Genomic DNA, 144,179 nt, shown 5'->3' with positions numbered 1-144,179 from the left:
ATGTTTCATGCTTAAGGAAGGGTGAGAAGATCCCAATTCAAACAATATTGCTAGAAGTTAACGAGGAAGGAAAAATCATATTGGAACCTGAAGCAGTCGTAGAAACAAGAAATCGAAAGCTACGAAATCGATCAATTTCAGAGTATCTCATCAAAATATAAACAACTTGATCACAAATCTCACTGTCCATCTCAATGATAGATTCTTGATGATCTTCCTATCTGTTTCCCAACACTGCATAGATACGAGGAATTCTTTGTCCAACATCCCCAATAGACTGTGTCTCCTATGCACTATAGATATGAGGCCTACCACCCTGATTCTATGGATAATCTCTCTTAAAGTATTCCTTACCACATGTCCAACACTCCAACCGTCTAGTACCATCACCTCTATGTTGTTGTTATGATCCATGTTCATGTCTAGCTGCATTGAAATTCTTTTTTGGTGCCAAATTTTCTTTCTCCTTTGCATTGTGAGGCCTTGTTCTTTTTAGCTACCATTTACCTTTACCTTTATCTTTCCCTTTCCATCCTTGCTGAGATTCAGTCTTATGCTTCGACTACTCATAACAATGCTTCAATTTACCAATAAACTCCTCAAGTGACCGAGGCTCATCACACTCAACCCGATCTCTAAATTCTAATGGAAAACCACTGAAAAATCATTGAACTTTAGCCTTCTCATATTTAAGATATGATACATACCTCAATAGCTCTAGGAACTTGGTCGTGTACTCCTCATCTGTCATTGATCCCATCTTTAGATCATAGAATTATTTGGCCTTATCATCATAGTACCTTTCTGACAATTACTTATTCTTGAAAAGCCTCTTGAACTCATGCTAACTCAAGTCCTCCATCCTGATGTCTTTGACATGCTTCACATCTTCCCACCATATATTTGTTTTACCTTTAAAGCCGAAGATAGAAATTTTGGCCTTCATGTTTTCTGTGTACTCATGCAACTCAAAGAACTTGTTCATCCCAAGTATGCAAGCCTCTGGATCTTCTGGTTTCTTCAAGTCTCCATCAAAGTTTAATTTTTTTCTTTCTTAAATTCATATGGAAAGTATCCCCTATCACTCCATAACGATGAACATCATGATGCCTGTCAGAACTAGAACTAGAATAATACATGTGTCCATCACCACTCCTATCTGGAGTATCCAACAATCTTCCATATCTAACCGTGCCATCTCTATTTGACCTCTGACCACCATGAGACATGCTACCATATGCCCCATTAGTTTTTTCCTCCTTCCCATGGCTCATCAGAAGTGGCCCCTGTCGCTACAATTTTGGGAAACTTTGAAGGAGAATTGCATTAACCTCTGTTTGTTTCTCTTATGCCCACATGATTTTTTCATTGTCCACCTTACAACTCCTTATTTCTTCCTTCAAGCTTCTCAAAGTGTCTTCTAAGTCAGAAGAGTGCCCAACACCACAGTGTAGGTTTTAACCCCGTATAGAAATTACCTGCATACAAATTCTAAAACATAGAAAATAAACAATGCTAGAGCATAACACATAAAACACATATACACATATATTTTCCCTTGGATCCCAAAACCGAGACTACCAGCTTGATTTTTCATTATGTTCCTTTCAATGTTACAATACATATTTATACATGCCGAAGCATCCAATACCATGGACCGAAAACCATCGAGTCCAAAACCATGGAGTGAAAACCATCGCGTCCAAAACCATGGACCAAAAACCATCGCGTCCAAAACCATGTGCGAAAAACATGTACAAAACCATAGGTAGGTCCGCCCAACCTAACATAGGGTCCAAAACCAAAATTTTCCCGGGCGCTGCCCTAGACCCCATAGAGTGGGATTACCTGTACCCCTCAAACCCCCTGTGGCTCCCCTCGCTACACAATCGGCACAAGGAAGGGGGGGCATCGTCCCCCCTCTAACCCCCCGGTTAACTACATGGGCTAGTCGTGGAAAGAATATAACACAACCCAACATTCTCCCACTTGTTATTTTCTTTCCACAAGGGGGCCATAAGAGAGCTTAGTCATTTATCCAACCCTACAACGCCCATTGTTTCTCTACACCAAGAGAACTTCTCAGAGCTCACATATTTTGTCAATGCATCTGCAGCATTCTTCAAAGTGTCCACCTTTACCAACAACACATTTTTGTCTTCTATCATATCCCTTACCAAGTGATACTGAACATCAATGTGCTTTGTCTTTGAATGATATGTAGGGTTCTTTGCCAAGAAAATTGCACTTTGGTTGTCACAGTCTATCCTTATAGCTCCCTGTACTAACCCCATACTTGAACACAATCTCTGTAACCAAACTGCTTCCTTTCTTGCATGAGTGGCTGCCATGCATTCTACCTCTGTAGTTGATAGTGCCACTATAGATTGTTTCTTACTCATCCAACTAACTACACCTCCAAATAGGTTAAACACATTCCCACTTGTAGATCTTCTCGGATCCAGATCTCCAGCCCAGTCTGCATCAACAAAGCCACAAATATCCAACACTGTGTCCAATCCTATTCTTCCTTGGTAGCACAAAACATAATCACTGGTGCCACGCAAATACCTGAAAACCCACTTCATTGTTGTCAAGTGCTCCTTCCCTGGTTTTGACATAAACCTGCTCAATACTCCCTCTGCATGTGCAATGTCTGGTCTAGTATAGACCATCGCATACATCAGCTACCGATTACACTTGCATATGGAACACGAGACACGTCCTCTTCCTCTTGTTGTGTCTCGGGACATTGTTCAATAGATAACTTCACACCGACAAGAATAGGAACCTTCACCGGTTTACTATCCTTCATATTAAACCTCTACAATATTGTCTCAATATACTTCCTCTGGTTTAACCAGAGCTTCCTCTTTGTCCGATCTCTTTTAATTTCCATGCCCAAAATATAGTTTGCAGCACCAAGATCTTTCATGCTGAATTTGGAGGACAAATGGGTCTTCAAATCCCGGATAATTTCTTTGTCATTTCCAACCAGCAACATATCATCCACATACAAGACCAGATAAATAACATGGTCACCAATTAATTTAAAATACACACAATGATCTTCTTTTCTTCTAGTGAAGCTAAGTCCCCGTATAAATGTATCAAATTTCTGATACCACATCCTTGGTGACTGTTTTAACCCATACAGATGCTTCTTTAACTTGCATACCAGTTCTTTCTTACCCTTCATCGCAAAGCCTTCAGGTTGCTTCATCTAGATCTCCTCTTCTAGATCCCCATGAAGAAATGTTGTCTTCACATCCATCTATTCTACCTCAAAATCAAAAGCAGTAGCAATAGATAAAAGTAATCTAATAGAAGTTACCTTGGCAACAGGAGAAAAAATATCACCAAAATCAATTCACAACACCTAGGAATAACCTTTTGCTAGCAATCGAGCTTTGTATTTTTCCACCTTTCCTTCTGTATTTGTCTTCTTCTTGAACACCCATTTGCTGCCAATGGATTTCCTTCCAGTGAGCAACTCCACCAAATCCCAAGCCTCACTTTTGTGCAAAGATGCCATTTCATCAACCATGGCCTCTTTCCAGAGTTTTCCATCCTCTGAATCTATTGCTTCCTTCACAGGTCTAGGATCATCATCAGTAATAAATAAAGCAAAATTTGAACAGAAAGTAGATGGATTATACCTTTCTGGCTGCCCTCTTTCTCGAACTAATCTTCTCACACCTAGAGTTTGTGGTTCTTCATCTTCTGATTCTTCCTCCTTTGATCAAACTCTATCTTCTCAGTTTCCTTTGGTTGGACTTCATGTTTAATAATCTCTTTCACCTCTCTAAACACCACATCTCGGCTATACACAACCTTCCTTGTTACTGGGTTCCAAAGCTTATAACCCTTTAAACCATCCTTATACCCAATAAAGATGCACTTTTCATATTTACTATCCAACTTGGTTCATTTCTCCTTTGGAACATGTACATATGCATCACATCCAAATACCCTCAGATGTGAAAGAGAGGGTTTCTTACTAGTCCATACCTCTTGTGGAGTCTTATCCTCCAACGTTGATGAAGGTGATCTATTGACCAGGTAACATGTTGTCTCCACCGCCTCTACCCAGAATTCTTGTCCTAACCTGGCACCACTGAGCATGCTTCTTGCCCTTTCCATCAATGTCTTGTTCATTCTTTTTGCAACTCCTTTTTTTTGAGGTGTATATGGAGTATTCTTCTGCTGTGCTATATCAGACGTCTTATAGAATTCTTCAAATTCCTTACTGCAAAACTTTCCGCTGTTATCTGTCCTCAGCACCTTTATCTTCTTCTCTGTCTGGTTTTCCACTAGAGCCTTAAATTCTTTAAACCTGTCAAAGACTTCAGATTTCTTCTTAAGGAAATATATCCATGTATTCCTTGAGAAGTCATCTATAAAGAATACATAGTACATAGACTTACCCAGTGATGGAACCTTCACAGGTCCAAACAAATCACTGTGTAGAAGCTCTAATATTTGTTTTTCCCTCTTACTACCAGAGGGGAAACTCACCCGATTTTGCTTCCCATATACACAATTTTCATAGAAATCAAAATCCAAAGAGCTATTACTCATACCTTCTACCATACCTTTACCATGAAGTATTCAAAGGCTCTTCTCTCCAATATGTCAAAGCCTTTGATGCCACAGCATGGTCTTCTCTCCAGAGACCACCAGATTTTCTGCTCCACTTTTAGGAGCCACAAAACTATTGTAGCCATCAACAACAGTGCTACCTTACAATTTCTACAGAGTTTCAATCCAAACTCCCCACATCAATACCAGTGCTCCCCGAACCATCTTACAGGTATTGTTCTCAAACACTATTTTTACACCTGCATCATACAACTTGCTTACAGAAATTAGATTTCTGGCTAATGCAGGAATATGCAGAACACCCGGAAGTGTTCTAACCCTTCCACCTTGCAACTTCAACTTTAGTTTTTTGCGACCAACGATTCTAGCCTTCCCGTCATCCCCCAAGAAGACATCACCACCGTCATATTTCTCATACTCACAGAACCACTCTCTATGGGGAGTGAAGTGAAAGGATGCACTTGAGTCAATCAACCATGCCTCATGATCTACATGTGTACTTGAAGAAGCCAAGTACACATCCCCACCTTCATCTGAGGTGGTTTTCCTAGAGATTTAGATCTCCCTCTTGTTAGTGCCTAAATCTACCTCAGGCTGAAAAAGGTAGGATCTAGGGTAACATCAAACCACGCTTAACTTGGTAGCTAGCCCTACCAGGCCGGGAGAGGGCTCTCTCCTTGTCAATCTCAGCAAAGATGACCAACGAAAACTTGAGATGACTGATGTGATGACTAATTTTAGGCTAGGTATGTGTACAAAGGTGTTTGATTGAATTTAATGATGTTTTGTTGGCTCAAATGTGAAAGGCAGATTTGGGTCCGGGGAATGAGGCTCAGTTTTGTAGAGATCTCTATGGGGCAAGGTAGGCAAGTGATTTGGTACTTCAAATTGAGTGAGATGGAGAGATTTTAGACAGGTGAGGAGTTGGAAAGGGCATGAAAAACTCAGGGATCCTCTTCAAACAACTGAAAACATAGATAACTAAACAAACCCTAGGTAGAGCACTGCACTTTCATTGTATTCTACATTTTATCCTTGTTTGATTTAGTTAAGATGAAACAAAGAGAGATAATGGCATACATAAAACACATGTCAACTTAAAATTACTGAAGAAAGCACAATACCAAAGAAAAATGCCACATGAATCCCATAAAGTGCTGCAAACCTTGGTCTATTCCTTTGCCAAACTGCTGAAATGAGTATACAATGAAGCTCCAAGCTTTCCCAAAAGTCCAACCATGCTAATGACTGAAAAATTACAAGATATAGGAAACCAAGAACTCATCCTAGCCCCTAGGGGTCGAGCTCATAATATTAGGAGCTGTTCCAACAAAATCTAAACTAAGAACTAAAAAGTAGGCAGTGAAACAGCTTGCCTCTAAAAACTAGGAAATTAATTCATTTAGTTGCAAACTACCTTTTGATGGATGAATCTACCTCTATGAGTGAAATTTTAGCATAATTACATCAAAATCCATCATGTCACACTAAATTACATCATTAGTTTGACAATTAGAAGGAAAAAAGTCAAACGGTCAAAAAAACTAGGCGAAAAACAGAGTTTTTGACCAAAAATGAGCAAAATTCCTCCAATGCACCGCGCTGATTTCCCTATGCGTAACTCCTTTTTTCAGCTGATTTTTCAAGCCTTCCCGATGTCCAAATTTTCTCCAAGTGGGCTTGTTGGAAAGGTCTACCTGTCTACCTTTCATCACAAGTAGAATTTTTGAATTTGGACTCCATTTTAAACTCCAAAACTGAGTTCTCCCAAGACTGCTTCCTGTGTGTCAAAAAAGGGGCAGAAATGTCATTTTTAAGGTGTTTTTAACCTTTTTTGAAGCCCAAAACCTGTCAAAATTTCTTGGCCATTTGTGAGCATGCATATTTTTTCATGAAAAATCCAAAAATTCTGATTTTTCCTCAAAAGGAGGTCCCCATAAAAAGCGAGCGCCAGGGGGTATAGTGCATTGGGCAGAAAATCCTGTTTTTTAAAGCAAAAATTCCAAAATTGCAAAAAGTGTCCCAAATTTCTTGAAATTTGGGCTGAGTGTCCACCATTAAGTGTTGTGTTGGGCCAAGGAAGCCTTAGCCAAGATATGAATTCTATCTTTCTCTTTTTGCCTCCTTGATGCCTTCTTCAACTTGGCCTTCAAGTTTCTGATTCTTGCTTGGCACATCATATTTCTTGACAAGTAGTGGTGTGCCATGTTTCCCAACATATTTTTCTCGTTGATGGCCTTCTCCAGCATCCTCTCCAAGTGGATATTTTTCCTCTCCAACCAAGATTCACAATCAGCATTGATTTCTTGTTCAAGTGTTGTGAACTTGACTTTCCTCCTTTTGGCAGCTTGCCAGTTTTCTCATATGTTTCATAGCTCCATTATGGTTTGTTGATCCTCTAGCTGTTTGTTTCTTTGCTCCAGATATTTGACTATCCACTTGGCTCTTTCTAGGTTGAGAGACAAATGTTGAATGTCAGCTTGTTGCTCCTGGATGATCTCTCCAAGCTTTGAGCTTTGTGACCCCAAATTGGTGTCATCATTCTGAATAAGAATAAAATCTGTCTCCTGCCCTCCTGAAGGCCCCTCATCCTGTAATGGCTACTTTCCCTTGTCCTGTACTTGCTTTGCTGATGGAGGAAGCGAGACCCCTACCACCTTGGGTGGAGATAATACTCGCTTTGCTGTTGCAAACAACCTTCTAGTGCCCTTTTGGTAGGTGACAAACACTGGCACGCTAGCGGTTTGTGTCTCATGAAGCTCTTGCTGATGTGAAGGTCCACCTGTCTCATGAAAAGCTACTGGAGGTACTTGAGGAGCGGTGAAGACCTCATGTGAAATGAAATCCTCACATGAGATGTTCTGTAAACCAAGCTGATGCATGACGACAATCTTGATTAGTGCAAAATGATATATGTTGTTATACTGTTGCTGAGGAGTCTTCTTGTGCAATAAGGTGGTCATCTTCTCAATGTTTTGGCAAATAAAATAGGGGATATTCATCATTCTCACCCTAGTGAAGTGCGTCAATGTTGGCATTATGATTTTGGTATGGCTCTATGATACAGGTGTTGTACTTGATGGCAACTCACTCAAGTGGCAATGGTCCGCTCAGGCTCTCAAAATGATGGAAATTAAGAGGCTCGCAGGTGAATGGTTCAAAAGGTGCGGACCCGCAGGTTCGCCGTCCAGGAGGTGCGGTCATACGCGCGGTTACCCGTTTCGAAGGTGCGGACCCCCAGTTCACTCACTTCTAGGCAGAGAAGCGCGCTCACGTGGGGTTTCTTATGTTTTGCCCATGGTATTTAGCCCGCCGTTCTTGATCCTATGGTTTTGGCCCGTGCTATAGGATCTAATTTAGCCCCAGTTTGGATCCCTTGTATTGGTTATTGATGGTTTTGTCCCATGGTGTGAATAAGGGCTTGACTATAAATAGGGAAGGAGATCACTTGGCTAATGCATCTTTGCAAATTGAATATCTTAAGATCTGAAATATTGGGTTATCGGTTTAAAAGCTTGATCTATATAAAAGTGAAGTTGAAAGTGAATCTATGAAGTGTGATCTCTCGGGCGCATGATCAGATCTGGGCATCTGACTGTCAGTGGCACATTGGAGGGTTGTTATTTTGGTTCAAATCAAAGGTCCGCAAGTATTTCACGGTTCAGGTGCGGAGGATCGCAGCTCGCTGAAAGGTGTTGTGCGGTGGTACGCGGTTCTCAGAAAGGTACAGTGCGGGGGATCGCAGCACGATCGAAGACGCAGTGCATAGATGCAGTAGAGGTACGCGGCGCAACAGAAGGGCATAGTGTGGACGCACGCGATGAGACAAAAGAAGAAGTGCGGAGCAAGATTGGAGGTATGCGGCGCGATAGAAGGAAACCCTGCGGAGGTACATATAAGTACGCGGCGCGGTAGAAGCAGAGGCTGCGGAGGCACAGCAGAAGTACGCAGCAAGACAGAAGGTGTATTGCGGATATACGCAGTGAAGCAGAAGACGCTCTGCGTGGATACGCAGGAAAACAGAAGGCGGGGTGCAGAGTCACGCAGTCCAGATAAGGAAAAATTGCGGATCTATCTTAAAACATTTGTTGGTTATCTTTTATCTCTTGCTGCAGAGTTCTGGGTTTATATTTCTGGTACTATCTTTCTGTTTACAGCATTTTGAAAAGCTGGGTGATTCTTGGTTGATTGTATAAAGAGTTTGGGTGATTTGCATGTACTTGATGATTATTTGATATTCTTGGATCCAGTTTGAAAATTTATGAAAAGTGGTCCTTGAAAGAAAAGAAGTAGGGGGTTGTAGCTCCCTTCCAGGAGAGACTGGAAAACAAGAGAGAGTTGTAGCTCTCTGCAGGTTGCAGCCTGCGTACTGGTAAAGGACTGCACCAGTACAAAATCATTGTAAAAAGAGTTTCTAATTGAAAGAAGATAGAGACATATTGCAGCAGGTGGTTTTCACCCACATTGGGTTTCCACCTTATATCTGGTGTTCTTTGGTGTGACTATCTGTTTTTCTTGTTCATGCTCATTATTTTATGGTACTGACATACAAAGTAACGATCAATATTTGAAGAATAATTCAAAGTATAAATAAGGAAGAAATATTGAAAAGAATTTGATAATACTGATTCACCCCCCCCCTCTCAGTATTATTTCCAACAATTGGTATCAGAGCAGGTCCTTCAGAGAAGCTTGATCGCTTGAAGGAATATCATTCATCATGAGCAACTACGAGAGGGAATCATCAATCAGGCCACCAATTTTTGATGGGACAAACTTCAATTATTGGAAGGTAAGAGTTACTACCTATCTTCAATCTCTTGGTACAGAAGTTTGGGATATCATAGATACAGGCTACACTTTTCCTTCAGCTACTCCTACAGATCCGGCCGAGAAGAAGAAATATGAAACAAATGCTAAAGCAGTTAATACTCTGCTGGGATGCTTATGTCAAATAGAATTCGTGAAGGTTATGCAATATAAATCCGCAAAAGAAATATGGGACAAGATTGTCTTGAGCTACGAAGGAGATGAATAGGTAAAACGTGCTAAACTTCAAACCCTCAGGATTCAGTATGAGAATCTCAAAATGTATAATGATGAAAGTGTGGCTAACTATTTCCTTCGGGTAGATGAGATTGTTAATTGCATGAAAAACTTGGGTGAAGAAATAAAAGAGGCTATTGTGGTTGAAAAAGTTCTAAGATCATTGTCCCCCAAGTTTGAATCTAAAGTGTCTGCAATAGAAGAAAAGGAAAATCTACGAACCCTTACTATGTCTCAGCTACACGGAATTCTAACTGCTTATGAAATGAGAAAAGGAGGTCCATCAGACAAGAGAGAAGCTGCTTTCAAGGCTTCAGACAAAGGAGACTACTATGAAGCAAGTCACGTGCCAGAAGAAGAAGAAGAATCAAATTTTGTCAGAAATCTTCAACGGGGTACTGGAAGGTTCAGAGGTAAGTTACCTTTAAATGTTTTTCTTGTGGAAGAGTAGGTGATTATGCTGCCAAATGTCCTCATAAGGATAAGATTGACAAAGGAAAGGAATTTTCTAGATGGAACAAGAGACAGAATGCAAATAAGAAAAGCTACTACACTCATGAAGACAGTGATAGTCTATCAAATAGTGATGAAGATGAACGAGGTAATGACTATAAACTTTTAATGGCCTTTGAAGATGATGATTACATGGATGCTATAGATGTGGATAGCTTTTATGAAGAAATTTCTAGACTCAAGACATGTATAGAAGAAAAGAATATGATCATTGATACTCTACAATTTCAAATTGATGAAAAAGAAAAATATCTTGAAAAGTTAGAAGGTGAAATTGTTGGCCTTAGGAAAGAGATTGAGAAAACAAAGGCTATTAATCTTAAGTTTGTCAAAGGATCTGAAACTCTGGATGAGATCATCAATGTACAGCGTTCTCCTCTAAACAAGACAGGTCTGGGGTATAATGGAGAAACTTCTCAAGCATCCACCTCAAGAAGTTATCTTGATGCAGCAAGAAGGAATGAGCAAAAGCACAATGGAGATCACCAGTTAAAGCAGGGACGAATTAAAAACAAAGACTATCAGGGGCAATCTGTCTTAAGGGTGAACAAAAGCTACAACCAGTCACAGGTAAAATCTTCTCAATTTGCTTCAAGAATGGATGACAATAGAAATTACAATCATTTGGCCGGTAGATTTGATAACCGCAGAAGTTTCTTCAATGGACAATGTTTCTCTTGCCATAACTTTGGTCACAAAGCAGCTCAATGTGTTGCATATAAAACAATCATGACTAGAGAAGATCAAAAACAAAGAAGTATGACTGGGATTACAAAAAGGACCTATAACAACTTTTCGGCTCTTGAAAATGAAGTTGAATGTTCTATTTGCAATAACTTTGGTCATGAAGATTCTGAATGCAGGAGCAGGTTTCAGCAGAAAAAGGAACAAGCCTCAAGCACCAGAACGTGGAGAATAAAGGAACCACAAACAGAAAGATGTGGGATAGCCTTTTATGCAGAGGGACAGGAAAATCTATGGTACATCGACAGTGGATGCTTGAAGCATATGACGGGTGATAAGGAAAAACTTGAATCATATTCTGCTTTAGAAAAGGGAAAGAAAGTTTCTTTTGGAAATGATACTCCTGCAGCTATAAAAGGAAAAGGCACTGCTCAGTTGAAGGAAAAGGTCAAAGCTGGAAATGTTTTGTATGTTGATGGATTGAAGCATAATCTTCTGAGTGTCAGCCAGATGTGTGATCAAGGAACCGAGGTAATATTTAGATCAAATGAATGTCGTGTTCGTGATCTTGATACAGGTGAAACAGTGATCAAAGGTAGAAGAACTCCAAATAATCTATACATATTTGAAGAAGGACAACAAGAATGCTACTTGAGCAAGGATGATGAACACTGGTTATGGCACTGGAGGTTGGGGCATCTAAGCTTTTCACAAATAAGGAAAGCATGCAAATACCAGGCAGTTCGTGGTCTTCCAGATATCAAAATTCCAGACAACACCATATGCAAATCATGTCAGTTTGGAAAGCAAACCAGAACTAACTTTCCTGAGAGGGAAGGATCAGCTAGCATACCTCTTGAGCTAGTCCATACAGATGTATGTGGTCCATTTAGGAAAAGGACACCTCGAAGAGAAGAATACTTGATATTATTCATTGACGATTTCTCCAGGTTTGTTTGGTTAGGACTTATGAAGCACAAAGACGAAGCATTCGAAAAATTCAAGTCCTTCAAAGCCTTGGTTGAAAATGAATCAGGTTACAAAATTAAGTGCCTCAGGTCCGACAGAGGTGGGGAGTTTACCTCAAATGAATTTTTCGATTTTTGTGAAGAACATGGGATAAGAATAGAATTCTCTACAGCTAGAACTCCTCAGCAAAATGGAGTGGTGGAAAGGATGAACAGAACAGTCCAACAAATGGCTCGTGCTATTCTTGATGAGTCTGGAACTCCCGCAACTTTCTGGGGTGAAGCTGCATATGCTGCGGTTGTTATTCTCAACAAAACAAATGTCCGAGTGAACAACACTCAAACTCCTCATGAGCTCTGGTATGGTGAGACTCCTTCGGTAAAGCATTTCAAAATCTTTGGGAGCAAATGCTATATTAAGAATACTGATGAGAAACTTGGCAAACTTGAACCTAGAGCAAATGAAGGCATTCTTCTTGGTTATTCTCCACATAGAAAAGCATATAAGTGCTACAATAAAAGACTTGGAAGAATTGTTGACAGCATTGATGTAGTGGTTGATGAAAAGGGATACATTCCTAGGCATGTAAATCATGAAAATATGGAAGAAGATGAAGACTACCCTCAAAGACAGAATGATGAAGAAGAAGAACCTCAAGAAGCACTAGAGGAACAGATAAGGATAGAAGAGAAGACTCCATCTAGGTACGTTCAGAAGAATCATCCAGAATCTCAGATTTTGGGGGAGAAAGAAGCAGGTGTACAAACAAGAAGAGCAATTGCAGAAGCTTCAAGCTATTTGGCATTACTCTCCTCCACTGAACCACAAAATGTAAACGAGGCATGCAAAGATGAATGTTGGGTCAAAGCAATGGATGAATAACTTGAGCAGATCGAAAAGAACAACACTTGGGAGTTGGTTCCTAGACCAAAGGATAAGAATGTTATAGGGACAAAATGGGTCTTCAAAAAATAAGTTGAATGAAAATGGGGAAGTAATTAGAAACAAGGCAAGACTTGTTTGTAAAGGGTATGCGCAGCAAGAAGGAATAGATTTTGAGGAAACTTTTGCTCCTGTTGCAAGACTTGAGGCCATCCGCATGTTCCTTGCTCTCTCAAGCTTTCAAAATTTCAAAGTATTTCAAATGGAAGTGAAATCAGCCTTTCTGAATGGAGATTTAGAAGAAGAAGTATACATTGAGCAGCCAGATGGTTTCATTCTTGGAAATGATCCAAATCTTGTATGCAGACTAAAAAAGGCTCTCTATGGTCTCAAACAAGCTCCAAGGGACTGGTACTATCGTTTGGACAAATATCTTCATCAACAAGGTTTTTCAAAAGGATCAGCAGATAGCAATCTTTATATAAAAGTTGAAAATGACAAATTGTTAATACTTGTTGTGTATGTAGATGACATTATCTTTGGCAGCAATGAAGAAGCTATGAGTCAAAACTTTGCCTTGGTGATGCAGAAAGAATTCGAAATGTCCTTGCTTGGAGAACTGACATATTTTCTTGGTTTGCAAATCCAACAAAAAGAAGGAGGGATCTTCTTGTCTCAAACCAAGTATCTCAAGCAGATTTTGAAGAAATATGGCATGGAAGATGCAAAACCAGTATGTACACCCATGGTCACAGGATGTAGCCTCAGTGCAAATGATGAATCAGCAGCAGTGCATCAACCAACCTACAGATCTATAATTGGAAGTCTACTTTATTTGACAAGTACCCGACCAGACATCATGCATGCAGTGGGAATAGTTGGAAGATTTCAGGAAAATCCAAAGGAAACTCATCTTCAGGCAGTGCAGAGAATCTTTAAATATCTTCAAGGGACTCAAAATTATGGCTTATGGTATCCTAGAGATACAGATCTCACACTTCATGCTTATACAAATGCAAATTGGGCCGGAAGCGTGGATGACAGGAAGAGCACAAGTGGTGTTGTGTTCTTTATGGGTTCCAGATTAGTATCTTGGTTCAGCAAGAAACAGAGTTCGATTGCCTTGTCTACAGCTGAAGTGGAATATGTTGATGTTGCATCTTGCTGCACTCAACTCCTTTGGATGATGCAGACCTTGCAGGATTTTCAAATCACTTGTACACCACCTATCTCCATCTTATGTGATAACACAAGTGCCATCAGCATCTCAAAGAACCCAGTCATGCATTCAAAGACCAAGCACATACCGATCAAGTATCATTTTCTCCAGGAACAAGTGCTTGAACAAAAGGTCAAGTTGGAGTATGTTCCTTCTAAGGAACAAATTGCTGATATACTCACCAAACCATTGCCCAGGGAGACTTTTGAATACCTCAGGCAAAAGCTGGGGGTTGTTGATGCATCATCTTGTTGTTGACTCTCTTCTGATTGTTGGTTGTACGCAAGGTTCATCTGGGGTATATGCATACATTTGCTGAGTTGTGGATTGGTCGAAGATCGAATGGCACAGGTTCAGGGGAGCATATAATGCATTGTTGGCATTATGGAGGAAGTACAGAAGGAGATCATGGAAGCTGGTCTGAATATTGCTGCAATATGTCTCTATCTCTTTCATGGTCATTTATGGTGATTGGTGGATTATGGTCCCTCTTTGCAGATCTGGTTTATAGTCAGGGGGAGCACGTTCTTAGGGGGAGCCTAACCCTTTGCCCTTGATGTCAAAGGGGGAGAATGATGTTGAGGATCTTGAGGTTGCCATCAAGTCCAAAGGGGGAGATTGTTGGCATTATGATTTTGGTATGGCTCTATGATACAGGTGTTGTACTTGATGGCAACTCACTCAAGTGGCAATGGTCCGCTCAGTCTCTCAAAATGATGGAAATTAAGAGGCTCGCAGGTGAATGGTTCAAAAGGTGCGGACCCGCAGGTTCGCCATCCAGGAGGTGTGGTCATATGCGCAGGTTACCTGTTTCGAAGGTGTGGACCCCCAGTTCACTCACTTCTAGGCAGAGAAGCGCGCTCACGTGGGGTTTCTTATGTTTTGCCCGTGGTATTTAGCCCGCCGTTCTTGATCCTATGGTTTTGGCCCGTGCTATAGGATCTAATTTAGCCCTGGTTTGGATCCCTTGTATCGGTTATTGATGGTTTTGTCCCATGGTGTGAATAAGGGCTTGACTATAAATAGGGAAGGAGATCACTTGGCTAATGCATCTTTGTAAATTGAATATCTTAAGATCTGAAATATTGGGTTATCGGTTTAAAAGCTTGATCTATATAAAAGTGAAGTTGAAAGTGAATCTATGAAGTGTGATCTCTCGGGCGCATGATCAGATTTGGGCATCTGACTGTCAGTGGCACATTGGAGGGTTGTTTTGGTTCAAATCAAAGCTCCGCAGGTATTTCATGGTTCAGGTGCAGAGGATCGCAGCTCGCTGAAAGGTGCTGTGCAGTGGTACGCAGTTCTCAGAAAGGTACAGTGCGGGGGATCGCAACACGATCGAAGACGCAGTGCGTAGATGCAGTAGAGGTACGCGGCGCAACAGAAGGGCACAGTGCGGACGCACGCGGCGAGACAAAAGAAGAAGTGCGGAGCAAGATTGGAGGTACACGGCACGATAGAAGGAAACCCTGCGGAGGTACATATAAGTACGCGGCGCGGTAGAAGCAGAGGCTGCGGAGGCACAACAGAAGTACGCAGCAAGACAGAAGGTGTATTGCGGATATACGCAGTGAAGCAGAAGACGCTCTGCGTGGATACACAGGAAAATAGAAGGCGGGGTGCGGAGTCACGCAGTCCAGATAAGGAAAAACTGCAGATCTGTCTTAAAACATTTGTTGGTTATCTTTTATCTCTTGCTGCAGAGTTCTGGGTTTATATTTCTGGTACTATCTTTCTGTTTACAGCATTGTGAAAAGATGGGTGATTCTTGGTTGATTGTATAAAGAGTTTGGGTGATTTGCATGTACTTGATGATTATTTGATATTCTTGGATCTAGTTTGAAAATTTATGAAAAGTGGTTCTTGAAAGAAAAGAAGTAGGGGGTTGTAGCTCCCTTCCAGGAGAGAATGGAAAACGAGAGAGAGTTGTAGCTCTCTGCAGGTTGCAGCCTGCGTACTGGTAAAGGACTGCACCAGTACAAAATCATTGTAAAAAGAGTTTCTAATTGAAAGAAGATAGAGACATATTGCAGCAGGTGGTTTTCACCCACATTGGGTTTCCACCTTATATCTGGTGTTCTTTGGTGTGACTATCTGTTTTTCTTGTTCATGCTCATTATTTTATGGTACTGACATACAAAGTAACGATCAATATTTGAAGAATAATTCAAAGTATAAATAAGGAAGAAATATTGAAAAGAATTTGATAATACTGATTCACCCCCCCCTCTCAGTATTATTTCCAACAATCAACAATCTGATGTGATAGGCATATAGGTGAGAAAACCGGCCCTCACAGCTGAAATATTTAATTATGAGTTTCATCAAGGGAGCATATGTGTCCTTCAGGTATTTGAAGGGAAAAAATCTACTGAGATGCCTCTGATAACCAGCCTTGATGTAAGGCTCATAATGCTCTCTATCAACCTACTGCCTTTTATTCCACTGTTCACCAACATTTGGAATGCCAGTTGCTTGAGAAATAGTCTCAGGGGTCAAGGTGAATGCCACACCTACCAAAGTGACTTGACCATTATGGAGATGGACCACAAACAATCTGGCCAACTCATGATGGTACTGGACTCTCTCTGCCATCTCACAGAACTGATAACAAGATTGGTGTTGAAAGCATGTGACAGCAAGAGGACAGGCCAGCAGCTCGGCAAGTGAAGTAGGCTCTTCTCGTACATGTTTACCACCCTTGTGAGGTCTCCTTGGTGGATGCATTTCTCTAGAAGAATCACTAAGTGTCTCCTCATCTCAATTATAGGAAGGATCTGACTCCATGTTTGCCAATGTTTGAGTTTTCTTGATGAGTATGAAGAGATTTATGGTGTCTTTAGCTTTTTGTTGTCAAGGATGAGAATGTAGGAGGGACTGTGGAGGGAAAGTATATGAGGGGTTTTTGGAATATTTCTGTCAAGTTTCTGGGGAATAGAAAGGTTTATGGAATAGTATTTAGACTTTGGGGAAGCAGTTAGGGTTTGGGAATTTTTAACTAGGGTTTGGGATAGTGGGATCATGGTTTTAAAATTAGTAGACTTCGGGATATGGGGATTGGGGGAATGGTTTGATAAAATGTAATGAGAGAATGAAAGACTGAGGGAGTGAGAAATTTTGTGGAGTTGGCAGCAAAAAAAACAAGTTGTAAACCCTATGCAATTATTTTTGACAAAAATTGCAAGGAGGTAGGGTTTCAAGTTTTACTCATTAAATCGCCATAAACACCAAGAGAAACTCATTCACTGATCATTGAGGAATGTTTGACTTACTTGAACACAAGAATATTGAGAAAAATTGGTAGTTTGGGAGGTGGTTGTGGATGAAATAGGCTTCCAAACCCAGTGCGCTGCGCCACTTCAATGCGTAGCGCCAGTTATAAAATTACACTGCAGAATGCTACCCAATGCGCTGCACCATCTCAATGCGTATCTCCTTTTGCAGACAAGTTTTGGAGGCCTTCCCAGTGTCCCAATTGGGCATAGGATAGCTCGTTGGAAATATTATTGAGTCTACTTTCCAACTCAACTTGAATTTTTCAATTTGGAGTTCATTTGCCCTATCAAAAATCAAATCTCGCAAGACTGGTCAAAATGTGCAAAATGAGGCTGCCTCAAGGCAGAGTGCTGTTGCAGTCGACTTTTGAAGGTCTTTCTCAACTCCAAATTGAGCTCATGATATCTCATTGGAAATTTCTTTGTGTCTAGTTATCATTTGAATCATCAGGCAAGTCATTTGGCTAACCAAACTAGGATAAAGATTGATTTTCCCAAGGTCACTTCAGAGGTGCATCAATTCTCTTGAGGCAACTATATTTTTGATACTTCTCTAAAACCACAACACCTGTGTAAAAATTGAAGGAGGTTTTCTTCCTTGGCCTATTGTAGGCAAAACCCTCTCTCAGTTTTCCCACATTCATCTTTTCTTGCTCAGAAACATCATTGGAGCAAAACCTATCCCGATGTGTAGAACAGGGGATTTGTCGAAATGAAGTGAAATGAAGGGGATAAGGGGCTTCTAAATTCTTGAGAAAATTTTTGGAAGTAGGGAGGGATGTTAGGAAGTAGGGGAAAGTGGAATTTCAAAGATTGAGTGAGGGAAAGGGGTCCAAAAGGGAAAAACACAGGCCTAGCCTAGAAAATTATCAAATTGTAGCAAGAAACTAGGGTTTGTGCGAAAATGAGCAATTTGAGGGATATCAATGACAGGAAGTGTTTAATAAGGTACATAAAGGATAGGGGAAGGTGTATGAACAATTAGGATACAAGTTTTGCTGATGATTTGACTATCCAAGAGAAATTACCTTCAAAACCTTAGGAGAGGGAAATGAACCTTAGCTAGGCGCAACTGAAGCATGAACAAGGTATAAAATGACCCATTGGAACCTGACATGATGATGAAAACCCTCTGAATGATGGTACACTTAGTTGAATGCTGACATGGACCAAAATTTGGACAACTTTGAAAGCAGTGAAAACAAACCCTAGACCTAACACTTAGTGACCAAATTTTGCTTGAAAACTCACTGAAATGACAAAATTTGACATTGACACCTTAAAATCACTTTGTAAGAGCATGTTTGATCACTGGAGGAAGGCTGCAAAGACTGACACTAACATTGGCTCCAATGGGGATGGTAGCTCCTTGGAGGTGCCAAGAACAATAGATCTTTGGGAGAGCAGACCAGTGCCTTATCCATTGGGCGATGGAGTCAAAAACTCAAGCTGAAATGCATAATTGAAAACTGACGACTTGATGACACAAACTGACTCTCACTTAACTAAAAACTGACTCGATACTTAAACACAACAGACAAACTAGAAATGGTGCTCAAAGTAGAGCTTATTCATCAAAACCTATGCTAACAGTTTCATTCATCACCTGATCAAGTGAAATGAAACAACCAATGCAACCAAGTAAGTATTCCGACTGATGTTTGAATTCTCTGCAAGTGCTTGCTTATGAAAAACAAGAGAGAACTACTGTAAGGAAACTCCCATGAAAACTTGGAAACAGATCCTGTTATTTCAAAATCAGAGCCTGGAAGGCTGCAGACCAGGAAGACTTCAAGTAACTGTTTCAGACCAATCTTTTAGCTAAGGCTTAGCCTCCTTAGCCTGAGAGGGCTCTCTCAAAGGATTCAAGGTTTGTGATTATAATTGAGATGGCTAACTCTTTATGAAACAAATAGGAATGAGGCTGGTAAAATCTAAATTAACAAGCATCCATTGGGCTCATGGAGTCATATGTCATTTAGCATTAACAGTGAATTGGCTTTGCAATAACATCAAGGCATTCAGACTTCAATATAGATAAAGTACATTAGACACAAAGGAACAATATATGAGCATATGAAGGAAATTAGAACACTGCAGGTGATTTCTAAGTAATCAAATACTCATAATACTGTAGACAACATGAGAGACAACAAGAGGAATTCATACATTGAAGTCACTATGATTCTTGAGCAGCTGAACCCATTTACTGTATTACCAAAATAAACAGAGTCTTTACATAAGCTTGACAACAAAGCTTTTTTACATAAACTTCCAACCCTGATTACATTTCCCTTTCTCCTATTTATAGACCTGACTGAGATTCCTCCTTAAACATTAGGGGAACTCGAAATCTACTTCTAATGACACCTGTTTAACTTTTAACTGCCTATTTAATGCAACAAACTTCAACTAGACTTTCTAGAGGTCTAAATCAAGTAGGATTCTAACACCATGTTATGCTAATAATAGCCTTGATTACAATGGTTCTCATTCTTTGACATCTGGTTCCTTTTTAGTTTGGTTGTGATGAATGTTCAAAACTCCATGCTGGTCTTCAATGCCACATCTTCTCCATTGTCCTGAAACATAGGAAACTACCCTTGCTCATCGGTCTTTAGTTTGCCTTACAATTTTTGAATCCAAAGAAGCATGTCCTTTATCTTTGATTATCCAAAATGTAACAGATGGCCACGTCTTTGATGTGTTTTCCACCTCCTTTATGTGTAAAGGCAAAAACTCTTTCAAGCTGTTTTGACATATCTTGAACGGTGGTAAATGTGCTCACTTTATAACAAAAAATTTAAAGTTGGATTCGAATCCATATTTTCTCCACCTGTCTTGACTTGGTTGAATGTTGAAGCTTCAGATGATGCCTTGTATATATTCCCCTTTCAAATTTCCCGCTTATGTTTCAAAACTAGTTGACTGATATTAGATTGTTTAGCTTCAGCAATTTCGTAGTGCCCTACGAAACTGCTGAGTTGTTTCAAAAATCACAGTTTCAACCCAAAACTTTGCTATTTGAGCACTTTGCTGTTAAAATATTCTTTCAACTGTAACTTTCAATACCTTCCAAAACTGAATGGGAATGTTTGAAAAGATTATATCAAGAAAAACCATCAAAACTTTGAAACATATCCTTACTTGAAGTGAGATTTTTTTATGGAGATTCTTTTTGCTGGTTCAATTGTATCTTTAAGTCTTCAATTTGTTTCTTCATTACTTTGATCCCAGACCTGAGGTTTGTATTGACTTTTCTGATAAATTGAGCTTCTTTTATTGCAGGAGTGGTCCAGCTACAGAATTGAACATTAAAATCAACCACCTCAGGAATTTGAAACGTTTGGTCCTCCCACCGGGCTTGAATTTGGTTGAAATAAGCCTCCTTAGCTGCAAATTTCCTAGCAGCTTTCTTCAATCTAGCAATTTCAAAGTTGGCAGATTCCAATCTCCTTTTCAAGTCTTCTACGTTACCTTCTTCTTGAGTGGCAACTGTTTTGCCTTTCTCCTTTCTTTCATGAGGCCGTGTCACCTCCCCTGTTTCATCAGCTCTTGGTGGTACCTCTTGTACTTGTTTGAACTTCCTTGTTATGGGTCTCCTGGGCTTGAAAACAAATTGTTCAACTTGCTCATCAAATTTGAGTTTCTTTGAGGCTTTAACTTTCTTAGTCTTCTCTTTACCTGCCTTTATCATATCAGCTTGAACTAGTGGGGACTCTTCAATGTCAATGGCTTGCAATAAGTCATTTAAATCTCCCTTTGAAATAGGGCTTTCTTCAATAGCCACTGACTTACCCTTTTCTTTTGCCACCTGACTCCTTGTCCTTCTTCTTTGAACTCCTTTTCCTGTGCTTGATTCATGTGCAGTTTTTTTGACCTGAGTTTTTTCTTTAATTGACTGCTGGGGTGTATCCTGAATAGTCAGTGGCTTGGTAGACTCTCCAACTTGCTTCCTTGCTTTTAACTTTGAAACCATCTTGGCTCCTGTTTTTGTTTGAGGATTGGTTGTTGTTGAAGGTTCTTTTGCCGCTAGAGGGCTAAGACCAGTCTTGCTCTTGAAACCGGACATGAATATGAATGTGTCCCAGTCTCTGCCTACCCTCTGGAGTTCATGCAGAACCATTAACTTAACCAAGCCATGGTGGAATAGTGAAGTCTCACAGGCTTCCTTTCTCAGTTGTACCTTGTCACACATTTTACTTAAGCTGCGGAAAAAGTAAAAAGGTAGATCAATAGATGTTTTCCCTGTGAAATAAAACAACAGTTTAAAATGGTATGAATACACTTTGTTATATCTCCCTTCACAGGTCAGATACTTTTGTATACAAGTAAGCAATTGGGCATATGATTCTTTAACATAACTTCTAGGAACAGACTTGCTCAAATCTGAGTTAATGAACTCTTGCTTTAGAGATTATTTGCATGGATTCATGTCAAATTTGAAATTCTTGAACCAATTTTCTTGCCCTCTTGGAATTCCTGTAACTGTGGATATCATGTCTGGTGAGACCTGCAATTCCAGCATGCCAACCTTTGAGTTTAGCGCTGTGAAATTCAGTGCAAATTCCTTAGTCACTTGTGCATGACCTCCCTGGAGCTTCTTGCAAAAATTCCAACATCCATCTTGTTTAAATGCCTGTTCGACCTCTCTATTCTTCAAGGTTATATCCAACCCTTCAGGCTCGTTTCTCAGACATTTGCCTGATCTGTGGTCTTTCCTTTCTGCCGATCCCTCCATGAAGATTCAGTGACCTGTAGGCTAGAAATGCTAGCGCTGCTCAAACTCCAAACTTTGCCTCGCTTGAATGGCTGCCTCGCTTGATAGCTGCCTCACTTGATAGATGATGTTTTCAAATTGAAATCTAATAGATTGGTTTCTCATGCAAGGCCTACAATCATCATTAAAACTGAGCATACCTAGCCTTTCTTGGAACTTGTATTTCGTGTGTACCAACGTACTTAGTGATTGCAATAATGGAGATAAGCAGTTGAAGATGATATATGGAGTGCATAAACTGACAATGAATGATGTAGCCATAGATTAACTTGACAGATTTGACAGTTGGGAAAGATTCGCTACGGAATGCACGAATCTCCGATTTCGCAGTGCAGTCAGTGTAAATTTTGAATGATGCACTGCAAAATCACCTAAAACCTATCGCGTTGCGAAAACACCTAAAGGACTATTGCGCTGCGTAATCACCTAATGGACTTTTGCGCTGCGAAACTGCTAAACAGGATTAATGCGTTGCAAAAACACTTCAGAATGGTTACATGCGCTACGCAATCACCTAAAAAGGCTTTGTGGGACATAATGATTTTTAAACCAAACTGACACATGGCTATGAGATCGGTGATGAATGAGGGTGACCAGTAATAGATGAGAATGCATGCTTGACTCAAGACCTCCTAAAACTCATACTCTAAGAAAAACGAAATCAAACTTAGACTAACACTGACCTTTATCATCAAGCTAGTATGAGAAATTTTGGCATTAGAATTCTCAAGTGATAATAGATCTGTTGAATGATATGGATTCTCTATCTGCCTCCAAAAACACAGCATAAGGATCTTGAAGCTCATGCACGCTGGGACTTAGCTCATCCAATGGATTACTTCTCTTCTTCTCATACCATGAATGCAAACTTTGATCTTAGATTTTTGATGAGACTCCAGCTGAAAATGACAAAGAAACCGATTGCCGGATCAAGTTTGTATCAGTACACGTTTCAGGCTCACATGCAGTCAATGGAGATGGACTTTGAATGCATACATCATCCAACACATCAGCTATTGGATCATGAAAAACTTGACAAGATTGCTGCAACCCATTTTCTATTGGCTCCGATGAGATTACATGACTTTCTACAAGTTGCTCATCCTTTACTGAAGATGTACTATGCAAATTTTCCTTCAAAAACTGAAATGATTCAAAACAAAAAGGTACAGAATCATTTTGCATAATTTGATCATATGTTCCAGCTTCCAAGTCTTTATTTGCAACTTGACAATCAAAGGCATTCGGGGGCTGCAAATCTGGATATGAAAATTCTTGAACAAAGTTTTCATTGCCCTAAAAAAGGTTCAGATCAAGGCTTGTCGACAGTTGATTTCTGATTTCATGAATGTTGTCTCTAATGAACTGAAATGAAGCAAAACAAAAAGGCAAAGATCCTTCACTGACTTCAAAATTTGCTACGCTTTCCTCATCATTTCCATAACTGATATGTGATGGCTGAACATTGTATTCGAGCTGCTGAAAATGAACCTCCTCCTCCCACAAACTAGCTGCTGATTTGTCTGCAAGATTAGCTTCTGTTTGGAGAACATAATCATCATCATACTGATCAAACTAAGGCAAATCATCAATATAAAACACATCATCAAGAAAACATGTCATATCAACAGATCTCTCTTCTCCAAGATGATCTATAAAAAAATCATTATGACAACTGGGATAAGAAAGAAGATGTTTCGGATCAGCAACTTCTTCTTCTTCAATCAGCGAGCCATGGGCTTGAACATTATACTCATTCCTTGTGGTGATCCTTTGCATCATCTCTTCCACTACACTTACCAAAATGTCAAGCTTTACCTCTAGAGATGTCGATTACTCCAAATCTATGTTTTTCATCTCTTCTTCCTTCAACTTTGCCCTTCGGATCAGCAAATGAGCCTCTACATCTACTGCACTGTTCTGCATCTCTTCAAGTGTTGCAAGATTCCTTTCTCTCAGCTAAAACTCCATTTCCAGATCAAAGGCACCCAGGTAGTGCAAGAGAGTAGATCCAAGAGGAGGCCTTATATTAATCGACATCGAAAAATATACTTTGTTAAATCTAGTAGAAAAATGTTGTACTGTCTCCCTTGGCAGTCTTTTCAGCTGGTTATACTCTTCTATAATCAAGAAAGGGCTTTGTTTGACCACCCACCTATTGAGGAAAACTTTGACGAACTTCTGTAAATTTGAGATGCTCGCATCAGGAAGGGTTTTGAACCAACTCTTGACTTTTCCTTGCAAAGAAAGAGAAAAAAGCCTTATACTGACATCCTCTTCATCAACTTCAAAAAGGCCAAGAAAGGACTCAAAATTCAATACATGTCTCTCAGCAGTGATATTGTCGTGTTCACCATCAAATCTTGGTAGATATAGTTCATGATTTTTAGGGAAAGAATGGAATATAGGAGGTAAAATCAGAGGCTTGTATCGATCTGGAATTTTATAAGGTATAGGGGTATGTACAGAAGGTGTAGAATCAATCTTGGTCTCTTGAGGTTCATCAGTTTGAAGACAGTCATCACAAGACTCAGAAGAAGGGTTTTGATCAAGCTCAAAGGCATGCAAATCTTTGGTATTCACAATCTTCAAAGGGAAGGAATCAAATGCAGGCTGAGGATCTTTTCTCAAATACAATATACTTTGCAAATCCTTCTTGACATTCTCGAGAAAAGGGAAGAAATAATTTAGAACAAAGAACAAAATGTCTTAGATGAAATCCCAACTGAATACCTGATCTTTCCATATTGTCATTTCATGTTTCTGCTGGTTAGGTTCATCCTCCAGTGGAGTCCTTGGATCTTATCTCGAAACTAATTTAGAGTTGCCAGGTGAATGATTTCAGCCTTGCGGTGTCTGATCGTTGTCCACCATCAACAATCAGATCTAAACTTGATTACATTTTACTGAGGAAACCAAATGTTCAGTTCATAAACTAGACCAGAGATTGACTGAAGCAACATTCATCTACTTTCGCTAATGTAAAGCAAGAGCGTTTCGAAGCCTACCTGGCTAACTTCAGGCTCCATCTATAGTTTATAAAGCAACCAACAATAACAAACAAACTTTTCTTCCCCAGTATAGTCACCACTATGTTAGTGCCTAAATCTACCTCAGGTTGAGAAAGGTAGGATCTAGGATAACATCAAACCACGCTTAACCTGGTAGCTAGCCCTACCAGGTCAGGAGAGGGCTCTCTTCTTGTCAATCTCAGCAAAGATGGCCAATGAAAACTTGAGATGACTGATGTGATGACTGATTTTAGGCTAGGTATGTGTATAGAGGTGTTTGATTGAATTTAATGATGTTTTGTTTGCTCAAATGTGAAAGGCAGATTTGGGTCCAGGGAATGAGGCTCAGTTTTGCAGAGATCTCTATGGGGCAAGGTAGGAAAGTGATTTGGTACTTCAAATTGAGTGAGATGGAGAGATTTTAGATAGGTGATGAGTTGGAGGGGGCATGAAAAACTCAGGGATCCTCTTCAAACAGCTGAAAACATAGATAACTAAACAAACCTTAGGTAGAGCACTGCACTTTCAATGTATTCTACCTTTTATCCTTGTTTGATTTAGTTAAGATGAAACAAAGAGAGATAATGGCATACATAAAACACGTGTAAACTTACAACTATTGAAGAAAGCACAATACCAAAGCAAGATTCCAGATGAATCCCATAAAGTGCTGCAAACCCTGGTCTATTCCTTTTCCAAACTGCTGAAATGAGTATACAATGAAGCTTGAAGCTTTCCCAAAAGTCCAACCATGCTAATGACTGAAAAATTACAAGATATAGGAAACCAACAACTCATCCTAGCCTCTAGGGATCGAGCTCATAAGATTAGGAGCTGTTCCAACAAAATCTAAACTGAGAACTAAAAAGTAGGCAGTGGAACAGCTTGCCTCTAAAAACTAGGAAACTGATTCATTCAGTTGCAAACTACCTTTTGATGGATGAATCTACCTCTATGAGTGAAAATTTAGCATAATTACATCAAAATCCATCATGTCACATTAAATTACATCATGATTTTTACAATTAGAAGGAAAAAAGTCAAACTGTGAAAAAACTAGGCGAAAAACAGAGTTTTTGACCAAAAATGAGCAAAATTCCTCCAATGCGCTGCGCTGATTTCCCTATGCATAGCACCTTTTTGCAGCTGATTTTGGAGGCCTTCCTTGTGTCAAAATTTGCTCCAAGTGGGCGTTTTGGAAAGGCCTGCCTGTCTACTTTCCAGCATGAGTGGAATTTTTGAATTTGGCCTCCATTTGCCCTTCCAAAACTGAGTTCTCCCAAGACTGCTTCCTATGTGTCAAAAAAGGGGTAGAAAGGTCATTTTTAAGGTCTTTTTGACCTTTTTGGAAGCCCAAAACCTGTCAAACTTTCTTGGTCATTTGTGAGCATGCATATTTTTTCATGAAAAATCCAAAAATGCTAAGTTTTCCTCAAAATGAGGTCCCCATCAAAAGCGAGCGCCAGGGGGCGTGGCGCATTGGGCAGAAAACCATGTTTTTTAAGGCAAAAATTCCAATATTGCAAAAAGTGTCCCAAATTTTTTGAAATTTGGGTTGAGTGTCATCCATTAAGTGTTGTGTTGGGCCAAGGAAGCCTCGGCTAAGATCTGAAGTCTATCTTGCTCTTTTTGCCTCCTTGATGCCTTCTTCAACTTGGCCTTCAAGTTCTTGATTCTTGCTTGGCACACCATATTTCTTGACAAGTAGTCGAATGCCATGTTTCTCAACATATTTTTCTCGTTGATGGCCTTCTCCAACATCCTCTCCAAGTGGATATTTGTCCTCGCCGACCAATATTCACGATCAACATTGATTTCTTGTTCAAGTGTTGTGAACTTGACTTTCCTCCTTTTGGCAGCTTGCCAGTTTTCTTGTATGTTTCGTAGCTCCATTATGGTTTGCTAATCCTATAGCTATTTGTTTCTTTGCTCCATATATTTGACTATCCACTTGGCTCTTTCTAGGTTGAGAGACAAATGTTGAATGTCAGCTTGTTGCTCATGGATGATCTCTCTAAGCTTTGAGCTTTGTGAGCCCAAATCGCTGTCATCATCTTGAATAAGAATAAAATCTGTCTCCTACCCTCCTGAAGGCCCCTCATCATCTAATAGCCGCTTGCCCTTGTCCTATACCTGCTCTACTAGTGGAGGAAGCGAGACCCCTTCCACCCCGGGTGGAGATAATACTCGCTTTGCTGCTGCAAACAACCTTCTAGTGCCCTTTTGGTAGGTGACAAACACTGGCACACTAGCGATTTTTGTCTCATGAAGCTCCTGCTGATGTGAAGGTCCACCTGTCTCATGAAAAGCTGTTGGAGGTACTTGAGGAGTGGTGAAGACCTCATGTGAAATGAAATCCTCCCATGAGATGTTTTGTAAACCAAGTCGATGCATGACCACAATCTTGATTAGTGCAAAATGATATATGTTGTTATACTATTGTTGAGGAGTCTTCTTGTGCACTAAGGTAGTCATCTTCTCAATGTTTCGGCAAATAAAATAGGGGAGATTCATCATTCTCACCCTAGTGAAGTGCATCAACAATCTGATGTGATAGGCATATAAGCGAGAAAACCGGCCCTCACAGCTGAAATATTTAATTATGAGTTTCATCAAGGGAGCATATGTGCCCTTCAAGTATCTGAAGGGAAAAACTCTACTGAGATGCCTCTAATAACCAGCCTTGATGTAAGGCTCATAATGCTCTCTGTCAACCTGCTGCCTTTTATTACACTGTTCACCAACATTTGGAATGCCAGTTGTTTGAGAAATAGTCTCGGGGGTCAAGGTGAATGTCACACCCGCCAAAGTTACTTGACCATTATGAAGATGGAGCACAAACAATCTCGCCAACTCATGATGGTACTGAACTCTCTCTACCATCTCATAGAACTGATAACAAGATTGGTGTTGAAAGCATGTGACAGCAAGAGGACAGGCCAGCAGCTCAGCAAGTTAAGTAGGCTCTTCTCGTACATGTTTACCACCCTTGTGAGGTCTCCTTGGTGCATCCATTTCTCTAGAAGAATCACTGAGTGTCTCCTCATATCGATTATAGGAAGGATTTGACTCCATGTTTGCCAATGTTTGAGTTTTCTTAATGAGTATGAAGAGATTTATGGTGTCTTTAGGTTTTTGCTATCAAGGATGAGAATGTAGGAGGGACCGTGGAGGGAAAGTATATGAGGGGTTTTGGGAATATTGCTGTCAAGTTTCTAGGGAATAGAAAGGTTTACAAAATAGTATTTAGACTTTGGGGAAGCAGTTAGGGTTTGGGAATTTTTAACTAGGGTTTGGGATAGTGGGATTAGCATTTTAAAATTAGTAGACTTAGGGATATGGGGATTGGGGGAATGGTTTGATAAAATGTAATGAGAGAATGAAAGAGTGAGGGAGTGAGAAATTTTGTGGAGTTGGTAGAAAAAAACACAAGTTGTAAACTCTATGCAATTGTTTTTGACAAAAATTGCAAGGGGGTAGGGTTTCAAGTTTTACTCATTAAATCACCATAAACACTAAGAGAAACTCATTCACTAATCATGGAGGAATGTTTGACTTACTTGAACACAAGAAGATTGAGAAAATTTGGCAGTTTGGTAGGTGGTTGTGAATCAAATATGCTTCCAAACCCAGTGCGCCGCGCCACTTCAATGTGTAGCGCCAGTTATAAAATTACACTGCAGAATGTTGCCCAATGTGCCACGCCATCTCAATGTGTAGCGCCTTTTTGCAGACAACTTTTAGAGGCCTTACCAGTGTCAAAATTGGGTGCAGGATAAGTTTTTGAAAATCTTATTGAGTCTACTTTCCAACCCAACTTTAATTTTTCAATTCGGAGTTCATTTGCCCTATCTAAAGTCAAATATCCCAAGACTGGTCAAAATGTGAAAAATGAGGCTGCCTCAAGGCAGAGTGCTGTTGCAGTCAACTTTTGAAGGTCTTCATAACTAAAAATTGATCTCATGATAGCTCATTGGAAATATATTTGTGTATAATTATCATTTGAATCATCAAGCAAGTCATTTGGCCAACCAAGCTAGGAGAAATCTTGATTTTCCCAAGGTCACTTTAGAGGTGCACCAATTCTCCTAAGGCAACTGTATTTTTTGCATTTCTCTAAAAGCACGAAACATGTGTAAAACTTGAAAGAGGTTTTTCTTCTCTGGCCTATTTTGGACAAAAACCTCTCTCAGTTTTCCGAAATTCATCGTTTGTTGCTCAAAAACATCATTGGAGTAAAACCTATCCCGATGTGTAGAATAGGGGATTTGTCGAAATGAAGTGAAATGAATGGGATAAGGGGCTTCTAAATTCTTGAGAAAATTTTGGGAAGTAGGGAGGGATGTTAGGAAGCAGGGGAAAGTGTAATTTCAAAGATTTAGTGAGGGGAAGGGGTCCAAAAGGGAAAAACACAAGCCTAGCCTAGAAAATTGTCAAATTATAGCAAGAAACTAGGGTTTGTGCGAAAATGAGGAATTTGAGGGATATCAATGATGGGAAGTATTTAATAAGGTACATAAAGGATAGGGGAAGGTGTATTAACATAAGAATACAAGTTTTGCTGATGATTTGACTATCCAAGAGAAATTACCTTCAAAACCCTAGGAGAGGGAAATGAACCTGACCTAGGTGCAACTGAAGCATGAACAAGGTATAAAATGACCCATTGGAACCTGACATGATGATGACAACCCTCTGAATGATGGTACACTCATCTGAATGGTGACATGGACCGACATTTAGACAACTTTGAAAGCAGTGAAAACAAACCCTAGACCTAATACTTAGTGACCAAAATTTTCTTGAAGACTCACTGAAATGACAAAATTTGACCTTGACACCTTAAAATCACTTTGTAAGAGCATGTTTGATTACTGGAGGAAGGCTGAAAAGGCTGACACTAACACCTCTCGATTTAGATCTCCCACTCGATGACTTATTTTTGTTTCTATTCTAGGACCATCCTCGTACATACAAGGCATCGCCATTCTAGCTCTCCATATTTTTCCATCTCATCTCCTCCATCAGCAAGGATGAGACTATTTCATCAAACTGCAAGGCAGTTGCATTGCTACCTATTTCAATAACGAGACTATCCCACAAATCTGGTAGAGAACACAACAAACCTATGCACTTATCTTCATCTGAAATTTTAATATCAATAGATGATAACTGACTTATCATAGTATTAAATGCGTTCAGATGCTCTGTCACCGAGTCTCCATCTTTCATCCTCAGGTTATATAGCTTTTTCCATAGGAATAGTTTATTCACCAGAGACTTAAATTGGTACAAAGTCCCTAACTTCTCCCACAAAGCCTTCGTTGTAGCTTCCCCTAATACATTCAGTAATACTAAATCTGAGACACACAATCGTATTGTGCTCTTTGCCTTCTGATCCAACTTCTTCCATTCTTCATCGGACACTCCTGTTGGTTTAGTAATTGGATATACCACAATCCACTGATCTTTATCCACCAACAGATCCTCCATCTTCAATTTCCACAACTCAAAACTCTGACCATTAAATTTCTTGATCTCTATCTTTCCACTGCTCGCCATCTTCTTTCACCACCAGAAACGATCTCATAGATCTCCGACTGAATGGGGTCTACCACAGGCCTGAGTGAAACCCCTCAGCAACAAAGGCATCCCCTTGAAGTCAAAACAGCTTTGATACCAAATGTAGGTTTTAACCCTGTACAGAAATTACCTGCATATGAATTCTAAAACATAGAAAATAAACAATGTGAGAGCATAACACATAAACACATATACACAAAGATTTTCCCCTGGATCCCAAAATCAAGACTACCAGCTTGATTTTTCATTATGTTCATTTCAATGTTACAATACATATTTATACATGTCGAAGCATCCAATACCATGGACTGAAAACCATCGCGTCCAAAACCATGGAACGAAAACCATCGCGTCCAAAACCATATGCGAAAAACATGCACAAAACCATAGGTAGGTCTGCCCAACCTAACATGGGGTCCAAAACCAAAATTTTCTGGGGTGCTGCCCTGGACCCCATAGAGTGGGATTACATGTACCCCTCAAACCCCCTGTGACTCCCCTCGCTATGCAATCGGCACAACGAAGGGGGGACTCTGCCCCCCCTCTAACCCCCCGGTTAACTACGTGGGCTAGTCATGGAAAGAATATAACACAACCCAACACACACTTCTCATCTGATTCATAGGGAGAATATTTGTAGTCTACCATTTTTCTAGTCATTTTGATCTCTTTCTTTCAAGGCATACTATTTTAGCTAAACCAAATCACAATAAACCAACGTACCTTAGCAAAATTCAAGGAGGATAGCTCATCTACAAGGTCAACCAATCAGCGTAGTACATGTATAACATAATCATGATAGCATATATACATATAATACATAAGCACATAACCATATAATCATCATTCTAGCTAGAGTCTAGTCATCAATGCATGACCATGTCAACTACACATAACATGACCTCATGCATGAAAACAACAACCATACCAATGTACACTGACAATATGCAGGCATAAACAACATGTAACCAATCATACACTCACGACGACGCACTTCACAACAACAACATCCTCTTTCACATGGCGACATCACTACAACCATCACTGACACCATGCATATGCAACAATCATATAGACCACAAGGATGGTTAACACATATGAAACCGAAATGAATGCATGACCAACACACACCTCCCATCTAGTCCTGAGGGTGAACCATGCTCTGATACCACTCTGTAACACCCTTATCACACATCTACCCAAGTAACCAACCAAATGGGGTAAATATGCAACGAGAGACCACTACAATTGGATTCAACCACCTAAGTGACCTTAAGGAAGTGTAATCGATGGAAACACACCACACAGACCTTCCAGATCAGCAACAGAACTCTCAGCAGCCATCCCAACCACTCAAGTAGCTAGCCCCTAAGGGAAACTAAATTTTTTAAATCATTAAACCCCCAAATGCTCCCTTGATATGGACAAGGGTGCATCCGGTAGGCTCCAAATTCTCCCACAATATGGGTATGCATGCGTCTGGGGACTTTTCTCCTCAGACTTGTGCCTGCAACTACGATATTTGTGCCACCTTTTCAAGCCCAGAGCCCAAGTCACTACCCAGAACTCAATGACAGCTTTAGAAATGAATTTACACAACATAACAATGATACATTCGCAAAAACATTGACAAGGTCTAGATTCGACCCCTACTAGTCATGACATGAATTCCAACAAACATGTCACAATTATGTAAGTTATAGGTTTAAACAATAGATTTGAGCATAGGGGTCTCATACTTATCTGAGAATCACTAAGAAGCATTGTTCCCTTATATCATTAGTTTCATTATCATCTATTAGATCATAGATACATTATTCATTCATTCACAAATAAAAACTTGAGGAGAGATATACATCATCATTGTCATAATACATGCTTATAACAAGCATAATAACAACAGAAATATCAAGGATACATCAGCCATATAATTGACATATGAACCAATACATTTACACATAATATTCCAAGGAGAGAACCTCTTATTAATGAATGCAAAAGCCAACCTGGTATGGGACTACCACATTCCACCCAACCATAGATTAGTTGAGCCAAATCTCTCTTTAACCAATCACTGATGTTCCATATTCCAAGCATGAATGTGGGACTCAAACCAAAAGAACCAATCAGGGCATCTTAAGCCTACACTAGCACACCCTCATCAATAGAAATCAGGCTTTACCACAATCCACACTGGATCACTAGGCCATCACAATAAACATGCAATAACAAGACTTACCATGATCTCCATCATATCACTAGGCCAAAACAAGCATGGATTCCACTCGATTTTTCCACCTACACCATGGGAATTTCCTATCTCCTAGTCTCTCAGGGTTTACTGGAGTCCACACCGGATCACTAGGCCCTAAACCGAGACTCCACCCTCTAGGCTTTATCCTATATTGCGACATTCACCGATAAGGATTCCTAGGCCTAATCAAGGGCAAACACCTCTAGTCTTTATCATATATCCCATCATTAACCGGTCAAGGATTCCTAGGCCCACCAAGGCACACATACATGGCTTTACCACAACCCATAGTCTAGTTCATGGGTCACTAGGCCAGTGGCTTTATGGCAATCCACAGTCTGGTTCAGGGATCACTAGGTCATGTGTTCTTTCTTTCGGAGATCCAACTCAGATAGCTTCAAATCCATCCAGCAATCTAGCTCAACGAAAACATGAGAACCCCATCACACCATGGCTATCTAGAAATGGCAAGGCTAGGATGAATATTGTCACACCTGGCAAAACCCATGCCATGACAACAAAGAACCACATGCAATACCATGCATGCCAAATCTAGCAAGTAAATCACACATGCAAATTGATACCTGCAAAGAATCTTGTTGTAGTTGCTCGATCCTTCTCTTCATTTCTTGCTCCTTCCTTCCTCTTACCTTCTTTTCCTTTCTTGATCTAATTCCAAAGTGTTCCAAGAAAGCTCTAAGTGTCCAAGAGTGTGTGTGTGTGTGAGAGAGAGAGAGAGAGAATAATGAGAGAGCTCCAAAACTGAACTAAAAAAAGGTACCAACTAATCCTGAGAAGCCTTTCTATCAATTATGCCTCTATTTTCTTAATTTTCCATTATTTTCCTTCATTTTCCTCCTCATATGAAACCTTTGACCTTTGACCTTCCTTTTCTCCTAATTTCCATTATTTTCATAAATAAATGTGCCAAGAATGCCATTTTTCCTTTCCAAATCCTTTTCCATTTCCTTTTCCAATTTCCTTAGCCATAATAAACCAATGAACACCCACACTAAGATGCCTTGCCCAACATTCAGCTTAGAATAAGTGTCCCGTCAACTATGGTTATTTTTTTTCCTTTATTAACTTTTATTACATGGAATTTTCACTAGGGCTATTACATTTAGTCTACTTCTTTCACCCATAAGATCTTGTTGATGGTGCTGGACCTGCCAACATTCAGGGGATCACCTCGGTATGAAGTCCCAACTAGATCTCACACCATTTTGTATGGGAGTCCCATCCAGTATAATGGCTTGGTTCCCATTGTCTTAAGGATTTTCCTGAACTCTTGCTTGTCAGCATAGGAGAGTGGTCCACTTTGTCTTTGAGAAGTGAGGTTCGCGTACCCGGTGAATGCTAGTGTACTTGTGTCAATGATTATTTCACTGTAATGGGAGAGGGTGAGAGTGAGTCCCAAGTTGGTTGGGATGAAGTCCCAACTCGGCTAGGAACACACAACATAACACGATGTGCACAACTTTCGGAGGAGCAATCCACACAGATGTGGCAGTCACAACACACAAGGTAAGATAACACATATAGCACTCAACAGATGAGTCTGAACGAGTGCGATGGTTGCTACAACAAGCTTTATGTGAAAGGTTTGTCTGATGTCTGGGGAGATAGCCACCACGTGCAAGACAATGGTAACAACATATACAACACATTTCCATTAAAAATTTATGTATTACAACAAGTGAAATAGTTCAAGTGTTCAACACGGGTTAAAGAAACATGCATTACAAGTGTTTAATATTAGTCTTACAATAGTTACAATACATGTGTGAAAATGTGTTGGCCTGTTATCAGGCTTCTGAATTAAGAGAAATTTCCAAGACACATCATTACACCCGACATCACTAACCCCGTGAGCGGGAGTTGGAGCCACTACTTACTCCTCAAAGAAATATTATAGACTCTCTTGGCTATGTGGGAGGAGATGAGGTGAAAAATTCCTTTTCATGTACAAATGAGGGGGTATTTATAGTCAAGGGTGAAACTAACCCTTGTTGATGTTCGACTACCCTCATGATTGTTTGACTTCCATGACTTTTTGACTTTCCATGACTCTTTGTACAACAAGTGGATCTCTTGGACTTCCACGTTACATTACATTGATTGAAAACATAGCCCATAGTAGAGATTTGGGTGACACGACGCATGACATGACTCGACATGACAATGCTGGTACATTCGTGCTGTTGTTGGAGTGCATGTCGAGCTACAGTGCTGCTAAGTGATGGATGTCTTCTTAGTGTAGCACAAATTCACCTCTGCATGGAAAAGTGCATGGAGTATTTGATGGTCTTTGGTTCGCTTGATGATGCTTTGGCATGTTGTTTCTTGCTTTCATGTTGGAAGACTTGACAGGCTCATTTGTTCGTGAAAGGTGCATGTTCATCTGTTCATCTCTCTGTGAGCACATCTTGCATGTTTTCTCGTCCATCCATCCGCAAACACATCTTTGCATGATCATCCATTTGCGAGCACATCTCTTCACATGAATTGTTCGTTTGTCCATTAGTGAACCTGTCCTTCTGCATGTGCTCCCTTCGTTCATCCCTTTCATTGTCGTGCCATGTTTTCTAGTATACCTGTGTCTGCAGTCACTCATGACAAGATGACATCAAATCAAAAAACTTCCTAGTCTTCCATGACACATGATCATTTCATATGTAGGTGACTAGGAGAGGCAGCAAGGTTACGAAGCGGGACGATGGCTCCAGGCACTGCTGATGAAAATTGTGCAAGAGTCACTGAGTGTTGAAGATGGGCAATCCAAGTTGAAAGTGACTGTATGTGAGGTCTGGCTCAACTGGAAGGAAAAATTTTGCAAATTTTTGGAGGGATACTCCGGGCTGCAAGAAGGCAAGGTAGATAGAATCTATGTAGTTTCCGGAACAAGTAGGCAGCAGGGGCTAGAAGGCCAAACTTATGTAATTTTTTGGATGAACATGCTAGGCTGCAAGGAGGATCAGCTGGAAAAAATTGTGCGGTTTTCAGGAGGAACTAGCTAGGAGCCTAGCAATCAAAATTGCGCAATTCCCAGAGGGAACTGGTAGTTTCCTGGTGGGTCACTGGTAGCAGAAACTGCGCAATTCCCAAGGGGAAGCGGCAGTCGACTACTGGGAGCTTGGCAGCAGAAACTGCACACTTCCTCAAAGGAACTAGTAGTCTGCTGCTAGGAGTTATTGGTGAGGAAAATTGCACTGAGGCTAAAAGGTTGGCCCGCTAATCATCTCTGCATAATTTCTGAGCTGAGCGGACTGCTATCCAGTAGAAAGCGTCCTCATGAAAACTACACAATTTCCTGGATGAGCAGTTGGTCGACTGTTAGGAGGACTGACTGGGAAAACTATGCAATTTTCTGAGGGAGACAGGGATGGGCACTTAGCATATGTCTGGCCTGTCTATGCAATTTCCTCAGTCAATAGAGCGGGCAAGGTCAATAGCCGCTACACAAATTTTGAGGGGAGTCGGTCTCGAGGTGGCTGTCGGGTTTGACTATCTGGTGGTCAGCATGAAATTTGATTCGATTTATTGCGATCAATGTCGCTTGGAAAGACTTGCTTCGTGCTTCTGTACTGTTCTGGGTGACAACCGATCGAGTCGATGGTGGGGTGATGGTCTGGATGTTAGAGGGGAGTCCGATCATCAAAACTTCAGCAAAATTACTAAGTGTGTGAACGATCAAAAGATGCATAGGTGAGCATGAAACACACACTCACATGACCCGATGATGAAATGACTCAAAACATCCAGACACACATGTTCAGCATGACTGATTGAAGGTGAAAATGACAAGCGCGAAACTCGTGATTGATCATTGATCAACCATGACGATGCTTGTGTGACAATGAATGTGACTCCATGTGTGAGTGTGATAGATGCTTTCGTAGTGAACACAACAAGTACACATGAATCGAACACTTTGATCATAACTAGAATATGGTCGCAAGCATGAATTAGACACCAACATTCAGAAAATTGGGTTTAATGAAAAAGCAAGGCAGATGCAAAGACTCCCACAGGCTCACGGAGTGAACCTGAGGGTGTGCAGTCATCAAGCGAAACTCCCAAGGTGATCCGGATTTAAACAGGAACGCAAAAAATTACAGAGATAACCATATACACAAAGATGCAGCGGAAATAATACTTCGTTTCATTAATGGAAAATACTGAAATATGCTTACAAACAGAAATGGAAATGAACTAGCTAGGGCGATGGTAGCTTATCTCTGAGAAGAGATGTGATGGCTACATGCCTCTGAACTGTGTTACAATGAGGCTCGAAGGCCTATTTATTGTTGAGAAACAATGGAAAAACCCTTAACATTCCAAAACCTAACCCTAGGAGATGAAACGCCAAACTGTGGGCCCCGTTTGGGGGTAAGTTGGTACATCAACTTCCCGGGGTCGTAACTTTGGCATATGATCTCCGTTTGACGCGTACAATAGCTCATTAGAAAGATCTATCCGAGCACTATCATTGTTCGAACGGGCAACACCAGTCCATTCTATGGACTCGTGTTGCCCCCGAATTCCCCAAAAAACGTCGTTTAGAGCCTCAAAACGGCTCCGGAAGTTCAGGACCCGAAAAACTGCTAAAAATAGTAAGTTGTGCTACAATTAAGGAAACTGAAAATGCTGAGAAAGACAATGGTGGGGGTCCAGGTGGACTTGGCAGGTGGCCACCAATATCCACCTGGATCATTCCTCCCCCCTTAGGAAGCAATGGTCCCCATTGCGTTGAGCTCCTCCATGAGATGAGGAAACTTCTGCTAAACTTGTTTCCTGGTGAGCCACTTTCCCTGCTGAAGGAGTTGGCCCGCTTTGACAACTCGATACAGTTGGATATTCTGTTGGCGAGTGTTCTTGATCTGTGTGTCCATGATCCGATCAGTTGCAGCTTGTTCCATGCAATCTGGATTTAATTCTGTGGGTTTGAGCTGTTCTGCAATGTCGGATGTGTCTAGCAATGGTGGAAAGTATGGCCGAAGGCGGTCCACATTGAATACTGGGTGCAGGCCAAGGAATGGGGGAATGCTGAGCTCAAATGCATTGTCTCCCATAGCCTTAGTAATGGTGTAAGGACCATATCGGAGTGGTCTCAATTTCCGATAGGCTCCAGTAAGGCGTTCCTTTTGCAAATGCAACCAGACTTTGTCGCCCACCTGAAACTTGTGTGGCACCCGATGTTGATCATGTCGTTGCTTGTACTTGGCATTTGATTTCTCAAGAATGTCATGGACCTGCTGGCGAATATGTTGGATGCGCTCAATGAAGCTGGTGGCCTTATCTGTTTCGGACTGGACATGAGCTGAATTCATGTGAGTAGCTGCAAGTGGCATGGCCACATCAATGGGGCATAGTGGCTGGAATCCCAAACCCACCTGAAAAGGGCTATGGCCAGTGGAGCTGTGAAGAGCTCGGTTGTAGCTGTGCTGAACGTAGGGGAGGCTCTCGTCCCATGTGCGTGGATGCTTTGAGTTATACATGCGCAGAATGTGCACAATCATCCTATTGACAACCTCTGTCTGGCCATCAGTTTGAGGATGGAAGGCTGTGGACTTCGTGAGTTTGGTGTCCAGCATTGACCAGAGACTGGACCAAAAGGTGCTGAGAAACCGACTGTCCCGATCTGAGATGATAGACTGTGGGATCCCAAAGTGCACCCACACTCGTTCAAAGAAAAGTTTAGCAGTGGCTTCTGCTGTGATATTCTTCTTGCAGGCCATCATAATGGCCATCTTTGAGAACCTGTCGACGACCACAAAAACACAGTCATTTCCATGCTTAGTGGAAGGAAGGCCTGACATGTAATCCATGGAGATGGATTCCCAAGGTCGACTAGGGGTAGGCAACGGGGTATAGAGGCCTTGCTTCTTAATGGTCGGTTTGGCAATGGCACAGGCAGTACATGAGCGGATGTACTTCCTAACATCCTGTCGAAGATTCAGCCAATAGAAATAGTTTTGCAGTACTGCCACTGTTTTCTCGACCCCGAAATGCCCAGCAGCCCGACTGTAGTGTGCTTCCCAAATCATCTTGGCACGCTCGCTTGAAGGAACACAAAGGTGACCGAGGTGGCATAATAGGGCATCCTGGAGGTGAAAATCTGCAACCTGCCGACCCTCCAAGAGTGTCTGGTATGTGTGGCCGAATTCTGGGTCGCTTTTGTAGAGAAGTGGCCAATCAGAAGTCTCGTGCCCGCAAGAGTTGAGCACGGTGGTTAGCGCCATGATCGGTGGTCGACTGAGGCAATTTGCAACATTATTGGTGCTGCCCTTTTTATACTTGATATTCAAGTGAAACTGTTGCAGGTATGTAGACCACTTCTGATGGCGATCATTCTGCAATTTCCCTTGGGTCTGTATGAACTGCAGAGGTCGGTGGTCTGTGTGGATGACCATTTCCTTCCCCAAAATGTAATGCTTCCATTGTCGGCAGGCCTGTACAATGGAATACATCTCTTTATCATAAGTGGGGTACTTCCGGACTGTGTCTGAAAGTGTTTCACTGTGATATGCCACTGGATGTCCATGTTGAGTAAGGACTGCCCCAATAGCATAGTCAGAGGCATCTGTCTCGACCTCAAATGGTTGTTGTAAATCTGGTAACGCGAGCACTGGTGCCGTGCAGAGGCGATCCTTCAACTCCCTGAATGCCTTCTGTTGAGATTCAGACCAAAAGAATTTTGCTTTCGCCCCACCCTTGGTGACTTGACTCAAGGGCCAAGAAATATGAGAAAATCCCAACACAAACCTGCGGTAGAAGTTGGCAAGACCTAGAAAGCTGCGGAGCTCTATTAGAGTGGTTGGAGAGGGCCAATCCCGAATGACTTGGACCTTGGCTGGATCGACATGCACCCCCTGTTCATCAATGATGTATCCCAGATACTGAACCTCGGTCATGCCAAAAGTGCATTTCTCCAAATTGGCACATAGCTTGTGTTGCCGCAGTGTTTGGAGAACCTGTCGGATGTGGTGGAGGTGCTCTTCCCAACTCTGGCTGAAGATCAGAATGTCATCCAAGTATACTACTACAAAGGAGTTGGTGAATGGCCGCAAGATGTCATCCATTAGCCTCATAAACGTTGCAGGAGCATTCGTCAATCCGAAAGGCATGACCAACCATTCGAAGAGGCCCTCCTTGGATTTGAAGGCAGTCTTCCACACATCTGAGGGTTCAATTGGTACCTGGTGATATCCTGACTTCAGATCGATCTTGCTGAAATATTTCGCCCCCTTTAGTTGGTCTAGGAGGTCATCAATCCACGGGATCGGGTACCTATTACGGACAGTGATCTTGTTCAGCACCCGATAGTCAATACAGAGTCTCCACGTCCCATCCTTCTTCTGTACCAACACTATCGGGCTCCCACAGGGCGAAGAACTCGGACGGATGTGACCTTTCTGCAGGAGCTCCTGAATCTGCCTCTTGATTTCATTGTTCTCCAGAACGGAGCGCCGATAAATTGGTCCATTGGGTAGCGGCGCACCTGGGGTCAGATCGATGGAGTGCTTGACTTGACAGTGCAGAGGAACCCCTGCCGGGGAGGTGAAGATGTCTTCGTACTCCTCCACAATCTTGTCCATCTGTAGCTGCCGTGCAGAGGGACCCCGTTTGGAGGCCGAGGCCACTGTCTTCTTCTTCCCTTGAGGGCGTATCATCAGGAAAACAAATTTCCTGGTTTTGGAAATGATCTTACTGCATTGTTTTGCAGTAATCAAAGAGATGGCAGCAGGTGGTGCTACCTCTGGTATCCTGAACAACTTATTTCCCAATGTAATAATAACAGCACGGGGCCTTGATTCATACACAGCATGTCGCTTCCACAAGTATGGTTGTCCTAGTAATACATCACAAACTTCAAGGGGAGCAATGTCACACAATACCTCATCCGTGAAGGGCTTGATGTTGTATGGAAGGTGACACTGCTGGCTCACGCGGAGATCTCGCCTTTGGTGAAGCCACCCAATGGTGTATGGTTGTGGATGTGCTGTGGTCGGTAAGCCCAACCACTTCACGACCTCTGCCGAAATGAGGTTCTTTTGACTTCCGCTATCAACAATGAACTGTATCGGGGAGCCCTTTACCCACATCTGGGAGTGGAAGAGACGCTCCTCCTCCTCTGGATCTTCGGGTTCATTTTTCTGGATCTTTGCGGTAGCAACAGTGGCGCTGGGATCCGCATCAATGATCTGCTTCCCTTTTTCATACCCCTTATCGGGTTCTGACTCAGAGTCGGAACATGCATCTGATTCTGAAACCTTTAGCTCAGCCACTAGTGACTGCTTGGCCCGACACTCACTTGTGTTGTGAGTGGAGCTCTTATGGAACTCGCACCATTTTCCAGTGTCCTTTCTCGGCTTCGCGGCGTTGCTCTTTGCTTGCAGCTTCGGCTGGTTGTCTTGGGCTGTCCCGCCTTGGCTTTGTCCTTTGTTCTGTGGTTTAGGGGCACCTTTCCCCTGCTTTGGATTCGCAGATCCAAAGTCTCGCTTCTTTTGTTTAAACTTCTGCTCGACCTTGACGACATACCGGTATGCTGCGCCGAGCGAGGGGATGTTTAGGAACTGTATTTCTTCCTGGATGTACTTGTGCAGGCAGCCACAGTATTTGAGTATCAAATGTTGCTCCGAATCCTTGATACCCAACTTTGTGCAAAGGGTATGGAAAAGATTGGTGAACTCCGGCACGTCTTGGTCCCTTCCCTGCCGCAGCGTGGTCCACTTTATGTATTCGTCCTCATAGCTTCCGACAGGGTAGTACTGCTCCTTGATGGCATCCCGGAATGAATCCCAGGTGGGTGCAGCTGAAAATAGTGAGCCAGTACTTTCATCCTTCTGCTCGCAGTAGGTTTCCCACCAGTCCTTGACGTGGGGGGCTGCTTTGAGAAGAGCAAAAACAATCTTTTCCCGACTCGAAAATTCATGAACAGAAAAATAACCCTCTAGCAGATTTAACCATTTATCTACGGCATCGGCGTCTATCTGACCCTCGAATATGGGGATTTCAAAATTAACTTGTACCTTAAAGGGTGTGGCGTTTTCAGAGGAGCTGCTGGAAGCCGATGCGCCGCTTCTGGGTAGCCGCTGAAGGATCTGCGCAAAGCTGTCCATCATCGCGTTCCGTTGTCGCTCGAGCGCTTCTTCGAGCAAGATTTTGATGGGATCTCCTGCCCCCTCGTCTTTCTTCTCGTCCGCCATGAGAGGCCGTCGGGATTTGCGAGGCTGGTCTTGCAAAGGTTCAACCAGTTCAAGCCCTAACTCCTTATGTCCTGACCTTGTTGGGGACATGCAAAGAAAAACAGAGAAAAAGCAGACCGCTCTGATACCACTGATCCGGATTTAAACAGGAACGCAAAAAATTACAGAGATAACCATATACACAAAGATGCAGCGGAAATAATACTTCGTTTCATTAATGGAAAATACTGAAATATGCTTACAAACAGAAATGGAAATGAACTAGCTAGGGCGATGGTAGCTTATCTCTGAGAAGAGATGTGATGGCTACATGCCTCTGAACTGTGTTACAATGAGGCTCGAAGGCCTATTTATTGTTGAGAAACAATGGAAAAACCCTTAACATTCCAAAACCTAACCCTAGGAGATGAAACACCAAACTGTGGGCCCCGTTTGGGGGTAAGTTGGTACATCAACTTCCCGGGGTCGTAACTTTGGCATATGATCTCCGTTTGACGCGTACAATAGCTCATTAGAAAGATCTATCCGAGCACTATCATTGTTGGAACGGGCAACACCAGTCCATTCCATGGACTCGTGTTGCCCCCGGATTCCCCAAAAAATGTCGTTTAGGGCCTCAAAATGGCTCCGGAAGTTCAGGACCCGAAAAACTACTAAAAATAGTAAGTTGTGCTACAATTAAGGAAACTGAAAATGCTGAGAAAGACAATGGTGGGGGTCTAGGTGGACTTGGCAGGTGGCCACCAATATCCACCTGGATCACAAGGGAGGCTCCGAAATTAGGTGCAGGCCAAAATTTTGGTGGGTTGTTGTAGCCGCTATATAGACCTCTATAACATGGTGCTTCACCCAATCTTAATACAACCAATAAATTAACTTGGTTCACTTACAATGCTAAGTTATTTTCATTAGTTTTTAATAAAGAAAGCTTGTTTCTACCAACCCATCATAATTTTTTTTTACTACTTTCCTACTATTGATCTTATCCCTACATCTTTAATGTACTTCAAATCTTGCAATATGTTTCTACTCTAAGTAATACTTCACATTTCTCCTCCTATAGGGTGGTTCATGGCAACTTATATCAAGCATAAATACTCACACTGAGAATAGACACATAACATAAATCAGGGGATGTAAGATAAGCAAGAAACATAATTTACAACAAAAGAAGACCTCATGACTTGACCTATGCTTGAAGGTGGAGTCACAACATTTAGCGGTATGCATTGGAAAATGAATCTTCATTAAGTATCCTTACATCTTGGTTAATATAGAGGTACATGGTTGTGTAACATCCCTTGGTTGATTTCCTATGTATATAAAAAATAAGATCAAGGTCATGGGACATGTATTCAAAGATGAATGTTGGGAAAAACATAGTGAGGGGGTATCACTTGTGATTAATTAATGGCTATGGAAATTGGCAAGGGCATTGGCAAAGGAAAATAGGAAATAAATAGCATTTTATTCATGAAATAATGGAAAATAGGATAAAAGGGAGATTAAAGGTCCAATATTTGCATAAGGAGAAAATTGAAGGAAAAATAGAGGAAAATGAAGAAAATAGAGGTCTCAATGATAAAAAGGATTTTGAGGATCAGTTCACAACTTTTTCCAGTTCTGGTGGTTGACCTCTCTCTCTACTCTCTCATTCTCTCATACTCTTGCACACTTAGATAAATTTTGGAGAATTCTTGGAGCATGCTTGGAGCACTATAGTTTCATTTAGATTGGAGAAAGAAGGAAAAGGAAAGTGGGAAAGCACAATGGGACAACGAGATCAATAGCTATAGTCAGATTTCTTTGCACATAACACATTGCATGTATGATTTGCTTGTTGATTTAGGGATGCATGGTATATGCATGTGAGTATTCAGTTATGACCTGTCATTGGCATGGAGGGTTGCTTTGATTGACAATGGTTTTAGCCTTTCCTTGCCATTTCCTATATAGCCATGGTGTTATGGGTTTTTCCACTTGTTGTTTTCTCATTGGTTCTCATGTTTCTTATCGATTTGGGATGAGTTACTAGTTTATGGAGTCGTTGGTTGGAAAAAACTCTATGGAGTCCTATAACAACTTAGGTTGAGTTACTATCCCTGGAGCCTAGGTTGAAAAAACACTCTTGAGCCCTTGGTGGATTGAGTTACTAGTCCTAACGTCAGGTTGGATAAATTCTCTGGAGCCATGGAAGGTTGTGGGATGATTTATTAGTTCCCGGAGCTGTGGTTGGAACAAATGCTCTAGAGCCCTGGATAGCTTGGGTAAAGACCAATCTAGTTGGTGTGAGTGATGTCTCACTGTGAGGTATAATCACTTGTTGAGGGTTGATGTGTTTTGGCCTCTAGAATCTCTAATTTGATTTTTGTTTGGTTTATTCCTTGAGATTCCACATTCACGCTTGGAATATGGTGCAGGGGTGATAGGTTGAATGAGAGATTTGGTTCATCCTAATCTATGGTCAGGTGGTATGTGAAAGTCCTGACTTTGTTGCAATTTCATATTTTAATAAGATTTATTCTTCTATTGTGATTCATGTATAAATGTTGGAAATATGTTGGTGATATTATGGTTGGGTTTCCATGCTTTATATGCTAGTTATTTTTTTGTTATATGATGTTTATATGATGTTTATCTTCTATGGCTCATGTCATGAATTGTTTAGCTATTAATTGGTTGATGAATGTATGGACTAATAAGTGGTGTTGTAGCTATGTGGAGAGGGCATAGGACCTTCACAGTGATTCTCAGATGAATCTTATACTTTTATGATCAAATATGCATTCATGACCCATAGCTTACATGTTTTCCATTTGTTTGACGAAATGTTTGTTATGTTCTAGGTAGTATAGGTCAATTTATACATTGAAGTTTGTATGTTTAAATTTTTTTCATGTCATTATTGATTCGAAGAAGTTTCAATATGTTCTAGGTAGTGGTCTAGAGGTTGACCTGGAATCTAGCTCAGATCTCAGGACCGCACCATCTCAACTGGACAATTTGGGTGAGAACCACACTTGGGCAGGCTTGTACACGCAATTTGAAACATATAACCACATGGAGGCCTTTCCATGCATGCAGTTGGGGGTTAAAGTGTGTGAAATGCAACCCCAGCTCATCGTTTGGTCACCTGGGGTGGTTCTTTGGCCCTTGAGTGTCATGTAGCCCTAAGCGATGAGGTGAGTTACCGATTATCATCAGTTGTAGATCCCACTTTCATAAATTAAGCTTGGAGGTTGGATCATGTCATAGGAACTCTTTGTCTCATGTTTACCCTAGCAGGCCTGTGAAACTGGGTAAATTTGGGAGAAGCGGTTACAGAATGGTATCAGAGCTCTCAGGTTCACCACTTAGACTGGATGGGCGGAATGTATTTTTCATGCATGCATGACAAATGTCTATGTGTTCATTATGCATGCATTATGATTTTCATTGTTGTAAGTAATGTCATCATTTATAGGTTGATGATGTCAATGTTGAGATGATTGATATGTTGATTTTATTATATGTGTGTGTGTGTGCGTGTGTGTTGTGCTAATCCAAATTGATTTTGTAGAAGAGATACCTCCCTTGAACTTCACTAAGGTATGTTCATTATGTTTATGTTTTGTTTATCTGAAATGGTATGATTTATAGGAAGTATTAGAGGATCAAATATGAAAATCAAAATGGTGGACTATAGTCCACGTGATTCTCCCTACAGATCAGATGAAAAACATGGTGATCAGTACTCCCCTGACATAGTAGATACATTAAGAAGTTTGAAAGCGGATATCAAGATTTGTAACATAGATAATGACAAGATCATTCAGTCACAGGAAATACTTGCTAGGGAATAGGAAAAGAAAGAAGAGGTGAATACAATCATCCTTCAGAGTCTATCAGATTTGTAGAGACAGAGGCCACTTAGGATTAGTCATGGATAGGAGGAAAGGACCAATGGGGCATATGGCATCAGGTCTCAATCGGGCCACATGTTTGATAGGGACGATGCAGTTAGAGATGGTAGATTCTTGGATACACCTAACAAGAGGGGTAATGATCTTGGGTTTTATTCTAGTTTTGGATTAGATAGACAACATCATCATCACTGCCACCATCTGTATAGGAGGAGCGAGAAGCAATATTTTCCAGAGGAATTCAAGAAATTTAATCCTGCTACATTTGATGGAGATATGAAGATGTCACAAGATGTAGAAGCGTTGTTGCTTGGGATGAATAATTTATTTAGATTGCATGATTACTCGGAGAATATGAAAGCCAAGATAGCTACCTTTAGTCTCAAAGGAAAAATAGACATATGGTAGGAATATCTAAAGAATGTCAGAGGCATTCGAGAAGAGGAGTTGACTTGGAGTGAGTTTGAGATACTTTTCAGGAAGAAGTATCTATCTGAAATATACTATGGTGATAGGGAAAAGGAGTTCTATGATATGAAGATGGGATCTATGACCAACGAGGAGTACATTAGAATATTCTTGGATTTGTTGAGATATGTTCCTTACCTTAAGGAGGAGAAAGCCAAGATTTAGAGATTAATCAATGGGTTGCCAATATCATTCAAAGATAGGATTGAGTTTGATGAGCTAGATCGTTGGAGGAAGCCATTAGAAAGTTGAAACATTGTTATGAGAAATCAAAGCGTATGTATGAGACTAAGAAATATTGAAAGATTAATGAGAAGTGTAAGGTAAAGTGGGTCAAGAAGAGAGGAAAACTACAGGATATAGATTACAAGGAGACTATAGCATTGCATAAGAGGTTCAATGCAGCTGATAGAGGACATAGATTTTAGTTTGAGGATCATAACAAGGGTGATGGAAAGAATCCTTTACAATGTTGGACTTGTTACAAGGATGCTCGCATGAGAGATTGTCCACAACACCAGGGTGGCAGACTACAAATCTACAGTGTTTAGGAGGTACAAATAGTTGGGGATGTTGTACAGAGTATTCCTTAGATTTATGCAACTTTAGATAATAGGTAGGTTGATCATCTGGCATCTATTATAAATATGGAAGGTAAGCTTTGTGATAAAGTTATTTCTATTTTGATTGACCCTAGATCTAACTATAGTTATATCAATCTTAACCTAGTGGATAAGTGCAGTTTGAATAAATAAGTGCATGCAGATTCTTCATTAGTGTAGTTGGCTATATGTATTAAGAAAAGAGTGCATCCTTTCATAAGAGCTTGTGAGTTTGATTTGAATGGTATGTCTACATCAGCGCATCTAAATGTGCTTATGTTGGGATCATACAGTATGTTATTGGATATGGATTGGTTGAATATTCAGATGACTAAGGTGGATTGTTGTGATAAGGATATTGAGTGCTTGGATGATGACAGAGAAAAGAGAATCTTGTAGGGTAAGAAGAAGCCTACATAAGTTAGAATGGTTACATCTGTGCAAGCCAGGTGAAGTAGCATGAAAGGGTGTGTGTTGTTCATAGTTCATTTTTCCATTTATAAAGATAAGGATGTTGAGGATGTTGAGGTCTTGGAGAGGTGCCCAGTTTTGTAGTGGTTTCGGTATGTATTCCTAATATATATATCATAGTTACCACCACATAGGGAAGTGGACTTTTCTATTGAGTTGATGTCAGGAGTAGCACTAGCATCAAAGGCACCCTACAGGATGAGCACTTCGGAATTAGTGGAGTTGAAGTTGATGTTGAAAGAAATGCTTGACAAGGGATACATTAGGCCAAGTGTGTCACCTTGGGGTGCACCATTTTTGTTCGTGAAGAAGAAGGATGGTACTCTTAGGGTTTGCATTGATTATATGAATTTGAACAAGGTGACGATTAAGAGTAAGAATCCATTATCGAGGATCGATGACTTCTTTGACCCGTTAAAGGGAGCATTAATGTTATCGAAGATTGACTCAAGATCAAGATATCATCAAGTACGCATTAAAGAAGAGGACATCTACAAGACTGGTTTCTAGTCTAGGTATGGGCATTATGATTTTTTTGTAGTTCCTTTTGGTATAACTAATGCTCCAATTACTTTCATGTGTTGGATGAATAGTGTGTTATTGTTGGCATTATGGCTCAGGTTTGGAGCTATGGCACAGGTGTTGTCCTTGATGGCAACACTCTTTGGTAACAGATCTCAGTACAGGCTTTTAGAATGAAGGAAAAGACATATACGCAGGTTCATCTAGACGAAGACGCGTATACACGTGAGTTAGACGTTTCAAAGGCGTGTATGCGTATACACGCACTTTCATGCAAGGAAAAGAGCGTATATGTTGGAGAACTTACTTTTGGTCTGTGGTAGTTAGTTCTTGGTATTTGAACCTATGGTTTCGGACCATGGTACCTCGTCAGACGTATTGATCCCAAGTATTGGGCCCGTGGTATTGGTTTATTATGGTTTTGGACCGTGGTATTATGGAAGACCTAAAACTATAAAAGAGGAAGGAGATCATGTGGCAGAAGATCATCAGAATTATTGTTGAATATTTGATAAAGTGCTAGATCTGGAATACTGGTAATTGGGTTATGGTGCAGATCTAGATCTGAATGAAGGAGGAACCTTAGCGCAAAGAGAAGGATAAGTTCTATTGATGGGTCATAATCTTTAAGCTTGAATGATAGTATCTTTGTATGATTTTGATATGCTATATGTGGCGCATGCTTGATCTATAAGTCTGATAATCTGGGTTAATTAGTGTTTGAATATCTGAAAGAGCGAATTATCCTTTATAGATCTGTACGCAGATTCAATAAAGAGAAGGCGCGTATACATGCTGGTTCAGTAAAGGGAAACAGCGTATACGCAGGTTGTTCCATACGCAGAAGCGTATGCACACAGGTTTCAGGCTATTAAAGTAGCATATATATTTTGAGTTGTGATCTTGCTGCTTCTGTTTATTGCTGCAGTGTTCTGGGTTCAGATTTGGTGTGTGGTTACTATTACTATGATCTGGGTACAGTTGTCAGAGAAGTGTTTATTTTGATTTGTGAAAAGGTGAGTGGTTGATGTAGAAATTCTTGATGGTTGATTGATGTTACTTGTGGATCCAGTCTGAAAATTTATGAAACGTGGTCCCTGAAAGAAAGAGAAGGTTGTAGCCTTCTGTAGGCCAGCACCTATGTACTAGTATCTTGGCTAGTGCAAGAGCTAAGGGGGTTGTAACTCCCTTCCAGGAGAAGCTGGAAAACGAGAGAGGGTTGTAGCTCTCTAAAGGTTGCAGCCTGCGTATTGGTAAAGGACTGCACCAGTACAATTGTAAAAAGAAGTTTCTAATTAAAGAGAAGATAGAGACGAATTGCAGTAGGTGGTTTTCACCCACATTGGGTTTCCACCTTATATCTTGTGTTCTTGTGTGTGATTGTCTTCTGCTCTATTTTTACTGTTCCTGGTTACTGGTTAATTGATTCTGATACACAGATTAACAATCAACATTTGACAGATAAAGTAAATTATAAGTTTGCATTGTATACGCGGTTTTATTCCGACATAGTTGCGTATATACGTGGGTTTAATTAGTTGAAGTAGCGTATATCATCTCAATTTGGAAAAGGGAATATTTGACTTAATAATACTGATTCACCCCCCCCTCTCAGTATTATTTCCAACAATTGGTATCGGAGCAGGTCCTTCAGAAGAAGCTTGATCGCTTGAAGGAAGATCGGTCATCATGAGCAACTACGAGAGGGAAGCATCAATCAGGCCACCGATTTTTGATGGGACAAACTTCGTTTATTGGAAGGTAAGAGTTACTGCCTATCTTCAATCTCTTGGTACAGAAGTCTAGGATATCATAGATACAGGGTATACTTTTCCATCAGCAACTCCTACAGATCCGGCTGAGAAGAAGAAATATGAAACAAATGCAAAGGCAGTCAATACTCTATTAGGATGCCTATCTCAATCAGAATTTGTCAAGGTAATGCAGTTTAAATCCGCAAAAGAGATATGGGACAAGATTGTTCTGAGCTATGAAGGAGATGATTAGGTAAAACGAGCAAAACTTCAAACCCTCAGGATTCAGTATGAAAATCTCAGGATGTATAATGATGAAAGTGTGGCTAACTATTTTCTTCGTGTAGATGAGATTGTTAATTGTATGAAAAATTTGGGTGAAGAAATAAAAGAGGCTGTTGTGGTTGAAAAAGTTCTAAGATCTTTGTCCCCTAGGTTTGAATCTAAAGTTTCTGCAATAGAAGAAAAAGAGAATCTACAAAGCCTTAAAATTTCACAGCTACACGGAATTCTAACTGCTTATGAAATGAGGAAAGGAGGTCCATCAGACAGGAGAGAAGTTGCCTTCAAGGCTTCAGGCAAAGGAAAGTACTATGAGTCAGGACACGTGTCAGAAGAAGAGGAAGAATCAATTTTTGTCAGAAATCTTCAACGAGGTACTGGACGGTTCCGAGGTAAGTTACCTTTCAAATGCTTTGCTTGTCGAAGAGTCAGTCACTATGCTGCCAAATGTCCTCACAAGGATAAGATTGACAAAGGGAAGGAACCCGTTAGATGGAACAAGAAACAGAATGCAACTAAGAAAAGTTACTACACTCATGAAGATAGTGATGGCCTATCAAATAGTGACGAAGATGAGCGAGAATTATTATAAACTTTTAATGGCCTTTGAAGATGATGATTACATGGACGCTATAGATGTAGATGGTTTTTATGAAGAGATTTCTCGACTCAAAATATGTTTAGAAGAAAAAGATATGATCATTGATACTCTGCAATTCCAACTTGATGAAAAAGAAAAATCTCTTGAGAAGTTAGAATGTGAAATTGTTGGCCTTAGAAAGGAAATTGAGAAAACAAAGGCTCTTAATCTTAAATTTGTTAAAGGATCTGAAACTCTGGATGAGATTATCAACGTACAGCGTTCTCCACTAATCAAGACAGGTCTGGGTTATAATGGAGAAACATCTCAAGCATCCACCTCAAGGAGATATCTTGATTCTGCAAGGAGGAATGAGCAAAAGCCCAATGGATATCACCAGGTAAAGCAGGGACGAATTACATCAAGAACAAACAAAGACTACCAGGTAAACCAGGGGCAATCCATCTTAAGGGTGAACAAAAGCTACAACCAGCCACAAGTAAAAACTTCTCAATTTGCTTCAAGAATGGATGACAATAGAAATTAATTGGCTAGTAGATTTGATAATCGCAGAAGTTTCTTCAATGGCCAATGTTTCTCTTGCCATAACTTTGGTCACAAAGCAGCTCAATGTGTTGCTTATAAGACAATCATGACTAGAGAAGCTCAAAAACAAAGAAGTATGACTGGGATTATGAAAAGGACCTATAACAACTTTTCGGCCCTTGAAAATGAAATTGAATGTTCTATTTGTAATAACTTCAGTCATGAAGATTCTGAATGCAGGAGCAGGTTTCGGCAGACGAAGGAACAAGCCTCAAGCACCAAAACATGGAGAATAAAGGAACCAAAAACAGAAAGATGTGGGATAGCTTTTTATGCAGAAGGACAAGAAAATCTATGGTACATCGATAGCGAATGTTCAAAGCATATGACAGGTGATAAAGAAAAACTTGAATCATATACTTCTTTAGAAAAGGGAAAGAAAGTTTCTTTTGGAAATGATACCCCTGCATCCATAAAAGGAAAAGGCACTGCTCAGTTGAAAGAAAAGGTCAAAGCTGGAAATATTTTGTATGTTGATGGCTTGAAGCATAATCTACTAAGTGTCAGTCAGATGTGTGATCAAGGAAGAGAGGTAATATTTCGATCAAATGGATGTAGTGTTCGTGATCTTGATACAGGAAAAAAAGTGATCAAAGGCAGAAGAACTCCAAATAATCTATACATATTTGAAGAAGGACAAAAACAATGCTATTTGAGCAAGGATGATGAACATTGGTTATGGCACTGGAGGTTGGGGCATCTAAGCTTTTCACAAATAAGGAAAGCATGCAAATACCAGGTAGTTCGTGGTCTTCCAGATATCAAAATTCCAGACAACACCATATGCAAATCATGTCAGTTTGGTAAGCAAACCAGAACTAACTTCCCTGAGAAGGAAGGATCAGCCAGCAGGCCTCTTGAACTAGTCCATACAGATGTATGTGGTCCATTTAGGACAAGGTCACCTCGAGGAGAAGAATACTTTATATTATTCATTGACGACTTCTCTAGGATGGTTTTGTTGGGACTTATGAAACACAAGGACGAAGCATTCGAAAAATTCAAATCTTTCAAAGCCTTGGCTGAAAACGAATCAGATCACAAAATTAAGTGCCTCAGGTCCAACAGAGGTAGGGAGTTTACCTCAAATGAATTTTTCGATTTCTGTGAAGAACATGGAATAAGAAGGGAATTTTCTACAGCTAGGACTCTTCAGCAAAATGGAGTGGTGGAAAGGATGAACAGAACGGTCCAACAAGTGGCTCGTGCTATGCTTGATGAGTCTGGGACTCCCACAACCTTCTGGGGTGAAGCTGCATTTGCTGCGGTTGTTATTCTCAACAAAACAAATGTTCGAGTAAACAGCACTCAAACTCCTCATGAGCTCTGGTATGGTGAGACTCCTTCAGTAAAGCATTTCAAAATTTTTGGAAGCAAATGCTATATTAAGAATAATGATGAACAACTTGGAAAACTTGAACCTAAAGAAGATGAAGGCATTCTCCTTGGTTATTCTCCCCACAGCAAAGCATATAAGTGTTACAATAAAAGACTTGGAAGAATTGTTGACAACATTGATGTAGTGGTTGATGAAAAAGGATACATTCCTAGGCAAGTAAATTATGAAAATATCGAGGAGGATGAAGACTACTCTCCAAATCAGACTGATGATGAAGAAGAACCTCAAGAGGCACCAGAGGAACAGATAAGGATAGAAGAGAAGACTCCATCCAAGTATGTTCAGAAGAATCATCCAGAATCTCAGATTTTGGGACAGAAAGAGGCAGGTGTACAAACAAGAAGAACAATTGCAGAAGCCTCAAGCTATTTGGCATTGCTCTCCTCCACTGAGCCACAAAATGTAAAAGAGGCATGCAAAGATGAATGTTGGGTCAAAGCAATGGATGAAGAACTTGAGTAGATCGAAAAGAACAACACTTGGGAGTTGGTTCCTAGACCAAAAGATAATAATGTCATAGGGAGAAAATGGATCTTTAAAAATAAGTTGAATGAAAATGGAGAAGTAATCAAAAACAAGGCCAGACTTGTGTGTAAAGGGTATGCTCAACAAGAAGGAATAGACTTTGAAGAAACTTTTGCTCCCTTTGCTAGACTTGAGGCCATCCGAATGTTCCTTGCTCTCTGAAGCTTTCAAAATTTCAAAGTATTTCAAATGGACGTGAAATCAGCCTTTCTGAATGGAGACTTAGAATAAGAAGTGTACATTGAGCAACCAGATGGTTTCATTCTTTGGAATTATCTAAATCTTGTATGCAGACTAAAAAAGGCTCTCTATGGTCTTAAATAGGCTCCAAGGGCTTGGTACTACCGTTTGGACAAATATCTTCATCAACAAGGTTTTTCAAAAGGATTAGCATATAGTAGTCTCTATATAAAAATTGAAAATGACAAATTGCTAATACTTGTTGTGTATGTAGATGATATTATCTTTGGAAGCAATGAAGAAGCTATGAGTCAAAGCTTTGCCTTGGTGATGCAGAAAGAATTCGAAATGTCCTTGCTTGGAGAACTGACATACTTTATTGGATTGCAAATCCAACAAAATGAAGGAGGTATCTTCTTGTCTCAAACCAAGTACCTCAAGCAGATTCTGAAGAAGTATGGCATGGAAGATTCGAAACCATTATGTACCCCTATGGTTACAGGATGTAGTCTCAGTGCAAATGATGAATCAGCAGCAGTACATCAACCAACCTATAGATCTATGATTGGAAGTCTACTTTATTTGACAGGTACCCGACTAGACATCATGCATGCAGTGGGAATAGTTGGAAGATTTTAGGCAAATCCAAAGGAAACTCATCTTCAGGTAGTGAAAAGAATTTTCAGGTATCTTCAAGGAACTCAAAATTATGGCTTATGGTATCCTAGAGATACAGATCTCACTCTTCATGCTTATACAGATGCGGATTGGGCTAGAAGCATGGATGACAGGAAGAGCACAAGTGGTGGTGCATTCTCTACGGGTTCCAGATTAGTATCTTGGTTCAGCAAGAAACAAAGTCTGATTGCTTTATCTACAGCTGAAGCGGAATATGTGGCTGCTGCATCTTGTTGCACTCAACTTCTTTGGATGATGCAAACCTTGCAGGATCTTCAAATAACTTGTACACCACCTATCTCCATCTTATGTGATAATACAAGTGCAATCAGCATTTCAAAGAACCCAGTCATGCATTCAAAGACCAAGCACATACTGATCAAGTATCACTTTCTCCGGGAACAAGTGTTGGAACAAAAGGTCAAATTGGAGTATGTTCCTTCTAAGGAACAGGTTGTTGATATTCTCACCAAACCACTACCCAGAGAAACGTTTGAATACCTCAGACAGAAGATGGGAGTAGTTGATGCATCATCTTGCTGTTAAAACTTGTTTGTTTCAGAGAAAAATGGGTGTACGCGAGTTTCCTGAGGAGGATCCGCGTACATACGCCTGTTTGTGCAGAGACAATCGCGTATATGGAGGTTTGATGGATATCAGTATGGACAGGCTCTGCTTGAAGATATTCTGATATGGGTTTGACAGAGACCATCCAACACAGGTTCAGGGGGAACAGATAATCTTCTAATGCATTGTTGGCATTATCTTAGAAGCTTTTGGTTCTAGTTCACAGCTGTTTTTGGTTTCAGGTGGAACAGAAGCAGAGGGAGAACAAAAGGAAATCTTGGTTGTTGATTTGAATGATGATGGAAAGATGCTGCTGCTATCAATTATTGGTGACTTTCATAAGTCTTGTTCTAGATATTTCGTCTCTATGTCATGTATCTCTTTTGTGGTATCTCTTTTATGGTGTCAAGCTCATGTAACGGCCTATTTTGGTTCCCCCACTATGCCTACAATGAACATGTAATGAACTTGGTTGTCATATGTAAATTTCTGATGTATCCCCACTTGGTTGGGTGATGGATGTATGTATTGAGCCTTTTGGTGATAGGAAGGCCTTTTATGATGTATAAGTCATGGTTCTTCTTGAAGAACATCTTTTGCAGATATTGCCTACAGTCAGGGGGAGCATGGTCAGCTCTGTAGGGCAGAAATTTCAGCATGTACTCAGGGGGAGCACAACCCTTTGCCCTTGATGACAAAGGGGGAGAATGACTTTGAGGATTTTGGGTTGCCATCAAGTCCAAAGGGGGAGATTGTTGGCATTATGGCTTAGGTTTGGAGCTATGGCACAGGTGTTGTCCTTGATGGAAACTCTCTTTGGTAACAGATCTCAGTACAGGCTTTCAGAATGAAGAAAAATACATATACGTAGGTTCATCTAGACGAAGACGCGTATACACGCGAGTTAGACGTTTCAAAGTCACATATGCTTATACATGCAATTTCATGCAAGGAAAAGAGCGTATATGTTGGAGAACTTACTTTTGGTCCGTGGTAGTTAGTTCTCGGTATTTGAACCTATGGTTTTGGACCATGGTACCTCGTCAGACGTATTGATCCCAAGTATTAGGTCCGTGGTATTGGTTTATTATGGTTTTGGACCGTGGTATTATGGAAGGCCTAAAACTATAAAAGAGGAAGGAGATCATGTGGCAGAAGATCATCAGAATTATTGTTGAATATCTGATAAAGTGCTAGATCTGGAATGCTGGAAATTGGGTTATGGTGCAGATCTGCATCTGAATGAAGGAGGAACCTTAGTGCAACGGGAAGGATAATTTCTATTGATGAGTCATAATCTTTAAGCTTGAATTATAGTATCTTTGTATGATTTTGATCTACTATATGTGGCGCATGCTTGATCTATAAGTCTGATAATCTGGGTTAATTAGTGTTTGAATATCTGAAAGAGAGAATTATCCTTTATAGATCTGTACGCAGGTTCAGTAAAGAGAAGGTGCATATACACGCTGGTTCAGTAAAGGGAAACAACGTATACGCAAGTTGTTCCATACGCAGAAGCATATGCACGCAGGTTTCAGGCTATTAAAGTAGCGTATATATTTTGAGTTGTGATCTTGCTGCTTCTATTTATTACTGCAGTGTTCTGGATTCAGATTTGGTGTGTGGTTACTGTTACTATGATCTAGGTACAGTTGTCAGAGAAGTGTTTATTTTGATTTGTGAAAAGGTGAGTGCTTGATGAAGAAATTCTTGATGGTTGATTGATGTTACTTGTGGATCCAGTCTAAAAATTTATGAAACGTGGTCCTTGAAAGAAAGAGAAGGTTGTAGCCTTCTGTAGGCCAGCACCTACGTACTAGTATCTTGGCTAGTGCAAGAGCTAAGGGGGTTGTAGCTCCCTTCCAGGAGAAGCTGGAAAAAGAGAGAGGGTTGTAGCTCTCTGCAGGTTGCAACCTACGTACTGGTAAAGGACTGCACCAATACAATTGTAAAAAGAAGTTTCTAATGAAAGAGAAGATAGAGATGAATTGCAGCAGGTGGTTTTCACCCACATTGGGTTTCCACCTTATATCTTGTGTTCTTGTGTGTGATTGTCTTCTGCTCTGTTTTTACTATTCCTGGTTACTAGTTAATTGATTCTGATACACAGATTAACAATCAACATCTGACAGATAAAGTAAATTATAAGTTTGCATTGTATACGCGGTTTTATTCTGACATAGTTGCGTATATACACAGGTTTAATTAGTTGAAGTAGCATATATCATCTGAATTTGAAAAAGGGAATATTTGACTTGATAATACTGATTCACCCCCCCTCTCAGTATTATTTCCAACAGTTATGTCCTTATCTGGACAAGTTTGTGATTATGTTCATTAATGAAATATTGATATATTCTAATAATGAGGAAAAGCATGAAGAAGACTTAGAAGTAGTGTTGAAATTTCTAAGAGAGCGTCAGTTATATGCCAAACTTAGTAAATGCAGTTTCTTTTAGTCAGAGGTTCATTACTTGGGGCATGTGGTTTCCAAATAACGTATAGCAGTGGAGACGGAAAAGATAAGAGCTATCATGGAGTGGGAAACTTCTATGAATTTGGATGGGGTTAGAAGGTTATTATAGATAGTTCATCAGGAACTTCTCACGAATTTCCTATCCTCTCAAATCCTTGCAGTGAAAAGGGAAGAAATTTGAATGGATAGAGGAATGTGCAACTAGTTTTGAGCAGTTGAAGCAGTTGCTTAGAAATGCTCCAGTTCTAAAGATTGCAGATCCGGAGAAAGAGTTCATGGTGTGTACATATTCTTGCAAGAGAGGACTTGGTGGATTCCTGATGCATGAAGGATAGCTAGTATGCTACGAGTCAAGGAAATTGAATGAGCATGAGCAGAACTACGTGACCCATGATCTTGAATTTGTAGCTATCATTCATGCATTAAAGATGTGGAGACACTATCTTCTTGGCAAGTGTATCATCTTGATGAGTGATGAAAATGGTTTGAGATACTTGTTTGACCAACCAAATCTGAATGCTAAGCAAGCTAGGTGGTTAGCTACGCTCAGTGAATTTTACTTCGAGATCATGTATATTAAGGGTAAAGTGAATAGGGTTGAAAATGATCTTAGAAGAAGAGTGTAGGTAAATCACATAGAAACTATGAGTTCATATGGGACATATTTACAAGATTGAATCTTACAGGAAGGATAACAGGATGAGAGGTACCAATAGCTTAAGCACAGGTTAACGCAACAGGATACAGGCTAACATGATGTGCACTATTGATGAGCCCCAGAAATGGGTAATTATATCGGCTCATTTTGCCTCTTAATTCGACTTAATCCACCATTCTCATTAGTTTATTGCATGTTTTTGATTATATTTATGCTAATAGAGTGAATTGGGTTAATCATTTTGCCATGTAGTCTAATGTGTACTTTATGCAGATTTTTTGGTCAATTTTGGACAAAGTCAAAGGATTTATGAGCATTTGGTAGCCAATATTCGAGGAAAACAGGGAAGAGGATTTGTAAGGGGGGTGTCCCCTTCATTTATGAATCCTTACCTCGAATTCTCCATTGAAACTCGGTGCACAAGCAGCCACATTAGCACATCTAAGGGGCAGCCGAGCAAGTAAAGAAGGACTATTGTTTATCTGCAGTTTTGGGAAGCTGAGCTCCTTGATTTTAGAAGGGCTGTTAAAGGATTCCATTTGTAAAAATAAGGGAGCTTAGAGACTCAGTAGGTTAGCCAGTTATTAGTAGAATTTTTTCACTTTTGTACAGCTCTTGTGTAGCTCATTTTCGAGCTTCCTTTTTTAGAACAGTTTATGTAATGTGACTTTTATTTTTGATAATGGAGATGAAACAGTTTTTGAGCTAGCACTGATCTCTTTCAGAGGGCTAAAGCTCTCGAGTTAAGGCCCAACCCAAGCTACCCAGAACCTCTTTCTTTGTACTTATATGTTTTTGCTTTTAGTTCTTGAGTTAATTTATGTTACATAGATTCATTTTACCTTGTTTAGATCGGTTGTTCTTGATGGTTTGCATAGCTGCTTTTGTTTCAGTTGCTTAAGTAAGTTAATGTAGTGACAGGCTAAGATTCAAAAAGGCCAACAGTAGGACTTGATCTCCTCTCTCCCTTTCTGGGACTATGATTTGAGGTCAAGGCACTACTGCTGCTACCAAAAACACAGTTTTTCTCTTCCATGCAATTTCTAGTGTGATGACTTGATTTGGAAAGTTAATGTATTGCTTCAGATTCAGTTGCCTAGAGAATTTCCTATTCTTTTACAATATATCTCTTTCCATGCTTTTCTGTTCAAAGGCTACTGTTCAACATTTTCTATTTGTAGGTCAGAAATTAGGTCAAGATAGAGAAATTTATGTTTTCATGGTATAGCTAGTCCTTTCTTTAATAAGGTTTTGTAAGTAGATGTGTAGATCTCTTGTAGGACACCTCAGCTCACCATACATCAATAAAGTAGCCATCATTAGCTCACTTCTCATAGATTTCCCAAGTCATTCACAACATTTCACCAATTTGCCCTAATTTCTGCATGTTTCTCCATAAGCTTCCCTCTTGCCATTTGAACAAATCCAACCATCATGTTCCCTCTTAATCTTCCTTAACAAGCTCCAGACACCTCAACACCTTCATCTAGCCTTCAGTTACGCTTTCCCATAATTTTTCCATCTTCACAACCTCCAAAAACAACTCTCGGCCTCCTGTTATAGATCCTCCTGTAGATCCTCCTATAGATCCCCTACAGCCTCCTGTAGAATTTCCTATGAGTGATTTTTCAAAGTCTGATTGCAAGGGAAGTCTTCAAAAGGGTACTAGGGGCTTCTTAGGACCTCTCCACACCTTTCTCCACCTCTGCAAAAACTAAATCCATCCTCTATTACCACCAAACCTCTGCCACAATCACAATCCGACAAATTACAAGCATAACAATTTCACATAAAACACATAAAAATGCAAAAAGATGTTCTTTTCTCATTTTATTTTAGGAATATTTTGAATAGATGCATTTTACCTTTTCAGTAGTCAATGGCACTCATTTCATTAGTTTTCATCTCTTTTTCTGTAAGGTAGGGTTAGTTGGAAAAATTAGGGTTTGCTAGGGTTTGTGTTACATTTCAGTCTTCCTTCTCTTCCTGCAAATATAATAGCCTCTGTAGAGTTAGCTTTCTTTCATCATGGTTAAAAGCTTCTTCTGGAAACTCATAGAAGCTGGCTTGAGCTCCTAGTGATCTTGCACTAGCTGACCAAGTGACAGCCTGCAATAAGAGCTAGTACTTGTGCATACAGCACCGTCGCTTCCAAGTTTGTTACGAACTACCAGGTTGATAAAAGTAAAGTAGGAAGCCCCAAGAGCTGCAGCATTATTGCTGCAATACTGGTGCTGACCACTTTTTGGTGCCGTTTCCTGGGAAGCATCAGAGTATTTTGTGATTACAGCTTTCTTCTATTTTCTACTACAACATTCTGCTAAGTAGTTTATTTCATCAAAAGTAGAGTAGTTGTTTCTTTCAATTTCTGCATTTCCTTGTTTTCATTTCAATTCTGCAATTTCCGTTTCAGCAAAAGTAGATTAGTCATTTCAATTCTACAATTTCCCTTTCAGCAAAAGTAGATTAGTCCTTTCAATTCTGCAATTTCCAATTCAGCAAAAGTAGATTAGTCCTTTCAATTCTACAATTTCCATTTCAGCAAAAGTAGATTAGTCATTTCCTTGCTTGCAGTTTTTCATCTCATCTACTTTCCTTTACAGTTCTGCAATTTCATTTCAGCAAATTTCATTTCAGTTAGTTGCAATTTGTTTGTTCAATCAATTTCAGTTTTATAAGTACAAGCAGTGAAAGAAACAAAAACCAACCAAAAAGATTTCCTTTCATGCCTTGTAGGAATAGAGATAATTCAGGAAAATGTTTGCCCAACACCCCCACTACTTCACACAACCAATCTTCTCTCTTCTTCAATGGCTGCAATCAAGAAACACCCTTAGGGAACAACCAGACACATTTAAAGAACCTATAGGGGAAGAAGAAGAAGAAACCATTCCTCTGGAGCCAATGGATGAAAACAGAAATGTTGGGAGCAATACCTTTTCTTCCAACTCATCCATTAAAGGTGAAATTGGAAACATGTTGGAAGAATTCAAGAGTCAGATGCTGTAGATTCTTTCCATGCATATCAAAAGAAAACAAGAGGAAGCAGAGAGGGATTTGGCCATTTTTTTCCCTAGATGCACCAAGAGGCATCCTAGGAATGAATGCCCATTGAACTCTATAAAGGTTTGTTCAATTTGTGAAGAAAATCATTCTACAGACAAGTGCCCATCCTTGCCCGGACTTAAAGCTATATACCAAGGGGCCGAAGGAGTCACTGAACAGATCTATTACATAAACCAAAAGAGTCCGCATGGACCTATACCATACCAGCAAGGGATGCAAGGGACATCTCAGGGATACTACAACCCCAACCAAGTCACATCCATACCTTCTTGGGGCCCCCCTGCTCATCCTTCCTGGTCCACGCCTCCTCCTTGGTCCTTCACATCTCCATATCATGCCCAACTAGCCACCCATTCATTTCAACCCTATGCTCAGCCGCAACCTCAGTGGAATGCATCTCATCAGGGGTGGAGGCCCCAGTACAACTCTCCTCCCGCTCTTTTGCCTCCACCACCTGTTCAACCACAACCATTGCCTCCTACTCCACCAAGGCAACCCCAAATGCCTACCCAGCTGAACCCGAACCTGAACAACAGATAGGCCCAGCAAGTATATAGTGGGGAACCACCATTTTTAAACCCGCACATTAGAGTAGCTCAACCCAATTACAATGCTGAGGTACAACACTTCCAAATCACTCCTCTTGAGCTTAATGATATTCACCATAGATCAGGAAGAGTATTGCAAAAAAGAGATTATATTGATATCATTGAGGGACCACATCCAGTAGAAGAAGATGCAAAAGAGAAGATCAAAGAACCATGGGCTGCACTTGATGAAGAGAAGACATCAAAATCAGAGGTTGAGAGAGCTCCCTCATGGTTACCATCAAATCCTCCATGTATTCAAGAGAAAAATCAGCAAAAAGAGGAAGATGTGAAGATCATGATAGAAGAAGACATGAAGAATGATCCAGATCAGCAAAAGGAACAAGGGCATCACAACTATATTCAAATATGGTTCCAGACAGTCATTAAGTTGCCGCAGTAATCTCTTCCTCAATGATGCTTGATCCCTTCAAATTCAAATCATTTGGTCTCTGAAATTTGGATACATGTCAAAGCATACATTCCAAGCCTCCACATCATTTTGTCTATCATCTTGATGTGCACATGGCTCCATTGGAAGTATTCTTATACTTGAAAATGATTTTTTTTTCAAGTAGGTTAGGGTAGAGAAAAAAAAAGAAAAAAGAAAAATTTGAAAAATAAGAGGAAAAAATGAAAATCTAAGGTGAAAACCTCCTCGGAGGTGCCTCAGATTGGCTCATTGATTGAAAACATCCATGAGGCGGTCAATGGGTTGGAAAGAAGAAAAAAGAAAAAAATAATAAGATCTCTGGGTGAAAACCTCCGTGAGGTGCCCTAGTTGTTTTCAAAAAAAAGAGAAAAAGAAAAAGAAAAATGAATTTCCAGTTGTATTGCAGGTTTGTAGGAGAACTTCAGGAAGCAGCAAAAGGTGCCAAGAAAGATCTAAAACCAATAACAACACCTATCCTACCTTCCCTCACCTTTCTCCATCATTCTTGACATTCTTTCCACCTCACTGTGCTTCTTTTCTTAAAACTATGTTTTCTACAAAAGGCTCCTGTAGAAATTACAGAGAGCTAGAAATGGATCTTAAAAGCAGTTTGGGGAATAGGGAAGCTTCATAAAGGGTTTATAAATCCTCCTGGAATCTTCAAACCTCTCTTCGATCATTTCCGAGTCTACATTATAGCCCAAGCTCATTTTTTTTACTGTCCAAAAACTGCAGGATGCTCTGATACAAAAATACATAGAGTAGAAATTTGTTTTTTCTCTAACTTGAAAACCGTGCATCCATTTAAAAAACTTGTTCATGGAGAGTTGCATATGGATGATGGTAACATTCCCAAGCAATTTCAACAAATTCTAGTGCATGGTTCCCAAGAAATTGGCCTCCATCACCTTCAGCCATTTTTTCATTTTCTCCATAGCTGTGCATCCATTTAAAACACTGTTTCATGGGGAGATGCATATGGATGATGGTAACATGCCCAAGCAATTTCAGCCAATTCTAGTGCATGGTTTCCAAGAAATCAGCCTCCATCACCTTCATCCTTTTTTTTTTCTTGAGATCTGTGCATCCATTGGCCAAAATTTTTCTATGGGAGGCGCATAATGATGATGGAAACATGCTCAGAAAATTTCAAGTCAATCTAGTCTAACGTTTGGGAGATATGGACAAAACAAGTCACTATCCCATTAAAATCTAGCATCAGTAGCATGAGGGTGCAAATCTGAAACTTGAATCAGACTCCTACAGCTTAGATCCAGCCAAGAGGATACCTGCACAAGAAAAATAGCCACACATCAGAAAGCAGAGAGCATGCAGCAGTCAAAGGAGACATAACACCTCACAGCAAACGCATTTGGATCTCAGGTAAGTGACTAACCCGTTCCTCTGTTGCATCTATATGATCTAAAAACTGCATGGACAAATGAGATGGTCGAGATTAAACTAGATCGGTGGCCAGCTAACTGGCCACCCTTGTCTAGTTCAAACAGCGCTCAGCGAGTGCACTCAGCACGTGTGTCCAGTCAACTCGTAAAAATCTCAAAACAGGTAGTGGTGGAATCCAACGCGAATGGTGGAAGTGATTGTGGGCAGGCAGCATAAAGTTTCATGATAGCATTGCAGTGGGGACCAACGGACTGAATGGGGCCAACGTACACTTGGCCAGCTCACCCTCCATCACTGGAAGTCTCCATAAACAGCCATAAGAACTCCTCCTTGAAACACTCTCACCACCTTTGCTTTCATTTGTACCGTCGTGTTCTCTACTATAGCAAGCTACCTACTACCTTCAGAGCCTCAAAACAGTCACTCTCTACCATTTTTAGAGCCCTTCTGCTTATTCGATTCTACAGGAAATTATCGGGATCTACAGGAGTAGAAACGGGTCCTACATGAGGCCTTTCTATAGGAGGGCCAGTGAGCAGTCTTGCAGAGGAAAAAACCACGGTTTTTCTGGAAAATTAGAGCTCGAAGAGGTAGGCTCCGTGTAAAATCACTCTGCATATTCATATACACAAAGGGTGATGTGATTTCCAGCAAGTATTGAGTTGAAAAGGAAGGAGAATTGAAATCAAAATTCTACCTATTTCTTTAAAAAAAAACAGTCTTTTTATCTGCTCTCTGTGATGAAGTATTATCTCCTTCTCCACTATGGTATTCACATCTACGAATAGGAGTGATGCAACTATAGAGAAATTAAGCCTGTAAAAGAGGAAATTGCATTCAAAATTCTGCCTGTTTCTTAAAAAAAAAAAAACATAGTTTCATCTGCTCTCTATTCTGAGATATTGTCTCCTTCACCACCTTCATACTCACATATACAAAGGAGTAATGCAATTTTAGGAAGGAGAAACATGACACCAAGGAAGATAAGGCTAAAATGGAAAAGAAGAAGGAACCAAGAACAAGACCATAGTAGAGAAAAAGAAGAGGCTTGAAATAGAAAAGAAAAATCCTAAGACAGTACAGAAAAAGGCTACCACAGAGAAGGCAGAAACTAAATAGGAAGAGGAACAAACCAAAATAGGGATAAAAGAAACAAAACCAGTAGAAATAGGAAAGACAATAGATGAATAAAAATAAGCAAAGCAGGAAGAAGTGTCTCCTGAGACACTAGCAAGGGAGGCAACAGTTGTTCTTGCTGCACTTAGTACTCCAGTCAAGGCCAAGGAAAAGAGGAAAAGGTAACCATCCATGTACTTCAAGGCTCGAAAAAGCACCAGAATAAAGATGGGGAACCCTCAGCCACCTTCAAAGGAGTCCATCATCATTAAAGATTCATGTACTGACAAAAAGGAGGAATCTCCATCCAAAACCCCCATCACTTATGAAAGAGGAAGTCCTAAGACCTCCACTTGGAAAGAAACGATAAAACTACAGGACTCTAAAACAGTCCTACAGGAGACCTTGACAAAGCTACAAGAGGCTGAAAATCTTGAGAAAAAGGTAGAGGAGAAGACCAAGAAGGAAGATAAGGCAACAAAGATACCAGAACTTGACCCCCAGCCTAATTTGGGCTCTTATTACAACCTCCTTGAAGGATGAAAAATTATCCCTCAGAAATTTGCAGTCCCACTTTTCTTTGAGCTAGAAAAAGAAAGGGTCAGAAGCCATAGGTGGATGCAGATCACAAAATCAAAAGGGGTCAAAGACATTGGGCACATGGAAAACAAGTTGAGAGAAATAGGCAAAGAATTAAGCACTGTAAGGCATATAGAAGGCATTACGAGATCTCAGTTGGAAGAATAAAATGAAAGGTTAAAGAAACAGCTGCAAGAAAGGGAGCCCTAGGCAGAAAATGAGATATTAATCTTAAGAAGGTAGCTACAGGAAAGAGAAGCCCAATTAGCCTGCATGGCCAGTTGGGCTATGGAGGCACTACAGTGCAGGCAGCCAGCTAAATCATATGCAGTTTACCTCAAGGATCAGTGGCTCCAATTTCAGATCAAGACCCTGGCCTAAAGAGGCACCATACCTTTCCAGAATTATGGGTAGTTCATAGACTTCTGTGAACAAAGTTCAACAGAGGACAAGGTGAAGTTGGCAGAGTTTTATCTACGTAATATGGCCGTTACTGATATGAACCTATGGGACCCTAATGCAAAGTTGGGTGACTTACAACTGATGGCCATGGCATCCTGGGTGAGTCATGAGGACAAGAGAGTAGTAGAAATCCAGAAAATGATGGTAAAATAACAGAATGGACCTCTGATGATTAGAGCAGAACCATCAAACCCTATGGCTCTCATTAGCGCCCACCAACAAATTGCAACTAATCCTCAAAGTGCCCCTAAGTACATAAATGAGCAAGCTCAGGCTATTGCACATTTTGAAGACATGGAAAGATTGTTTGGGGAAGATTACATCCATGCCTGCATGAGAAGGTGGAACACACTACCCCACAGCCTACAGTTCAAGGAGTACCACTCCCTAAACAGAATGAGAGAAGCACTAAGGAGAGTGCCCCTATATAAGAACTCTATGAAAAGTCTGAAGGTCCATTGGATTGGTTTGAAGTTGAGTCCTCCACTGCTGCTAGGATTACTGGAAGGCACAAGGGAAGAACAAGAAAGATAGTGGTGGGAAGAGGTAGATGACAAAGTTGGATTCCATGATAGGGAAGAGGATCTCATATCTAAGGCATGGAATGTCAGGGAGGCCATCAAGGCAATCAAGGATGAGGAGATGGATTAGTTGCTCAGAGGATGAGCAACACCTTCAGTAGGGGGGTAATGATGAGCCCCAGAAATGGGTAATTATATGGGCTCATTTTGCCTCTTAATTTGACTTAATCCACCATTCTCATTAGTTTATTGCATGTTTTTTATTATATTTATGCTAATAGAGTGAATTGGGTTAGTCATTTTTCCATGTAGTCTAATGTGTACTTTATGCAGATTTTTTGGTCAATTTTGGACAAAGTCAAAGGATTTATGAGCATTTGGCAGCCAATATTCGAGGAAAACAAGGAAGAGGATTTGTAGGGGGGTGTCCCCTTCATTTATGAACCCTTACCTCAAATTCTCCATCAGAAACTCGGAGCACAAGTAGCCACATTAGTGCATCCAAGGGGCAGCCGAGCAAGTAAAGAAGGATTGTTGTTTATCTGCAGTTTTGGGAAGCTGAGCTCCTTGATTTTAGGAGGGATGTTAAAGGATTTAATTTGTATAAATAAGGGGGCTTAGAGCCTCAATAGGTTAGCCAGTCATTAATAGAATTTTCGCACTTTTGTGCAGCTCTTGTGTAGCTCATTTTCGAGCTTCCTTTTTTAGAACAGTTTATGTAATGTGACTTTTATTTTTGATAATGAGATGAAACAGTTTTTGAGGCAGCATTGATCTCTTTCAGAGGGCTGAAGCTCTTGGGTTAGGGCACAACCCAAGCTGCCCATCACCTCTTGCTTTGTACTTATATGTTTTTGCTTTCAGTGCTTGAGTTAATTTCTATTACATAGATTCATTTTACCTTATTTAGATCGGTTGTTCTTGATGGTTTGCATAGCTGCTTTTGTTTCAATTGCTCAAGTAGGTTAATGTAGTGATAGGCTAAGATTCAAAAAGGCCAACAGTAGGCCCTGATCTCCTTTCTCCCTTTTTGGGACTATGACTTGAGGTCAAGGCACTACTGCTGCTACCAAAAACACAGTTTTTCTCTTCCACGCAATTTCTAGTGTGATGACTTGATTTGGATAGTTAATGTATTGCTTCAGATTCAGTTGCCTAGACCATTTCCTGTTCTTTTACAATAGATCTCTTTACATGCTTTTCTGTTCAAAGGCTACTATTTAGCATTTTCTGTTTGTAGGTCAGAAATTAGGTCAAGATAGAGAAATTTACATTTTGATGGTATAGCTAGTCCTTTCTTTAATCAGTTTTTGTAAGTAGATGTGTAGATTTCTTGCAGGACACCTCAGCTCACCATTCATCCATAAAGCAGCCAGCATCATCTTACTTCTCATAGATTTCCCGAGTCATTCGCAACATTTCACCAATCTACCCTAATTTCTGCATTTTTCTCCATAAGCTTCCCTCTTTCCATTTGAACAAATCCAACCATCATGTTCCCTCTTGATCTTCCTTGAAAAGATCCAGGCACCTCAACACCTTCATCTAGCCTTTAGTGACCCTTTCCCACATTTTTCCACCTTCACAACCTCCAAAAATAGCTCTCGGCCTCCTCTTGTAGATCCCCTGCAGCCTCCTATAGAATTTCCTGTGAGTGATTTTTCGAAGTCTGATTGCAAGGGAAGTCTTCAGAAGGGTACTAGGGGCTTCTTAGGACCTCTCCACACCTTCCTCCACCTCAGAAAAAACCAAATCCATCCTCCATCACCACCTAACCTCTGCCACAATCACAATCCGATAAATCACAAGCATAACAATTTCACATAAAACACATAAAAACGCAAAAAGATGTTCTTTTCTCATTTTCTTCTAGGAATAGCTTGAATAGATGAAATTTACCTTTTCAGTAGTCAATGGCACTCATTTCATCAGTTTTCATCTCTTTTTCTTCAAAATTAGGGTTAGTTGGAAAAATTAGGGTTTGCTAGGGTTTGCATTACATTTCAGTCTTCCTTATCTTTCTGCAAATAGAATGGCCTCTGTAGAGTTAGCTTTCTTTCATCATGGTTAAAATATTCTTCTGGAAATTCATATAAGCTGGCTTGAGCTCCTAGTGATCTTACGCTAGCTAGCCAAGTGACAGCCTGCAATAAGAGCTAGTACTTGTGCATATAGCACCGTCGCTTCCAAGTTTGTTACGAACTACTGGGTTGATAAAAGTAAAGTAGGAAGCCCCAAGAGTTGCAGAATTATTGTTGAAATACTGGTGCTCACCAACTATCATCTCATTGTAGATGGTTTGGTTAGATTTATGGACATGATCTATATGCCAGACAATAGTGAGCTCAAGAATCTTATCTTGAGAAAATTTCATGTCAATTCATATTCAGGTTACCCGGGATATGAGAAGACACTAACAAAATTTACGAAGTTCTACCATTGTAAGAACTTGAAGAAATAGGTGGCAGATTTTGTTGTGAGATATTTGGATTGTCAATAGGTAAAAGTGAAGTTTAAGTATCCAAGTGGTTTATTATAGTTGATTCCAATTCCAAAGTGGAAATGGGAATTCATTTCCATGGACTTCATTATAGGTTTTCCTAGGAAATCTAGACAACATGATTACATTATTGTTGTGGTTGACTGATTGAATAAGGTAGCTTACTTCATTCCAATGAATTCTACTCACTCAGCTAGTGAGGTGGCCTAGGTCATCATTAGAGAGATTGTGAGGTTAAATGGTATTCCTAGGAATATTGTGTCAGACATAGATTCCAAGTTCACTTCCAAGTTTTTGAAGGATTTGTTTGCAGGATTCTTGAGGACATGTTGAGAATGTATGTTATGCATCAGCAAAAGAAGTGGGAAGAGTATCTTCCACTGGTAAAGTTTTTGTATAAAAATGCGTCTCAGGAGTCACTAAGGATGAGTCTCTTTAAGGCACTTTATGAGTGGACTTGTAATACTCCTACCAATTAGAGTGATCTAGTGAACAGGGTATTGATTGGACTGGACATTTTGGAAATATGGAACAAGAAATGTAGGTTATCAAGAAGAAGTTAAAGGTATTACTGAATAGGAAAAAGAGTTATGAAAATCAACATAAGTTGTTTAAGGATTTTCAGGTTGGGGAAAAGGAGTACTTTCACAGCAAGCCCAAGAAGAGATCCTTGAGGATTAGATCATGTGCTAAGTTTGCACCTCAATATTGCTGGCCTTTTAAGATTCTTGAGAGGATTGGACGAGTGGCCTACCAATTTACGCTGCCTCTAAAAGTGAAAGTCCATGATGTTTTCCATGTTTCACTCCTTAAGAAGTATATGAAAAATGTTGATCATGTGATTTACCGGTTTTTATTGCATGTGGATCTAGAAGGATAATTCCAGTCAAAACCTCAATGAATTTTGCAGCGAAAGATGTTCATGCTCTTAAATGGAGCAAACGAGCAGTTAAAGTGTAGCAGAAGTACTTTGGGCATGATGAAACTACATGGGATATGGCTAATTAGATGTGTGATATGTATCCTTCTTTATTCACTGGTTGTATGGATGTATTCTAATATATGCTTCAATGTTGTGTTTTGGTTATGTCTATATATACATATGTATGTAAATATTGTATCAAGCGATGTTATAAAGCTCCAATAAGAGATATGGTGTTCATGACATGTTGGTTATGTCTTCAATAGTATGATGCTATGTAAATGATGCAATGAGCTTTGTTATAAAGATCCATGGGAAACACATGTTTTTCTGGTCTATAAGTGGTAGTGAACAACGAGTAAGGTCTTCCCCAAGGGGGAGGGGTTTGTAACAGCCCCTGGTTGATTTCCTATGTAAATAAAAAATAAGAATAAATTCATGGGACATATATTGCAAGTTGAATGTTGGGAAAAACATAGTGATGGGGTATCATTTGTGATTAATTAATGGTTATGGAAATCGGAAAATGCATTGGAAAATGAAAAGAGCCAATAATTTGCATTTTATTTATGAAATAATAGAAAATAGGAGAAAGGGGAGATGAAAGGTCACAAATTTTCATGAGGAGGAAATTAAAGGAAAAATAAAGGAAAATGAAGAAAATAAAGGCCTCAATGATAAAAAGGCTTATGAGGATCAATTCACATCTTTTGACAGTTCTATGGTTGAGCTCTCCCTATATTCTCACATTCCCACATACTCTTTCACAATTAGAGAAATCTTGGAGCATTCTTGGACCATGCTTGGATCACTCTAGTTTCATTTGGATTGGAAAATGAAGGTAGAGGGAAGTGGGAAAGCACAAGGGGATAGAAGGATCAACAACTAGAGTCAGATTGATTTGCAGGTAACAAGTTTCCTGTATGATCTCCTTATTGATTTATGGATACATGGTATATGCATGTGAGTATTCAGTTATGATCTGTCATTGGCATGGAGGATTTCCTAGATTGACAGTGGTTTTAGCCTTGCCTTTCCATTTCTTGAATAGCCATGGTGTTGTGGGTTTTTCCACTTGTTGTTTTCTAATTGGTGCTCAAGTTCCTTATGGTCATGGGTTGAGTTACTAGTTCTTGGATCCTGGATCCATTTGTTGGAACAAATGCTTTGAAGGCCTTGAACAACTTGGGTTGAGTTACTAGTCCTGGATCCTAGGTTTGAAAAACATCCTTGAGCCCTTGGTGGGTTGAATTACTGGTCCTGGAGCTGGGTTGGAAAAATGCTTTGGAGCCCTCGAAGGTTCTAGGTTGAGTTATTAGTTCCTGGAGCCACGATTGGAACAAATGCTCTAAAGCCCTTGACAGCTTGGGTAGAGACCAATATCATTGGTGTGAGTGATGTTTGACCATGAGGTGGAATCAAAATCATTGGTTGAGCGTTGAGGTGGTTTAGCCTATGGAAGCCCTGGTTTGGATTTTTTTTGCTATTCCATGAGATCTCACATTCACACTTAGAATATGACACAGGAGTGATTTGCTGAAAAAGAGATTTGGTTCATCCCAATCTATGGTCGAGTGGTACGTCGAAGTCCCTGACTTGGTTGGAATTTAATATCTTAATAAGAGTTATTCTTCTATTGTGATTCATGCATAAATGTTGGCAATATGTTGGTGATATTATGGTTGGGTTTCCATGGTTTATATGCTAGTTATTTTTTGGTTATATGTTGTATATATGATGTGTGTCTTATGTGGCTCATGTCTATAGAAATTATCACTATAGATCACTTGATAATGCAATATACTAAAGAAAAATACTTGATCTACTTCTACAAAAAACTTCTGGAATCTTAATCGATTTTGAGCAAGATCAAATAGAACACATATAATAGATGAAGAGAAATCAATCACATATGAACACAGAAAAATACTCTGGGGAAAGCCTCAGCTAAAAACCCTGCTAATTGTATTATCATACAAGTGTAAATATCCCAAGATTACACAAAGCTTTAGCTCACAAGCTATCCAGCTCTCAGTACAATCCCTCACTACTGCTCATAGACAAAATAGACAACACATATGCCTTCCTTCAATCCTCCAAGCCTCCTATTTCCTTGCAAAGTGTCTCCTAGGTCCTCAAGCTGCCACCTATGTGTAAATTACCTCACACACTGCTCACCAAACTCATAAGTAACTACACAATCCTCAAGGAAATAATTCTTTCTGCATGCAAGAGATATCCTCAAGGGAATATTCCTGCAAGTGATAGTACACTATCCCATCCTTTGATCTCAACTGGGTCTCTTTCTGAACTGACATGCATGAGTTATTTATGAGAGAATATTTAGTTATCTGAAGTACACTAGTTGCATGCATGCATGCATTAACTAACTGAACTCACAATTACTTCCACAAACTGTTGGAACTAATCTAACTGGATTTAACTCAGTTAACTGAGCTAACTAATTGCAAATCAAAGTACAACTCATCCTGATCTCCTTAATTAAGGGATAACTTCCTCAATCAAAGGGATAATTGTTGCATGTCTTCACATAGACTTCATGTTTGATTTTCTCTAACTAATTAACTCAATATGAATTAAATAATTATTTTACAAACAACTGATGTGCTCAAATTCGAATTTTAATTCACAATTTTAATTTAGGGACTATTTAAAATTGGAATGTATCCCGAAATGCTATTTATAGGAATGCTATTTTTAGCATTTCTTGTTGCTATTTTCAACACTCTCTCTCAACAAGAAAGGGATTATCTGTCACCTCGATCCTGTCTCTGTGGAACTCAAATTTGCATTTTTACAATGCCTTAGTCAAAATGTCTGCATCTTGATCCTCGATCGAAACATACTGCAACAACATGATCCTCTTCACCACACAGTCTCGAAGATGATGATACCGAATATCGATGTAATTGGACCTGTCATGAAATACTCGATTCTCAGAGAGTTTTATACAATTTTGATTATCGCAATAGATCATAGTTGGATCCATCCTTTGATCAAACAATCCAACTAGAATTTTCTGCATCCAAATGGCCTCACATTCTGCTTGAATGGCAGCCATGTATTCAGCCTCTGTTTCCTGCTGTACCAAGAAACTGCAGCTAAACCAAGGTTGACAATTCCTCCTGAAGTGCTCTTCTGATCTGATGCACTCCCTACCCAATCTGCATCTGTGCAGCCCTGAAGCTTCACTCCCTCTTTCTGTTTGTACCATAATCCATACTGAGATGTGCCGCTAAGGTATCTCAGCACATGCTGTGCTACCTTCCAAAAGAGCATGGTAGGTTGAACCATAGCTTGACTCAGCTGGTTCACCACAAAGCAAAAATTTGCTCGTGTGTTCACTAAATACATCAATGAACCCACAAGCTGCCGATACAAAATAGCATCTACTACCTCACCTGAAGTAGCATCCTCCTTCCTCCAGTTACCTGCTATAGGAGTCTGTATGGACTTGCACTTCTCCATGTGGAATCTCCTGAGTATCTCATTGTCATACTTGCCTTGAGACACAAACACTTTCCCATCCTTCTGCCACACTTCCATGCCTAGAAAGTAGTGCATGAGACCCATGTCTTTCATCTCAAACTCTCTTGCAAGGTCCTCCTTGTAAGACTTGATCAACTGATCATCACTTGTCAATATCATATCATCAACATAAAGAACAATGATCAATGGCTTACCTTCTACCATGATGTGGTATAGGTTTGCATCTGCTTCACTCTTTGTGAAGCCCAACCTAGTGAAATAGTTGTCAATCCTGGTGTACCAAGCATGAGGTGCTTGCTTCAGCCCATACAAAGCTCTCTTGAGTTGACACACATGCGACTCACGATCGAAGGTCTCAAATCATTTCGGCTGCTCTATGTACACCTCTTCCTCAATCTTGCCATTGAGAAATGCAGTCTTCACATCCATTTGATGGATCTTCCAACCCATCTGTGTTGATAGTGCCAACATCGATCTAATAGATGAGTACCTTGCTACAGGAGAAAAATTCTCATCATAGTCGATCCCCTCGGCCTGTGAGAAACCACGAGCAACAAAACTTGCCTTATGTTTCTCCACACTACCATCAGCTGCTTGATTTACCTTGTAAAGCCATCAGGAACTCACCAATGACTTGTTCTCCGGTCTTGGAACAACATCCCAAACACTGTTCTAAACTATGGAGTCATACTCCTCCACCATAGCATCAACCCAGACTGGCTGCTGCACTGCTTTCTCGAAGGAAGATGGTTCTGTCTCTACACACTCCCCAACCAAGGCCATGTGACTAGTGTACCGCTTAGGTGACCTCCTCTATCTATGCTGAGAGCATGGTTGTCGCACATTCTCTCTCACATCCATCAAAAATCTATCAGCTTCCCTTGAGCATTTCCGCCCATCTCTAGAAGACTCTACATTAGTGGATGTCTCCACTCTTGGATCCTCTACATGGGGCTACTCTACATCAGTTTGAGGCTCCTCCTTCTTAGGAACCAAAAGTTCCTCCTCTACATGCAACTTGAGCTCCCTCTCAAGGGAAACTCACATGGCCTTCTACCCGTCGAACTTTAGATCTCTATGTACCATTGTCCTTTGACTGGTAGGTAAGAACACTCGATAGTTGTGGGATGTATTAGTGTACCCCACAAGTATCCCCAACTCTGTTGTTGGCTCTAGCTTCTTCTGAGCATCTTTGGTCACATGGAAAAATATTGATGAGCCAAAGATCCTGAAGTGACTCATATCTGGTCTCTTCCCGGAGAAAGCCTCCTCTGGTGTGTTCATCCCCAGTATATGATGTGGACTTCTGTTCTGCAAGTAAATTGTTGTATTGCATGCCTCAGCCCAGAAATGAAGTGGTAGGCCTTGGTCATGTAGCATCGCCCGAGCTACTCCCACAATCATTATGTTCTTTCTTTCGGCCACCCCATTCTGCTATGGATTATTTGGTGCCGTCAACTCCCATTTAATTGCTTCTGCTGCACAAAAGTCCTTAAACTATGGAGAGACATATTCTCCACCATTATTGCTTCGCAAGGCCCTTATTTTCTTTCCAAATTCTTTCTCAACTAAGGCTTTGAACTCACAAAACTTTGAGAAGGTTTGATCCTTATTCTGCATGAAATAGATCAAGCATCTACGAGAAAAATGATCAATGAAAATAGCATAGTACCTTTGTTAGCGGTGGAGGCTATCGAGAATGGTCCACACACATCTGTATGAACTCACTCTAGGATTTCTCTAGCTCGACTGTCTCAATCCTAAAAGGAAGATTTTGCATGCTTACCCAAGGTACAACCTTTGCATGTATCCACTTGCTCAAGTTTACTCTTGGGAAGTCCAGTAGAAATCTGTTACATGATCTTGAAGGCCCCATGGTGCAAGTGGCCAGTGCCTCACTATCTGATCCTTTCGAGGATCCCTTCTTGGATTTCTTTTGTGGACAATTTGTTGCATAATGGCCCACCTCATGAAAATTAAAGCATTGCACTTTAGATTTGTCAATCTTCTTCCCACCATGGGAAGAACTCAATTTGCAATGGGAAGCCTTCCCTTTCCCTTTCCTCGCCTTACTTGCTAATGCTAGATTTTCTTCATCATCATGCTTTGATGAAGAACCATCTCTGGTGCTTCTCCTGATCTCCTCCTGCATCAAATCCGACCACAGTCATTCCCAATTTGGCAGTTTCTCTCTTCCATTTACTTAGTCTTGGTAGCTATGCTAGCTCTTAGGAAGACTTAGGAGAGCAAGACTCACCATGTCATCATCGGCTGTCGTGATTCCTACACTTCCAAGATCATCCCTACAGGTGGTGAGCTTGTTCAGAAATGTTGAGATCGTGCCGCCCTTTTCACATTTGATTTTTCGAAGCTTGTCTTTCAGCACCAGCTTCCTCTAATCGCTATTGTTCTGATATAGATCCTTCAATGTTTTCCACATTGAAATCAGTGTCTCCTTCCCATGGAGACTTGAGACAATATGGTCTCGAACTCCCTCCAGAAGGATCCTCCTCGCTCTAGCCACACATTTCTTCCATTCCACCAATTCTTGGGCATTAGCTGTTGCTGTCTTGGGGAATTCTTGATCAATGAAGTCCTTCAAACCGTTGTCCTCTAATACCCCTTCCATGTGATCTTTCTAGGCTATATAATTCAAGCTGCCATCCAGGGCATACTCTAGTCTCAAACCATTGAACGCCATTGGTGAAATTTGAGATGTGATAAGAATTTGATTTCTATAATCAAGAACTTCAACCTTCAAACTTCTCCCTTCTTTGTATACTATTCTCTACTTTGATCACCTTTGCTCTGATACCATGTAGAAATTCTCACTGTAGATCACCTGATAATGCAATATACTAATGCAAAATACTTGATCTACTTCTACAACAAACTTGCAGAAGCTTAATTGATTTTGAGAAAGATTAAATAGAACACATATAACAGATGAAGTGAAATCAATCACACATGGACAGAGAAGAATACTCTAGGGAAAGCCTCAACTAAAAACCCCACTATTTGTATTATCATACAAGTGGAAATATCTGAGGATTACATAAAGCTTTAGTTCACAAGCTATCCAGCTCTCAGTACAATCCCTCATTGTTGATCATAAACAGAATAGACAATACATATGCCTTCCTTCAGTCCTCCAAGCCTTCTATTTCCTTGCGCAGTTTCTCCTGGGTCCTCAAACTGCCACCTATGTGTAATTACCTCACACACTGCTCACCAAACTCAAAAATAACTACGTAATCCTCAAGGAAAGAATTCCTTTTGCATGCAAGAGATATCCTCAAGGGAATATTCTTGCAACTGATAGTACACTGTCCCATCCTTTGATCTCAACTGGGTCTCTGTTTGAACTAACATGCATAAGTTATTTATGAGAGAATATTCAGTTATCTGAAGTACACTAGTTGCATGCATTGACTAACTTAACTCACAATTAGTTCCACAAACTATTGGAACTAATCTAACTGGAATTAACTTAGTTAACCAAGCTAACTAATTACAACTCAAAGTACAACTCATCCTAATCTCCTTAATTAAGGGATAACTTCCTCAATCAAAGGGATAATTGTTGCATGTCTTCACATAGACTTCATGTTTGATTTTCTTTAACTAATTAACTCAAGATGAATTAATTAATTATTTTACAAACAACTACTGAGCTCAAATTCGAATTTTAATTTAGGGACTAATTAAAATTGGAATGTATCCCAAAATTCTACTTATATGAGTGGTATTTTTAGCACTTCTATTTTTAGCATTTCTTGTTGTTATTTTCAACAATTTCATGAATTGTTTATTTATTGATTGGTTGATGAATGTATGGAATAATAATTGGTGTTGCAGCTATGTGGAGAGGGAATAGTGCCTTATGGGTGATTCTCATATGAATCTCATACTTTTATAATCAAATATGCATTCATGACCTATAGCTTACATGTTTTCCATGTGTTTGATGAAATGTCTGTTATGTTCTAAGCAGTCTAAGTCAACTTTTTCCTTCAATTTTATATGTTTGAATTTTTTTCATGTCATTATTGATTTTGAGAAGTTTCAAGAAGTTCTTGGAAGTGGCCTAGAGGCTGACCTGGAATCTAGGCCCAGATCTCGAAACTGCACCCTCTTAACTGGACAATTCGGGTCACAACCACACCCAAACAAGCTTGTGCATGTGGTTGGAGGCCTATAACTGCATGGAGGCCTTGTAATGCATGTGGTTGGGGGTTAAAGTGTGTGAAATGTAGTGCCATATTAGGATTTGGTCACTTGGGGTGGTTCTTTGGTCCTTGAGTGTCTTGTAGCCCTAAGGGATGAGGTGAGTTGTCAGTTATCGTTTGTTTTTGGCCCCACTTTCATAACTAAAGCTTGGAGGTTGGGTCATGTCATAGTAGCTCCCTATCTCATGTTTAGCCTGGGAGACTGATGAAACTGGGTAAATGTGGGAGGGGTGGTTACAGGTTGCATGAGGACATGCAACATATTGTGTTTGGGGAGATGATGAGTAGTAAAATTTCCATCATTTGACACCTTCCTTTCCTTCCTTTTATGTAGAGACACATAACATAAATCATGGGATGTATGATAAGAAAGCAACCTAATTGACTACAAAATAAGATCTCATGACTTGACCTATTCTTTTAGGTGGAGTCACCACATTAAGCAATATGCATTGAAAAAATGAAGATTATTAATAATTTAATATTATTAATAAATAATTATATTTTTGTTAAATATAAGAAAGAAGTCAAGAGGATTAGGGATCTAGGGGAATCGGTGCGTCTGTGTTAGCTATGGCTCCTACATGCATCGGAAAACCCTCTGGAGAGCCCAAGAAGCTGGAAGTGCGATCAGCCTGGGCCATCTCTGGAGCACAGAGAGTAAGGATCAACTGTATTTCACAGCAGTCAGGGCATATAAGGGATACTGAGGCGTGAACCTGCCAAGATCTGGTGAATACGGGTTTTCCCCAGAAGGCGAAGATAGCCGACAAATCCCTGATTGGTACAAGCAGGTTGAATGGCTATACGACAGTCTACCCCAAGGTTGTAGCTGCCAGCGAGATCAAGCTTGATGGGGGAGCTATCTTCAGCAATAATGGAGCCCTCAGGACGGAAAAACGCAGACTTTGTCTAAGGTATGGGGGAAAATTCCATTTCATTGAACATCAGAATACTGATCTATTATTTTATGGCGCAGATCTAGATACCCATCTGCCATTGAGCTCTGATTGGGCGTCATACCCATCGCTCCGCGGCACCCAATACAGATCGAGCCCCGGGCTATCAGATCTAGACCATTTTGTGTCAAATCGACCCTCTTGGGCAACTTTTATCACGATCCATGGGAATATGTACAAATTGAGCCTTGGGCTCTTCGATCTAGACCCCCACATGGTAGATCGGCCCCATTTCAGGTCAGATTTGGATGCCCAACCACTGATCAGAGGCATGCAAAAGTCACAGAACAAAATTTCTGCATTAGATCTGACAAATACAAGAGTTGGATCCCTGGCAAGAGGATACCAAGTATTTATAAAACTCCCTGAAGGAAAATCGAAATTTATCTAGGTAAAAGAAACTAATACTGTTAAGAAAATGCAGGAAATTATCATGCAACAGTTGGGATACTCTATCAGATCACAAAATCTGATACATGGGGGCATAGCACTTCAAGATACAAAATAACTCTGGGAATACCAAATTGAACCCCTGTCAACAATCATACTCAGTCTGAGATTAAGAGGGGGCGCATCCGTCAATGGCAGGAATAATTACAGAGCTGAAGGAAGTGGTACGGGTTCAGGGGAAAAACCAGGTAGCATTTCCTTCAAAAACATCCTACAAGGGAAAAACATAGAAGGAACAGCACCAAATCAAACAAGTATGGATGCGAGGCCATACATTGTGGAACAGCTGGATCATACCCCAGAATACAACATAGACACACCAGAAATAGAGGAGCACTGTACTACATATGAAAGGCAAGCAATAATATGCAGATTTAAAAGCTTTTGGCCCAAACCGATGGATTTATTCCATTGGATCTTCACGAACTGGACCATGCAATGCGAAATACATCTCTGCTCCAAAGGATTTTTCATAGTAAAATTCTTATCAACAATTGACAGGGACAGAGTAATACAGGAAGGACCTTGGTTCTAGGGATCCACAGGACTTTTCATCACACCTTGGTTCCCAGAATTTGATGCAAATACAATGGTTGTTTCCAAGATGCCAGTTTGGGTGCGACTACACAACCTCCCAATACATCTCTGGACTGACCAAGTACTAGCGGGAATAGGAAATACTATTGGACGCTACATCAAATGGGACACCCAGTGAGTGGAGGAACAAATTTACACTTTTGCACGAATATGTGTGGAAGTAGACCTCAGCAAAGGCCTGCCAGACTAGATTCAGCTGAAGCATAGACAGAGGAGTTGGACACAGGGTCTGGACTACAAAAATACTGCTTTTAGATGTCGAATATGTAGACAAACAGGACATCTGCAAAGCACATGTCCAGCAGCCCAAAAAGACAATCGAAGAAAGAAGAAAACAGAAAAACAAGTGAAGGGATGGCAATTTCCCCCACCTGTTTCAGATGACGAGAAGGAAGAAGAGATGGAGTTTGCAAACCCCAACCAGACCAATCAGATGAACAAAGAACCAACAGCAGAAGACAAAATCCCACTGGAACAGATAGATACAACACTGGCAAGTTTAACAGATACTATGGACATGGGCAGAAACAAACGAAAACACATATTAGACTCGTCAGACTCTGATAAAGACAATCCACAACCTGTGGCTGAATCCTCACTTGCACTCATAACTCCAACAGAGTCACAGGGGGTTTGGAAAAAAGTTGAGAAGAAAAAAGGGCGAAAAGTCTGACTTTTCCCCACATGTACATAATCATTTCTGTATCACATGTTATTTCTTGAATCTGTACACCGTGCGCGGTGTTGAAGAATCATTGCATCTTTTCTAAGCACCATTTTTGACATATGTTTACAGCATATGCCGGAAGGCATCTACAACATGTAATTTTTGAATAATAATGAAAGATTACGATTTTTCCAGTGGAAAAAAAATTATATTTTTGTTATTCCATTTATTGATTTATTAGTTTATATTATTAATATGTTTTGACTCTGGTCATTTTTAAATTTTATTGATTAATAATTTCTTAATGGGTTATTATAATAAGTTATTATATATATATATATATATATATATATATATATATATATATATATATATATATATATATATATATATATATATATATATATATATATATATATATATATATATATATATAATTTATATTAATAAATAATTAGATATTTATAATTAATGACTAATTTTATAATAGCTAGTCATTTGATTGGAATTTAAAAGTAAAAATATATTAATTTTTTAATTAAATAACTAATTTCCTAACGGCTAGTTTTTAATGGCTAATTCTGGTCACTGATGCATCCTTGCTATTTAGTCATTAGGATTTATGGATTTTTTCACCTTTATCCTTACATCTTGGTTGATATAGAGGTATAGGATTGCATGAAGACATGCAATATATCGAGTTTGGCAGAGATGATGAGTCGTAAAATTACCATCATTTGATACCTTCCTTTCTTTCCTTTTATCCATTTTTCATTTAATTTTAACCATTTATGATCTGAAAATGGGGCGCTAAAGGCTTCTTGTCAGCTTACAAGAACCTCTCCCACTTCCAAAGCTTAAATATTTCCAAGACCTTATGATTAACCAATTACAGAATTAAACATGCTTGAAATTAGGTGTATGCTTATGTTTGCCTTTAACTGTTAAGTGCTTTAAGTTCTGTTGCTTATGCTGATATTTAAATACATGTGACAGTAAATAATGCAGCAAATAAATAAACACACATAACAACAATATTAATATGGAGTTCACCCAAAACTCTTGGGCTACATCTCCTTGAGCTCTAGTCAACTCAACTAGGCTCTCTGGGATTATGGCATAAGTTCTTTTACAAGCTCCATGCTCAACTCCATTGGATTACATAGAAACAATGGGCTTAGAACACCATCTTATCCCTGGCTCTGAAGCTCTCAGGCTTTCTGGCTCTGGCTCTGGCTCTGGCTCTAGCTCTTGGCTCTGAGCTTCTCTAGGCCTCTGCGTGCCTCTATAGTTCGCTTGAACTCCAAGTGACTCTCAGCAACCTTCCAACGACCTTCAGCAACAACTTTCAGCAGTTGTGCTCTCCGAAACAAGAACTAGTCTGCTTCGCTTGGCTCTATGGCCTTTGAGGAACCCTTGGCTTTGTGGCTTCCATCTGTTCCTCTGTCCCCAATCATGAGGAATCATTCCCTTTCGCCTCTATGGCTCTCTGTGATTCATAATGCACAGGTGTGATGGTCGTCCCTAATGGAAATGGACCGGCGGGCACGGAGAACCCGGTCATTTGGCCTTCCTGTGCAGAAATCTTGAAAATGGCCAAATTTCCAATACAAAGAGAATATGCATGGAAATACACTATCGGGCACGAAATCCAGACTTCAAATATTATCGAATCGCCCCTATAAACCTTATTGGGTCCTCCTTTTATCGGCATATCGCAATCGCATAGGCGGGAGGTCAAAAACCTCAATACATGGGAATACATTGAAAATCTCGAATCACCGGATTTCAAAAATTATGAAATCAAGTTTATAATCCCATCAAGTTTGGCCCTTTATCACTTATCGTAATCGTAGTCACACGTCGCATGTCAACAGCCCTTGTATCAAGGATCACCAATTTCTGATCACCGATATCGGCGTATCGCTATCGGCCCCATCGCTGTATCGCATATCGCAATCGCAATAAGTCCAAGGGTCTTCCCTTTGGTTATGCCAACCGCCAATCCACTGATCCACTGATCACTGATATCACACCTCACATATCACATCGACAGGGTCTACGCCTTATGCTCCTCTGATCGCCGATCACCCCGATCACCAATTCAATCATATATTGCAATACCTAGGGTCCCGATATCAGGTGCAGCCTACCTCCAACCCGACATATCAGCGATCACTAATTGGGGGTTCCTTCCACCCTTGTGTTAAGTCCTCCTCATAACCCCTTTGATGTGATTTTCCTTTATAAGGCCTTAAGCCCATTTTTGGAAGAATTTGCCTCCTTTTCAAAGGGCCATGGAAAAATTCTTTCTGCGATGACTTCTTCATCCGAAGTCCATTTTAGCCCATTCAAATTGCTTTAGATTTAGATTGAAAAGATCTACGCAATGGGACTATTTCCAGGAGCAACACTTGACTTTCATTTTCCTCTGTGAGGAACACTTTAGACTTATAAGTCTATCCAAGATCCATTTTGGATCAATTTATTATCCCTTTTTTATTCTCACATACAGGATTTAGGCTCAAGATGTTTTTCAGCACTTTTTTTTTTAAGGATGGTTCACAGACACTAGGTGGTCACTACATTCATAGGAAAATCCAAGCATATCAACATGGAGGGATCTACCAGCCGACCAAACAAGCAAGGCCTAACCCCAAGGGTGTCGAGGACGTTTGATCCCATGACCTCCAACCAAGTGAGGTACTTATCAATGGGAACTTGACCAACTGAGCTAACCCTTGGGGCTCACTAAAAACATTTATTAGTATTTATGTGATTTCTTATTAACATTAGAAAGAATTAGTATATTATGTATTTACTTTTGAAACAAAAACTCATGTGTGGACAAGCTATAGTGTTTTTTCTTCACATGCTAAAAAATCATGTTTTCCAGAAATCATAGTTATTGCACATCATTTGCTATGAATTGAGTTCATTTTGTTGGTTACTACAACTAAATGGATCTCATGTGTTAAATAGTTGTTGCGAAATTAGAAATTTGTTGCAAAATAAGACCTGTAGTAGTTGCTAAAAAATCATAACTCTGCTGCAAAATCAAACATGTACAGTTTGTTTTGAAATCAGTAATAGCTTGCTGCGAAATCAAATATGCTTCATATGTTCCACCAAACATTCACAAATTCACTACATTTGGAGATACACCCAACAAATTATCGTACATGGAAGCTTATTATAACACATGGGCCAAGGAGTTTGAATATCATCGGATTGGTTTATGATGGCATCATATTATTCGACGTCACAATCTCCGCCTAAAATTATGGAACAAACAAACTATCATTGGGCTATTGTTATGTATATCGCATGGGTTGTTATCTCTCGAGCCTATTATTTTGTATATTTCAAACACCGCCGATATATGTTTTAACCATATGCCATATATGTTATAACAAACTTTCAAATTTAGAATAATCATGTGTATATTTAGTAGACTGTTGCAACCACTTGGGAATATCTTATCCTCAAGTGGGTTGTTAGCTCAAGCAATTTTTTGTATAAATAAGAGTGCCTCCTCCACTCCAAAAAGAGGACTCTTACAGAAATTTTCCAACTTATGATGGAATAATATCAAGTTGTTTTTATCATATTTTCATTCTCTAGTTTATATGTAGAGTGCTTTAGTTTAACATCATGGGATAGGTTGTTACTTTGTTCTCAGGGGAAATGGTTCATGATGGCATATGATTCCATTGCATACTTTCTTTTATGTAATTTTACCTTTTTCATATTATTTTTTTTGTATATGTGTGTGTTGTTCATGAACATATTATCATAGTTCACAGTTGTTTCTTTTGAAGACAAGCTGAGTGATAAGCTAAATAAAGGACCAGGAGTGCCATCCACTACCTCTCTTGGTGGAAAAGTCTCTAAATTTGCCTTCTCACTTAGAATTGAATAAAAAGCATCATAGTTCGTTGTTTTCCTAGATTAATTTACTTTTGATTTCATGCAAGTGTGTTTCTTTTATGAAAGTTTGTTTTACTACTAGGATTTCATTTTTGCAACATAGGTCATTTAGAAATTTGGTGAAGATCTTATTTCTTGTGTATACTGCATAGGGTGCCTCACAATCTTACTAACAATGGTTTGAAAAGATAAAGGGCACATTTTATCTCAAATTTCAATTGAAATAAAAAGCATATAAATACACTGTTAAGAGAGTTATAGGATAGAGGCAAATCTAAAATCAGAAAGGATGATGACCTAAGGAAGCTAGTTGTACAATGAGATATCTAGCTATTTAAGGGCTCAAGTAGTGAAAAAATAAAATACAAATATCGAATTTAGCATGACAAACTACTTGTGGATATGAGTTTTAAAATGAATGAAAAAAGGATTTTCTAGCTTCTGCAAGTTTTTTCTTACACATCATGGATTTGGTTCTTCCTTCAGGTCGGTGTCTGTAAAACAATTGGGGCTTGGTTCCTCCTGCAAGTGGGTGCTTGCAAATCAGGGAGTGGGTTATTACTTTTGGTTGGTGTCAGTAAACATAATGTAACAACAGGTTGGATCTTGCACTTACATAAAGAGATAAAATAAAATTGGTGGTCTTATCCCTTTATGGGTTTCCACATACGTTTAGTGTCTCTATGTGCTACATACATGTATGTTGTTTATGATGTTGTTGTGTAATTCATGAATAGTTTATATGGTTGATTGCTAAATGAATTGAAATATTGTATATTGGTAATAAATATAAAAAATGATCATAATATTGATTCACCCCCCCTCTCAGTATTATCCTAGTTCCAAAAATTAGTATAAGAGCATAGGTCACAAGTTTGATACACACTCGACTCATCTTGGGGGGGATATTGTATAACATTGGACAAACCAATTCTCCTTATGTGTTTCACGACATGGACTAACTACCTCTCGTGGATCCTTATCTCTAGCAATGTAATCATTAACTAACACCTACGAGTTTTGGTATAATGACAATTGTAAGTCCCAACGCATGCATCTTGGAATAGACATAATGCATGTATAGAAAGAATAAAGCACAAGTTGATTCATAGTTTCCAAACACTATGGATTATATACTTTTTTTTATGCCCAATTACCTATGCTCACTTTGTGCCTTATAGGCAGGGACTTGATGCTCAACAACCTCTTTTGTTTTAAATGGAAATGAAGTTTCGCTTAACTTTGGAAATTGATACTTACCAATAAGAAAAAAATAACACATTTTTGTGATCTAGAATTTTAACTTTCATGGAATATAAATTTCTATAATATTATGATTATAATGGATTGATTTATTTATTTTTAATTACATATATATGTTTAATGGTTTCAATGTTTAAATTAAGTAATTAAATGAATTATACAAAACATTCATTTTTTTTGTTGTTAAATTTAAAATGAAGCTTTCTCAAGTTTGATAGGAATAATTGTTTGATACTTAATCCCATGTTAGCGAAGATAAATTTCTTACTCTTTAGAAATAATTCCCCTCCAATATTAGTATCAAGATTACCGATGTGAGATTGTGCTTCATTTTTAGTCCATAAATGAAGATTTTTAAATGTTTCAATTCTTGAGATTTGTATCTCAACAAATAAATGCCAACACATCTTGGTGTAGTCATCAATAAAATTCATGATAAATTTAATACCAAAAGCATATGGAATAGTCATGGGGTCACACTAATTAATGTATTAACTCTATCTTTCTAAATGCTCTCAAAGGGGAATCATGTAAAGGTTGTTTCTCATATTTACAAAGAATACATGAATCACATTGCTTTAAATTCCTTGAAATGGTAAGTGTTACCCATCAAATTTCGTGTGAACTTTAATTTGGGTAGTGAATGGTTAAACTATCAACAATGGTGATGGGAAGGGCTAATCAACTATAATTCTAAAGTGAATATGTGATGGATTTGATAAAGTATCCATGTAAATTTCTCACACTGTGTTAGAGGAATGTAACATATTCTACAAAGCATATGAAAACACTTTGAATGTATATGTGATTGAGACCACCCTCATGTCTTGCATCTGGATTATACAAGGAGTTGTTACAGTAGAATGTGGTCTAAATTTTAGAATATCTACAAAATAATTATCTAAAAAGGTCATTGTTTGAGAAGCAAGTGGTGCTATACATAGTCTTGAAAAAGAGGATAGTTATAATAATTCAATGGAAAAGAAGGCTTTGGGAGCTAACACCTTGCATGGATTCCTATCTCTGTATATGGGGACAATAGGGGCACAATAATAACATTAAGGGATACAATGACAATAGTAATGGGGGAATCACTAGTATTATAGGGGCCTAACATTACGTGTAAGAAGGTAAGGGTAGGATAGGTCTCCAAGCCTCATTCCAATATACCCATATGATTATTTCCGAAGGAGAGAACATCTCTCTGTAACATGATGCAAACTTGATCCATAAAAAATCAATCAATGGCAAGAAGTCTTCATCCTCACAATGTACTCAAATTATAAGTTCTCAGTTTTCTTATTTTCCCATGAAAATTCATCATGGACATTGAAAACATTAAGGAATCATGAGGGAATGACCTCAAATGTTATTGGGAACTACCAATAAGAAAGAATTTTTCTTGATGAATTAGGTGCCCTCCTCACCTATTTTTTATCAATGCGTTATGATGTTCAATCCTTGTGATATTTTTTTGTTAATTCTCCTAGTAATTATTGTAACTTGTGAATGTTGGTTAACCATTTGTGAGAATCATTTAAGTAGTGAGTTCTACTATGATACAAACCATTTCATTTTGGTTTTTTTTCTTGAATTTGTTGGTCGAATCTTGGTGAAAGTTTGGCTCGATTGTGTATTCAATTGGATATTCACTCTTAATAGCCTCAAGAGCTAATTGGGGTAAGCATTCTAGTTCTAGATTATCGTTTTGTTAGTGATTATTTTGGGTTATGGGTGAATGGTTTACTCTATTGTTGACTATTTCTCCATGAACCATTTGTGTTGATTTTCCTTCAACTATTGTTCAACCTCATGAGGCATAATTCAATGTAACCTAGAATTATTATTCATTTTAAAATGTGGGTCCTATGCACTAATTCATGAGTGACATTGTTTTCATGATGATTTTTTTTGTGAATTCATGAACCTCATTGTATTGATGCAATAACTCAAATTTTACTTTAGGAATATAATTGATAAAGAAGAAAGTCATAAATAAATCCCTTTTATGAATGCTTAGATTTACATAAAATCAAACTTACCATAAATGGATTTTCATAGAATAATCATTGTTAATAGTCCTAAAATTATAAAATACATCATTATTTTGAATTCATAACATGAAGTTCCAGTTATTAGGATATTTTTGTTCATATTTGCAGCATGCTACAAGGAACATTAATGCTTGCATACTTTATACAAATAATTTTATGACAATTAATCTATATTATTATATTTCTTATTTTATTAGTTGAGTATAGGCATAGGTAATTGAGAAATGCCACCTCTCGCTTGTACTAAGAGGGATAAAAGATAGCTTTCACTTTCCAATGCATTTTTTATCCCTCAATGCTCTAATCAACCATGCAATTCCAAAAATGAAGTGTATGACCATACGTCTAAATGCCACGAATTCAGATAGTGCACAATTTCTTGAAGAGGAACTAACATCCAAGAGGCCCAATGATATGGATTGGATCATTATATTTTCTGGAATCCATATCAATTCTTTTAGTGTGGAAAAAGTGCGGAATAAGCTCAGAAGACCATTTTTACCAGTGGGACCCAATTTGGCAAATTAGGGTTTAAAATATTTTGAGAGCATTTTGAGGTATCAAATGGAATTTCTAAGGGGTAAAAATTTTCCACTTTATCATATCACATTTCTTTCCTATTATAAATATAGAGAAATTTCTAATGGTGCAATAATCACCTCAATCAAAGTTTGTATGCAAACATTATGCCACTCAGAAGTTGACATTTCTGTTTTGACCATCATAATTTGAGAGGATGCCATGTCAACCCCCATTACTCATAGAAAATTGGATATCCATGTGATTATGATGAAGAATACTCTACAAAGAGATTCCATATTGTAACTCTAATTAAGTGTTTAAGGAATCAAACCTAACCACTATAAATGGGCCACTAGGAGGAAAAGGGGTCACATTCATTTTGAGTGCATCTTGTTCCACAGATAAGAAGAGTAGTTGAGAGGGATAGGGAGAGAAAACAAAGAGAGGATTTGTGCACTATAATAGCACATAGGCTACAAGCCTTACTTGTTTGTACTCGTATCCATTTTCTATTCAACAACCATTTTATATTCAAAGAAAGAGAGTAGAGAGGCCTCACCTTCTAATAGGGTTTTCTCCCAAAAGGGTTTCCTAGGATATATCTTGCGTCAATTATGGTTTGTGAGTTTTTATTTCGTAGTTCTCTATTTTTTGCATAATCATAATTTGCATGGATACAGAGTAAATAATAATTTACAGATCTAAAAATCTAAAGAGAATTAAACCCTCATAATATAGATATTAGATTTTTAAGTAAAATTTATCAGATTTTTTGTGATGAATTGTCGAGTGGAATATCCACCACAATTTAAGAATCACCAAAAAGAGAATTCAAATCCAAATGGAAGATATGATTTCCATGGGATTTTGCTATAAAATATTGTAATGGTGTTAAAAGAATAATATTCTCATGGTATGTAAATTTTTTAAGGGAAAATCCCTTTGCCAAATATGGAAGTAAAAGTCTTCAAGTTACTGATTTATAATTCATGCAACATCAAAGGCTAATAAATTTTCTTCACAAATTTTAGAGGGGGAAAGCAAACATGATACTCTTCCAATTACCAAACATGTAGATTTAATGGTCAATGTTGAGAAAGAGATGATTATATCAATTATTAAAAACATGTATCTTGTTGTCATCCATGATTTACCTTTACAATTATATAATTGAATGTGTGATTTGAAGTGGTACAAAAACACTCCTCAGAACCCTCTAACAAATGGAATACTCAACTTATACAAATACTACAGTGTTGAAATATGGCAACAAGAATATTCCAATTTAACTTGTCCTTGAATTAAATTGTGAATTAAAATTGAATTTAGTCTTAATAGCTACTTGGAAATAATTGATTAATTTATTTTGAATTAATTAGTTGGATAAATTCAAGTTAGAAGTATTTTTGAAGTCATGCAAGAGTTATCCCTTAAATTAAGGAGATAAGATTGAGTTATATTTGAGTTGTAATTAGTTAACTCATTTTACTAAGTTAAGTCCAGTTAAATTAGTTCCAAACTATTTAAGGAACTAATGGTGAGTTAACAGTCAGTTGATGCATGCATGCACTCAACTAGTGCTACTCCAGTTAACTGAAGATTCCCTCATCAGAAACTCATGCATGTCTATTCTAAGAAAGACCTAGTTGAGATAAATGTCAAGGAAAATGTACTATCAATTGCATGTGTTTTCTTATAAAAAAAACTCATGCATGCAGTCAAGGATTGATCCTTGAAGATTGTGCAGTTTTGGAGACTTGATCATCCACTTGGTAGATTGGTTTTCCACTTGGTAACAGGAAATCATCCACAAGGAATAGCGCAAGGAAATAGGAGCTTGGAGCACAGAGAGGAAGGCTAGAGAAAAGCCAAGATTGCTTATGAGCATCTATGAGGATTGTACTAAGAGCTGGCTAGATATGAGAGCTAAGGCTTTGTATAATTCCTATGTATTTCCACCTGTATGATAATACAATAGAGGGGTTTTTAGCTGAGGCTTTCCCCAAAGTATTTTCATGTGTATTGTGTGATTGATTCTTCTTCTTCTAGTTATATTGTTCAGCTTGATCTTTAAGCTTCCACAAATTGATAGTAGAAGTAGGTTATAGTATTCTGCTTTGATTTATATTACATTATCAGGTTAACCTATCACATATTTTCTACATGGTATCAGAGCTGTGAACAGTATACTGAGAAGAGAATTTGAACTTTGAAGTTTGGGGTTGCAGGTGCAAATCGAATTCATATCATACTTCAAGGTTGGCCAATGGCGTTCTATGGCTTGAGACTTGAGTATGCCTTGGAAGGTAGCTCGAATTACATAGCATGGAAAGATAGAATGGAGGCTGTATTAGAAGAAAATGGCTTGAAGGAATTCATTGATCAAGAAATCCCAAAGCCAACTTCAACTAATGCACAAGAGTTTGCTGAGTGGAAGAAGTGTGTGGCAAAGGCAAGATAGATCATCCTTGAGGGAGTTCGAGACCATATTGTCTCGAGTCTCCATGGGAAGGATACTCCATTTTCAATGTGGAAGACATTGAAGGACCTCTACCAGAACAGTAGCGACCAAAGGAAATTGGCACTCAAGGATAAGCTTCGAGGAATCAAGATGGAGAAGGGAGATACTATTTCCACATATCTTAACAAGCTCACCACCTGCAGAGATGAGCTTGGCAGTGTGGGCATAAATACTACCGATGATGATATGGTAAGCCTCGCTCTCCTTGGCCTTTCAAAGAGTTGGTATAGTTACTAGGACTCTGTGAATGGAAGGGAGAATATGTCGGATTGGGAACGACTATTGTCGGATCTTATGCAGGAGGAGATCAGGAGGACCGCATGAGATGGTTCTTCATCCAAGAATGATGATGAAGAAAATTTGGCCTTAGCAAATAAGGCAAGGAAAGGGAAGGGGAAGGCTTCCCATTTCAAATCGAATTCTTCTCATGGAGGGAAGAAGGATTACATGTCTAAAGTAAGATGATTTAATTGTCATGAGATGGGACAGTATGCGACTAATTACCAATCGAAGAAGTCCAAGACGGGATCCTCAGAAGGATTGGAAGGTGAGGCATTAGCCTCTTAGTTCGAAATGGAATTTACCGTCATCGAATGCATGGTGTCATCGATGATGGGTTGTGTCTGGTATCTTGACAGTGGAGCTTCATTCCACATGAGCGGTGATAAAAATTTATTCAGTGCCTTGGAGGAGAAATACCTCAAGATGCGCATAGATATGGGTGACGATGGAAGGTATAGTGTTTTAGGAGTGGGCACAGTTGCCTTTCAGAGAGAGCATGGAGCTCCTATCACCTTGACAGATGTGAATTATGTGCCTAGACTGAAGAAGAACTTGGTATCGGTCATGATGTTGGACGACAAAGGCTACGATGTTGTCTTTAGTAAAAGAAAGACGTTCTTAAGACACATAGCCACAGTTCAGACCAAGAGGATAGGGATTCGGGTGAAGAATCTCTATAAACTAGAGGTAGATGATTGTGCAGCATTGAGTATGAAAGTAGAACTGGTGCAAAGCCAAGAAATTGGCGAGTTGTGGCACAGACAGTTGGGCCATTTGCATCATGTGGCTTTGAAGATAATGTAGCAGATATCTACAGGACTTCCCAAATGTAAACTTGAGCAAGTTGACACATGCAAAGGTTGTACCTTGGGAAAGTACACCAAGTCTTCCTTTCACGATCGAGTCAGTCGAGCAAAGGCCATCTTAGAGCGAGTTCATACTGATGTGTGTGGACCATTCTTGATGGCATCCACAGTGAAGAAAAGGTATTTTTTTATTTTCGTTGATGACTATTCTCGTCAATGTTGGATTTATTTCATGCAGAAGAAGGACCAAACATTCATAAAGTTTTGCGAGTTCAAAGCTTTGGTCAAGAAAGAGTCAGGGAAGAAGATCAAGGCCGTGAGAAGCGACAACAGTGAAGAATATATCTCTCAAGTGTTTAAGGACTTTTGTGTAGCGGAAGGAATTAAATGAGAGTTGACGGTAGCTCATAACCCATAGCAAAATGGGGTGGCCGAGAGGAAGAACAGAACTATTGTAGGGGTAGCACGGGCAATGCTGCATGACCAAGGCCTACCACTTCACTTGTGGGCTGAGGTATGCAACACAGTGGTCTATTTGCAGAATAGAAGCCTGCATTGCATACTTGGGATGAAGACACCAGAGGAAGCTTTCTCCAGTAAGAGACCAAATGTGGGTCACTTCAGGATCTTTGGCTCATCAGTATATTACCATGTGACAAAGGATGCACAGAAGAAGCTTGAGCTGAAAGCAAAGTTGGGGATACTTGTGGGGTACACTAATACACCTCACAACTATCGGGTGTACTTGCCTACCAGTCAAAGGATAGTGGTTCGCAAAGATCTCAAGTTTGATGAGCAGAAGGCCATGTGAGTTTCTGTTGAGAGGGAGCTCCAACTATAGGCTATGGAGGAACTGTTGGTTCCTAAGGAGGAGGAGCCTTAGATTGATGCAGAGTAGCTGCATGCAGAGGTTCCAAGAGTGGAGACATCCACTCAAGCAGAGTCTTCCAGAGATGGACGGAAGCGCACAAGAGAAGCTGACAAATTGTTGAAGGATGCAAAAGAGAATGTGGGAGTACCATATTCTTAGCGCAAACAGAGGAGGTCACCTGAGAGGTACACTGGACACATGGCCCTTGCTGGGGAATGTGTTGAGACCGAGCCATATTCCTTTGAGGAAGCAATGCAGCAGTAAATTTGGGTTGATGATATGGTGGAGGAGTATGACTCCATAATTCTTAACAGTATTTGGTACATGGTTCCAAGACTGGAGAAAAAGTTAGTTATGAGTTCCTGTTGGCTTTACAAGGTAAAGCAAGCTGCTGATGGTAGTGTGGAGAAGAATAAGGCAAGATTTGTTGCTTGTGGCTTTTCACAGGTCGAGGGGATTGACTATGATGAGACTTTTGCTCCTGTTGCAAGGTACTCATATATCAGATCTATGTTGGCACTATCAACATAGATGGGTTGGAAGATCCATAAGATGGATGTGAAGACTGCATTCCTTAATGGCCAAATTGAGGAAGAGGTGTACATAGAACAGCTGGAAGGTTTTGAGACCTTTGATCGTGAGTCACATGTGTGTCGACTCAAAAGAGTGTTGTACGGGCTGAAGCAAGCACCTCGTGCTTGGTACAATAGGATAGACAACTACTTCACTAGGTTGGGCTTCACAAAGAGTGAAGCGAATGCAAAATTGTACCACATCATGGTGAAAGGTAAGTTTTTGATCATCGTACTTTATGTTGATGATCTCATATTGACTGGTGATGATCAGTTGATCATGCCTTGCAAGGAGGACCTTGCAAGAGAATTCGAGATGAAAGACATGGGTCTCATGCACTACTTCCTTGGCATGGAAGTGCGGCAGAAGGATGGGGAGTTGTTTGTGTCTCAGGTAAAGTATGCCAACGAGATACTCAAGATATTCCACATGGAGAAGCGCAAGCCCATGCAAACTCCTCTATCAGGTAACTGGAGGATGGAGGTTGCTACTTCAAGAGAAGTGGTAGAGGCTACTATGTATAGGCAGATTGTGGGTTCACTGATCTACTTAGTGAACACATGACTAGATTTGTGTTATGTGGTGAACCAGCTAAGTCAAGCGATGTTTCAACATACCAAGATGTTTTGGAATTTTGAAAAGCATGTATTGAGATACCTCAGAGGCACATCTCAGTATGGATTATGGTACAAACAGACAGAGGGAGTGAAACTACATGGCTTCACCAATGCAGAATAGGTAGGGAGTCCATCAGATCAGAAGAGAACATCAGGAGGGATTTTCAACCTTGGGTCAGCAGCAATTTCTTGGTACAGCAGGAAATAGAGGTCGGTTTCACTCAGCTCGACAGAGGCAGAATACATGGTTGCATGTCAGGCAGCATGTGAGGCCATCTAGATGCGGAAAATTTTGGTTAGTTTGTTTGATCAGAGGATGGATCCAACTGTGATCTATTGCGATAATCAGAGTTTTACCAAACTCTCTAAGAATCCAATATTTCATGATAGGTCCAAGCACATCGACATCTGGTATCATCATCTTAGAGACTGTGTAGCGAGGAGGATCATGTTGCTGCAGTATATTTCGATAGAGGAGCAAGATGTTGACATTTTAACAAAGGAATTGTCAAAGTGTAAATTTGAGTTCCATAGAGACAGGATCGGGGTGGCTGATAATCCCTTTCTTGTTGAGAGGGAGTGTTGAAATATGGAAATAAGAATATTCCAATTAATTTGTCCTTGAATTAAATTGTGAATAAAAATCAAACTTAGTCTTAACATCTACTTGGAAATAATTGATTAATTTATTTTGAATTAATTAGTTGGAGAAATTCAAGTTAGAAGTCTTTTTGAAGTCATGCAAGAGTTATCCCTTAAATTAAGGAGATAAGATTGAGTTATATTTGAGTTCTAATTAGTTAACTCAATTTACTGAGTTAAATCCAATTAAATTAGTTCCAAACTATTTGAGGAACTAATGGTGAGTTAACAGTCAGTTGATGCATGCATGCACTCAACTAGTGCTACTCTAGTTAACTGAAGATTCCCTCATCAGAAACTCATGCATGTCTATTCTAAGAAAGATCCAGTTGATATAAATATCAAGGATAGTGTACTATCAGTTGCATGTGTTTTCTTATAAAGAAAACTCATGCATGAAGTCAAGGATAGATCCTTGAAGAATGCACAATTTTGGAGACTTGATCACCCACTTGGTAGATTGGTTTTTGGTGCAGGGCTACACCCACACATACCCACAGTATGCATATTAAAAATGCATCTAGAACTGTCCCAAGATATTTAACTCTGCAATGGAGTTAAATCTACAAACCATAAATGGTCAAGAGGCCCATTCATCAATTCTTGAGTATAGGAATTTAATCACCCCGCCTGAAACCTCTTATCGGGACTCATAAATCATCCCCAAGCCTTCAATGAGGCTTTTATTAAAGTCTTCCTTTATATTATTTCTATCATAACTTAAATCCTTCGGAGCCTTTATGATCCTTCACCCACGCATATATATATCTTTCTCCCTTATAACATGGGATCATATATATATATAACACATAAACCATATATCTTGATTTTCCCTTCTAAAAACCACTTATAAAGGAAACATACCTTTATAAAGGAAAACTCTTCTTTCCTTAGCTTTTTTGCCTTCCCTTTCAGACTTGCACAATTTCCGAATTAAACCTCTCTCGCAATTTGCTATCGCTATATCCAGGACTTATCATATATGTGGTTATTGCCCCATCTCTGATTCCGATATGACTATCGGAAGTTGTAAACACATGCTTTATGTGAAAAGGCTCGCACTATCAGAAATATTAACTATTTGGGAATACAAAGGAAATTCCCTCCGTTCATACCTTCCAGATTTCAAAATGTATAGACCCGAATCTATCATCGGGTCTGACACTGTAAAGTTCCTTCGCCAAACGCCGATTGACCCCGATGCCTGATCGCCGATATATTTCCAATGCCGATTTCTGATATCACTATTGGTGATATTGCAATTCCACTAAATTGCTGGCCCTTGGCGCCTCCAATCGCCGATATGCGATTTAATTGGGACCGTTGATTTAGCAACGATCGAATGGTCCACGATTAATCACGCTCACTCTTTGCAAACTTCCAAGGTTCATCCTGATAGCTTTAAAGGGTCTTCCGCTGTTGCGATTTGATCTAATCCATTGATCTAAATGATCCAACGGCTGCTGAGCATCACTTGCACTTCTCTGCAATTCCTTTTACTTGAAAATTTTACATTGTTTCTTCAGTTTCTTGGCAATTTGCTTCTTTAAAGGTTCCAGCCTTCACTGCTTCTACTGCGCCACTCTGATGCTCCAAAGCTAACTTTGATTTTCACTAGGATTCAATGATTCCTCGTGATTCATCTATGAGCATGTTACGCCCTTGCGTACTACAGAACTCTTCCTGCAATTCATTACAGAACCTACGAGTTCATAATTCACATGAAATCAAATCATAAACACTCAATTCACGCATATGCACACTTAGAATCGAATTCCTACTCTGTATTAACACATAAAAGTAATTGATTACAATTGAGACTCTCTGTCTCTCTCATAGGCCTGATTCTCAACACTTGTGGCCTCCCCCTCTACCCGTAGGCTTACATACATATATATATATATATATGAAAACATTGGATCGGATCGTTGAAGGCCCGATCAATCCTCTAACAAAAGCCTAAAGCTCTACACGCATGCATACATGGCAGAAAAGCCTCCTTGAGACTTTATTCTATCCTTTCTCTATTTTAAAATAGAAAAGATACCTTATCACTCAATGGTCCACATCTATTCTCCCTTTTATGCCTAAAAGCTCTCCCTTGCTCCTAGGATCATGGAGCTACTCATGTTCTCATTTATTTGTTTTGAGAGCATCTAATTAAATCACACTTAAGGCCTAAATATTAAATTGACTTGAGACTTAGGAAACTAATTTCCCAAAAACACATGACCCCCTATGTCTACTAATTACAATGATTTTCCTTGGGCTAAATGCTCCTGCATCAGACTCCCAAAGTAGAAAATATTCAAGATCTCCTGATCATGTGTCTTCTGGTCTTGGTCTTCCTGGATCCCACACTTTGTTCTGTAGCTGTCCAGATGCTTTATTCCTTTGTTGCCGCTGCACTTCTGCTGTCTTTTGCTCCATTTTAGTTTTCCTGTCAATCAGATTCAATTTCTGATTGATCTTTATTGCTGTTGTTACCATTTTCCTCCATCTAGACTGATTCATCATCTGTTGCCATATTTCTTCAATTTCTATGTCCAGCATATCATTGGGCTGGTCCATATTCTGCTTCTTACTTCTGCCTTCTTCTCTTTGTTTCGGGTTACTGTTGCTGTCTTCTATGCTTACTTTTATTTTACTTGCTTCATCTTTTGGTTTTCGTGCTACCATTTTTTCTTTACTTGCTGCCTCCCTATCATCCTTACCCTTTCTCATAACTGAATCATTATTGTTCAGCATTCTTTCCAGCAATTTAATTTCTCCATTACATGGATTGAGTTCTTCCATAGAATTCTCTTCTTTTACTTTTATTTGACTATTCACTTGTTTCAAATCTCCTCCAGCATCTGCAACAAAACCTGCACACTCAAAACACTTGTTAAAATTAAAAACATAAGGTTGTTGTGCCTTATCTTCCTTTGGCAACAATTTAGTTTGTTACTCTGTTTTCTCCTTCTCCTTTGTCAACACATTAGTATGTTGATTCATTCTTAGCAAAATTCATGAGATTGTCAGTTAATCTCTCTTCTACATCATCTATTCTAATGATGTCTTTCTGCTTGGGTTCATAGTAGTGAACTTCTTCTCCCTTAACCTACTGCTGATTATCTTCACTTTGAAATTGTTTGATTCCTACTGCCTCTTTACCATCTTCAAACAACCTCTGCTCAATATCTTTGATCACATACTCATACTCATTCATGTTTTTTAATGAACCTGCAAACAAATTATTACACCTTCCTGTCTCCATGGTTACTTGAGACACATCTTCTTCTTCAGAAACTATAACTGTAGCTTCTGTTCTACCATCAGGTTTTGTCATCAGTTTCTCCAGTAGTTTAATTTCTTCTTCACACTTAACAAGCACTTCATCACAATACTCTCTTCTTCTAGCTTCATCCTTCACATGCTGTGTTACAATATTAAAATATTGTCTTCCTTTAACCCTTGTAATCTCAAGGTCTTTCTGTTGTAGCAAATCGCTACTTCCCTCCTTCAAGAGGTATTCTCCATCATACTTTGTTCTTCTAGAGTACTCCTCTAGACTTTCGACATCTTCAAAAGATTGTCCATCCTCTTCAAAACACTCTTTTGTTAGTGTTCCTTTTCTCTTTGCTAAGTCTTTCCCATAGACTTCCTCTTCCTTAACATCTTTCAGTAGATGTTCTTCTTCCCTACTGTCTGTCTCAACAGTTTCCATGGCTATCTCCACTGTACCTATCATCATAGTGAATTGATGATCCTTTACTATGTTTTCAACTGCCATAGTCTCTTCCTCAAGTTTTCCTTCAATCCCTGGCTGTTTATCTTCTCTGAAGATATCTTCAAATGGCTGCTTTTCTCCTGCAATATCTGCCATCATACACAAACTATCAGTTTTAAAAATATAAGACCCTATGGTCTCACTTGATGGTTCAGCCATCATTTCTCCTTGTTGTTCTAAATCATTCATATGATTCAGAAATTCTTTGATAGTCTCTTCTTCAATCTCCTCAAGCCCTTCACTTGGTTGCCTGATATCTTTCTCCAGCTGTATATGACACCTATCTATCTCATCTTTTTCCATAATAGAATTTAGATTCTACTGGTTTTCTTCCTTCTTCATGACAATATCAGTAAATTGTCCCTCACCTGCAAACATACACAAATTGTGAGATTTAAAATCATCAGACCTTTTTGTCTCACTTGAAGTTTTAGTCTTCAAGTCTTCACTTTCTCCCAGAAATTCCCCTTGTTCTAGTTTACAAATGGATTCTTCCATTTCTAACTCAACTTCCTTGAGTATTCCCTTCAGCCACTTTACTTTCTTTTGTTGTAGCCTTCTCTGCATCTCATTCCATTCCACTGGCTTCTTCCTCAAGACCCAACCTAGTCTTTGGCTTTCCTCAAGCATTCTCCCTAATGCATTGAGTTGTTCTTTTAATTCAGCAACCTCTTTATCAATTTATTCTTGACTCATCTTCTTGCCATTTGTTTTGGAATCCTCTTTCTTATATCCTCTACTGTGGCTTCTCTCTGAACCTCTGCTATGACTATCAGTAGTCATCTTCTTTTCTTCTATCTTCATGAGCTTCTTTGCAACAAGCCTCTACAACAACTAGTCCTCCTGGCTACAATCTTACCTCACTAAGATCTCCTCACTCAGTCTTTTGGTAAGCACGGGTCCTCTGTCTAGAACCTCTCCTTCTTGAGCAACACCTTTTCTCCTTCTAGGCTTCTGCAATCTCTCACTCTCTCTTGAGAACACTTTAGTTGTCCTCTCTGTCCAATTTCTTATTGGATTCTTCAGGTTCACTGCCACTTTTCTATTAGAGTATTCTCCTTACTCTGTCTTCAAGAACTCACCTAGTTCTTCTCTCACAGCTTCTCTTGCTATCACCTGTGCATTAGTATAAAAACACACATTCTTAATTTAAAACAGAACATACCTTCAAGATCTCAGCATGATCTTGTTTCACCCATTCTTCTGCACTTTGAATGGATTGTCCTCTGGTTGGTTTCCAAGTCCTCTTTCCTTCAGAACTTTCATTAAGCAATCTTGCTTTCTCCTTCCTTCAAGGAATCTTTTATTCTTGCTATTCCAAATCTCTGCTGGAACTAATATAGTCTTCCAAGAACTTCAAAAGTTCTCCTTTTACAGATTACAAATCTGCTCTAATAGTAATTCTACTTTGACCTCCATTCTTCTCTGATATAAACTTCTGCTCTGATACCACTAATGGTGCAGGGCTACACCCACACATAGCCACAATATGCATATTAAAAATTCATCCACAACTATCCCAGGATATTTAACTCTCCAATGGAGTGAAATCTACAGACCATAAATGGTCAAGAGGCCCATTCTGCAATTCCTTTTACTTAGAAATTTTACATTGTTTCTTCAATTTCTCAGTGATTTGCTTCTTTAAAGGTTCCGACTCTGATGCTCTAATTCCCCTCAAAAGCTAACTTTGATTTTCACTAGGATTCAGTTATTCCTCATGATTCATCTCTGAGCATGTTACGCCCTTACGTACTGTTATACTCCTATACCAATAGGTGTCATATTTCATGATTGACTGGTTGAGCTTTGTAATATGTTCATCCTTTCCTTGCTGTAAAGGTTTCCATATTATCGAAAAATCAAAAATTTTAAAAATGTAAAGAGGGTATGCCCTAAAAGAAAAATCAAAGGGTAAAAAGAATAAAATGGTCAAAAGAAAACAAGTGAAAGAAATGAACCCCAAACAAAAATAGACCAGGAAAGTGTGCAAGTCCAAAATGCCGCTACTTTTTCATTTTCTGCAAATAAAGCATTGTGTGCAGCTTGTTAAATTCATGCCACAATTGATGAATGGAAAAACAACTTAATCTTGGATAGTTCATGTTTGAATTTCCTGTTTTAGAGATAGAGAATAAAATATGTCCAAACTGTTCAATATTGGCAGATAAGTAGATAGGTAGAAAAGCAAAGGAGCTCAACAGTTTAATCTGAGCCCTTGGAAGTAATAAGTATAGACTTAGGTAGGCTTATCTTGAAAAGAAAAGAAGATTGATAAGGGTTTGCTAGTCTAAGTGCACCCAAAAAGAGAGAATGAAAAATGTTAGGAAAAGTAGGCAGGGTAGGTAGAATGAAACTTGTGATGGATTATGTTTCTAAAAATGCGTGTTAAACTTTCACTCCTATCACAAGTGCCATGGCAGATATATCTTGATGCAGCTCAAGCGAGGCAGATTTCATAACTAACTCCCCTTCATACTGTTTCCCCAATCATTTGCTAATTCCCCCAAAAAGTATTAAGATCTGCTTCATATCACTCGTACATCACTCATCTTGTTTCATAAACCATTGCCTAAGTAAAACCCTATTTTACTTAGGAAAATCTTCAAAACCTTTTTTTTTTCATCCTAAGCCTAAGTTTATATCTTAGCGCTGTCACTTTCATTTATTTGTTCATATTAACTCTTAACACTATTATATAATTCCCATACACTGATTCCCATCTCATACTATGTAAAAATATAACAAAAACCTCGGAATATTTAATATCCCTGCCTTGGTTAAATTATAACCATAGTCACTATATAAAGTAAGGGATTAATAGATTTATTTGGAATTTATTAATAACCTCCCTGCGTGCTCAAAGGATTAATTAACCCCTGGTGGATTAATAACTAAACCAACCCCGCGACCAATGAAATTACACCCGATACCATTAAAAACCTTGGTTTATTGCGCCGGGCCCGCTGCTTAACCCTCCGCCATCTTCATGTTCTGTCCACCGTTAGATCTACGCCCATCCATCCAATGATCCAAAATCATTTCGCACCCCCCTAACCACTGAATGTTAACTTGTGAGGAATTGGTGGCTTTTCCGCCCGTACAAAGCCACACGTCGTGCTCTCGCTATGATCACTTGCCTCCGGCCCGAAACCGCCTAGCCCCAAAAGCGGTGTGGGAAAAACCACTTACCACCGCCCCCCACTGATGTCATCTGCTGATGTTAGCTGTCCTTTTCTGATGTCACCACCACATCACCCACCACGTCACTGCCACGTCACCTACCCCCGTACCCCCACTGATGTCATCCATCCTTCAAGTCAAAAATTGCCGCCAAAACCACATTTTGTCAAATAAAGGGGAAAAAGGTCATTTTTGCTATGCCTCTCTGCAAACGACGCTCCAGGCGTAAAAGCGACTGAGTTCGCAGTTCATTCTCAACTGCCTTTGAACCAGAAAAGGCTCCATCAACGAGCTCGCAGACTCTGCCGACCCGCCATATTACATCTTCTTCCTCCTCAAACATAGCTGAAAGCAAACCGAGGGAATTTCGAGCTCACAGAAGAAAGAAATAGAGATATACAGGGATATTTTTTTACCCTAGCTAGTGGACCTTCAGAAACATGAATGGCCAAAGGAAAGGCAATGAGGAGACATGTTAACAATTCTATTTTGCCAAACAGCGGTGAGTCGAGGTCGGTTAAGCATTAAAGAGCATCAAAACAAGTCAAAGAGTATCAGATCAACATTAAAGATGTCAGAGCAGAATTAAAGGCAGTAGATTAGAATTAAAGAGCCTATTTAAGACAGGCAGTCAGCACAGAGTTACTACAGAAGACAGTTGCAAGCTGAACCCTAAAGGCCTGCCTCCAGCACAACATCAGTTGTTTCTATTTTTCTTGTAAATTGTTATTAATGAAACCTAGATATTATCTCACAGCTGTAATGAGATATAGGTTGTACATATTTTGTTGTATATATACCCCCTCCATTAGAATATTGAAAAAAAGGGGGGTGGTGTGTGGATTTCCTAGACTCTGTTGTAAAACTGAATTTTGGAATAAAGAGCTGTTGGAAACATCTGATGTCTGGCCTACTGGATGAAGAATTGAAGCAGAGAACTTGTCACAGAATTCTTGAATCAACCTCCGGATCAATACGTCCCCTATATCTTGTGTTTTACAGTTTTCTAGTTTATTATATCATATGTGTTTCATAATCTAAATGATAAAGAAAATGGTTATTTCATAATTTGCTTGATTGCACTCTGTTTTCAGTCTTTATTGTTCTATGTGTTTTCTTCATAATTAGAATAAGTAGTGAACTCTTAATTGCTCCTGTTTCCTGATTCTTTCATGTTGTTTATTTGCTAAGGAATTCTCAACTGCTCCTTATCAGTAATCATCCATTTTCCCTCTTTCAATATGTTGAAGGATTCTTAGCTGCCCTTCACCCATTTGAGTCCATTCCATCTGATTCCAATCTATATTTGTTCCCTGTTTCACTACCTTGCTCCGTGAAGCCATCCTCTGTTAAGAAACCCAAATCCAGAAGGCCATTTTTTTTTTACTCCATCATGCCCAATGGATTGAACTGTTCTATTTTACCTCTCTGATCTATTGAATCTCACCACTCAAACTCAAAACAAAACCCTTGAACTTCATAACTAGCCTAAAACCTTAAAAGAAAACAAAGCTAAATAATAAAGAGAGAGCCCTCTCTGGATACAGATTGGCTAGAATATGTATCTAAAAGATTGGTCTATGGTTACCTCAGCAGTATTCCCTTTCTTACAACTTTTGGGAAAAACCTGAGTGATAACACCATTGGCGACTTTACTGGGGACCTGAATAATTGTTTGTTGCTATTGTTTATTTCATAAGCTACAGATGGAGCCTGAAGTTAGCCAGGTAGCCTTTGAAATGCTTTTTCTTTGCAATTGCAGAAGTAAATGAATGCTACTTCAGTCTATCTCCGGTTTAGTTTATGTATTGAACAATTGGTTCCAAATACTTGATTAGTTCCTCTTTTAAATAAGTCTTGTTAAAGTTGTATTGTCAAAATATATTTCAAAGAAAAAACCAAAAACATACCTAGAAACCTGGCCTCGGAAAGGATTCATTACACCATATCAAATCCGGATCGTAATCCCCCACCTGTGTTTGAAAATCCTAATCTGATTTCTAGGATTCTTAGAAGACAAGAGAGCCAAGGAAATTCTGCTAGTTCACACCTTGACAAACATTTGCAGAATTCCATTCAATCTAAGCTTACTTTTGGAAAAACACCAAACCTTTCTATGATTACCATAGTTTCTCCAAGTTCACCATCAGCACCTCCAACTACCCTTTCCACTCCTCCATCTACAGCACACATTACCATTGTTATCCCTACTCCTCTATTTGTCACATCTATTGCAACAACCATGGCAAACCGATATACTCCCCTAAACTTACCTCCCAATCTAGGGGCTATGCCTTAAGACTATCAAATTTAAATCCCTTCTTTTGAAGGTACTGGCACTTACACAGCTCAACAACATACTAATAAAATGACCAACTAATTTTAAAGTTATGGGATTGATGATGATGATGTTAGGATGAAAGTATTTGTTCAAAGTTTAACTAGAGATGTTAGAACCTGGTTTAGAGCCCTCCCTGCAAATAGTATCAATGACCCACAAGATCTTTATCAAACCTTATTGAACAGATGGGAAAAGAAGAAAGATCCTCTCCACATTTTGTCAGAATATGAGAACCTAAGAAGAGGCACACAAGAAACTGTCCAAGATTACTGTACCAGATTCAATAATATCTACAATGCTATCCCTCAGAATCTCAGACCTCCTCCAGATTTGGCTTTGATTAAATTCCCTGATGCATTTGATTCTGATATGGCATACCAACTTAGGGAAAGAGCTCCTTGAAACTTAGAAGAAATGCAGAGTATAGCCGTCAGTGTTGAGGCCAACCTGATATCTAAACGATCTAGAGCCAGAGATGAAAGGAGGATACTTTTCAAAGAAGAACCTTTTGCCTTTGAACAGAAATTAGATGCTATCATTAAAGGAATGGATAGACTTGGAGATAGAGTAGAAACAATTGAGAGAAAATCCCCTTGGTATGGTCAACCAAACAATACCGGGAGAAATCCAAATTTCTGGAAAAATCAAAATCCCAACACTAGAAAGATAGGTCCTGACCAAAATATTAGGCCCCTATTTCAAGAAAATTATGTTGAAGCCTCAACTTCTAATGAACCGATAGAAGACACTCAAATTAATTTGATGGGACTCAACAATGAACAACAAGTTTTCTTGACCCAAGAGGATCAAGAAGCTCACATTCTTGAAGAATTCCAAACTTAGTCAGGTGAATCATTTGACTTTAGGGAGGGATATGATACAACCAATTATGAAGTCCACAAACAATACAATCTGAGGAGCAGAAGAATTGATGTCCCTGAAAACAATAAACAGAAAGATACCAAGTGGCCTAACAAAGGTAAGATCAGTAACCCCCCTGTACATATTTTTTCTAGAAGAGATCCTAACCCAAATAATCCAATTGTCGAAGATGTATCAGATAATCAAACACCTATCAAACAACCTTCCACTTCTATTCCTTCTGAAGAAAAAGTAAGAAAGCCTCTAGAACTTGATTTGGAAACAACTTCAGCCCATAATCCCACCCCTGAAGAGGAAAAAAACGCAAAAAATTTAGCTGTCCGAAATACAAGAACTCAGACCAAAAAACCTTTTAATCTTGAGATAGAAGTAGGCAAACTAAAGATACCTGTTCCATTATTAGAATTAGCTAAACATGATGTTTACAAAAGTCAAATCAGCAGATCACTCAAAATTTCTGTGAACGAAGATTCAGTAAATGTTTTTGATGACTAGCCTGAATTGATATTTGGCCCTGGAGTAAATGGAAAAACAGTAGAGGGAGAAGTTCCTCCTTTCTATGTGGGTTTAAACATACATGATAAAATACTCCATAATGCCATGTTTGATTCTGGTGCTTCCCATAATTTAATGCCTAAATCTGTAATGGAGAAACTTGACCTTGACATCACCATGCCATATAAAGACCTTTTCTCTTTTGATTCAAGTCAGGTCAAATGTTTGGGTTTAATCAAAGACTTATGTGTGTCACTAGTCCAATATCCTGCCAAAACCATCTTAATGGACATAGTAGTAGTTGATATTCCTCCAAAGTATGGTATGTTATTGTCTAGATCTTGGGGTCCAAAGCTTCAAGGATCTCTACGGTTAAACATGTCTTACACTACTATTTCAGTGTTTGGTCAACCCAAGAGGCTATACAGAGAAACCTTAATGAAGTATGTAGTAAGTAGTCAAGAGAAACCTCAAAATTTCCCTATCTACTCAGTACATTCGGATATGGATTCTTTTATCCTTTACAATGCTGAAATTGATCCCCCACATGCAATAAAAGTTCTAGTAGATGAAACAGAGAAAATTGCAAATGAAAGGTCTAGCGTCCAAATTCAAGAAATTTCTGAAAGTCATGAAAAATCAGATAAATTAGAAGAAACTGAAAAACCAAATCTCCCTATTGAACAAACCCCTGAAAGTCCAGATACTAATTGTGAACATGAAATCCTTGGGTACTTAGAATTTGATGGTTCTGTCAACAAACTAGGAGCAGGAGCAAGAGTCTGGGTGCACAACCTTGAAAACAATCACGCTGAAGGCCATGCCTACAGGTTAAACTTTAGGTGCACTAATAATATCGCTGAATATGAAGCTTTGCTGCTAGGTCTTAAACTAGTCAATAAATTTGGAGCAACTAGAGTGTCAGTCCTAGGAGATTCTGATTTGATCATCCAACAGATAAAATGGAAGTTCTTGGCAAATGATCCCAGATTAAGAGAGTACAAAGGAACAACCATAGAGGTCCTCAACACATTTCTGGAAACTCAACTTGCCAAAATCCCAAGAAAACACAACTTGCAAGCTCATAGCCTAGCAATGTTAGCCAGCACCTGTAAATTACCATTTGAACTAGATCGTCAATTCACAACAGAAATTAGACACAAGCCAGCCATACCTGATAACGTGAAGAACTGACAGGTGTTTGACAGTGATAACCAGATCAACAATTTGTTAACCCTAGAAGAAGAATTTTCCAGCACTAACGTAGATGGAGATACAGTTAATGACTTTGATCCAACAAATCAGGTAGAAACAGACATTTCAGCAGAAAATGCAACTCAAATGCTTCATCCAACGAAATTTACCAAAGAGGAAATACAACATCTTAAGGAAATAGATGTCGATGAGATTATTGAAGGAGAATCTGAAATTATCATTTTAAAAGACAATCATTTTCCCAAAGGATTGACTCCTTTGGAAGATCTCTTTGATTTCAATGATATTCCAAAGAAGCCCCAGATGTAACCTCCAAAAGCAGACATTGAAAACTACAACATAGGAATTGAAGAGAATCCAAAACTGGTAAAATTGTCCAAATCTTTGCCCCCTGATCAAAAGCTTAAGTATGTTGAACTGATCAAAGAATTCCAAGATGTTTTTGCTTGGAGCTATGAAGACCTGAAATCTTATGACACCTTTGTAATTCAACATACAATACCCCTCAAAGAAAATCAAATACCATTCAAACAAAAGCTCAGAAGAATCAACCCTGTACTGCTTCCTTTAATAGAAAAAGAAATCAAACGAATGCATGATGCAGGGATAATTGCTCCAATCAGATTTTAGAGTGGGTGTCCAATTTAGTGCCTACCAGGAAGAAAATATGCGAAATTAGGTCATGTGTTGACTTAAGAAATGTAAACAAGGTTTCTTTGAAAGACAATTACCCTTTACCTAAGATGGATCATATTTTACAAAGGGTAGTAGGTGCTTCTAGGATTTCACTTTTGGATGGAATTTCGGGTTTTAATCAGATTCTGGTTCATCCTGATGACCAAGAAAAGACTGCATTTACAACACCATGGGGTACATTCAAATATGTTAAAATGCCATTCAGACTTAAGAATGCAAGGGAAACCTTTCAACGAGCAATGGACATAGCTTTTGCAAAAGAAATTCACGATTTTCTGGTTATATATCTAGATGACCTCACCGTGTTTTCTAGATTAGAACAGGAACATTTAGATCATTTGAGACAAGTGTTTTTAAAATGCAGAGAATATGGTATTTCATTAAATCCTAAAAAATATTTGTTTGGTCTAGAAGAAGGAATACTGTTAGGCCATGTCATCTCCAAAGATGGCATCAGAATCGATCCTGCTAGAATAGAATCTATGCTGCAAATACCCCACCCCAGAAATGTCAAAGAAATTCAAGCTTTCTTAGGGAAGATTAACTTTTTGAGAAGATTCATACCTAATTTGGATGAATTAATTATATTGCTGAACAACATGTTAAGAAAGGATTCAAAGGTTAAATGGACAGTAGAAGCCAAACAAGCGTTTGAAGAAATTAAATTGGCTTTGACCAGAACACCAGCCCTCACAAATCCAAAGTTCGATAGAGACTTCATAATTTTCTCATTTGCATCATAACACACTATAGCAGCTGTTTTACTGCAAAGAGATGATCAAGGATGTGAAAAACCCATAGCCTTTTTCAGTAAAGCACTTAGAGATGCACCTCTGAATTACAAAATCATGGAAAAACAGGATTTTGCACTTGTGAAAGCTATTCAAGACTTCAAAGTTTATATAATGTACTCACATGTAATAGCTTATGTGCCAACTGTTGTTGTCAAAGACATCTTGACTCAGGATGGAATTGAAGGCAAACGAGGTAAATGGATTGCTAAAATATTGGAGTATGACATTGAAATAAAACCTACAAAGCTCATAAAAGGACAGGGATTAGCTAAACTCATGACTGAAACAAACTTTCAAGCCTTGGATATAAATGAACTGGATAACGAACAGGTGATTGCGACTCCACAAATCATCCAGGCCTTCTTAGAATCACCTTGGTATGCTTATATAATTCATGTATTATTAAACCTACAGGCTCCTACAGGGTTGTCCAGAACAAAGAAAACATTTTTAAAGATGAAAGCTTCAAAATTATGTATTTTAGATAATGCTCTTTTTTGGAAAAATCATGAAGGTATTCTATTGAATTGTTTTTTAAAAGAAGAAGCTAACAAAGTTTTTAAAGAATTTCATGCAGGGGACTGCGGTGGACACCTCTACTGGAAATCAACTACAGACAAAATCCTGAGGGCTAGATTCTACTGGCCAACCTTGTTCACTGACGTAAAGAAGTTTGTCACTGCTTGCCACAAATTCCAAATTTTTGAAGGTAAAAGGAAACTATTACCTTTACCCTTGAGACCAATTTCCACTGAAAGACCTTTTCAACAATGGGGTTTGGACTTCATTGGAGAAATACACCCTTCCTCTTCTGGCCAACATAAATGTATTCTTACTGCCATAGACTATTTCACCAAATGGATAGAAGCCACTCCTTCCAGACATGCCAATGATACAGTGATCATAGGATTCTTAGAAACCAACATACTCTCTAGGTTTGGTTGTCCTGAAAAGATCATAACCAATAATGCTGCTGCCTTCAAGTCCAAGAAACTGATAAATTTCTGTAGCAAATACCATATCACTTTAGGCCATTCCACAGCCTATTACCCTCAAGGTAATGGTCTAGCCGAGTCTTCCAATAAAATCCTGATTAATATTATTAAGAAATTGTTGGAAGAGAACAAGAAAAACTGGCACAAGAGACTTACAAATGCACTATGGGTAGACAAACTTACTACAAAGAGATCAATTGGAACTAGCCCTTATGAGTTAGTTTATGGCATGGAGGTTGTGTTTCCTTCATCTTTAGGAGTTCCTGTAATGAAATTACTGCAAGAAGCTCAGGTGGAACCCAATGACATTCAAAGGAGAATAAATCAGACCATCCATTTGAAGCAGACCAGAGAAGAAGTGCATTGAATATCCCAAGTGTTACAAGAAAAACTCAAAAAAATATTTGATAAAAGGACCAAAGCAGAAGACTTCTACCTTGGAGACAAAGTTCTAAGGTGGGATTCCAAGAGAGAAGACAAAGGAAAACATGGGAAGTTTGACTTCCTGTGGAAAGGGTCATTTATCATCCAAGCATTGCAAGGGAACAATACTTACTTTTTGAAGAGCCTGGATGGCACAGAAACAGAAGAAGGACTAGTGAATGGTTGAATGCTGAAACGTTACTTTGATCCAGTTTTTTGATGTATTCTGACTCTAACATGTACATACTATATCCTTGATAATGTCACAGTTTGGATTGGATAGTAACTTGCTACAGTTGAAGCCCGAAGAGAAGGCCCTAAGCTTCACAAGTGTGCTGTCATACATACAATAAAGCAACCAGCAAAGGAAGATTTCAGAGCACAACAAAAGTTATTCAGAAGGCCATCTAACCTGTTGTTCTTGACTTTCCACCAGGGAAACCCATCCCCATGTGGAGCCACTGTTATACTCCTATACCAATAAATGTCATATTTCATGATTGACTGGTTGAGCTCTGTAATATGTTCATCCTTTCCTTGCTGTAAAGGTTTCCATATTACCAAAAAATAAAAAATTTAAAAAATGTAAAGAGGGTATGCTCTAAAAGAAAAATCAAAGGGTAAAAAGAATAAAATGGTCAAAAGAAAAAAAGTAAAAGAAATGAACCCCAAACAAAAATAGACCAGGAAAGTGTGCAAGTCCAAAATGCCACTACTTTCTCATTTTCTGCAAATAAAGCATTGTGTGCAACTTGTTAAATTCATGCCACAATTGATGAATGGCCAAACAGCTTAATCTTGGCTAGTTCATGTTTGAATTTCCTGTTTTAGGGATAGAGAATAAAATCTGTCCAAACTGTTCAATCTTGGTAGATAAGTAGATAGGTAGAGAAGCAAAGGAGCTCAACAGTTTAATCTGAGCCCTTGGAAGGAATAAGTGCAGACTTAGGTAGGCTTATCTTGAAAAGAAAAGAAGATTGATAAGGGTTTGCTAGTCTAAGTGCACCCAAAAAGAGAGAAGGAAAAATGTTAGGCAAAGTAGGCAAGGTAGGTAGAATGAAACTTGTGATGGATTATGTTTCTAAAAATGCGTGTTAAACTTTCACTCCTATCACAAGTGCCATGGCAGATATATCTTGATGCAACTCAAGCGAGGCAGATTTCATAACTAACTCCCCTTCATACTGTTTCCCCAATCATTTGCTAATTCCCCCAAAAAGGTATTAAGATTTGCTTAATATCACTCATAAATCACTCATCTCGTTTCATAAACCATTGCCTAAGTAAAACCCTATTTTACTTAGGAAAATCCTCAAAACCCCTTTTTTTTTTCATCCTAAGCCTAAGTTTATAACTTAGTGTTGTCACTTTCATTTATTTGTTCATATTAACTCTTAACACTATTATATAATTCCCATACACTAATTCCCATCTCGTACTATGTGAAAATATAACAAAAACCCCGCAATATTTAATATCCCTGCCCCGGTTAAACTATAAAGCAAGGGATTAATAGATTTATTTGGAATTTAATAATAACCTCCCCTCACACTCGAAGGATTAATTAACCCCTGGTGGATTAATAACTTAACCAACCCCGTGACCAATGAAATTACACTCGATACCATTAAAAACCTTGGTTTATTGCGTCGGGCCCACTACTTAACCCTCTGCCATCTTCATGTTCTGTCCATTGTTAGATCTATGCCCATCCATCCAACGGTCCAAAATCATTTCGCACCCCCCCTAACCGCTGAATGTTAACTCGCGGGGAATCGGTGGTTTTTTCGCCCATACAAATCCACGCGCCGCGCTCCCGCTGTGATCGCTTGCCTCCAGCCCGAGACCGCCCAGCCCCAAAAGCGGTGCGGGAAAAACCGCTTACCACCGCCCCCCGCTGATGTCATCCACTGATGTCCATTGTCCTTTGCTGATGTCACCGCCACATCACCTGCCATGTCACTGCCACATCACCTGCCCCCATACCCGCGCTGACGTCATCCATCCTTCAAGTCAAAAATTCCTGCCAAAACCACATTTTGTCAAATAAAGGGGAAAAAGGTCATTTTTGTTATGTTTCTCTACAAAAGGTGCTCCGGGTGTAAAAGCGACTCAGTTCGCAGTTCATTCTCAACCGCCTCCGGACCAGAAAAGGCTCCATCAACGAGCTCGCACACTCTGCCAACCCACCATCTTACAGCTTCTTCCTCCTCAAACACAATTGAAAGCAAACCGAGGTACTTCCGAGCTCACGAAAGAAAGAAACAGAGATATACAGGGATATTTTGTTACCCTAGCCAGTGGACCTTCAGAAACATGAATAGCCAAAGGAAAGGCAATGAGGAGACATGTTAGCAGTTCTATTTTGCCAGACAGCGGTGAGCCGGGGTCGGTTTAGCATTAAAGAGCATCAAAACAAGTCAAAGAGTATTAGATCAACATTAAAGATGTCAGAGCAGAATTAAAGGCAGTAGATCAGAATTAAAGAGCCCATTTAAGACAGGCAGTCTGTGCAAAGTTACTACAGAAGACAGCTGCAAGCCAAACCCTAAAGGCCTGCCTCCAGCACAACATCAGTCATCTGTTTCTATTTTTCTTGTAAATTGTTATTAATTAAACCTAGATATTATCTCACAGCTGTAATGAGATATAGGTTGTACATATTTTTTTGTATATATACCCCCTCCATTAGAATATTGAAAAAAAGGGGGTGGTGTGTGGATTTCCTAGATTCTGCTGTAAAACTGAATTTTTGGAATAAAGAGTTGTTGGAAACATCTGATGTCTGGCCTACTGGATGAATAATTGAAGCAAAGAACTTGTCACAAAATTCTTGAATCAACCATCGGATCAATAAGTCCCCTATATCTTGTGTTTTACAGTTTTCTGGTTTATTATATCATCTGTGTTTCATAATCTGAATGATAAAGAAAATGGTTATTTCAGAATTTGCTTGATTGCACTCTGTTTTCAGTCTTTATTGTTCTCTATGTTTTCTTCAGAATTAGAATAAGCAGTGAACTTTTAATTGCTCTTGTTTCCCGATTCTTTCATGTTGTTTATTTGCTAAGGAATTCCTAACTGCTCCTTATTAGTAATCATCCATTTTCCCTCTTTCAATATGTTGAAGGATTCTTAGCTACCCTTCACCCATTTGAGCCCATTCCATCTGATTCCAATCTATATTTTTTCCCTGTTTGACTACCTTGCTCCATGAAGCCATCCTCTGTTAAGAAACCCAAATCCAGAAGGCCATTTTCTTTGACTCCATCATGCCCAATGGACTGAACTGTTCTGTTTTACCTCTCTGATCTATTGAATCTCACCACCCAAACTAAAAACAAAACCCTTGAACTTCATAACTAGCCTAAAGCCTTTAAAAAAAACAAAGCTAAATCATAAAGAGAGAGCCCTCTCTGGATACAGATTGGCTAGAATCTGTATCTAAAAGATTGGTCTGTGGTTACCTCAGCAGTTTTCTTTCTTACAACTTTTGGGAAAAACCTGAGTGATAACACGTACTACAGAACTCTGCCTGCAATTCGTTACAGAACCTATGAGTTCATAATTCACATGAAATCAAATCATAAACACTCAATTCATGCATATGCACACTCAGAATCGAATTCCTACTCTATATTAACACATAAAAGTAATTGATTACAATTGAGACTCTTGATCTCCCTCACACGCCTGATTCTCAACACTTGTGGCCTCTCCCTTTACCCATGGGCTATATATATATATATATATATATATATATATATATATATGAAAACATTGGATCGGATCGTTGGAGGTCCGATCAATCCTCTAACAAAAGCCTAAAGCTCTACATGCATGCATACATGGTAGAAAAGCCTCCTTATCACTCAATGGTCCACATCTATTCTCCCTTTTATGCCTAAAAGCTTTCCCTTGTTCCCAAGATCAAGGAGCTACTCATGTTCTCAATTATTTGTTTTGAGAGCATCTAATTAAATCACACTTAAGGCCTAAATATTAAATTGACTTGAGACTTAGGAAACTAATTTTCCAAAAACACATGACCCCCTATGTCTAGTAATTACAATGATTTTCCTTGGGCTGAATGCTCCTACATCAGTGTTCCACTTGGTAACAAGAAATCATCCACAAGGAACAGCGCAAGGAAATAGGAGCTTGGAGGGCAGAGAGGAAGACTGGAGAGAAACAAAGATTGCCTGTGAGCATCTGTGATGATTGTACTTAGCTATGAGAGCTAAGGCTTTGTATAATTCCTATGTATTTCCACCTATATGATAATACAATGGAGTGGGGTTTTTAGCTGAAGCTTCCCCAAAGTATTTTCATGTGTATTGTACGATTGATTCTTCTTCTTTTGGTTATATTGTTCAGCTCGATCTTTAAGCTTTCGCAAATTGAGAGTAGAAGTAGGTTATAGTATTCTGCTTTGACTTATATTGCATTATCGGGTTAACTTATCATAGATTTTCTACATACAGCGGGAAAAGAGGTTCTATAAGTTCCTAAAGAGGTATATTGGAAAAAAATTAAAAGATAAGATTTTCAAAAGCCCATTTTACTCACTTTCAATCAACAAAAGTGTTGATTAGACTATGGTGCAACATTTGATCATTTATATTACATATTTTACAAATTAAAGAAGAGGTCAATGTGCTACAAAATCCATACACTTGAGTCAAATTAGGGATGGAATATCATAGTATATGTATGATCTTGTGCCATCTCTTTTAGAGAAATTGATCTATCCTTGATAAAGTTAGTTGGATTTGAATATATTGGAGCTTCATACATGAGGGGTATTCATGAAGTTTTATTTACTAATATTTGTTTCCATGCACCTCATTTATTAGATATCCATCACATAACTCATTGATAAGCATTTGCAACAAATGATTCTTCATTTTATATTGTAGAGTTGCACGTTAATGACAAATTTACATATAAGGTTTAATTATGGCTAGGGAAATCTACTAAAACACGTGGAGAATTGCAAGATTTAATGGAGTCATTTCAAATCAAAAGACTAAAAAGTGTTACAAATTCATCCTAGTAGATGTAGTTCTAGAATAAAATTCATGGAATGAATCATTAAGCTCATGTCTACTTTGTTAAGACACTGGGAGACAGGAGAAAATAATATGAGCTAGATACAATAATTCTATTTCAATTTTGCATCCATCTACTTGCAAATATGCTTATTCAGTTATTTAAGTTGAATCAAATATTCCGAGAGGATCATGTTGACATTACATCTATTGGATGTTGAAAATAGAAACAAGAAATGTTAAAAATAGGATCGAGAAATTCCAGTTTAATTTGTCCTTGAATTAAACTAAGAATTAAAATCGAATTATATTCTCATAGCAACCTGTAATAGTTAACTAGAGTGATTTGACTTAGTTAACTTAGGAGTTTCGAGTTGGAATTATTTCTAAAGTCATGTATATGTTATCCCTATATTATAGGGGTCTAGGATGATTTAAGTATGAGTTGTAAGTAGTTAACTCAGTTTACTGAATTAAGTCCAGTTAAACTAGTTCCAAACTATTTGAGGAACTAATAGTGAGTTAACAGTTAGTTTGTGCACTAATGCATTAACTAGTGCTACTCCAGTTAACTAAAGATTCCCTCATCAGAAACTCATGCATGTTGATTCTAAGAAAGACCCGGTTGAGACTAGAGTGCAGGGATGGTGTACTATTTGTTGTATAATTTTCTGATTTGTACAGATGGTGCATGCAATTAGGAACTCAACCTAGAAGGGATTGCACAGTTTTGGATGCACTAATTTCCCTTTAAGATGGGCTAATCAGCCATAGGAATTGCGCAAGGAAATAGGGACTTGGAGAGTCAGAGAATTGACTAAGAGTTGGCCAAGAGTTTGCTTGTGAGTTGAGGATTGATTTTACTGACTTTTGGGATTGTTCTTGTGAGAACATGCATTTTACTATCATCTTGGATTTATGATTAATGAAATATAGAAAGTAGGGGTTTTGAGTTGTGGCTTTCCCCAGGGAAACTTATTGTGTTATGTTCCATTGATAGGTTCTGCCTCTTCTCGATTATTATTTTTCTCGATCTTTATGGGCTTCCGTTGTAAAGAGTATAAGTAGATTCTTCTCTCTTGTTTTAGAAAATTTCATGAGCTTGTGAATCTACAGGATTTTCTACATGGTATCGGAGTTGAGAACAATATACTAGAGGAGATTTCGAAGTTTTGAGTTCAAGGTTATAGGGGAAATTCGAATTTGCAATACATACTTCAGGATCGGAAGATGGCGTTCTATGGTTTGCATCTCGAGTATGCCTTGGATGGCAGCTTGAATTATATAGCCTGGAAGGATAGGATGGAGCCCATGTTGGAGGATAATGGCTTGAAAGAATTCATTGATAAGATCTGGTTAAATGGAAGAAGTGTGTGGCAAGGGCGAGGTGGATAATCCTTGAGGGAGTTCGAGACCACATTGTCTCGATTCTCCATGGGAAGGAAACTCCGCATGCTATGTGGAAAGCATTGAAGGAACTTTTCCAGAACAGTAGTGACCAAATGAAGTTGGCACTAAAAGATAAACTTTGAAAAATAAATATGGATGCGGGAGACTCAATTCCAAATTACTTGACCAAGTTCACTCAATGTCGTGAAGAACTTGGAAGTGTTGGAATCACAGTTACCAAGGATGATATGGTGATTCTTGCTCTTCTTGGACTCCCAAAGAGTTGGCATAGTTATTAGGACTCTGTCAATGGTCGAGAGAATATTCCAAATTGGGAACGCCTGTGGTCGGATTTGATGTAGGAGGAGATCAGGAGGAACACCAGAGATGAGACGTATTCCAAGGAAGTGGAAGAGCATTTTGCCGTAGCAAGTAAGGAAAATAAGGCTAAGGGTAAGATGTCCCAAGGCGAGGAGCATGGAAATAAGATGGACTTGATGAAAATTAAGTGTTTTCATTGTCATGAGCACAAGCACTATGCCAAGAACTGCCCACAGAAGAAAGCAAGAAAGAAGAAGACAACATTAGCGATAGCAGGTGAAGCTCTAGCTTCACAGTTCGAACTTCATTTCACTCTCATTGCATGCATGGTTAGAACTGCCATGGGAGGCGTGTGGTATCTTGACAACAGTGCTTCATTCCATATGACAAGGAATAGAGATATTTGTAGTGATTTTGAGGAGAAAGACCTCAAGCAGAGCACAGAGTTTGGAGATGACGATAGGTATAAGGCTACTAGGATTGGTACGGTTACCTTTCAGAGGGAGTCTAGCTCCCCTCTCAGGATCAGATATATGATGTATGTTCTAGGACTAATGAAGAATCTTGTTTCAATCGCGTATTTGAAGACCATGGATATGATGTGGTTTTTAGTAAGGGAAAGGTTTTCCTTAGAGACATCACCACAGGATAGATGAAACAGATTGGTTCACGGGGCAAGAACCTGTATGCTCTTGAGGTTCAAGATGCATACAAAGCCTTGAGGAGCAAGGCAAAGGTTAGAGACTTGGTGGTTGAGAGGGATAGTAACTTACCTCTCAACATGCAACCCCAAAAGAGGTCTCATAAGCAGCTTCAGGAAATTTTGAGAAGCCACAATTAGAGAAGCTGAGAGGAGACTGAGTGGAGAGATCCACTCAAGCAGAGAGGAAGCAGTCTCAGAAAATTGTGGAGTAGCCACAATTGGAGAAGCCAAGAGGAGACCGAGTGGAGGCATCCACTCATGTAGAGACCTACAGTAGGGGGAAATTTTGAGCCAAGTGGGCAAAGGGATCATGTGCAACCATACCTCCAAGCATGAGGTGGGGCAATGTGAAGTGATAGTCCTTAGAGGGCTGAAATTGGGCAGGATCCATTGAGAGGTTTTATATCATGGATCAGACCTTGCTACGAGAGCCCAAAGTAAATAGTAGCGGGCGGAATTAGTGGGATTGATGCAGTCAGAGATCAAAGTGAAAGAGGTTAAAGTAGTCAGATACTGAAGAAGCATAGAGAAGGGTTGACAACAGTGTAGAAAGGTAGAGTCAACAGAAGCACAAAGTTTTCAGTCGACAGAGGCAATAGTAGTCAAAGACTTTGATGATAGAGGTATCATTCTAATTCAAGTTGGATGTTTTTTGTTTCTAGAGTTGCTGGATCAACAACACTAGAGAGAAGTGTTGCATTAAGAACATTCCAAAGGTTCAGGATCATGATCGAGTTGAATTCCTTTCTTGTTGAGAGGGAGAGTTGAAAATAGCAACAAGAAATTTTAAAAATAGAATTCAGAAATTCCAGTTTAATTTGTCCTTGAATTAAACTGAGATTTAAAATCAAATTTTATTCTCATAGCAACTTGTAATAGTTAACTAAAGTGAGTTGACTTAGTTAACTTGGGAATTTCGAGTTCAAAATCTTTCTAAAATCATGTATATGTTCTTCCTATATTATAGGGTTACAAGATGAGTCAAGTATGATTTGTAATTAGTTAACTCAGTTTACTGAGTTAAGTCTAGATAAATTAGTTCCAAACTGTTTGATGAACTAATAGTGACTTAATAGTTAGTTGGTGCACTAATGCATTAACTAGTTCTACTCCAGTTAAATGAAGATTCCCTCATCATAAACTCATGCATGTCGATTCTGAGAAAGACCCAGTTGAGACTAGAGTGCAGGGACAATGTAGTATTTGTTGTATAATTTTTTGACTTGTACAGATGGTGCATGAAATCAGGAACTGAACCTAAAGGGATTGCGCAGTTTTGGATGCACTGGTTTCCCTTTAAGATGGGTTGATCAACCATAGGAATTGCGCAAGGAAATAGGGACTTAGAGAGATGGAGAATTGGCTAAGTGTTAGCCAAGAGTTTTCTTGTGAGTTGAGTATTGATTTTACTGAGCGTTGGGATTGTTCTTGTGAGAACAAGCATTGTATTATTATCTTGGATTTCTAATTAATGCAATATAGATAGTAGGAGTTTTCAGCTGTGGCTTTCCCTGGGAAAACTTATTGTGTTATCTGCCATTGATTTGTCTTTCCTCTTGCTATTATTTTTTTCATCGATCTATTGGCTTTTGTTGGTTGAAAGTAGAAGCAGATTCTTGTCTTTTGCTTTAGTACATTGCATGCACTTGTGAATCTACAAGATTTTCTACATTGAAACTACTTTAGATATTACTATTAGCCTATTCCATAAGCAATTTATAAGAGGCATATTTGTGGTAGGTGCAATTCACACATCGTCTATTTTATGTAAAACACAACAAGGAAATCTTGAGTTTGTAGATTGCATAGGTATAGTACATGTACATGCACTAAGGTTTGAGAGTTTTTTGAAGTCAAAAATATTGGGGACACTAGATGATAACATTATAGTCATAATTTGTTTTGTAATTAAAGTGATTAACTCTCTAAATGCAAGGTTCATAGATTTACCTATTTTTAATTTTGTTAGGTTTTTTAGTTCTCGTAATTATTACAAGGATATGAATGATAGAGAATCTCAAAAAAGAAGATGAATAACATGTTTATATGAGAAATTGGTGTTGGGGTCTCACCTATTGTGGATAATGATAGATGTTTGGGTGAAATGGATGAATTTATTTATACTATGTATAGATCATACCAAAAAAACATATGTTTGGAGCATGGAATATATGTGGATGTGAACCTAAATGTTATGAAACCAGCTCACAAAAAGATAGAAAAAATAGATCAATGCCTTAGAAATAAGCCTCTTCGAGGGGGAAACTTCATTTACATTACACAAATCAACAATTCTTGGATCATACAAATGACAAGACCTCCTTTCTATATATAGGAGTCTAAGGGGTCATAATATAATCAGATCCGACATAACAATAATAATGCAAGCGCACAATAATAACAATAGTGGGCTTATATGGGGCACAATAATAACAACATGGGAACTACATGGGCGCAACAATATAATAAGGGGGTTGTACTAATAACAATAAGGGGTTACACTAGTAGTATAGGGACCTAACATGCCCCTCTCCTTAAAAAAGTGTTGTCCTCAATGCTTGAGTAGCTCTTGATGCTTCTGTATAAATACTTGTCCTCCCACGTGGAATCTTCAGTGAGTAAGTTCTTCCACTTGATGAGATACTCTGAAATTGATCTATTTCGTAGCTTTTGATTTCTCGGTTCTATGACTGCTTCAGGTTCCAATATGATTTTTCCTTCCTTGTCAAGTCCTTGCAATACTATTTGAATTGGGATCTTCTGCAACTTTTGAATGAGTTCCCACTCCTTTGGGCATATGGATATATGTAAGGCCTTACGTTTGGAGGAACACTTCGTGGAATCAAATGAATAGCATGATCTTGATCACGAATAGGTGGGAGGACTTTGGGAGTCTCAAATACCTTGGAATGATTGTCCAAAACGTTTTGGAGATCTAGAGAAATACATGATTTCGATGTGGGATCCTCTAGTGAACATAATTATGCAATTACACCCTGTTGTTCTTTATTTAGAAGCTTTGTCATGCTGTTAGAGTTGATTATCTTTCCAGGTTTTCCTTTGATACCCCTCAATTCAAGTTCCTTTCCTTCCCAAAAAAATTTCAAGAAAAGTTCTTGAAAATTAAAAGCTATCATACCCAAAGATTGTAGCCATTGGACTCATAGTAAAACATCAACACCACCCAATGGAATGGAAAGCATTGGGCTATTCAATACATATTCTCCCATGGATAGCTTGATATTATGGCACTTTCCAGAGCAATTTATGGTTCCTCCACTTCCAACCATCACTTGACACTCTGGTGGTGGATATAGGAAGCAATTCAATTCCTTGGCTATCTTACAATCAATAAAATTATGGGTGTTGCCCGAATCAATCAACACTCTTACCTTTTTCTTCTTGATATGTCCTTATATCTTGATAGTTTAAGGAGTGGTAATTTCTTCCAATACATTACAAGATATTGTCGGATTGATTTCTTGAGACTCGATGTGATCTTTCAATTCTTGAACATTTTTCTTCTTGATATGTCCTTCTATATTGATAGTTTGAGGAGTGGTAATTCTGTCCAATGCATTACAAGATATGGTCAGATTCATTTCTTCTTTCTCGATGTGATTTTTCACTTCTTAAACCTTTTTCTTCTTGATATGTCCTTCTATCTTGAGAGTTTTAGGAGTGGTAATTCTTTCCAATGCTTTACAAGATATGGTTCAATTCATTTCTTCTTTCTCTAGGGTCGGTTCCTGGTGTATATACTCTTCTTTTGACGTTTCTTGATCCTTTTCTTCCTCCTCTCCACAATCAATGTAAAATAATTTCTTCTCGGAACACTTATGACCTTTAATGTATTTGTTATCACAATTGTAAAAAAGCCCTTTTTCTCTTTTTTCTTCCAATTGTTGTGTTGTAACCCTTGTAGGTTATGGAAGGCTAGGAGAAACAGCACTTCCATATTTATAATTATGAGGGGTAGACTTACTTGTTGCCATAATTTTTCTTTCCACTTTATAACAAAGCCCTTTTTCTCTTTTTTCTTCCAATGGTTGTGGTGTTAATCTAAAGGTGTTCCTCTTTGTATCCTCATAATGTGCTATCATTTCCTCAGTGAAAATTGAGCACGTAACAAGTTGTTTACAAGAACAAAGCCCTTTATACCATAAAAATTGATCCAGTTCTAAATATAAAGATGAAATACATACCTTTTGTAACAGTGGTACACCATGTAGATCAAAATATTGCTCCATCTGTAGTATCCAATTTACTGGATCCTTTCCATCAAACTTCCTCATATCGCCCTTTCTTGATTTCAGGAGCTTGATCTTGAAATGACTGTAACTCTATACTTTTAGATCTCAAAGTTACAAAATTGTCTCCTACAGTAGCCCTCTGAGTCCTATTTCTAACCCCACAAGTCTGATCAGAATTTGATTCTCCAAGAAAGAGTTATGCCCAATCTCCTGAGATGACCTGATTATATAATTTTTCAGTAGAGCGAACTTGTACGACATGCCACGTGTCACTGTTTCGACCTTCGGATTTGAAAACTATGTACAAAAAACTACAATCCGTCCTCTTTCTATAACTTCTTGCGAAATTTCAATTTGTTGCTCAAAGAGAAAGTTATGATGATTTTCCCAAGGTCACCTGTTTAGGATGTAATTCGAGAGTCTTCAAAAACCCTAACTTCCTCAAATCATATATCCGAAAATATAGCGAGACAAGATCTAAAATTTGGACCCGATATTTATAATGATTTCTTCTCAAATGGGTTTTTCTTTAGTTTCTGAAACTTTGTAGCGAAAAGGTTATAGCGAAAATACCATGATGACCTGTTTTACATGAAATTCTAGAGCTTGCAAAAACCCTAACTTCTTCAGATCATATATCCGAAAATATAGTGACACAAGATCTGAAATTCAAACCCAAGGTTCACCACAATTTTATCTCAAATGTGTTTTTTTCTTAGCTTCTGAAATGTCGCAAAAAAACAGTTATAGAAAAAATTCCACGATGACCTATTTGGAGCAGCAAAACCCTAGAATCCAAAGCTCTGATACCAAATGTTATGAAACCAGCTCACAAAAAGATAGAAAAAATAGATCAATGCCTTAGAAATAAGCCTCTTCAAGGGGGCAGCCTCCTTTACATTACACAAATGAACAATTCTTGGATGATACAAATTACAAGACCTCCTTTCTATATGTAGGAGTCTAAGGGGTCATAATATAATTAGAGCCGACATAACAATAATAATGTAAAGGCACAATAATAACAACAGTGGGCTTCTATGGGGCACAATAATAACAATATGGGAACTACATGGGCACAACAATATAATAAGGGGGTTGTACTAATAACAATAAGAGGTTACACTAGTAGTATAGGGACCTAACACTAAATAGTTTGAAGGATTTCCATGTTTGATGCAATTTTTGCAAGCTATTTTCGTTATTCTAGATAATACAACAATGTGTGATAAAGGATTCTCAAAATAAAATCGGTTAAAAAGATATGATAGATCAATACTTCCTTTAGAAACATTGTATATGTTAATTTATATTTCTCTTAGTGCACCTCATGCTCTAAATGAGGTAGATTGAAATGTTATTTATGATGATGGAAAGAGATGAAAGCTCAAAAACATCTTCCACTAGGAAAATGGATTCATATGTCTAATGATCTAAGATTTGTTAGTTTCGAATAATGTGAATGTAAGCTTCATTCTTTACTGTTATCATTGATTTACTTCGCAAAGAACTTGGAAAAACCACTTTTGGTAAGTGAAATTTTACATTTTTTGACCATTTGACTTTTACTTTTTTGTTCTATAATATCTCTCAAGTTTTATTGTGTTTTGCCAACAACTTATTTTGGAATATTTTTTGTATATCTAATCTATTATTATGCTTACCTTTTCTTTATTTTCATTTTAGTTCTCATAAACTTATTTGAATTGTTTCTTCCTAAATTTTTGTTTTATCCCAATCCAAATGATCCTTTAAATTGAGATGTTTTAGCTTTAATGATGCATGACAAGCGGGTCTATGAGAAAAAAGGAAAAGGAAATATATTTGTTGTGATCATATACGCAGTCCACTACATATCAATATAAAATCCTAGATCATGATTCATGTTATCACCCACAATTTATGGAACGCATATAGGCTAAGATTAAATTCATGCATTTATGTCCATTTCATATTTTTTTCTTGGGGATTGGTAGCTATTTTGTTTATCATAATGTTTTGCAAGATAATATTATAAGCTAAGTAACTAAAGGCACAAGTAACACTATTTTTAAAGTTTGTATGTCAACCTTGTCTCAAACATATTATCCTTAATCTTTAGATAATATTGTGCGAGATATGCTAGGCTAGAGGTATTTTTAAGTTTTTCAAACATATGGATTGCATAATATTATTTTTTGGGTTGGATTGGTTTAAGGCTAACAATTGAGGATACATGGTTTAAAGACAATAGTTGGGGTTAGAAGGAACATGACGGGAAAAACACTCAAGTACACCTTTTTTTGGGGGATGGAATGTACTATTTCATTTTGAATATAATTAATAAAATTTACAAAGTTTGTTATTATGTGAGCCTCCATTTTCAATTTGCCTAAATATCCATTTGTTGTTGTCATAATGTGATATTTAATAGGCATCTATATAGTTGTAAGTAATAGTTGTTGCTATCGTAGGATTGGTTTTAGATTCTCCATGAATTCCTCAACATCCCTCATTTCATTGAATATTGGAAGGTTGTGCAACTCTTTTCTAATCCAACGAATGAATTTGATCATAGTGAAATGGTGGGACGAGAAGTTGCAATTGCACTCCTATTCTTGGAATACTTATTGGTTATTCGAGCCATAGTAGCACATGTTCCTCTAATTGTTTCTCCATCAACAATGGATTAGTGTAGTCATTCCTCATGCCCATCATCAAGTTATACAACAAGTCTTGTGTCATTCCATCAATGTTGCTCAAAGAATCTTTTCACTACTAATTTATTTACTAGCGATAAATTTAACTAGAAACATAATATTTAATTTAATTGGAAATGTAATAATTTAATTAACAATTTATTTTTTAGATGACATGCCTAAATAGCTTTTTGTTGATGAATTTAAACTTCTCTGATCCATATCATGTTTTTGAGAAGAATTTTTCAGCATAAATCACATTCAAATTCCTTTCTGGACGCATTTCGAACCAACCAGTGTGATTCATCGTCAAAAAAAGTTGAAGAATCAGATCCAGGCTGCATGTTAAATAGTCAGAGCAGAACATCCAACGGCTATATTTGACCAGGTAACATCTATATTCAACTGGTAGGCTAGACCAGCTGACGGCTATATTTGACTGGGAAACGGCTAGTCAGACTGGACTAAGGGACAGGGATAGGAGAGCATAACCATATTTAAAAATTGATTAAAAGGAATTAAAAATAAATATTTAGTTAGTTAGTTAAAAATTAAATGAATAAATAAGTTAAAGTTAAATGATTATTAAATCAATAGTAAGTTAGTTTGACTATTATTAAATTAAAAGGGGGTTTAAATTTATATATAATTAAATGGTTAATGGAAAGTTAGTTTAAAACATGTGTATATAAGGTAACATATTTAATTAACATGAATTAAAATGTTTAACATTAAATACACATAAGGGTTATATAATTCAATATTTCATATTCATTTAAAATAAAATATTTAGTTAATTAATTGTATGTTAGTTTTAATTTATATTTAATCAAATAGGTTAATAAAAATAAAAAATCTAATTGTAAGTTAGTATTGTTATATTTATTAACACAATTACTATTTGTTGTTAGATCTATTAATCGATCTAAATGGTAAAGTTATTAATAGCTTTTTTTGTCAATTAAAATGTATTTTTTGGGAAACTTCTAATTACAAAAGGTTTATATGAATATATACCCTTCTAACCAAAATTTATATCAGCCTTTCAAATTTGATCGCTAATTATGAGGGATAAATTTGTATCATTTAAGAATCACCATAGGCTTACTTTAGAATTTAGGTGAATACTATCTATATAAATACATATAAAGGGTATTTTTTTTTCTCAATATAGGCATTAATATAATGGTAAATAAGATGTAAGCAATTATTATTATTATTATTAAAGTAGTAAGTTTTTCAAATGGGAATTTAAAAAATATACATGTATTCACTATTAAGGGCGGGATAAATCAAAGGAGGGTGTGCAAATTATAAAATATGAATAATCATTACAAGTAGAGGGATGATCATGTTTGGAACACTTTTTACTAAGTAAAACCCATGACTATCACAGAGTAGTAATTGTTGGGATTTCTATTTGTTTTTCTCTTGCATTGTTTCATGTTTTGGTAATGAGTTTCAAGTGAGACTTTTCCTTTTTCAAGAAATTGATATGTTAGTGTTAGACTATAATGCCTTAATTGGACACCTAAGCAGAATATGATTTCAGAACCTAATGTTTGGTTCCATGATGAAGAGTATGTCAGAGCCCTATAATGGGGGGAATGATTCATGAAGATAAACTTATAAAACTGGTTTGATGAACATATCAATCCCTTAATGAAGTATGAGATTTTGTTGATTGGATGGGAAGTGTAAAAGTTTAAACATATTTTCTTCAATAATATCTATGATATTTTTTGAGTAAGATTTTTAATAACTATGTGCAAGTATTGTAGGGGCATTAGAAACATCTAAAATTTGGTTGAAAAGAAAACTTCCCACTGTGTAATAATATGATGACTTAGTCACAGGAGTTAAAGATTTTTAGCTAAAGAGAAATCTAAAACAATAGATCTTGAGATTTACAACAGAGTGGAGCTAGTGATTTTTTATAAGCGGAGGAATAGTTTATGAAACGCTGTGGGAAGATATTCACACTGAAAAGTCTAAGTTGTTGCTGACATCATTTGCATGATGTCATAACAGGACTGAATTCTTGAAGTGTGCAATTTTTATTTTTTATGTTTGTTTTAAAGGCATAGGGTGAATTGGTAATTGCCAGACTTAATCTAAGGAAGACCCAGGATCAATTCTCATAACTGCCACTATAACACCAAGAGTACATCCAACAAACCTACAAGCAGATATACTAATTTCTTATGATTTTGACAAGAGCTAATTTCTTATGATTTTAACAAGAGCCAAAACTTACGGATAAAAAGAGTCTACTCTTGAGCCGCACACCATAACAATATAATATACTCAGTATAATTTGATGCCTAACTCATGGGTTTCCCCCAACAAACTCAGCTACCACACCACACATCCCTGTATTCGAAGCGTGCAATATTAACTTACGCCGCAGCCCAGGATAACAGCGGCGCAGCGGGGTGCCACCACACCACACATCACTGTATTTGAAGCGTGCAATATTAACTTACGCCGCAGCTCAGGATAACAGCGGCCCAGCGGGGTGCTTATCTTAGAACTTGCCATCGAGATGCTCGTCTACGTGGAGAATTAAGTTGGTGAAGCTTGGGTGTTGGTGACTGGCTACCCTCCCATATTGCCAGGTTCGCAGAATATGGACGCGTCGGATCCATTAGGTCGCTTGTGAAGAACGTGCGTAGATTCAAGCGCGGATCCCGCTCGCTTTCACGTAATCAATGGCGCCGCCTATAGTCAGGTACATTTGATGGCTGTGGCCAGGCCTGGAATTTCAAAAAAAAATTGCCTGTCAATTGAAAATTTGGAGACGGGCGTTGGTTTTCCATACCTGTCAATTTACGTTTTCGGTAAATTTATGACGGTTATTTTTTTCTTTTGTGTTACCTATTAAAAAAATTAACAAGAGTTCTTTTAGTTTGACATTCTCCCTGTGAAAAAATCTTCTATCATGGCCACCAAAACAAGAAATTTCTTGCTGGTTTGCAGTTTGTGTCTCATGCTTATCGCTACAGTCTCGAGCCCAGTGTCAAGTTGCAGCAGCTGCATCCATCAATCTAAACTGACACTAACAATCCCAAGCCACCAAGCGTGGGGCAGACTAAGAAGTATTCCATATTCCAGGTCACATGACCATCTAAAAAGACTGACACTAACAACCAAAAACAACCCACCCCTTGCTAGGTCCACACCACTGCAAACTCTCCTTTTTTTCCTTCTTAATTTTCTTGGCAAACTCTCACCAAACAAGACGAAATCAATGCCGCACTCATCTTCGTACTTCCATTAGAATTTTTATTCACAATCTAAAATTTTTCAATTCACATCTCATCTCAAGACTGAGTTTCGATAGCCGTTCTCTTTCTCTTCCATGAGGAAAAGTCGAGCAGTTGACATGTGACTTCTACATTAAATCTTACGAGGTTATATTATTTAATTATCACTAAATTAATTGATTGATTAAGCAAGATAAAGATATTCTTCAAAAATATAATGTGTTTCTTTTTCTGAAACAATTACTCATGACTATTAAGTCTGGTCAAAATATGCTAGTCATGACAGATTTATTCTGCGAATTTTACAGGAAAAAACTAGCGTGCAACGATAAAAATTCAAACGAGAACCATGAAAGCGCATGTTGTCAAAGATAGAGCAAATCCAGTTTACGTCAAAGATGAAGGGCATGGTTGAAAGTATCTGGCAAGTTCTAATTAGACACCTTCAATCCGCTAGGGAGGACAGAGTTGCATGTTCAGAACTGAGACTACATTTGATTTGCTGCGAGGCTACCATGGTTTTACAATGAGGTAATGAACATCAGATACAGCCAAATTCCAATACAAACCCACCGGTACCAATTTAACATTCAACATACAATAGCTGCGTTCCGCCATATCATTAGTATAGGGTGAGCAGCTAATGGTAGCTCGAGACTTTCTTCTATTAATGATAAGTACTAGGGTAGTAGGCAATGGGACGCTGGAACATTTAAAGAGCTTTTAATTTCAAACTGTGTTATGTACTGGTTTTAAGTCCTGACTCTTATGAAATAGGGCATTATAGATTTTTACATTTTCCCTGTGAAATTAGTTTGACGTGTTGGAGAGGTATACCAGACGTCAAACTTGACGTGGAAAATATTTTCCTGGCTGTCAAATACTTTCTGAAATAAAAAATACGTCCCTCAAATTCCAGGCCTGGCTGTGGCTTTCCATGTTGCTCCATGTGGATTAGCGGAGTGTAATTAATAAATATTTTGGGCCTTTCCAAGTTGTTTTTGGAGTTTTCTTGGGTGTGATGTGTGTAAGGTTGGAATTTCAAAACAACCTCATATGTCTTTAGTGCAATTTTTGGGAAGTTTTGGTCTAATTTCTCTAAAATCCCGCAGCAATTTAGAGAAATCACAAGCTCTATGGATAATCATGTGCAATCGAAGTGCCCTAGGTTTTCCAGGGTGCTGGATATATAGTGAAAACACTAGTTTAAATAAAACAAATCAAGGTTTCACCTCAAATTTTTCCACCGAAAAATTCAAAAAGTCGCACTAAAGACAACTCCTTTTTAAACTATATTTGATAAGCAAATCATCTAGTTACAAGCAATTTGTCAATCAAATTTCATTCCTAATACCTTGTTTGAGTTTTGGGATCTTACTATCCAATAGTGCTTAATTAGCTCACAAAAATGATTTAATGGGAAAAGAAGTTCCACTAATCTCGCCATAGGAAATAAATAAAATCAATTGTAATAATTGAGACCTATGGGTTGGAAATATTTAATTTTCACATCAACAGTTTCTTTGTCTTTGTAGATGAACACACATGTGGATTCAACCGCACACTTGGAGAATCTAATTACAACGACCTGCTAGATATCATAATTGTCCATCCAAATGTCACAATCATTCATAATTTAATTTAATTAAATATAATTGACTTCTAGTTCAACGCTTTAATATTAATATATCTTGTATAATTTAATTAATTGATTTTGTATAATTTAATTAATTGATTTTGAATATTAGGAAAAGGGATATTTACTCCATGTTTTTCATTCCTTATTATGGTATTAGAGTAGAGTCTGTATAAAACTCCTTGAGAGCAACAGAGCGAAGTGGCGGGCCTGACTCCTTGAGGGAGAACAAGTTTTCGCTATTTGAAAAAGGGGCTGCAGTGAAAAGGTGCTTCTGAACAAGCCAATTGTTGCGTAGATAGTGAAGGAAGGCCATGGCGATATAGATGGTTTCCTTTAGTTCAAAGAGAAGGTCGATATTTTTTTTAAATTTTTGTGAACTCCAACCAGGGTAACGCACCCCAGAGATTTGATTGACTTACTCTCTGACCTGGCCTCTCAACTACAAAAAAAAAAAAAACGTTACTGTAATTGGAAGAGTGCATATAATCAAATGTTCTATTTCGTTCCTGTCCATCATTCCGCACAGAGTCAAAGGTATTTACGCACATATTTTCATAAATTCTTGTGATATCTTATGATGTGCATCAAATTTTAAAGACCTTTTAAAAGGGCTAATGTAATAATTTTGTTAAAAAGGGTTCTCATTGTATTATAAAATGCACTCATGCAAATTTTAAAAGGGTACTTTGTTAGGTCGTATTGAAACAAAAGGGTTGAATAGTTTATTCTCCAAAGGCACAACAAAGCCTTTCTAAACGATCAAAAGTTTTAAAAAAACTTAAAAAGAAAAAATACAAAAAAATTTAAGAAAGGTATTTAAAAAAAGGTGAAGTTTGTTTTTATAAAATAAAGTTGTTGTAAAAAGTTTTTTAATTAAAAAGAGTTTTGCAAAAGCATTTATGAAAGTGTTGTATTGGTGAGAAATTTAGATAAAGATTATATTGAAGGAAAATTTGTTTGAGATTTTTGAGTCAACATTTTTGAATGTCATCACTGTGAGCTAGACTCAGAGTTGTTAGTTGAATTTGTTTGAAGTTGTGTGGAAAAGAAGTCACCATAAAGATGTTTTTATTGCAGGAAACCACTATGTTTATAAGTCGATTTGCTTGTTGAGCCACAATAAGTCAGCGCTCAACAAATAGGAAAAGCCAAGAGGTTAAGAAAGTCGAAACAACAGCAAGAGATGTATGAATCTTTTTTGAAAGACGCCTTGAAATCCATAAAAGAATTTGTAGATGTTAGCATTCTTCCCCTCATTGCAAATGCAAAGACAACCAAGGAGGCCTCAAATACCCTTGAAATGAGTTTTAGTGTAAAGGGGAATAATCAAATTGAAGATGAAGAGTTTGGTGAATCCCACTGTGCTCAGCCACAAGTGGGCGATGAATGTGAACAATTTGTAGAAGAAGTAGAAAGAGAGTACACAGATGCTCATAAATCCCACTGTGCATAGCCACAAGTGGATGAAGGTTTGGTTAATCCAACAATAGTGTTTGTTGGTGACAATGAAGTTGTCATTGAAGCAGACAGTGTTACAGTGAATCCACTGATTCGATTTGTTGATGTTCAGTTTGATGAATACTAGTTAGGTAATGATGAATGGTTACATATGATGCAACAAAAACATCTTATTGATAAATTATTATTTAGCGAAAGAAGCCCACTTGGGTCTGAAAACCTAGTGGAAGACAACGTCTTTGAAGTAACCGAGGTTCATAAAAGAGTGGAAGTGGATAAGACAGAGAAAGAAGAGAAAGCTCTCATTGAAGAGCAGAAAAAACACAATTAATATGATTCTGTAAATTTGTTTTTAAACTTATCATTGACTTTTAGTGTGTAAGTAAACATGACAACTATGAAGAAGAGTTAAAGTTCCGAGCATGGTTTGCAACACCATGTTTTCATAAAATTTACATAGAAGTTGCAGAAATGAATGTTGAAGGCAACATGGATGATAAAAACATTAATGATATTTTCATGAAGTGGAGTACCGAAGAGATAATTTTTTATTGTAGACTTATGTTGTAGTAGAATGTTGATGACGAAAAGAACACAACAAAAGATGACGTTTGGCAGTAGTCCACATATTTTTTAAGAAATCGAGGACATGCATAGACAGACTAGAACAATGGAAGAGTCGCACCAACAAATGAAGAATTTGAAATTTGAAGCCTATAACAAAAATAAAAAACGAAAAAAACTTATATGCTACAAGATTTGGAAGAATAGAAAAAGGAAAGGAAATTTGGTTGATGTCAATTTAAAAAAAAAAAAAATTAAACCTAGTTGAGACTTAGACCAATAGACATCTTAGTTTTAATTTTTGTGGTTGTAATTAAGGGGGAGTGTTGGAGAATATAATTCCAACCACCTGCTAGGTGTCATAATTGTCCATCCAAGTGTCATAGTTAGTTAAAATTTAGTCCAGTTCAGTCATTTAACTTTGATGTCTCCTATGTAATCTATTTAACTGATTTCGATTATTGAGAAGAGAAATCTCTGCTCCATGTTTTTCATTCTTTATCATGTGTTGACATTACAAAATGGTATTTCCTTGGGATTTCTATAGTTTTCAAAGTTAAATGTGAAAATTTCTACAACAAAATGAGAAACAAAAATTGCAAAATTGAAATGAAATAGAAAATTCAAATTCCAGCTCCTCAATCTATCACTCTCACCATGTTGGAATGCAAAGGGGAAAGACAAGTCTTCGTCCTTAATTTCAAAATTATAAGAACGTGTGCTAGAACTTCTATAGCGCATAACTTGTGGGTAGCCACTTTGCATGATATTTTATCCCCATAATGATTCATTGTCTTCTCTCTCATATTTTCCCACCTAAAAATAAGAATGTATACTTCATCAAAATAGACATCACATTGAAAAAAGAACAGCTAAAGAAAACAATAGAATCTTTCACAAGTCAAGTCACTGCTACAACTTAAATTCTATATCATCCATTCAATAAGTTCAATATACAACACTAAATTCCATATCATCCATTCAATAAATTCAATATACAACACTCGAACAATGGATTTTAACTTAAAATGAGAAACAAAAATAAAGGATATAATTAAAAAGATAGTATACAATTACTACAACAACTGAGCAAAAAATCCTTAACTTTGTATTATGAATATCCAATATGGACTATAAATAACAAAAAATGAGAGCCAATGTCAATAAGTCAATATAGTAGGACATAAAACCTCAAATATCTCTTAGTTATTTCCTATGTATTACGATCTCTTCACATGATTAGAAAATGAGAGAAATTTTGATCAAAAGTAAGCTTGCAATGAAAAACAACAGAAAGGAAATATAAATGTACCAACACAACTAAGAAGGGAAGCCTTGAATTTGTATTAAGAAAATGCAACGTGGACTACAAAAAAGAAAAGAAAAATGAGGGCCAATGTAAATAAACCCATCTCATTTGACAAACAACATCAAAAACTTTAGTTTTATACTACAATCTCCTTTGCATGATAAAGAAAAGAAAGAAAAATCAAATTTTTCCTTCTGGCATGGATATATTTGGAGAGTTTTGTGAAGTTTAGAAGTCCTTGATCCTTTAGAAATTTAAAAGTACGCAGAAAAAACCCTAGAATTACCAGATAGTGTGTGAACAAGATTTCTACTCTTAGAGGTGTGAGGAGGCAAAATGGCCCTATTTTCAGCAGCCCGTGTTTGAGGGCTTCTTGCACTAGAACATGGTGGAATGCTTATAGGAGCACTCTTAGTTTGTACAAGAACTGACCTACTATCAGTATCATTCTGTAGAAGACAACATCACATAGGTGGCAATGGGAAAGGCGAAGAGAAATGGCCAATGGCGTGACACCTCTTAGAAACTGGGGGAGTGATAGAATTCAATGGAAAATAACAATAATTAGAATTATACATCAACATGGTTTGTGATGCTAAGCAAAGTAGGAGTTTTTTGAGAGATAATGTGTTTTTTTGTCTGCAAATAAAAACACCAATGAGGTTGAGAGATATTTTCACAATGGATAGCGAAAAATTTCACAAGATACGCACACCTGAAGTACAAAGATAAGCAGCACTTTTTCCAAATCGTCTCCTATCATATTAAACACGAGAACACGAAAAAAAACATAATTTTAGTTTCAACAAATCATAGAATTTTGTGCCAATTCCTATGAAATTTTAAGCCATGACAACATGAAATATATGTTTTCCAACAAATCGAGTCTTACTAAATTTGAATGTATGTAAAATTTCATGAATATGGGAAGATATGGGACTCCTTTAAGGCTCAAGGCACTGGTTCAAGATCTACCCTACTTTGATATTTCTTGCAATGTTAGAAGTTGCTCAAAATGGTCTAAGGAACACTGAATATGCCAAATCTGGATGAGGGGCACAGGTCTAAAGTATAGGGATGCATATTAGAAATCTAATTAATGAAATAGAGGAATGAAATGAAGGATCATACAGAATTGAACTTACAACCTCCATCACCAACCTAATTTCATCATTCACATTAAAAAAAATAATTTAGAGAAAACCACAAGAACATTCAATTCAAAGAAAACCACAGGGGAATTTAGAGAGTTGAACAAGAGAATTTTAACACCAACCTTCTTTCATAACTAAAATTAAAAAACACCGAATTCTCCAAAAAAATTAAAGTAATAACGAAGCAACATTCAAAGAATTGAACTAAGAACAAGATAGAGGTGACAAATATTTTCCCATTGCTATGAAAAGTATATGCACCATGAAATTGGAGGAAAATTCTATGCAAGAGGAACACGCATACTCAATCCTTAAAATTAAATAATAAATCAAATTAAATATGAAAAAATTAACTAAAAACAAAAAATAAATATTATAAGAAAAATTAATATGAAAAACATATGACAGAAGCACGCGGGCTTGCATGTCACTACGTGCACCCTCTAAGTTGTTGCTTGTTAGCTCCCTAGTTGATAGTGACTCGGTGTGTGTGGAAGCCAGGTACAATAATTCAACAACAAGCCCGCTACAAAGCTCGCTACAAGATTGCTAAAACCATATTGATATGGAAAGGAATGGCATCGATAGTCCATGTTATGATTGGTTTGATCCTAGTGCATTCCTCCCCCCAAGATGTGCATCTCTCCATTATCCCCCAAAGAGTAGTTATCCCGTGCAATAAAAGCACCCCCCCCCCCCCCACCTTTAATGCAGAAGGTTCAATGCCTTTTGTATCACATATTTAATCAACATTTCTCTATCAATCGCTTAGTAAGTAAAACCCTGCGCTAGTCTAGTGTAATGGCCTTTGGTCTAGCCCTTTGCCTTCTTTGGCTCACTCACTTTTATTATAGGAGAAGCATAGATTTGATTCATCATTGAGGAAGGCTAGATCCCTAAGCTAGTAGGTGTTGTGATAAGTTAGTTTTTATTTATAAAATAGGGTATGAAAAAATATACAATAAAAAAAATGAAAATGAAAAATGAAAAAAGAAAACAGAGATGAAATGAAACCCCATCAAAATAAAATCAAGTTTGTACAAGTGAGAAAATTTAAATGGCACTTCAAAGGAATAATTTGCATTGTAAATAAACTAGAGTTTTGTGTGCAGCTTATTTAAAATGCCACAACCTAGTGTTTTGATTTGAATCATATAGTTTAATCATGATCAAATCATTTAAATTTATGTTTCTAGATTAGTGAATAAGTTCACCAAATTGTTTAATCTTGGTAGAAAATCATTACATATAATATAATAGAATAAATGATGGTATAACGTGTTCAAAATTTGTCCAAATGATGTAATTAGCTTAGGGTTACAAAGAAATTAGGAAAATAATTGGTCGCTAGTCGAATAAAATAGTCAATCAGTCACACGGTGGACTTCATTAATTAGGAGGAACTCAATTGAGCTCAAATATTCAAATTTCATTGACTATTTTATTCATCCAGTTGCACAGATTCTCAACAGCGAGAGTGAGCCTAGGATCAGTCCATAAATTAAAAGGATTCTGCACCTAATTGACCAAACTAAGACAGGAGACTTGTACCTTTACCAGAATTACATAGAAATTAGGGTGTATGGCTATGAACTAGCTCCATACAAATTGCCTAAATATGTTCCAATGATAATTTTCTCTCTGGAATATATAAGGCAAATGATCAATATGGATGAGCTAAATTTTATTTCAGGGAAGAGGAAATCTCAGTTTAAAATCTAGTCCCAAGTGGGATCATTTATTTGCAATACCAGATCCGTAGGTGTTGAAGTAGACTCAATCCTAAAACAGATGGGATTCCAACCAAGTTTCACCTAGTCTTATGACCCATTTAGTATAATCTCCAACTTAAGGGTGGAACTCAAAACCACACCTTATAATCATACTCCAAGACCAGAGATTGAAAAGTACAGAAACCAAGAACAGTGGGAGGAGAACACACTTGAGGAAGTAGAAGAATAGACTTTACCTCCTTCTACCCTCCAGACTCCCACTTCTCAAAGAAGGCAAGAAAAGAGGCCAAGAGAAGAATCTTCATCTTGAAAAAAAGGTGCAAAGGAATTTGGTATTTATCAGAAGAAATCAAAGATTGACTCCAAAGGTACTACTGTTCAAGGTAAAAAAGAGCCTATAATCATCAATTTGGATGATTCACAGGTTTCTACAGGGACAGAAGAAAGTGTAATTACCACTCCATCATCCTCTTCAGTTTCATAGAATTTGTTTGAGATCACCCAGTTTGCAGGAGTAAGTGAGCAAGAGGAGCCAAACATCTTCACTAATTTCCTTGAAATTAAATAGAAGAATGAATCTCTCAAGGCAAATGTTTATGCTCAGTTTGGGAAATAGACATCCACTTCACAACACAGGTTATTGACAACCTTTGACAGTGAAAAATGCACAATGAAAATGGCATTCCTACAAGCTCAAGTTCCATTTCCAAATGCTTCTTCAAACTACAAGAAGACCATATTTTCCTTTGATGCCAACCAGATACACCCAATCGACCAGATGGACATGCACAAATAGTCTGGTGAGATGCTTTTCTCCACCATGACTAACACTGCTATGGCATTATCAAAATTAAGGATAGCTCTTTCAAATGTGAAGTCACAATTAAAGATAGAAAAGATATCCTCTCTGGCAAAGGATAACAGGGTAAAATCATTAGAAGACTTAGTGATCAAAATTGGGTATGATACCACTGATGTTAAAGCTACAGAGGACATTATCAAAAAGAAGAATGAAAATATTTCAGCATTAAGGAAGAAGCTCAAACTACCTTCTATATAGGATCCTCAAACTAAGGAGATAGCAGAAATTCCCACAGATTGACAAGAAGGATTGAAGAGTTGACGAATGAGTCATTAATGACTTAGAACTTGGCCCAAGCCAAGGAAAATATTTGGGAAGATATCAGTCAAGCTATAACAGAAGTTTGGCCCTCCACACAGCTTATTTTTTAATAGGAATAGCTCATTAATAGATGCTAGACAACTATTGAAGAAATCAGATAACTCCTTAAGGATAAACCAAGTAAAGCTACATACATGATTAAAGTGCTCAATTCAAAAACCAGGGCCAAATTGGAAGAGTTTCAAATTGTTGACACGAAAGAAATTATTATAGAGATTAAGAAGGTTTTGCATAAAAGAATCTCATGACTCTTAGAGACAAAGTCCCAAACCTTGAACATTGTTGTCCAAAGGTTTCATTTCAAGTTCAACTTACTCAACTAGAGAGGAATGCCAAGATTAGTGGCACCAAATGACAGGTTAATCAGTTTGGAGGAATATTATCAAAAGATTTATACAATTGCACCTGATAAAGCTAAATTTGCAGGTATTAAGGGTCACCTTACAGGGAAGGAATTCTTAGAGGCTTTTAATTTTGATTTAATAATCAAGCATGAAATCAAACACATCTTTTTTAATAATCCTACTTTTGAAAAGTATACCAAGGTGGACGAAGTCTATAGAAAATTGATTAATATTTCTATACCAAGTGAAGATAGATGGAATCACTTGTGTGAAATCATCAAGTAACTTTCATCACCTACTAAGAGACAACAAGGTAGCACTTTTTGAGGATGAAATCGTCAACAAATTCCTTGAAGATAGTTCCAGCAACTCAACAGTTTTAGAATTCCTATATTTTTGTATTTTTGTTAAAAAATGTCTCTAGAAGATCTTTCATTTTGTATAAATAACTCTTCCTTCAAGTTATTAAGGTTTGAACCCTTGAATGAGCTTTCAAAGCAAAATTGTAACTAAACTGGAGATTTACTTCAAATATGAAAGGATTCTGGATTTTCCTCAAATAGTTTGTCTCCTTGTGAGTTTTTATTGTGTGTTCATTTCATTATGTTTTTCTTCATGTATTTAAGTCTTTATGGAGAAATCTGGGTAAGATCAAACTGAATATCAATCCACATTAAATCCCCTGTGAAGTTATAAACAATAATTAGAGATTAGTTTATAAAATTGTATGTTATTATAAGCTCCTCTATATCTATAAATTGTCACACCCATCTACATTATATTAAATACATTTTATTGAGCAAGTAAACATTGTTTACCTGCATTCTTTCTTACAATTAATTAAATATTTAGTTTGAATATTTAGTAAGTTGTAATTCTTTAAGACTCTGTTATTCATTCAATTAAAATCAATTAAATATTTACAGACAAATAAACGTCCCTTTCATTTTATTTGGTAAGTGTTAAAGTTTAAGCACCTGTTTTCAAACTGTTCATAACATTGGTCATCCAAAAACTTAAAAAAAAAAAAAAAAACAAAACAAAACATTTTAGATGCTCTGGCATGATTAATTGACCTAGAATCATCTCAAACGACAACAGTGGGAGCATTCAATGGCTTTGTCTATGCGGGAGCCTTAAGGCGCACAATAAGAATCAATCCCTTAAGGCACATGAGACTAATCAATTTATCTACAGCAAGAGCAAATTTCTTTTTGTAGATATAGCAGTCTGAAAGGAAATAACATAACTATGATTATCATACCCTAAACCGACATAGGTATAGGGGTAGAGCATACTAAGGGGTGGGAATAATAACGTTTAAGGAACTCAAAAATGGTTCCTAAGGATTAATTAAGGAAGTATTATCAAACGAAAATGAATCTTATATCTGAACACAAGTGCACCATTGACACTACTCTATGTAAAGCTGGTACATTGCTAAAAGCCCTTACTCTTGCCTATACATTTGCTGCATCTTACTGGTAAATGGTAACTTATACTGGCTTAGATGTGGATTCAACAAAGACTGAATATAATAATTACAATTGCAAGCGTACTATATGCCACTAATGTAAATAGTTGTAATGTTTAGGTTTGCAAATAAAAACTCTCAAAGCTAGATGCTGTGAAATTGCAATGACAAAAGCAAATACAAAATCAACAAACAAATCAGATAATGGAACATTGAACAGAGTCTTGCATTACTAATAGAGTAACCATGCAATAACAATTTGATAAAAATTGCTATTAAGCTTACAAGAAAGAAAAAAATCACATCCACAAACACTGGTATATATGAAAATCATAACAATTTAGGCTTTTTTGTTCTCTCCATGGGCGTGAATAAGATTTTAGTGTAATCATTTTCAATTTTTTTTATGTACACAGAGTTGTGGAGTTGATGTGGGTTGCCGTACAAGCTTATTGTCACAAAGTCGTGGAGTCTATGTGGATTGTGGGTTGTCGTTCCATGGAGTCAGTGTGGCTACAACCTCGTTGCTAAGAACAAACAAACCAATGTGTCTTGAACAAAGGAGGAAAAGAGAAAGATTGAATTGCATGGTCGTCTAGGTAGTAGTTATGCAAGGCCATAAAAAGCTTTCAAATGAACAAAGATTTAATGAAAACATTTATTGTAATCAAACTAATACTAGCATTAGTTTCAGTGGAAAAAATAGTGAAAAAAATAGACATATATGGAAAGGTTATATCTTAACATTTCAAGGCTTTTACCTCAAGAAGAAACCAAATAAAATAGCCATTTTAAAAATTTGCATAAAAATAAAACACCAATAAAAAATAATAAATATGAAAAAAAAAACTCTAAAAAAAACAAGAAACATAATTAATTTGTCTTCTTGCCCAATTAATAGAAAGCAAACAATCGATTCATAAAATCCTTGCAGCCCCAGAGGGGCAAGGACTAATAAGAAAAAATCCACAAGAATAGAATTGCAGTGTGCATCTAACACTTTGTTCATGACTGAGCCCAAACCGTAATTGATTTCAAAATTCTCAATGTCTAGCCCAAGGAGTGATTGATTTCAAAATTTTCAGTCTCTAATAGAAAGCACCTTCAAATTTCCAAAGTCTAATGTGACTTTATTAAGCGTGTTTATGGTCGGCATAATTTCAAATTATTTAAGATTTTTATTTTTAATGGAATTTGGTTACGGCCATAGTTTAAATTATTTTAGGATTTGTGTCTAATAAAAAGCACTTTTTAAATTTCAAAGCCTATGTGACTTTACTAAGTGTATTTATGTTAGCATAATTTCAAATTATTTAAGATTTTTATTGTCATTGGAATTTGGTTATAGTCATAGTTTAAAGTGTTTTGGGATTCTTAAAAGTTTAAAAGGTATTTAAAAGTTATAAAAAAATAAACAACAACTAGTTTAAAAAAAAAATACACTTTTGCAATTAGAGTTATAAAGTTATAAAAATGTTTAAATGGTTTTTATTAAAAATTTTAATTGAAAAATAATTTACTTATTTTCCTACTATTGGTATCTCTATTTTATATAAAAATGATCTGTTGTAGTTTCATAAGCAAGTTTAAAATTGTCTTTTTATTAAGTGATTAGATTTTTGAATGCGAAGATGGAATGCAATGGCATTTATTTACATAATTCATAGTCATGCATGTTACATTATTGATTTTAGCTGAGAATTTTTTATTTTTTTCGAAAAATATCATTATCAAGACATTTTTCATATGTTTATACATTATATTAGATGAGGTAAATTTCAAACTTGATTGATTTTCCATTATACAAGTACATATATGTGTATAATGATTCTATGATCTTTAGTTTCAACTTTGAATGTCAAATGTATCTTCTTATTCTAACAGTTCAAATTTATAATATTTACATATTTACAACATATTCATAATTTACCAAATTTCTATGTATTAGGTGTCTAATTGTAGCTAATTGGTTTGATTTCGAATGGAGGGTCAACCAACTTCCATGTTTCATTTTTTATGAGAACATCATACTCCCTCTATATTGCTTATTTTTATTCATTATGAGAAGTAGCTTTTTTAAATGAAGTTGGTTCAAAGTTAGTAGATAAATTCAATTCATATTCATATGAAACATCTATAACACCCTCCTCCCACATCCACCCAAGTAACCATGCCAACTAGGGTAAACATGATACGAAAGACTTCTGATTCGACCTCCTATGTGACCTTAAGGAAGTGGAATCGATGGAGCATCACACACAATCACACAACATCATCAACAGAACCCTCAGGAGACAAGTTAGCCACTCAAACAACATGTCCCTGGGTCCCACTGTTGTTATGGATCTCTTAGTCCATAGTCACTCTCACGCTATGGGCAAGGGAGCGACCAACAACCCAAAGTTGCTCTCACAAGCTTGCCTGCCAGTGATCAGGGACCAAAATTTCCAGTTCTATGCTAGTGACCATGGGATTTAAGCCACTTTTCAGGCCCAAAGCCCAAGCCACTGCCCATAATGGAGTAATAGGTTAGAATCAATAAAAATACAATGAAACAATCATGCAAAAGCAATAAACTGAACACGACCATAACCAAACACCTACTAGACAAGATAGACATTTCGTCAAACATATCATCAACATGTAGCCTACAGGTGTAAAAAAAAGAATTAAGTGTAGGGATCTCATACTTATCTGAGAATCATTATGAACCATTGTTCCCTCATGTCAATTATTGCACTATCATGTATTAGGTCATAGACACATTATCTATTCATGTACAAGTAAAAACATGCTAAGAGCCATAAATAGTTGTTGTCATAAAATATAAATATAACAAACATAATAGGAACAAAAATACCATAAACATATCATCCATCAAAATCCATATATACATCAATACATTTACACATGAAAATCAAGGGAATCAATTTCTCATTAATGAATGCAATGAACCAACCAGAGATGGGACTACCACATTCCACTCGACCATAGATTGGCTGAGCCAAGTCTCTCTTCAGCCAATCACCCCCGTGCCATATTCCAATCATGAATGTGGGACTCATAGAACACACCAAAAACACCAATCAATGTGGCTGCTACCAAAGTTCTCCGCCTACACTGTGAGTAATTTGAGCACCTCCTAGTCTCTCAGGCTTTACCGTGCATCCACAGACTAATCTAGGGATTACTAGGCCCTACACCAAGACATACTCTCCAGGCTTTACCATGCATCCCATCCCAGGACCACTAGGCCCAATGGAGAGAAAATCCACCTCTTGTATTTACTGTATATCCCACCATTCACCAGGAAGGATTCCTAGGCCCATCGAGGCACACAAGCTAGCTTTACCACAACCCAGAGTCATGTTCAGGGATTACTAGGCCAATGGCTTCATGATCCTGATTCTGGTTTAGGGACCACTCATACCATGTGTTTGTCAATTTGGAGATCCAACCCACTCAGCTTCGAATCCAATATAGCGATCCCACATAAACCAAATGAGAGAACCCATCTCATCAAAGCTATTAGGAAATGGTAAGGCTAGGCTGAAAACATTGTCACACCTGGAAAAACCCATGCCATGGTAGAAAATAAACATATGCAATCCCATGCATGCCAAATCTAGCAATGAAAATACACATGCAATATGATACCTACAATGAAGCTTGACGTAGTTGTTTGATCATGCCTTTCCCTACTTGATCTTTGTTGTCTCTTTCCTTTTTTTCCTTTCTTCATCCAATGCCAAAGTGATCCAAGAAAATCTAAGTGTCCAAGATTGAGTGAGAGAGAGAGAGAGAGAGAATAATGAGAGAGCTCCAAAACTCAACTAGCAAAAGGTTACCAACTGATCTTGAGAATCCTTTTTATGGATGAGGCCTCCAGTTTCTTCATTTTCCATTATCTTCCTTCATTTTCCTCCTCACATGAAACTTGTGACCTTTCACCTCCCTTTTCTCCTAATTTCCATTATGTTCATAAATAAATGTGCCAAAAATGCCATTTTTCCTTTCCAAAGCCTTAGCCATTTCCTTTGCCGATTTCCTTAGCCATAAACAAACAAGTGAACACCCCCTAGGATGCCTTGCCCAGCAGTCATCTTGGAATAAGTGTCCCATCAACCATGGTTATTGTTTTTAACTTTTATTAGATGGAATTTTCACTAGGGCTGTTATAGAACCCTCCCCCTTGGGGGACACCATCCTCGGCATTCAATCACACATATACTTCAACAAACTGTTGAAAGAAAACATATTGCTCATGGAGCTTTATAACACAGCTCGATGCAATATTTACAATGAAAGATCTGCTCAAAACAAAACATCATGAAAACATGATAACATACCACATAGTGGAGCTTTATAAAACATCTCATTATGGTATTTACAATGATCATCTTGCTAAGTACCAACCCACATGCCATGATAACATCATGATTGTTGAAAATTGGCAACAAGAAATTGCTAAAAATAGAAATGCTAAAAATAACACTGCTAAAAATAGCAGTTTGGGCATCAGTGCTGGATTGGGCAACAAGGAATGAAAAATGGAAGTGCTAAAAATAGAAGTTCTACTTTTAGCAGTGCAGTGTGGATTCCTATTTTAGTCAGTCCCTGGACTAGAAATAGGAAGTAAAATTCGAATTTGGTCTTACCAATAGTTTGAATATTAATTAATTAATTCAGTTTGAGTTAATTAGTTGAGTAAAATCAAACTTGAAGTCTTTGTGAGAACATGCAATAATTTCTCCACTGATTGGGGAATGTGTCCTTGATTTTCTCCACTGATTGAGGAATTAAGGATGAGTTCTATATTGAGAGGATCAGTTGACTTAGTTTAACTTAGTCAAGTCTAGTTAGATTAATTTAACAAGTTGTTAAATTAATGAGATCTAGTTTGTTGATGCTTGCATGCATGTGACACTGGTATGTTTAGATAATTGAGTATTCATTCATGGATAACTGATGCATGTCAGTTCATACAGAGACCCAGTTGAGATCAGATGAGGGATAGTGTATTATCAATTGCTAGGATATTCCTAGTGAATATTCCTTGCATGAGGAAGGAATATTATTCCTTCTAGTACTGCATAGTTGGACTTGAGGTGACAGCAGGTATGATTTGAGCCAATTCACACATGCTATGTAATTGGACCTCAATCAAAAATGCGGAAGGAAATAAGGGCTTGGAGGACTTGTGGAGCCTATATATACAGGCCTAGATAGTCCATGAGCTACATCATCAGAGTATGGAGAGAGCAGGATAGCTTTTGAGCTGATTCTTTTTGTATGTTGTTGAGGATTTCCACTTGATTGACAATACAGAGACGCGGTTTTAGGCTAGTGCTTTCCCTAGGTTATCTCTTCTATGTTATTGTTGATTACTTCTCATTCTCAATTATATCTGTTCATGCTTGATGTTGCTCATGTTCAATTAAGCTTCCGCAAAGTTTATGGTAGATGCAGATCTAGTATTATGCTTTAGTACATTGCATATATCAAGTTGATCTGCAGGTGAAATTTCTACATGATATCAGTGAGCTAGCTGATTCATAGAGAATATTCTACATGGTATCAGAGCATAGGTGATCAAGGAAGAACAGTATACAAGAAGGGAGAAGTTGAAGTTTGTGGTTTCTGAATATTGAATTGAGTTCTTATCACATCTATTTCACTGATGGCGTTCTATGGTTTGAGACTCGAATATGCCCTTGATGGCAGTTTGAATTATATATCCTAGAAGGATCACATGGAGACAGCATTAGAAGATAATGGCCTTAAGGACTTCATTGATCAAGAAGTATTGAAGTCAACTGATGCTACTCAACTGGCGGAATGGAAGAAGTGTGTGGCTAGAGCAAGGAGAATCCTTCTGGAGGGAGTTAGAGATCACATTGTCTCGAGCCTCCATGGGAAGGAAACTCCGTTTTCAATGTGGAAAACGTTGAAATATCTTTTATCAGAATAGCAGTGATCAGAGGAATTTGGCACTGAAGGACAAACTTCGAAAGATCAAGTGTGAAAAGGATGACATGACCTCTATGTATCTGAACAAGCTCACCTCATGTAGGGATGAGCTTGGAAGTGTAGGGATTATGACAACTGATGATGACATGGTGAGCCTTGCACTCTTCAGTCTTCCTAAGAGCTAGCATAGCTACCAGGACTCGGTTAATGGAAGAGAAAAACTGCCAGATTGGGAACAACTTTGGTCAGATTTAATGCAGGAGGAGATAAGAAGAAGCACTAGAGATGGTTCTTCATCCATGGAGGATGAAGAAAACTGTGCCTTAGCGAGTAAGGCAAAGAAGGGGAAGGAGAAGGTTTCTCTTTCCAAATCCAGTTCTTCCCATGGTGGGAAGAAGTTTGACAAATCGAAAGTGTGATGCTTTCGTTGTCATGAGGTGGGCCATTTTGCTACAAATTTTCCACAGAGAAAATCCAAGAAGGGATCTGGAGAAGGATTTGAAGGTGAGGCACTTGCTTCATAGTTCGAGTTGGATTTCACACTCTTCACATGCATGGTTTCATCCATGATGGGAAGTGGTTGGTTTCTTGACAGTGGAGCTTCTTTCCACATGACCGGTGACAAGAGTTTGTTCAGTACTTTGGAGGAGAAAGATCTCCAAATACTCATAGCGATGGGTAATGATGAAAAGTATAGTGTCTCAGGTGTAGGCGCGGTTATTTTTTAGAGGGAGCATGGAGCTCACCTTACCTTGACCGATGTCAAGTATGTATCAAGATTGAAGATAAACTTGGTGTCGATCGCGATGCTAGAAGATAGAGGCTATGATATAGTCTTCAATAAAGGAAAGGTTTTCCTTAGACACATCATCACTAGACAGGCGAAGCAGATCAGTTCATGGGTCAAGAACTTGTATTCTCTTGAGGTTCAAGATGCATGCAAAGCCTTGAGCAGCAAGGAAAATGATGGGGACTTGGTGGTTGAGAGGGAGGGTATATTACCTCTCAACATGCAGTGCCAGAAGAAGTCTTAGATGATTGTGGAGGAGCCATGATTGGTGCAATAGCTTCCGGAGGTTGTGGAGCAGCCACAATAGGAGAAGCTAAG

This window comes from Pinus tabuliformis, chromosome 5_1 (assembly GCF_031772625.1).
Source record: "Pinus tabuliformis cultivar Carrire ecotype Pingquan chromosome 5_1, CPIR1, whole genome shotgun sequence".
NCBI lineage: Eukaryota > Viridiplantae > Streptophyta > Pinopsida > Pinales > Pinaceae > Pinus > Pinus tabuliformis.
The sequence above is the reverse complement of the archived record's forward strand: the minus strand, read 5'-3'. Positions refer to the sequence as shown.